General features: G+C 37.0%; 1 protein-coding gene, 1 long non-coding RNA gene and 1 pseudogene across 9 annotated transcripts; 1 reads left to right on the top strand and 2 right to left on the bottom strand.

Annotated features, from left to right (window-relative positions):
• Positions 1–9,000: 9,000 nt before the first annotated feature.
• PPA2 (inorganic pyrophosphatase 2) lies at positions 9,001–98,837 on the bottom strand. 7 transcript variants are annotated; one of them, XR_014263923.1, is made up of 14 exons: positions 85,294–85,384; positions 84,463–84,564; positions 82,894–82,958; positions 78,930–78,974; positions 74,549–74,602; positions 72,978–73,097; positions 65,568–65,654; positions 58,289–58,415; positions 38,570–38,697; positions 36,863–36,948; positions 28,808–28,877; positions 11,871–12,112; positions 10,283–10,319; positions 9,001–9,213 (listed from the first exon to the last, which is right to left on the bottom strand). XR_014263923.1 is itself a non-coding variant. In XM_082462934.1 (13 exons), exons 1-13 carry the CDS (start codon positions 85,367–85,369, stop codon positions 9,185–9,187), a joined length of 1,026 nt encoding a protein of 341 aa, XP_082319060.1. In that variant the 5' UTR covers positions 85,370–85,384; the 3' UTR covers positions 9,001–9,184. The 7 variants fall into 7 exon arrangements, 6 of the variants coding, with proteins under 6 accessions (XP_082319060.1, XP_082319061.1, XP_082319062.1 ...); XM_082462934.1 differs by lacking the exon at positions 11,871–12,112; XM_082462935.1 differs by lacking the exons at positions 11,871–12,112; positions 84,463–84,564; positions 85,294–85,384 and adding an exon at positions 98,610–98,835.
• LOC309661284 (26S proteasome regulatory subunit 8 pseudogene) lies at positions 92,186–98,082 on the bottom strand (annotated as a pseudogene). The gene has a single exon. The product of its transcript is annotated as a 26S proteasome regulatory subunit 8 pseudogene (transcript).
• On the top strand, positions 98,212–107,979 carry LOC309661374. The gene is made up of 2 exons (XR_014263993.1): positions 98,212–98,325; positions 104,299–107,979. It is a non-coding gene; the product is annotated as an uncharacterized lncRNA (long non-coding RNA).
• The last annotated feature ends 36,200 nt before the right edge of the window (positions 107,980–144,179 follow it).

Consider the following 144,179-nt stretch of genomic DNA (forward strand, 5'->3'; position numbering starts at 1 on the left):
GAATCCCTGCCACAGAGGATTTGGCCAACATCAAGTCCAGCTCTCACACCACCTGTTTTCTCTGGAATTTGGTCTCTGTTTTAAATCTTTCATTCAGTGCACATTGGAAAAAAGCACTAAGGAGTGGCAAACCTAATTTGTTGCACTTTTTGTTTTCCACCACGGGAAAAACATCCACCCAAACAGATGCTAGCAAATACAAAGACAGTATTTTTAATAGCATAGTTGGTTTGTGTTCTTCCCACTTGCTCAACATACTAACACGTCATGAAAAACTTAAGATTGATCCACATTTTCATTGTCTAACATAAGCATTAAGGGGAAGACAGCCACAGATTTGCATTCATCTCCTGCCTGTTCCCAGCATGGGATGCTGAGAGCCACAGAATGGAAACACGCCAAAGATGAGCAAAAAGTATATTGTCAGACTCACACACAAAAATTAAACACAACTTTGCCCAAAAAAGTTGTTGTAAGTCAATCACAAGTAAAATGTTAAGCCATACATTGTATTCTAGGACTTACATTTGATCTTTAATTCATAGTTATATTTACAAGAAATATTACCAGGTTGGGCAGTGGTAAAAATCAAATTGTGGTTGGAGAGACTGCCAAGAAGTTCTATTACAAAAAGGAAACCTCCATATAAAGAATACTGTTTTCTATTATAACCATAAACATTTTAAAGAGCTAATAGTTGGGGAAAAATTTACGCCAAAGAATTGCAAAATGATGCATATTGCCAACTACAAATTGGCACCTGCCATCTACCTCTACGAGGATCAAATCGTGAGCCGCTGCAGCCGCTGACCTTCAACACCCCGTGAAAGGAGTTCAGGGTGGAGATCAGGAATGAGGCCCTCTGTGCTCTGGGAAGAACTGACAGAACAGGTCTTCAGATAGTTAGGTATTTTCAGGAGAAGATTTTATGAGCCCAATTCTTGCATCTCCTCGCATTTAGAAAAGCACCAAAATCATTAATGGTGACACCTGCTCCTCATGGCTAGCAGCAAGCCTCTGCCAACACGTGTGTTTGACTGTACCCTCCCCGTCACTAAAATCACAGATAATGCTGACCTTCACCCCTGCCTCTTTGGAGCAATTTCCCAGAGCTATCTGAAATGCTGTCTCCCGGGCTATAGTCCTCATTTTGCTCCAGATAAAACTTAACTCACAACTCTCACATTGTGCTTTTTTTTTTTTTTCAGTTGACAGTATCTTCATTTCCACAGTCACACAATTATTTTTCAATGCATACCACAGAAAGGGGGCAAAAATTACCTTTCTACTCTAAAGACCACAAAGTACGCAGGAAAGCATGACAAAAAGAAAAGCAAAAACAAAACAACAGGCTTGGATTCAGAAGATCTAGTTTCAGGTCAGTCTCCCTTACTCAGTAGCTGCGTGGCTTTAGCAATTAACCTCTCTGGGCCCTCCTTGCCTCAACTTACATGCAAGGTTCTTTCCAGTTCAAAATGTTCTATATTCTAAATCCCCCTTCAGATTCAGAAAAGCAACCTACAGTCTTTACATATTGTGCTTTTGGTTGATTTCTGAATTACAGAAAATCTATTTGTAAGTGGTTAGGTATATTCTACAGATAATATGAATACTACTGTAAATTATATTTATAGGACTTTTGAGGGGCAGATGTATCGAGGCTAGGGAGGATACTGGTAAAAATCAAATTATGGTTTGAAAACCTACCAAGAACTTCTAAAATCTTCAAAATGAAATAAAAGGAGAAATCAGAGGAGTGACATTTGATATTGTGGGAAGAGTAGGAAAAGCTAACTTTTCTGTGAGAAAATATTCCCTGAAATACAGTAGTTTAGAGTAAGTGGAGTTTTAGGGTTTTTGGGTTTTTTTTAATGAGTTTATCAACTGAACTATTTACATTAGATCAACATGGATTACATTTTTCTCATTTCTCACTGCGTATTAATCTTATTTGTCCTACCACTCTTGAGATTATTCAGGTTTTCTATCATGGTGCTTCTTGTGGTGTTCCTAATCTGAAAACCAAAATATGTTACTTCTACTTTCAAGTTCAGAAGGTCAAGTTTCAAACATGGAAGTTATTATCAATAATTAAACCAAAAATCCATGAAGAAGCCACTCTGGGACAAGAATCTTGGCCTTTGAGCGCTGAGCCTATTTTTATTTTGAAGTATTCCATGTTTATTTTTGCCTCATACTCCATAAAAGAGCAGCAGTAAACATGTGATGATCAGCCTTAGTATTTTCACAATTAAGGTATTGTTTTTTTATATAAGTTGAACTTTTATCCCCTGGGGCATTAGAGGAATCTCATGTAAGAACTCTCAAAATGCCTTAAATACAAATAATAGATAAAATCCTTCCCAGAGAATCTTACTTTCTGGATATCCTTTAGATTCACTTGGGAACATAAAGATGGGTAACACTAATCATTTTTTTGGAAAGCACAAAATATTCTAGGCTGCATTAAAAAGTATATGGAATTCATAACAAGTGAAGTATCCATTTTTTGTTGTTTTTTTTACACTAGAGAGATGTTTACTATACTCATTTGAGGGCTCCATAGCAAACAAACAAAAAACAACCCAGTAAAATAGAAGGGTTTTCAAGAAAAATATTAATGATAAGTAGAATTTTAGGAAGCAAGAATTATGCAGCTTGCAAAAAAAAAAAAAAAGACATTTAATACTTAATTTTATTCCTTAAGATTTATGAGGAGTTTTCTGAGTACAGTGATCAGGTCCATACACATTAAAAATAAAGTAAGTTAAATTAAAAGCACTGGTATGTAGGCTAGATATGTTAAATCTCCTCTTTTGGATATCCCTAAAAGGAATAGATTCTTATATTTCAAAGATCTTAAATGGCTTTGGAATAGAGCAGAGATACCCTCAAAATGCTTTCCATGCAGTGATAGGACACTGTCTTCAGATGCAGAAGTCCTGTGATTTGCAGGAACCTCTAAACTTCAGTTAATGTAATAAGTAAAATAGAAAGAATATCTGTCTTCCTCACAGGATGCAGTGTCAATTTAATACAACCAACATGAATTGTTAATGTGTAAAACAATAATGCTAAAATTGTCATGACAGTCTCCGCTCTCAGTGAGTTTATAATCCAGTAGTAGAGGCAATATGAACAATTCTAATATAAGTTATAGTGACCGAAATCCTGTAATGGAGGAATAAATCAATAGTGCTATACCCTCTCCCCGAGGAGAAAATGATTGATTTCAACGTGAAGAGTGGGAAAGTTTTCACAGACAAGGTAGCATTTGAGCTGAACTTGGAGGATAAGAAAGAGTGCAAGAAGCAATGAGATACAGGGGAAAGGGCATCAGTCTTGGAGTCGACAGCCCGAGTTCTGCTCCACACCTGCCTGCATCACTCACTGCAAGCCTGCAGGCATCTCCGGCACACGGAGGGCCCTGAGCACGGGGCTCTGCCTGCCTTGCTGTTGGTTTAGACAGGAGAGAACAGCAAAGTCTACTTGCAGATTTCACCGGGGGCTGAGCTGGTTTTGTCCACCTGTGCATAGCGGTGCTCTTGATGCATGAGGTTCTGGCCTGAATCCTAGTATTCATGTTCTACTCCCCGGATGGCGAGAACCCTTGCTTTAGGATGGTAATCCCTGATCTTGCCAACTGCTAAATTCTCCTAGTCAAGGACCACAGATGCACGTCTGCCATCCAGTTTTAGCTGCTTTAATTGGATAAACTCATTGTTTGGCATTCTTCCATGATTTCTTTTAAAACTGTACTGGTTGTACTATTTTATCCATTTTTCATTTAAGGTGTTAACTTTAAAAAAATTATCTTTCATTTTTTCCTTTTAACAGAGAACAGGAAGCAGTAATAAGGGAGCATAACAAGGACAGTCCTATAGATAGTCCTGCCTCAAACCAGGAAAATTAGTAGAACTACCCGATGCATCCCTGGTTAGCTCTGCATAAATATTTTTAGGGCCCAGGTTTAGATTTTTGAATGTGGGCTAATCTCTTTAAACTTGGATCCAGCCTTCAGGATCCAAATTTTGCACCTGAAAATAAGGATATTATACAAATTGATAAAAACATCAAGATCCAGTAGATAAATAGGCAAAGAAAATAAACAGAACATTCATAAAAGATACTGTAACTAGTAAAAATGTAGGGAAACAGTTAATAATACAATTAACTGTTATGTATATATATATATATAATTAACTATTATAGTAATAACAACAACAAAATATCCATCCTAGGAAGGATAGGAAAGAAGAAACTAAAAGTCTCACATATCACGGGTGGCAATATAACTGGAATAACCTTTATGAAAATGTATTTGGCCATAAAATGTTCTTATTCTGTGATGCCCTCTTATGGAATTTATACCGAGAAAATGATCTCAAAGAAGGAAAAACTCTGACAGTTTACCTGATTACTGTAGAAACCTCATAAGGAATCTTCCCGTTTCCATCCTTGCCCTACTCTGTCCCCCCCGCACACTCAGCCCCAGCACAATCTAGTTTCATCACCGCAGTCCTCTGCTCAGGACCCTCCCTTATACCCTCACTTGATCAAGGTATAAGGCCAAGCCTTATGTTGGCTGACAAGGCCGCCTATGCCCTCCCTTCTGCCTCTGGGACCTCATCTCTGTCACTCTTCTTTCGCTCTTTCCCCTCCAGCCACACAGGCTCCTTGCTGTTCCTCCAAACTGGTCATACTCCTACCTTAGGGCCTCTGTTCTGAGTACTTCCTTTGCCTCAGTTCTCTTCCCCCAGAGACCCACGAGGTCCCACTCTGCTTCTCTCAACCTTTTGCCCGGCTGTCGTCTTCCCAAGAGGCCTGTCCTGACCTACTCAGTTTAAAACTCCAATTCACATTCCTAACCCTGAATAAAAGTGGGATTGCTGATTTCCCCTCTCCCTGCTCTTTCTCTCCTACATACTATAGAAATTACTTACAATGTCTATGATCTGTCTTCCCCACACAAAATATGAGGTCCACAAGGGCAGGGATTTTTGTCAGTTTTGCACTGATGTATCCTAAAAACTTGGACTAGTACCTGGCACTTACACATAGGCAGTCAGTAAATAACTGTTGAATGAATGAAGTTTAAAATAGCAAAAAGGAGGAAGCATGTCTAAAAGCAGAGGGTTGGCTGATTAAAATCATGGTAATGGAATGCATTCTAGACTGATGTAATCAAACCTCTTAATCTTTCTGCGTGATTCAACCCTTTGCAACCAGGTACTTTAAAAAGGGGAAAGAGCCCTTTCTGTATTGGGGAACCTGAACAGAGAAGATGAAGCACCGGCAGCTTCCCTCTTGGGGTACCAGGATACCTCGAGAGTCTTGGTCTTAGGAAAGGACTGACAGCTGCATTGTTCGGCCTGACATCAGAGAGCGCAATAAATATTTTTTGACTGAAGGAAAGAAGAGCTTATGCCTCTGTCCTGGCTGCACTGGGTTCCTGGCTCCTTTTAAGGTGGGGAATGATCTGAGAAGTGGAGTTTGTTCCCAACAGGTGATCTAAGTAGGGTAAATGTCAGGTCAGCCACAGAGACCCTGGCCCGTGCGTGACAAGCGCTCACACGTTCCTCAGAGCTCTTCCATCGCCTGCTGCCACTGCTGTCTTCCCCACCCCGTCGGAGTAGAGCCACCTCTTCATTGTTTCGACACCTAGAGGCTGTCGCATGAGAAGCAACCACTTCTCTCTCAAGGTGCCTTAGGAAGACAGAAGCCAGGGGTGGGTCTGCGGGGGTGACCAATTATTATGGGCTCACTTTATCTAGTAAGTTTGATAACTTAGAAATCACAAGTGATTCTCATCAGGTGTAAATTTTTCTCTGATTTGAAATGCAGAAGAACACTTTTAATATTTAACACTAAACTTCATATAACTTTTATTGCCTTTCATTTTTTTTCTAACAGGAAGTAGTGATAATATTATATACAAGTCCACTACGAAGGCAGACATCTGGCTTTCTTTCTTCTCTTTTTAGGGGGAAGATAACCTCAAACAGAATATTAACATGAAGAAATTCTCAATATGATCTACCCCTCAACTATCTAAACCAATGGGTTTAAAACTTTATGGGGGTGGGAGGAAAACAAGTATATGGCTCCAACCCCAGAAATTCTGATTTAGTAGATTTTAGGGAAAGCCAGAAATCTGTATTTTAAGAAGCATTCTAAGTGATTCTGGAGCAGGTGTTTCATGGACCCCACCAGCAAACACTGATATCACCTTGGACAGAACATAGAAAGAAGGATGAAAAGAACATACCTGACCCAGAACTTAAAGATGTGATCCACTGTATAATAAAGCAGTAAGTAATAAAGATTAATCAGCAGTCACAAGAAACATCTTTACTCATGACAAGGCAGTGAACCCCCTCCTGGGAATAAATCATCAAATGTTGCTATTAGTGAGTACACAAACCGCTAAAAATGCATGTAGTCCTTGACGGAGAACTGCATTTTATGAAATTCAGTGTGTTTCTTCTGCAGAACAACGGAGTGATACTAAATGTATCATGTAAGAAATGATTTGGTCTGTATGTGAAAAATAAAGAAAAGCTCACAAAAATTTCAGACAGCACATTTGAGAAAAATAAATCTTGGACAGTCTACCCCTTTGATTTTTCATATCCATGGGACCCAGCTGTGGGTGTTACCCAAAATCCCATCCATGGATCACTTTTGGTTTCCTAACTTGTTTTAGGCGATTTTTAACAAAGATTCATTTTTATTCTTTCGCAGGATTTTTCCTTTCTAACTATGTGTTCAAGTTAATTGTTCCATGGGAATGGGCTAGCAAAGATCAGATTAGCTAGTCTGGAAGACATTCTGAAACAATTATGAAATAGATGCTCACTGAAATATAACTGTCACCATAATAATACTGATGACTACGTAGCAATGTAGAAAGATGCTTATAATAATGAGTTAAAATTCAAAATGATGTATTTAAGATTATAACTATGTAAAGTCATATCCTATGAAGACAATTGTGATTAACTGTACTGTAGTGAGCAAGGCTTACTAACTAGGTAGCATCTAAATATCACTGACCGCTAGGAGAAGGGGAGCCAAATACGAGGTGTGAGTTACCCCACACGAGGCCCACCAGACATGGCTTCTTCTCCAACTCACAGGAGATTAATATGCCACATGCCATAAGCCGTTAATCCATCCTCCGATAATTTGCTTATTGTTTAGTGCAGACCCTCCCCAAAGTCGAAAATTTGTGTATGACTTACAGTTCGTCCTCTGTATATGCGGTTCCTCCGTACCTGTGGTTCACATCCATGCATTAAACCAAGTAGCAGAGCAGATCGTGCAGTGCTGCAGTATTTATCATTGACAAAAGCCTGCATATAAATGGACCCACACAGTTCAAACCCATGTTGTTCAAGGGCCAACTGAATTGAAATAAAAGTTGTTCTCTATTTTATATCTTTCCATAAGTTTTATTATATTCACAGCTTAAGCTATCAATATATAAAATTAAAAATAGATTCTCTCCTTACATTCTTTGATGTCCCTCAAAGAGGTTCACACATTCCCAAAGACATCTCAAGTGAACATTGCTATTTCACTTGGGCTAATGACAAACTCTGTGCCTATTTCCTCATCTGTAAAACAGGCATGCTCTGAGCTTTGCCCACATCACAAGGTGGCTGTAGGAGGGAAGCAGCATGCATAGCAGGGTGAAAAAACCATAGCATTTAGTCATGAGTCCTAATTCTGGCTCTGAAACTTACTATCTCTGTGACCTCTGGCAAGTTATTAAACTTCTCGGAGCCTCAACGTGAAGTGGGCAATTTCCACCTTATAGGGTATATGCATACACGACGTCTAAGAACACTGCCCGACATGCAATAGACGCTCAAGAAATGCTATTATAGCAGGGCTTTTCAAACCACAAAACACATTATGTAAATGCAATGTGTTCATAATGATAATAGAAAAAAAGGGGAGGAAAAAAATATGAACAGAACTGGCCACAGAAGCACAGAACTGGGAATGTGAAAAGCACGAGATGTGCCTGGAGAAGGGGTAACATGACATGGCTGAAAGATGGCATTCCTGATTTCTGTTCTCAAGAATATGAAAAGCCATTGAAGGCATTTTGAGAAAAATCTAACAAGGCACTATCCATGCTTTAGGAACATAACTATTTGGAAATGTGGAAGACGATGTGCAGGAAGGAAAGCCAGAGGTAGGATAACAACTTGGTTAGGAGGCAAGAGGGCATGTAATTGAGCTGGAGCAATGGGAATGAGGCAGAGGGCTGGATCTGGAGGCATGGAGAAGACCTAGGAGGCTGTTACAAGAGTCTGGGAGAAATAAGGGGGAAAACCTGCATAGTAAGGGTGCAAAGGAATGGAGGGGGCAAAGAAACATTTAGATGACCTTCATGAGTAAAGAGAGGAGAAGGGAGATTCAATATGGTTTCAAGGGTCTGACAGGGGAACTAGGAGAATGTTAATTCCGCTGTTCAAGAAAAAGGGAAGACAATGAGTTCAGTTTTGGACAACAGGGATCCAAGGCATTTAAAGAGATGTCCGCTAGATAGACCCCAGGAGAGACACCTGGGCTTCTTATGTAGACTTGGGAGTGATCACCATAGAGATGAGAAGTAAAACTAAGAGGACTTGATGAGAATCAAATGGAGTTTAGGACCTACAAAATAAATGGTAGGAAAGAGCCTTAATAAATGTAAACACATTTACACAGGACTATTAAGAGGACAAAGGTTGGCTAAATGAAGTCTCCACCAGCAATGGACTCAAAAAACATAATATGGTACGAAAATGAGAGCAATAATATCTACAAAAATCGTATTAACTTACTAAATTTATCATTTTTATATTAACTCACAGAAATAAAAGTTAATAAAATCATTGGGTTCCGTCAGGCATGCAAATTGGAACTGGTGAAACTCAATGCTTCTAAATTTTTGCTATGAAATTCAACATCTTTTCACATCAATAAATATCCAAAGGAAACTAATTCAAAAATTTCAATGTTTATTTACACTTTGCATATCTCAAAAAGTTTGAAAAAAAAAAAAAAGAAGTTTCAACAGGAAGTTAGCAGATTCTCATAGATCTGCTTGTTTCTAGCACTTGGTGGAGATGGAGTCTTGGAGTTTTTAGAGACTGGAATCCTGATGGCAGAACTTCAAATGTTCTCATCACTTGCCAAGGAAGTGCCATACTTGATCTGTGTTTAAAAATGGGGGAAGCAGGGTGTTAGGGAAGGGGTGGAGAGGGAGGGGGGGAGGAAAGGAGGATAAGACAAATTTAATTTAGACCTTTCGGAAAGATTTAGGCAGATAAAAACAATCAGAACTTAGTATGACACACTTCTATATTTAAAGCCACTCACCTTTAAACTCTCGTCCTAAGTTCTCTCATTTGGCTAAGGCCTTACATTCTAGAGCCTTCCCACTTTATTTCCTACATCTTACTGGGTCACTTTAGTCTTTATTGAATAGTACTGAAGCTAGTGTCCTAGCTATGGCATGAAAGGTCTAGGAAAACCCTGTACTGTAAAATCTGACCGTCTGTCAAATACCCAAAATGGGATAGTATTGCAAAGAAACAATCTGTTAGTTTCCCATATAAGGAATATAGTTTGCTTTCCCACGAAATCATGTCTATGCATTTGCTCCTTTCTAAACATCTTACAACTCGATTCATAGTAAATAGTTATCATTTTTCCTCCAAACTTGCGAGTTGAATATTATTCTAAGGTTTCATATTAAAACAAAAAGGCAAAAAAGCCTTGCAATATTTTAAAAGGCAAATGATACATGCACATGCTTGTATTTTGAAATTTTTACTACAGAACATTTTTACTTGTTTCTCAAAACAGCTTCAAATAATGGTAATTTAAAAAAATGCTATTTTTAATCCTACTATAAATTTTGATTTTAAGATCTTTAGTTAAAATGAGTGATTCATTAAAATGATGATAGATAATAAATAAAGTCTCCCAAATGCAGACATTTGGAGGCTTAAAATTTATCAGAACTAGCTGGAACCTCAGTACGTCACCAACAAAGTCACTGCACAATCAAACTACTTTCTAGCCTAAAAGTAATAAACGTGTTCCTTATTTTCTGAAATTAGGAAATAATTGATTTCATCTGAAAATTTTAATGACTAAAAAAGTATTTTACTTTGTTTATATAATTTTTAAATTAATCTATTGTAGTTTTTGGGGTCTCCACTACTGTAAATGAATAAATTTACATATCTAGTTCCTCAAGAACCAGCATATACCATACCTTCTTCATTACTTCCTTTATTCAGTGAAAATGACACCTGAAAGATAAGAACAGAGTCTCTGTTATAACGAACATTTAGATGTAGAAACTATATCCAGAATGTTTTTTTTTTTAACATGAAATTATAGAACAAAGTGAATACTCCTCTTTGCCTTTTATTGTTATTGCCTGTTCTTTCAGATAAACAAACCACAGACTTAAGAGTCAAATAAGAAAAAAAAGCATTCTTGAAAAAATTTTCTGTCATTAACCCATGGGAACTACTGAGAATGTGAAGAGAGGAGAGGGATTTTCTTTCAGTTGCTTCTTTGGCTGAGGCCTTGAGAACAAAAATCCAAGACACACGTTAATAGATACATGCACACATGTGTACGTAGGTACACACACACAGAGACACATTATATAATGTATTTAGCTGTCTTCTAAAGTGTTTAAATTAATTTTTCTATTTTGATGACTGGGCCAAGATTCCTAGAACAGACATAACCTGTGGTAGACAAGATTGAAAAGTCTTTCTGAGATATAAGATTTTTTCCTAATTAAGAATAATACATTTTTAAAGGTTTAAAAAAAAATTTAAAGAGAGATCCATTCTCCACAGAGAAGAATGCACAAAGCCCAAGAGTAACCAGAATAAGCATCTATGTAACCAACACCCAAGTCGAGAAATGGAACATGCCAGGCACTTCCCCAGTCATGACCTCTTCTCCCTGAGGTATAACCACCACCCTGATTTTATAACACACTTTTCAGATTTCAAATTTAATAATCAACTTCTAATTCTCTGAATTTGCTCAGCCTTAGTAGGAAAGATCTGCCTCTGATATTTGAGGTCTGGGGCAAATGTACAAATGGAGACCCATATATCATACACCTGAGTATTTAAAGGTTATAAATCAAGGTAACAAAGTGACTATAAAAACTGTTGCATCCTACTGTCTTGATAAATATACCTTTGCACTGACTTGGAAGCTCTCGTTTAGCATTCTGGACACCTTAGAGACTGCCTGAACATGGCAGAGTAATGAGAAGAGGCACATGGCCCTCATCCCGCCCCGCTTCTGCTACCCCAGGCTCCATGCTGTGTTGAGGGCCTCACCTGCACAAGGGTAGCTCACATATCTAGGCGTCCCCTGCCTCCTAACAGCCACCCACAGGCCCCTGTAGAAGTAATGGTGAGCAGAGCCCGCACAGTCATGAGCGTGCACTTGGGGAGATGCCCATGTAGGCCCTGGAAACAGGCTTGCAGCTAGCTGGGTAAGGAATTCCAGGGACTTGAGTAACTAAAAGGTGGTCTAGAATGGGGGCTTGGGCTCCTGGTGAATGCACAACTTTGGTCCCTCGGTCTTGCCCTGTGAGGAGGGACGTGATTGGATGAGGGCCAAAGCAGGACCCTCTAAAAAGAAGGACCCAAAGCAGGGCCCCTCCTTAGGTCTAAGGACAGTCTTGAAGAACATCTCAGCAGAAAAATATAAATTTCAGCAATATTAAAAGATTCTCTATGATAGTTAATGTGCCAACTTGGAGGTTGGTTTTGGTTGAGATTAACTTTTAAATTGCTGAACTCGGGGTAAGGTAGATTGCCCACCATAATGTGAGTGGGCCCCATTCAATCAGTTGAAGGCCTGAACAGACAAAAAGACCAGCCTCCCCAAGCATGAGGGAGTTCTCCAGCAGACTGCCTTTGGACTTCATCTGAATCCCTGGCTTTCCTGGGTCTCCAGCCGGCCATCCCCTTCTGCAGATTTTGGAATCACCAAGCCTTAACAATCTCTTCATATGTATCTCCTATTGATTGTTTCCCTGAAAAACGCTGGCTAATACATTCCCCTGAATCATAAATGGGTTAAAGTTATTTTTCCTTCTACTCTTTGAGAAAAAGTTTAATCAAATATGCTTTGTTTTATTTTCTATCATACAACATGATGATGTAACAATGTAAATAAAGAAGACCTCTGTGCAAATTTTATGTAAAACATCCGTGAGATTTTTCCAAGTACTTCAAAAAAAAAAAAGAAAGAAAATTCTATTCGGCTTCCCAGCACAGGGAAAATGCTTAACCATGGTTGGTTTTGAGGATGGCAGAACTTAAATAATTCTGGGTGTGAAAGTAACACTACAACATAAAAATTGAAATTAGGCCTTTGTGATTTGATGGCTCTGTTTTTCTAAATAGACTATAAAACAGAATAACTTGCTTATTCTTTGAAATTCTTATGCTCTTTAAATTGTGCAGGACGCCTATTACAGAGTTTGTTGGAAAGGTAGCTGTTTAGATTTCCTGCTTAAAATTAGCAGCTGCTTCTTGCTGGAGCTGTCAAACATTTCAGGGGAAGAAAATGTATGATATATGAAATAGAATAATCGAGCAGCTTCTCATTAACCTAAAAAGCATTACAGAAAAGAAATGGACAAACTACTCTAGCTAAAACATTTATCATTACATTTTATTTTAAAAATAATTCCCAGAATGTTTTATTTCTTTATTCCTGAAATGTATTTCTTGGTTGGTAGAATATATTCAGACTGTATAAAGCCTCATATAAAAGAAAACAAACATCACAGGTAAATCTAACAGAGATAAAATAACTATGAAAGTCTGAAAGTTTTGTTTTTTTTTGTTTTTTTTTTGTTTTACATTTTTCCATATTAACATATGTCAAAAGAGACCAGCATTTAAATTTGAAAACAACAATGGGTTCATGATACACATCAGCTATTTAACTCTTCATCTACTGTCAATGACTTCCTGATTCTTAAACATTACACTTGCTTACAGAAAATGGAAGAACAAAGAAACGCACAGAGCAGCATTTTAAAGTGACCTAATTCCAACCCTCACTCTCAGAAGTCACCATCATTACATTTTCCTTGTAAGAAACAGAAGGATTTTCAGTTACTTACTTCTCCTAATTTCTCAGTAGGGGATGAATGTGGGTACCCTCTACTCATCTAAGATAAATTCTCCAGGAAATTGTATTACTTTATACTCTCATTCTAAAAATGCTATCTCCTCTCCTCTCCCACTCCAAAAATACTTCTCATGAATAGTCATATCTTTAATTTCTTTCAAACAAATTTAATGTTCTCATTACCAAAGTATTCCTCTTTTATCAACCAAAGAAGGCTTACTCTTTTCTGTCCCTACTCATGTGTAAACTGTATTTTAAATGAATATGAACTATTAAACAACTGTTTTGTACTCCTTCAGATAACCCCACCAGGTCCCTATAGGCATTTTCACCTGCAGGTTACATTTGTTCAAATTAATTAACAAACATGACACACTCAACCAACATAAAAGCTTGCTTTACTACATGATATGAGGATTGATGTTCTTTTACTTTATTATAAGGATTCAAAATTAAAGAGAAAAAAGTTCCTGATTTTTCATTCAGGTGCAGTAGGGTTTTAGTTGAATTAAATTACCTTGGGTATTCTCTCCCTGCATTATGTTTCCACGGTTCATAATGCAGTTACTCTATATTCATTTTTTTTTCTTCTTCCAGTTTTACTGAGATATAATTGACATACAGCACTGTATAAGTTTAAGGTGTACAGCATAATGATTTAACTTACATCATGAAATGATGACCACAATATGTTTAGTGAACAGCCATAATCTCATATAGATACAAAATTAAAGAAACAGAAAACACATTTTTCCTTGTGATGAGCACTCAGGCTTTACTCTCTTAACAACTCTCACGTGTAACATACAGTGGCATGAATGCTATTTATCCTACTCTACCGTGTATCTCTAGTAGTTACTTATCTTATGACTGGGAGTTTGCACCTTTTGACTGCCTTCATTCAATTCTTCCTCCCCCCACCCCCCACTCTGGTAACAGCAAATCTGATCTTTTTTTCTGAGTGTGTTTGTTTGTTGCAGTATAAATGACCTACCACACTATGTTAGTTCCTGGCGCACAATATAGTGATTCGGTATTTCTATGCATTACAAAATAATCACCACGATTAATCTAGTTACCATCTGTCACCATACAAAGATTTTACAGTATTATGACTATATTCCTCTTGATGTACACTTCATTTCCATGATTCACTTATTTTGTAACTGGAAGTTTGTACCTCTTAATCTCCCTCATCTATATTCATTTTATTTTCACATTTCTTTTCTGATTTCTGCTTTATAAATCAACAAAACTTGACCAATTCTTAGTTATCCATAAACAAAATGTAAGAGTATTTTTTTTTAATATTTGGCTGCGCCCGGTCTTCGTTGTGGCACGTGGGATCTAGTTCCCCAACTAGGGATCGAACCCGGGCCCCCTGCTCTGGGAGTGCAGAGTCTTAACCACTGGACTACCAGGGAAGTCCCTGTAAGAGCATTTTAGGTTTATGTTAGTTTAATCTACTTCCTCTTCCTTTCAAGAATGTATACAATTGGCTAGTAGCTGAAAAAAATTATTTTACTTTCATCTCCTTTGTCCATCTTTCAGTGGTAATGCAGCGAAGCTTTTAAGAGGAAAGAAAGGGAAAGGAAGAGGGAGATATACTAGAATCAGATCCTGATTTATCAAGAAAATACATTATTTAAATTTTTTAATAGTAAACTGCCACAAAGATGTTCATTTTCAGAGTCACAAATAAAACAAATCTGTATGGCATAAATACTGTAGCATGACCTCATTAGAAAAATCACATCCACAGAAAGGTTCCACTCTAAAGGGAAACACAGTCCTCTGTGATGCAGATGTAAAGTGAGTGCCCACAGAAGGAAGGGTCTTTTGCCTAGGCAGTCCAAGAGGTCCAAGCAACCCTGGTGATAAGAGGGCATCCCAGCCAGAGTGACTTCAGAACTTAGTTTTGAGTTGGCTTGATTTCAAAAACCAGAAGCCAAGGATTGTCATCTTGTTCTGAGATGTGCAAGGAAACTGTTGCTGTTGTCATCAATAGCTTTAAGCAGAGATGAAGTACATGCCCAAAGGAAACGATCTGAGAAGCATGCTGTTAAAAGTCCTATCCAACAACTATAATGAACTGTAACATTATTCTTCTGGTCATTACTTTTCATATTTGAAACTATTTAAAAATATTCATTAGTTGGCAGTTTCCCATTAGAGCACAGAACCCCAAAGTGTGCACTTCTAAACTAGCTGCTTTATTGATTATCTTTGTTGTGGGCCTCTAAAAAAATGTTAATATGGCTTTGGTGTGAATTTTTTTAAGTGCTATTGCTTTTAGCGATAACAATGCCTCAGACTCACATCAGACGCTTTTGATGATGGATTCACCTAAAGTCCTTCGCCTGGTTACGTAAACGCCAACATGCGTTTATGAGATTTCTGGTAAAGTTTAGGGATGAAAGAGGTGGCCACAGTATAAACTGATGTTAACTGCTCCCGTACGGGATAACCAACTGTTCAGGCACTATTTGTTGAAAACTTATTACTTTGAAAATCAGTTGTCCACATATATGTAGGTCTATTTCTGGATTTGTTTTAACTGATCTTTCTCTAGTTTTACACCATTACTATACTCTTTTGATTACTGTAGTTGTATAAAATGTCTGGAAATCAGGAAGAGTTGGTATTCCAACTTTGTTCTTTACACAGTTGTTGAGTCTATTCTAGGTCCTTAGTATTCACATACATGAGTTTGTTAATTTCTACAAAAAAAGTGTATTACAATCTGATTGATACTGCATTAAATCTATAGATCAATTTGAGAATTGACATCATAACAATATTGAGTCTTCCTACCCACGAACATGATACATCTTCCCATTTATTTAGTTCTCTGATATCTATGGGCAATGTTTTACAGTTTTCAGGGTACAGGTTCTTCACATTTTTTTTCCAGATTTATTCCTGTGTTTCATATTTTTGAAGCAATTATAAATAATGTATTTATTTTTCGTTAAGTTTTGTTCCTAATATATAAAAATACAATTGATTATTGTATATTGAGCTTATATCTTGCAACCTTGCTAAAATCACTTATTCTAGTGGCTTTAGATTTTATGGAATATTTAATATAGACACTCATGCCATCTTCCTTTATAACCTGGATGCCTTTTCCTTCTTTTTAATGCCTTCCTGCACTGGCTAGAAGCTTCAGTACAATGCTTAATAAAAGCAGTGGGATCCAAGGTCTAGAGTTGTAGAGTTGTATTTACAGAAAGGTTTTTAAGTGCAAATTTAAGTTGTTTATGCCTATTTCTTCTTCAGTGAGTTTTGGTAGTTTATGTATTTCAAGGAATCTGCCCATTTCATCCAACTTGTGAAATTAACCGGTATAAAGTTTTTTCACAATATTTCTCTATTGTTCTCCTAATAGCTCCTAAATCAGTAGTGATGCCACTTGTCTCATTCCTGACATTAAAGATTTGTCTTCTCTCTTTTCTTTCCTGAACATTCTGGCTAAAGGGTTTATCAGTTTTGCTGGTCTCAAAGAGTCAATTTTTGGTTTCATTAATTTTCTGTGTTGTTTTTCTGGGCATACAAATTCCCTTAATTATGAAATATCAATACTTCAAACACACAGAAAATGAAGAGACCATTATAACAAATATCTACTCTCTAGATTTTTTTAGAGTTAACATGGTTATTTCAGAAAAGTTACAACTGAAGTCTCTTTTTCTCCCGACTCATCAAAAATAAAGACCTTATTTATTTTTATTCCCTCTCAGAAGTAACTTCTCCTAACCACTATGCTGAAACTGGTGTTTATTGTTCTTATTTATGTTTCTAAAATGTGAGCAACGTATCTGTTTGTATTCATTAAAAATATATGGTGCTGAGGAGATTAACCAAGATGGCGGAGTAGAAGGACGTGCTCTCACTCCCTCTTGCGAGAGCACCAGAATCAAAACTGGCTGCTGGACAATCATTGACAGGAAGACCCTGGACTTCACCAAGGAGGATACCCCACGTCCAAGGACAGAGGAGAAGCCACAGTGAGACGGTAGGAGGGGCGCAATCAGAGTAAAATCAAATCCCATAACTGCTGGGTGGGTGACTCACAGACTGGCGAACACTTATACCACAGAAGTCCACCCACTGGAGTGAAGGTTCTGAGCCCCACGTCAGGCTTCCCAACCTGGGGGTCCGGCTACAGGAAGAGGAATTCCTAGAGAATCAGACTTTGAAGCCTAGTGGGAATTGATTGCAGGACTTTGACAGGACTGGGGGAAACAGAGACCCCACTCTTGGAGGGCACACACAAAGTAATGTGTGCATCGGGACCCAGGGGAAGGAGCAGTGACCCTGGGGGAGACTGAACCAGACCTACCTGCTGGTGTTGGGGGGTCTCCTGCAGAGGCGAGTGGTGGCTCTGTTTCACCGTGGGGATAAGGACACTGGCAGCCGAGGTTCTGGGAAGTTCTCCTTGGCGTGAGCCCTCCCAGAGTCTGCCATTAACCCCACCAAAGAGCACGGGTAGGCTCCAGTGTTGGGTTGCCTCAGGCAAAACAACCAACAGGGAGGGAACCCAGCCCCACCCATCAACAGTCAAGTGGATTAAGGTTTTACTGAGCTCTGACGCCACAGCAACAGGGAGGGAACCCAGCCCCACCCATCAACAGTCAAGTGGATTAAGGCTTTACTGAGCTCTGACCGCCACAGCAACAGTCAGCTCTACCCACCACCAGAGCCTCCCATCAAGCCTCTTAGATAGCCTCAACCACCAGAGGGCAGACAACAGAAGCAAGAAAAACTACAATCCTGCAGCCTGTGGACCAAAAACCACAGTTACAGAAAGATAGACAAGATGAAAAGGCAGAGGGCTATGTACCAGATGAAGGAACAAGAAAAAACCCCAGAAAAACAACTAAATGAAGTAGAGATAGGCAACCTTCCAGAAAAAGAATTCAGAATAATGATAGTGAAGATGATCCAGGACCTCGGAATAAGAATGGAGGCAAAGATTGAGAAGATGCAAGAAATGATTAACAAAGACCTAGAAGAATTAAAGAACAAACAAACAGAGATGACCAATACAATAACTGAAATGAAAACTACACTAGAAGGAATCAATAGCAGAATAACTGAGGCAGAAGAACGGATAAGTGACCTGGAAGACAGAATGGTGGAATTCACTGCTGCGGAACAGACTAAAGAAAAAAGAATGAAAAGAAATGAAGACAGCCTAAGAGACCTCTGGGACAACATTAAACGCAACAACATTCGCATTATAGGGGTCCCAGAAGGAGAAGAGAGAGAGAAAGGACCAGGGAAAATATTTGAAGAGATTATAGTCGAAAACTTCCCTAACATGGGAAAGGAAATAGCCACCCAAGTCCAGGAAGCGCAGAGAGTCCCATACAGAATAAACCCAAGGAGAAACACGCCGAGACACATAGTAATCAAAGTGGCAAAAATTAAAGACAAAGAAAAATTATTGAAAGCAGCACGGGAAAAACGACAAATAACATACAAGGGAACTCCCATAAGGTTAACAGCTGATTTCTCAGCAGAAACTCTGCAAGCCAGAAGGGAGTGGCATGATATACTTAATGTGATGAAAGGGAAGAACCTACAACCAAGATTACTCTACCCGGCAAGGATCACATTTAGATTTGATGGAGAAATCAAAAGCTTTACAGACAAGCAAAAGCTAAGAGAATTCAGCACCACCAAACCAGCTCTACAACAAATGCTAAAGGAACTTCTCTAAGTGGGAAACACAAGAGAAGAAAAGGACCTACAAAAACAAACCCAAAACAATTAAGAAAATGGTAATAGGAACATACATATCAATAATTACCTTAAACGTGAATGGATTAAACGCCCCAACCAAAAGACATAGACTGGCTGAATGGATACAAAAACAAGACCCATATATATGCTGTCTACAAGAGACCCACTTTAGACCTAGGGACACATACAGACTGAAAGTGAGGGGATGGAAAAAGATATTCCATGCAAATGGAAATCAAAAGAAAGCTGGAGTAGCTATACTCATATCAGATAAAATAGACTTTAAAATAAAGAATGTTACAAGAGACAAGGAAGGACACTACATAATGATCCAGGGCTCAATCCAAGAAGAAGATATAACAATTATAAATATATATGCACCCAACATAGGAGCACCTCAATACATAAGGCAACTGCTAACAGCTATAAAAGAGGAAATCGACAGTAACACAATAATAGTGGGGGACTTTAACACTTCACTTACACCAATGGACAGATCATCCAAAATGAAAATAAATAAGGAAACAGAAGCTTTAAATGACACAATAGACCAGATAGATTTAATTGATATATATAGGACATTCCATCCAAAAACAGCAGATTACACGTTCTTCTCAAGTGCGCACGGAACATTCTCCAGGATAGATCACATCTTGGGTCACAAATCAAGCCTCAGTAAATTTAAGAAAATTGAAATCATACCAAGCATCTTTTCTGACCACAACGCTATGAGATTAGAAATCAATTACAGGGAAAAAAACGTAAAAAAGACAAACACATGGAGGCTAAACAATACGTTACTAAATAACCAAGAGATCACTGAAGAAATCAAAGAGGAAATAAAAAAATACCTAGAGACAAATGACAATGAAAACACGACGACCCAAAACCTATGGGATGCAGCAAAAGCGGTTCTAAGAGGGAAGTTTATAGCTATACAAGCCTACCTAAAGAAACAAGAAAAATCTCAAGTAAACAATCTAACCTTACACCTAAAGAAACTAGAGAAAGAAGAACAAACAAAACCCAAAGTTAGCAGAAGGAAAGAAATCATAAAGATCAGAGCAGAAATAAATGAAATAGAAACAAAGAAAACAATAGCAAAGATCAATAAAACTAAAAGTTGGTTCTTTGAGAAGATAAACAAAATTGATAAGCCATTAGCCAGACTCATCAAGAAAAAGAGGGAGAGGACTCAAATCAATAAAATCAGAAATGAAAAAGGAGAAGTTACAACAGACACCGCAGAAATACAAAACATCCTAAGAGACTACTATAAGCAACTTTATGCCAATAAAATGGACAACCTGGAAGAAATGGACAAATTCTTAGAAAGGTATAACCTTCCAAGACTGAATCAGGAAGAAACAGAAAATATGAACAGACCAATCACAAGTAATGAAATTGAAACTGTGATGAAAAATCTTCCAACAAACAAAAGTCCAGGACCAGATGGCTTCACAGGTGAATTCTATCAAACATTTAGAGAAGAGCTAACACCCATCCTTCTCAAACTCTTCCAAAAAATTGCAGAGGAAGGAACACTCCCAAACTCATTCTATGAGGCCACCATCACCCTGATACCAAAACCAGACAAAGACACTACAAAAAAAGAAAATTACAGACCAATATCACTGATGAATATAGATGCAAAAATCCTCAACAAAATACTAGCAAACAGAATCCAACAACACATTAAAAGGATCATACACCACGATCAAGTGGGATTTATCCCAGGGATGTAAGGATTCTTCAATATACGCAAATCAATCAATGTGATACACCATATTAACAAATTGAAGAATAAAAACCATATGATCATCTCAATAGATGCAGAAAAAGCTTTTGACAAAATTCAACACCCATTTCTGATAAAAACTCTCCAGAAAGTGGGCATAGAGGGAACCTACCTCAACATAATAAAGGCCATATATGACAAACCCACAGCAAACATCATTCTCAATGGTGAAAAACTGAAAGCATTTCCTCTAAGATCAGGAACGAGACAAGGATGTCCACTCTCACCACTATTATTCAACATAGTTCTGGAAGTTCTAGCCACGGCAATCAGAGAAGAAAAAGAAATAAAAGGAATACAAATTGGAAAAGAGGAAGTAAAACTGTCACTGTTTGCGGATGACATGATACTATACATAGAGAATCCTAAAACTGCCACCAGAAAACTGCTAGAGCTAATTAATGAATATGGTAAAGTTGCAGGATACAAAATTAATGCACAGAAATCTCTTGCATTCCTATACACTAATGATGAAAAATCTGAAAGAGAAATTATGGAAACACTCCCATTTACCATTGCAACAAAAAGAATAAAATACCTAGGAATAAACCTACCTAGGGAGACAAAAGACCTGTATGCAGAAAACTATAAGACACTGATGAAAGAAATTAAAGATGATACCAACAGATGGAGAGATATACCATGTTCTTGGATTGGAAGAATCAACATTGTGAAAATGAGTATACTACCCAAAGCAATCTACAGATTCAATGCAATCCCTATCAAATTACCAATGGCATTTTTTACGGAGCTAGAACAAATCATCTTAAAATTTGTATGGAGACACAAAAGACCCCGAATAGCCAAAGCAGTCTTGAGGCAAAAAAATGGAGCTGGAGGAATCAGACTCCCTGACTTCAGACTATGCTACAAAGCTACAGTAATCAAGACAACATGGTACTGGCACAAAAACAGAAACATAGATCAATGGAACAAGATAGAAAGCCCAGAGATTAACCCACGCACCTATGGTCAACTAATCTATGACAAAGGAGGCAAAGATATACAATGGAGAAAAGACAGTCTCTTCAATAAGTGGTGCTGGGAAAACTGGACAGCTACATGTAAAAGAATGAAATTAGAATACTCCCTAACACCATACACAAAAATAAACTCAAAATGGATTAGAGACCTAAATATAAGACTGGACACTATAAAACTCTTAGAGGAAAACATAGGAAGAACACTCTTTGACATAAATCACAGCAAGATCTTTTTTGATCCACCTCCTAGAGTAATGGAAATAAAAACAAAAATAAACAAGTGGGACCTAATGAAACTTCAAAGCTTTTGCACAGCAAAGGAAACCATAAACAAGACGAAAAGACAACCCTCAGAATGGGAGAAAATATTTGCAAATGAATCAACGGACAAAGGATTAATCTCCAAAATATATAAACAGCTCATTCAGCTCAATATCAAAGAAACAAACACCCCAATCCAAAAATGGGCAGAAGACCTAAATAGACATTTCTCCAAAGAAGACATACAGACGGCCATGAGGCACATGAAAAGATGCTCAACATCACTAATTATTAGAGAAATGCAAATCAAAACTACAATGAGGTATCACCTCACTCCTGTTAGAATGGGCATCATCAGAAAATCTACAAACAACAAATGCTGGAGAGGGTGTGGAGAAAAGGGAACCCTCTTGCACTGTTGGTGGGAATGTAAATTGATACAGCCACTATGGAGAACAATATGGAGGTTCCTTAAAAAACTAAAAATAGAATTACCATATGACCCAGCAATCCCACTACTGGGCATATACCCAGAGAAAACCGTAATTCAAAAAGACACATGCACCCGAATGTTCATTGCAGCACTATTTACAATAGCCAGGTCATGGAAGCAACCTAAATGCCCATCAACAGGCGAATGGATAAAGAAGAGGTGGTACATATATACAATGGAATATTACTCAGCCATAAAAAGGAACGAAATTGAGTCATTTGTTGAGACGTGGATGGATCTAGAGACTGTCATACAGAGTGAAGTAAGTCAGAAAGAGAAAAACAAATATCGTATATTAATGCAAGTATGTGGAACCTAGAAAAATGGTACAGATGAGCCAGTTTGCAGGGCAGAAGTTGAGACACAGATGTAGAGAATGGACATATGGACACCAAGGGGGGAAAACTGCGGTGAGGTGGGGATGGTGGTGTGCTGAATTGGGCGATTGGGATTGACATGTATACACTGATGTGTATAAAATTGATGCCTAATAAGAACCTGCAGTATAAAAAAACAAACAAAACAACTAATACTAAACTTTCATTGGGTTATTTGTATGGAAATATGTTAATATAAATGTTTCAGATATTACATGAAATTTCTAAAAATCTTATATTTGTATTTGTATGGAAATATGTATGGAAATATGTTAATATAAATGTTTCAGACATTACATGAAATTTCTAAAAAAAAAAAAAAAATATATGGTGCTGCTTTGGGTGTTTTAAACTTTACTTCAACAATGCATACTATATCCTGCTGCAAATGTTTTTTTCACCCAACACTGCACTTTCAGGTTTTATCCATGTAGAGTCATATAGTTCTAATTCACATATTTTACCTGTGGTATAGTATTCCACTGTACAAATATACTACAGTTTATTTACCCAGTTTTCTATTGATAGACATTTGTCCAGTTTCCAACTCTCCCATGTCTGATCATAAAAATGTATGTATTAGTGTCTCTATAGAATGTACATCTAGAAAGGTAACTTCAGAATAGTGGGTTATAAGCATCTTCAACTATACTAGAAATCACTTACTTGCTCTTCAAGGTAGCTGTACTAATTTATACTCCCATAAAGCATATCAACAAGTACGAGTGGTCTCCCTTCTCCACTTGCTTAAAAACACTTGTAAACGTTTGCCTATCTGGTAACTATGAAATTGCACTATGTCTTAATTTGATTTCATTGATCACTGGGGAAATAAAGCAGATTTTCACATGTTTACTGGCAATTTAAATATTCCCTCTTGTGAGTTGCCCATTCATACTTTTGCCCATTTTTTTTCCTACTGGTTATTTTTTTCTTGTTGATTTGAATAAGTTGTTAATCCTTTTGTCACTTATATGCAAGTAGCTTCTCCCAATCAATGGCTTATCTTTTGACTTATTTTGTGGTATCTTTAATTGTTTACAGCTTGAAAAAAAACTTTATTTAAATTTGTCAGTCTTTTCTAGGTTATTCCTGGCCCTTTAATATTCCATATAAATTTTAGGATTATCTTACCAAGTTCAGTGAAAACCCTATTGAAATTCTGATTAAAAATAGATTGACTTCATTAATTAATATGGGAGAAATTGTCATTTTCATAATTAAGTATTCCTTTAAACTGTTGATAAGTCTATTTGGGTTTTCTGTTTATTCTTGCTTTGACATTGTAATTTATATTTTTTTAAAAATTGTCATTTCATCTATGTTTAGAAAGGTATTGCCAAAAGCAATTTAGAATATTCCTTTCTTTTTTTTTTTTTTTTTTGGCCACACTGCGTGGCATGTGGGATCTTAGTTCCTGAAAAGGGATCGAACCCATGCCACCTGTCCCCCCTGTAGTGGAAGCATGGAGTCTTAACCACTGGACTACCAGGGAAGTCCCGAGTATTCCTTTCTGATTACTTATGTATCTCCTGTGTCTGTAATAATGTCTTAATTTTAATTTTTGATATTTTTATTTATGGCTTCTCTATTTCACTGCCTTTCCTGTAATAAGTTTGTCTATATTATTAGCCTTAAAAGAAGAAAATCCAGCTTTTATTTTAATTGATCCTTTTCATTATCTCCTTGTTTTCCATTTCATTAAATATTTGCTCTACTCTTTATAATTTTCTCTCTTATAATGTAAAAAGATAGAAAAAAACAGTGCTTATTGAGTTGAATTTTCAGCCTCTCAATTTTCTTTCTTCATTTCTGCTGTATACAGTTAATTTCTCTCAAAAACTATTTTTGCTGCATCATGCAAGTTTTGACATAGAGTGATTTAGCTGTCATTCAATTTTAAATATTTTATAATTTTTCATAATTCATTTTTTTGAGGCATGACTTGAGAGGTATTTTTAGTTTCCAAACAACACAGATTTGGGGTTTTTTTCTTTTAATATTTTTATAACTGATTAGTAACTTTGTTATACTGTTGACAGAGAATGTGGTCTGCATTACCTCAACTCTTTGGTATTTTTTTCCAACTCTTTGTGGCCTAACATATACTCAATTTTTGGAAGTGTCCACATGTACTAGAAAAAACAATGTATTCTCTAATTATATACATTAGATAAAGCTTGTAAATTTTGTTCCCATCTTCTCAATATATTTTCCAAATAACACTTTATATACAGTAAAGGATCCTAAAACTAGCATCTTAAATCCCAGAATCAATTGTCATTAAATATCAATTGATATTAGATCTGAAAGGAAAACTACATGTGTATGCACACATGCACACTCATGTGTGCACACACATACACAAACATACATTCCTTGTTCCCTATAAAGGCTCTGAACCTTGTTCCCTGAAATAAAGCTCCAACTTCTGGTCATACAGTCTTCAAAAATTGGGAAAGAGTCCTACCTTTTTGGCTATAAAAAAGACACACTATCCAGAAAAATGTAATTGGGTGGTCCTGTGGTTGAACTACCACTGAGAGTTACTCCTGTTGCCGGTGGCCACACACTGTAGCCCGGATGCCCAGAGTAACCAACTGTCTCTGTGGATCCCTAGTGTGTTCAGATCTAAGTAGCAAACCTTGTTTTTGACACAGCCATGCCTTTCATGATTGTATATAATTCAAACATCTGTATTTATAAACAAAATCCAATAACCTTTCTGACCATTTCAGTTCTCCTTATCCTCCTCAGATCCAGATCAGCTATCCTTCTTAAGATCTCTAACCTAAGTCTGACAAATTACTTCTGTAGATATTTTCTCTTTTGTTTCTAAAATGCATCCAAATAATAGTCATCAGGGTGTTGGCTTTTATTTTATTTTTCTTGGTTATGGTGACACTATTTTTCCTAATTTAATTGATCTGTACATATTGTTGGGTGACTACTTAATGATTTTGGGGGGAAGCCTCAATGCTACTACACTTAATTGTATTTTGATCAATATATGTTCACCAGTATATGCTTCCTGCAACAGTTCTCCTAATCCCTCAAGAGTTTAGTCCATTTCTTTTCTTTGTATACTTTAAAAGTATATGTTCACCAAAGCCAATTACTTGATCCTAAAATCTCACCTAGTTAACGATCATTCTGAATATTCTGTGAATATACATCTAGAAAGTGAAAACTTGTATTACTATCTGGCCTTGTTTTAAGCATAACTTCGGGCTCATTTATTTATCTATTTTTTAAAGATTTTTTTGATGTGGACCATTTTTAAAGTCTTTATTGAATTTGTTACAATATTGCTTCTGTTTTATTTATTTTTTTGGTTTTTTTGGCCATGAGGCATGTGGGATCTTAGCTCCCCCATCAGGGATCGAACCCATACCCACTGCACTGGAAGGCAAAGTCTTAACCACTGGACTACCAGGTAAGTCCCCAGACTCATTTAACATCTACACATCTGTCTTAAGATAATATTACCTAAGTTGATTAACTTGTTAGAATGAGTTCACTTATTCTAAGTCCACTAATAAACCTTGGGGTTATAATTTGTTTCCATACAGGCCCAGGATTGATGTGGTCTGAACATGATCAAGTTTGATGGATGACTTTAATGCCTTAAGTTATTCTGAGCAAGCAAAGGACAAACAAAAGCTGACAGTACTTTGAAGTCAGTGCAACATTCAATATATAGCAAAATAGAGAGATCTGGGAATATATACCTAAGTAATGCTGATTCAAACATCTCAATGTGGTTCTGAAGAGATAAAATGCCAAGTCAAAATGCTCTGACTACAAAGAATTTCATTATTACAAGTTGATAAAATTTTCAGGAGAAATTGTTACCTAATCTGAGCTCCTGAATCACTAATGAGTCTGCTAATAGAGCAATTCTTTGACTTACAAATTTTTAACGGTGAAATCCCATATACAGTAAGTTCCACTAGAGCTGATGACGAGGGACTGCTTTCTCTGCATTTTGATTTTCTACCATAGCTTTCTCAGTGAAAAATCAGTATAGCACCTTCTTCATTATTATGAAACACAACAAAGCTACCAAACCATGTAATTAAAGCTGGATGTTAATGTTTCTGAATTCTAATCTTGTTCCCCAAATCAAACTATCCAGATCATATCCATGTTCTCCAATTATTATTTTTTTCCAAGAGGACTTTTCCTACTAATATGCTAGGAAACAACTTTTTAAAAAAGATGTAAGATTGAAACTTTATTCTTACAGCTAATTTTAAGACAAGTATCTATTATATCTATCATTTATAAAACCCAAACTAAATAAATGAAATAGTCTTAATCTGAGATTAGTGGGAGACTACGTGAATAAAGTTTTTAATTTGTTTTCCTTAATTTTTTTCTTAAAGAATTAATAATAAATATTGATGAGAACTAAGTTCAGAATCTAATGACACAGATATAAAATTGAAAACTTGAAGAAAATACACCGATATTGTAGCCTGCCTTACTGTCATGGCTCCCCTGCTTCTTCCCTTGCTTCCCTAGCCCGTTCTCACCAACGCACCCAGGGTGATCTCGTTAAAATCTAAGTCAGATCATATCACTCCTTTGCTTAAATCCCTCAATGGTTCCTTCTTATTCAGAATAAGAAACGAAATTCTTAAAATAGTCTCTAAGGGTATTTTACAGTGTCTTTCATAATAATTTGCCTCCACTTTCACCCCCAGATCCACGCATTTCTGATCTCATCTCCTCCTTTCTCCCTTAGACTCTTTCTACTCCACCAGCCACTGTGGCTCCTCGGGTATTTCTTGAACATGTCAGGTACCCACTTGCCTCATGGCCTTTGGGCTGCAGCATGGAATTCTCCTCCTTTAGATAGTCACTTGGCTCAGTCCCTTACCTTCTACAAATCTTGACTCAGGTCCGTTCTCCCCTCAGTGGGGCTGTCCCCTACTACTTTTCAATCACTACAACTCCCATCCCACTCCTGGCACTTTATCCCCTCTTCCCTCATTCATTTTTCATCATAGCATTTATCGCATTCACAAACACTATATATTTCACTTGTGTATTTATTTATTATCCATCACCCCAACTAGAATGTCAGCTATACGAGGAAAGAGGTTTTTGTGTCTTTTAATACTGCATCCCCAGCACCAAGATTCTAACCACACGTAGCAGGCAATAATTAAATAACTGATTAATTAATGGGAAAAAAATTCAAAGCAGCCATTGTGAGCAAACATTTTTGTTGTTCCTTAAGTAAAGATCTAAATTCACTAGTTTCTATCTGATAATTAAGAGAAAAAAAACCCCAAAACCCTTAATTAATAAATGGGATTTCTAGCCTAAGATCACTCCTGAACACACTTTACACAGCAACATTACTTGATTATCTGAATTTGAATTTTCTTATTTAGTGGCCTCCAAATCAAGCATTACTTTGCTAATAAATTCAGTTGCCTCCAGGCAGCATTATCACTAAGACATGTAAAAATCCGAGGATATCTTCTTAGTTAAGAGAAGGAAAGCTTGTGAGGCAACCAAACTAAATGGAAAAAAAAAAAAAAAGGAAAAGAGATGTATTTATTTCATTTTTTTAGAGCCAAAATGCACCTGTGCCAGCAGCCAGTCACAATTTAGACACTGGATTGTGGATAACTCATTGGAACAGGTCAGTATAGAGGAGAGCAAATGCATTAAAACAACAATAAATTGGTGAAAAATAGTATCATATGAAATCAGTTAAGTGGTTAATGTACTTTAGAAAATAGAAATACAACTAAAAGGTTTTAAGGTTTTTAATCTAAATTCCCTGCATAAAAAAATAATTTTAATGTTATTTTTAAACTTTATGCTCCCCAAAAGGCTTGATACATTTCATTGCTAGATTTTTCAGAATTTCTGCTAGACTTCCCCATGACATTTATAAGAATAAAGGATGCCTTGGACATTTGTCCCTTACCGATTCAACTAATGATCTTGCTTCCTCTTGAGAGCAATGGAAAGGGCTATCACATACCTGCACATTTGTGCTGGAGAGGAAAAGAGAATATTATTATTAAACAGGATAAAAAAGGAGCAGTTACCAAAAAGAAAACCAGCTCTCAAATACTTTACATTTGAGTGTATGATCCCAGCCAACAATTACTGAGTCTTTGGATCTCAGTGGATAATAGCACATACACATACTCTCTCTCTCTGTCTCTCACTCACTCACTCAAAAGGAGACAAGAGACCTTCTAATGCAGAATGCTAGAGCACTGCAGAAATGTGATTAAGATACCCTGAAAAAGAACCTGGATGAAAATAAATTAGGACAACTGGGGTCTTGTACATTCTTTCAGGCAAAGTTATAAATATAAAGTGCTCCATAGCATTGCACTCTCCAGAATTAAAAAAAAAAAAAATCAAATGATAGTATACAAATTTAAATAATCTCCTGGTATATATAAAAGGCTATTCCACTACCCTTCACCTTTACTGAAGAAAAGAAAAAACAAATTTGACCCACAGAACGACGACCATGAGGAAGAACTTTCCTCTAAGTGAGGTGATAAACACTGTAATTGGCTGCTGAAAGATGTTGTAGAATCTCTTTCTCAGACAGGTATGGAAGACTAAGCTAACAGTGGTGAGAGGAAACCACAGGAACATGAAAACTCAGTTTTTGTACAAGTAAGGAAGCTTAGCAAGGCACAGACAGCAGCTCCTCCCATGACCAGTAAAGGCTCTATAAAGTCCAAAGTCTTCCCACACAGTGGGGACTAGCATGCTATCTCCACAAACATGCTACCCACCACGTATTTCTTACCTCCCAGATGAAAGCAAATGCATCATTCCCCTCAAACATATTAAGTCTGATTTTTTAAAATTTCATCAAAGAAATCAGATTAAAATGGATACAGAAAAAGGTAGTACAGAAGGGCATTAAAGTCAAATTAATTTTTCAGAATTGAAGGAATAAGTGATTAGCAGATCCCTAAAGGAGATAATTAATAGATGAAACACACACGTGCACACACACACCTGCACACACGCATGTGTGCTCTCCAAGTGGATCTAAGGGATGTACATTATCAAATTTATTTTGGCAATGGTTTTGTGAAATATGCTGGGATATATATGATAAAAGATCTGTCTAGTTATTTATTTATCTTCTCAGCTACATCTGCCCGTAATCAGACACTGGGTACATAGCAATTACGGAAGTGGTCATTTTGATTTCTATCCAGACTCAAAATGTGGAATTTGTTTTCATTCTTGGCATAAGTGATGATGTTTGATGAAAGGTGGCATTATCATCTTTAAGACTAAACTATGTTATACTCTCTTCTTCACAGCCCATGTTTAAGTAAGCTAAAAATTGAAAAAGGTAAGGCTTTATAAGTTAAATGTTTCTCTAAAGAAAGTCAAAACTAAATTTAAAAGGAACAAGGCAAAAAAACAGACACTGAAAAGTCTTAAGTGCTACTCCTCTGAAGAAAACATGGTGTATACTAAATATGCTATACCCCAGAGGTCCCCAACCTTTTTTGGCACCAGAGACTGGTTTCATGGAAGACAATCTTTCCACGGACTGGGGTGGGGGGGAGGGGGTGGATGGTTTGGGGATGATTCAAGCCCATTACATTTATTGTGCACTTTATTTTATTATTATTACTTTGTAATATATAATGAAATAATTATACAACTCACCATAATGCTGACAGGAGGCGGAGCTCAGGCGGTAATGCGAGCTATGGGGAGCGGCTGTAAATACAGATGAAGCTTCGCTCACCCGCCCACCGCTCACCTCCTGCTGTGTGGTCCAGTTCCTAACTGGCCATGGACAGATACTGGTCCGTGGCCTGGGGGTTGGGGATCCCTGCTACACACAATGTTTTTAACATTAAAACTACACCAAAGTGAAACATTCCTCGGGAATTCTGGGAAAATGGTGATGAGAGAACAGGGAGTCCTGTAAATAGGGTTGCCAGATAAAACACAGAACACCCAGTTAAATTTGAACTTCAGATAAACAGCAAATTATTTTTTAGTATAAGTATGTCCCAAGCAAACTATTTTTTAGTATAAGTACGTCCCAAGAGACATTTACATTAAAATCTGAAATTTAGATTTAAGGGGGTGTCCTCTATTTTTACCTGTTAAATCTGATAACCTATTTCTAAAGTAATCCTCTATTCCCACAACAAAGCAAAACCATCAACAGAAATATTAGAAAAGAAAGAAAATAGTAAAGCCAGCACTGTAAATTTTAAAAACTGAGTAACTTTTAATATATTCTGTAAATTTAAAAAACTGAGTAACTTTTAAAATATCCCCAATAAAATATCTTGACAAGTAACCAGCTAGAATCTAGGAAGACAACAAGCTCTGCCATTTTTCACCTTGGACAAATTATTAGTATGGCTGTTTCAAGAATTAAATGGAAGGTATATACAAATGGACTCAGGAGATTCTTGAATGATATATAAAATATAAAAGAGGAGAGATTACAAAGCCCCTTGTTACTATTTCTCCAATAGCCCCTTCCTTTTTTTATAGGATTTTATTTCTACAAACAGTGCCATCCTCCTCACTAATATCCTTTTAGTTAATAAAGAATGCAATCTGGGTTGCAATATACTTTCCTCAGGATTTAAGGAGGTGATTTTTACTTTGAATGTTTGAAGGTGTAATAAAAGGCATGTTATCAAGAAACATTTTAATTTTATCTGAATTGTCCCTTATACAAAAATAGTTAACACTGACTCATGTTATTTATTGATTCAAAAAATTATTCTTATGCCATGTGTTAGGGACATTTCTAGATGCTGGGGATACAATGTTGAACCATGGAGCCCCCATGAACATTGTAATATTTAGGGTTCTTTCTAGCTTTCAAACTATGACTATGGCATACAAGAGGAGAAGCAGTATAACCACTTAAAGGAAAGATGATGGTGCCTACTATAAATGAGATTAAAAATACTGACTGGGAAGAATGTGCTGCTTTCCTTTTTATAATAAGATATTAAATATTTTGTTCTAAATTTATAAACATTGTGTACCCTACACACAATCTTGCTGATCAAAATAAGCAGATATGACATTAGAACAAAAGATCAACAATACCAAAATTTCTATGCACAACAAACCAAATTTCATTTACAAATAATAAAGATATATTAATAGCTATATAAAGAGCAAAATAAGTGATTAAATAAAAAGAAACAGAAATAGAAAATTACCTGCAAATAATAAACAGTTACCTAAAAGATGAAATTTACAGGGCCAGCAATATGAAATTTTAGTCAAGAGAAGATTATTTTCTTCAAGACAATTTCAAATCAGACAAAGGTCCACACTCATGAGAATCCTCAAAGACAGTGCCCAGGATTCAGATTGCTCAAGGCTTTTCATTCTAAAGCAAAGTACTCAAGAAAAAAGGAGAGAGAAAATTTAAAGACATAAGAATGATGATTTGGGTCCATAACCTCCAGAGTTTGTCGAAGAAAACTGACATTGAAGTAAATCTATACAAAGCTAAAAGAACTGGAGCTATCCATATATGGATCAGATACACCTTCCTCTGGAAAGGTAAAAGAAACAACTTCAAGACATAAACAATTTGGAAGAATATATATATGAAAATATATATATATATATATATATTTGAAATATAGACATATTTTGAAAAACTTCATATATATTTATATAATTTTTTCATTTAGTAAGCATGTTTAAACTACCTACTATATGCCAAGTCCTGTCACTAGGGCTAAAGTACAAACTCAATTTAGAGCATAAAAAAAGTAATAAAACACTCCAAGTTCTACCTAGAGGTGTGAAATAGCAGTGATATGAGAGCACAGGTGAGGGTATAGTTAATTTTGCCCAAAAGAAATGAAAATACTTTGCAGAGGTGACATCTAAACTGCTTCCTGAAGAATGAGCAGGCATTCATGGAGGAAAGACAATGAAATAGGAGGAGATGAACAGGAGGCTGGAAAAGTCAGTTTAGACACACTGTTTAATATATAGAAGAGCTGGATTAGATCCTATTAATTGAAGGGAGTCACAAGAAGATTTTAAGCATAAAAATGACAATCACATCTGTATTTTTCAAAGATAATTCTGACAGTACTGTAAAGAATATGTTAAACAGGAGAGTAGTTGCAAGGCAAAACAATTTATGAGTAAAGAAATTAAAGCAGTTTTATAATTAGAAGGAAAGTTGAGAATCAGTCAAAACTTGAAAAATTTGTAAGACGAATGGATCAGAATAATGATTAGTGAAATAAAATTAATGGGTGAAATGAACAGTGCAGTTCTGATTTCTTAAAAATAAGGTAGATACATAAACCATGATGAAGAAAGGGTGAGAAGAGTTGAAGAGTAAACCCAAATGGCAAAAAACTGTATTTCTCCGACAAAGAATTTAAAGTTGTTTTTGGTAAAAACAGAAATAACAAAATTATTCCTGCTAAAAAAAATACGTAGCTTCCAGAGTAAACATTAAGCAGTGGGGAAAAGGAATAAAAATAACAATGACAAAACTTACTGTGATAAAGAGGATTATCAATTAAATAATTTAATAAATGCAGGGCTCCTGGAAACAGTAGAGTCACTACTGGATTTAAAAAACAACATCTAGGGACTTCCCTGGTGGCACAGTAGGGGTTAAGAATCCGCCTGCCAATGAAGGGGACACGGGTTCGAACCCTGGTCCAGGAAGATCCCACGTACCGCGGAGCAACTAAGCCTGTGCACCAAAACTACCGAGCCCGTGTGCCACAACTACTGAAACCCATGCGCCTAGAGCCCGTGCTCCGCAACAAGAGAAGCCACTGCAATGAGAAGCCCGCGCACTGCAACAAAGACCCAAAGCAGTCAAAAAATAAATAAATAAGTAAATAAATTTATTTTTAAAAAACATCTATTTGTTGGCTTTAAAATATTATTCAGCAATTACTCCAACAAGTATTTATTGAGTGGCTACTACTTGTCAGAGATAAGGAATATAAAGATGAATACAACATCTTTATTCATCTACTTTTGAGGAACTTATACTCTAGAGGAGAAGGCAAAGTCATAAAACAAGCAGTTAATTAATAAATGCAGTGATAGGACTACACAGGGGGGCAAGGAATAGAGTGTAATGGCACCTTAGCAAGCACAAGGCTAAGATGAGGGAAAGTTTCCTTGAGAAAGCAATGTCAAAACCAAGTCTTAAAAGATAAGTAAGTCAGCCATTTCAAGAAGTGAGAAGAAAATCATGGCAAAGGGAAACAAAATGAGTATGGCCCAGAGGTCAATAAGAACATGGTGTTTGTGAGGAGTGACAAGTGGTTCTAAGTTGCTGGAACATGAAAAAAGAGGCAAGAAGTGACGGAAAATGAGGCTAGACGGGTAGCAAGTGCCAAATCCTGGAAGGCCTTGTTTGTTCTTCTAAGAGAAGTTTGGATTTAATGGTTCTAAGCAGAGAAGCTCATCAGAAGCCAGGGAGCTTTTAAAACATACAGATGCTTAGACCCTATTCCTCAGAGATCCTAATTCACCAGGTTTAAAGAAAAGGATAACGCATTTGAATTTTCTAATGGTTTCCCTGGGTAATTGTGCTGTACTATACGTTGTTTGAGAGAACTGCTGTGATAATGTCTTCAGTTCAGACCTAAACTGATTTGCGTGGGGAGAACAGGTTAAAAAGGAAGGGGGGATGGTTTGGTAATCAATAACAGAGTACACTGTAAGGAACTGAGAGAGAGAAGCAATTCATTAGGTAAAGACAAAGGAAAGAAAAATTTTATTAACAGAAATATATTTTACAAATCAAGTAGTGACAAAAAATAAAGAAAATATGGACAAAAATGAGTTAAAATTCTGAACATTTTGACTTGAAATTATCTAGATGTGTAAAATTTATAACCAGAAACTTATATCCTAAAATTTTTCAAGCTAAAAAAATTAATTTTGTTGTATTCTTTGAAAACATAGAGGAAGAATAAAGCTGTTGAGAGAGTAGGTTTGAAGTCTGGCTTAAATCTGTCACACAGTGAGACCTTCGATAGGTCACAATCTCTACGTGGCCTCAATTTCCTCATATGTAAAATGGATAAAATAATGATACACATCTTATAGGGTTCTGGTGAATATTAATTAGATAATACATATAAAACTCTTAGAACCTGAAAACTACTAGAGTTCAATAAATGTCAATTATTATTGTTAATGTAATCCTTATCTTTACCTAGGAAGCTACAGCAAAATGACTCCACAGAGCATAGAAATAAAGTTACCTTCACAGTAAAGATAATTAGAATCAGCATAGAAGGAATGCTATCAAGCTATAGAAAATCTAACCAGAGATGTTCTCTAGCTGTGCAGCTCAGGAAACCTGGGAACCATACAAGTCCCGTTAAAGACTGCAAAAGCTTTTCTGAAAGTACCATTAGGAAGGAGAGGAAAGCAAACGGCAAGCAAATACCTCTTTGGATAATCAGAGGCCCCTCTTTTTAGAGGAGCCCATCACATTAATATCTGACTTAGAATATTTGACCATAAAGAAGAATTCAGTCTATTAGTTACTAGGATAGTGAGGGCTAGATGACATTTCATTACACCCAGTTTTCTTGTTAGTAAGTTAGTAACTATTTATGTTAGAAACAATTACCTAAATTTTAAGACTATATGGAAAAAAAGGGTATTCTATCAACACAAAAGAGGTAAGAAAAATGGGAGGAGAAGATGGAGTCCACAGTGTTACTCTAGACTCAAGAGAAACAGAATCGGAAGCTATAACGCCCAAGCATTTGCAAGATGAGCCTCTGATGACTTGGATAAAATATTCCTTGAGACTGCCTAATTCTTTACTCCATATTACTTTATTCTAATGATTTCTTTAATGTCTCTCTTGATTCCCAGACTTTATGCCCCAGAAGGACGGGGACTCTCTTTATTGTATTCACAGCAGCAACCCTACTATCAGCACAGTACTTGGCAGGAGACCCTCAATCAGTATTTGCTGAAGAGTAAATGGCTTCCCACTGTCCCCTGATTCAAAGAGGACAATGACGATGGGGAGGACTCTGCTCTCCAGAAGGACTGTGTACTTTTGCCTCCTAGTTAGGCTTGCCAAGAGTCAGCTGTTTTTGTTTCCAAACCTTTTTTATGTCAGTGGTCTTTGGTATTACAATTTCATAATGAAAGCTGTAATTACGCCCATCAATGAAGGGAGTATGGAAAGAGAACTGTTTCTATGAACACCAAGTGGGCTCTAGAACCACTGAGGCTGTACACACTATGGAGGCTGTAAAAAGCCTCCATAAAGGTGAATCACTATAAAAACCTGGTATCAAATTAGGTGTGGTAAGACAACTGTAAAAGGTCAGAAAAAAAGAACCCTAAAAATTTATAAGGGTTTTTAAGTGTAAGGAGTTTAAAGACTACAGGATTTGATCTTTATTTTCTATTACATATTAAGTTAGGCTATATATAATCTATATATAATCTATACAGAAAAGGTCTTAGCCCTATATCCACAGATTGATAAATGAATGTACACTTAAATGTTTTAAAGTAAAATAAAACGCTTGAGTTATACATGTTACTATTGTTTGATTCCCCCTAATCAATTAGTTGGTGACCCAGATCCTGTTGGATAAGAAGGCTTTTAACTGTTCTTACCAAGAAATGATGTGGTACTTATTACATCAATTAATCATACGTCTGCATGTTGAAAAGTCGCTGAAAATCCACCTTTGCATATATTCACAGTGCCTTATAATTAAATGCCTCTTTATTTGACAGTATACCCCACTAAACTATAAATTCCTTGGGAAAAGGGGTCATGTCAATTCCTAATTTCATAGTGCCCAGCACTTGGTAATACCTTTCGAATAGGTGCTCTGTAAACATTTTTTAAGTGAAAAAATATTTCAATTCTCTTAAAAAAAAAATCAGATCTGAGCAGTATCATATGGCTCTTTAGTACCAGTTAGTAATAAAATAACTCTACATAGAAAAGACAAGTCCTTACCGATTTATAGCCCCTCCAGCACACTTCTCCATAAGCAATGCTTTCCAACATTCATGAGTAGATTTAATAACTTCAAGAGCAAAAGCCTAGTTAAAAACCAAAAACAGACACTGCAATCACATCATTATACTAACATGGAACTAGTCATAGTATGACAGTTAATTATTAAGAACATGAGCTCTGTAGTCAGGCAAACCTGAGTATAAATTCTCACATCCTTATTTACCAGCTGTGTGACTTTATGCAGATTACTTAATCTCATTGTATTAATTTCTTCATCTATAATATGCAATGTAATGAAGATCATCTAAATCAAGGGTTGGCAAACTTGGGCCTGTGGGCCAAATCCAGCTCACCATGTGTTTTTGTAAATAAAGTTTTTATTGAGCACAGTCATGCCCATTCATCTGTGCATGGCCTCTGACTGCGTTAGTGCTACAATGGAAGAGTTGAGTAGTTGTGACAGAGACCATATGGCCTACAAAGTCTGTAATATTTACTTTCTGGTCCTTTACACAAAAAAGTTTGCCAACCCCTGATTTAAATCATAGAGTTGTTGAAAGAATAAATAAGATGTTGAATGTAAAGTGGTTAGCCAACTATCAATATCTTGCTTGTAAATAAGCATATACCTATTAATTTCATCATCATCAAAGCTGTAAGTAGTCCAATTGCATAATCGTTTTAGATTATGCACTGTCTGAAGGTAGTAAACCTCAACATTTTCTAATTTTTTTTCTTAGTATGAATTCATATAGTGTCTAAAAATGCAAAATCAACAATAGATAGAGATCTAGTAAGACCGTCTAAGGAAAACTTGCTTTATTTTTCCAAAGCAGAAAACTCTTTATATTTTTCCCCCAAAATGTTCCTAATTTTCCTTAAGTGAGAGATTACAGTCTAAAATAATAGTTTTATATTTATATTTAAAAATCCTAGACAAAGCCCTCAAGATCTTAAGGGTTCTTTTAATGTACCTTTAAAAAATACTGGGTTCAGCAATAAACTCTTGTATAACAAAATACTTATTGTAATCTTAAAGTTTTCACGACCATTTCTTACTTTACCTGCAAAACATACTTTATTAGTACCACTTAAAGGTTGGTTTATAATGTGAAATTTATATAGTGGCAGTAAGTTTAAAAGACATAGTCCATGTTTTTGACTTTAACTCTTTGGTCTATTTCCTCCATATGTGTCATATTAGAGCCACTTTCTGGTAACTTTGTGGTTTTCTAATAGAAAAATCCTCTGACAGTAAGATAATTCAAGTGCTGTCTTAATTGTTAAGCAGCTTAATTCAGCCATGGTAGGATGAACACTTAGGAGGGAAGCCCCTTTGGATCTGCATTAATGGTAAGTAACTTTCTCTTCTCTGGAATAAGTAAATGGAAGGCTTTTCTTCATATACAATTTGCAGACTTAGACTGATCATGGAAATCCTTCATTTTCTGAGATGAAGGACTTATTGATAGATAAACAGATGCATATAGGTATTTATCAGCCTTACTGATTTACTTAGAGAGATCTCCTAAAACTTTTTAAAAAATAAAAATGATAAAATAATGTCCTTAAATATGAAAGTCGGTAAAGAGCACTTTTGTTATCATACTATATACAAATGTTCACATATGAAATCGCCCAAAGTGAAAGAAATATTGTACAGGTATCACAGGCACATTTTAGAATAAAGATTATCAACTTCACCTTGTTCTTGAATTCTCCATTAAAAGCAAACTGGTTTTCTGGTTTTCCCTCTGGTATCTTATAAAATCTAAACCAATTAAGCGTAGCTTCTAAGTAACCAGGTTTGTACTTCTTAACATCTTCAATATCTATAAGTGAAGAAACAAAAATACTTGTTAAAAATCAAAATCCACTCCGATTAGTGGTAGAGCACTGGCCTGAGGGAGTCAGTCCAACCCTGCTGCTCACCATCAGCATGTATCCTATCACCTCCGGACTTGCCTTTTTTTCCCCATGTAAAATGTTACTCCTTCATTCTACAGACATTTTTTGAGCACCTTCAGATACCATGTAAGGGGTAGGGGATAAGTCGATGAAGACAACAAAATTCTTTTCTTCAAGGAGCTCAAAGGTTTAATTAAAAAAACAAAAAAACAGGCAGATAGACAACAAATTGTATTAAAGTGAGAGGATTAAGTGAGATATACTTAAGGACTGATGTCATTCTGAGGACAATGGGGGGCTTCGAGTAGGGAGAGTTACAACATCAGTATCCGTGTTTTTTATGTACTAAGCCAAAGGATGCTGACAGTAGAGTGGAGAGGGCAGCACCCAGAGGAGAACATACTACAGGTGGATGAGAAGGGTTTCATGCACTCCTATACCAAATATTTAGTAAGTGTCTCATTATGTATCCGACACTGTTGTAAGCAGTGAAATAGAACAGGAATCAGAAACAAGTCCCTGCTCACATGCTTACATAGTAGGAAGAGACAGACAACAAATAAAGACACAGATACGCAATTTAAGTGGTGAAAAGTCTGATGAAAAATAAATCAGAGTAAGGAAGACAGAGAATGTGGTCAGGGCAATTTTAAACAGAGTGATACCTGGATGGTTCAGAGTTTTTCATTTCAAATTAGTAATGATTTATAGGATTTATTTTTAAGTTCTATTACCACGTAAAACCTTAACCATTACATTTTGAAGACATTCATTTAAATATAATTGGAAATACTACTGTATTAGTAATAGGCCCCTCCCCCAAAAGAGGTCCCCAAGGAATGTACCATTTCCAAAAATATCAATTCAAAAAGTATAAGAAATAACTAGATAAAACTAGAAGTCTTTACTCTCCACTAGACTGTGGCTTAAGGGAAATTTAGCATAGTCCTTTATTCACAGTATATTATGGCAAATGACAAACAGACTTAGCAGCACTTGGAGCATTAGAAAGCTATAACTAAAACCAGGAGATGACACCAGGCAGAGGGATAATTTAAAGATCACTTGGTTTCAGACACGCTCATCCAAGCCTTGTGGGAATCCCCACTCACTAGGCATGACAGGAAAAGGTAAGAACTTTGCAGGCATGGGTTGAACAGACAGGAATTATCCTTTTCCTTTTTATCCTTGCCTTGTGCCTGTTAGGTAAAGGTTTAGCAAGAGTGACATATGTCTCCAAAGGCCAGGTGTTTCACATAAGTGAAGTAAGTGTGGTAAGGCAGAGACCATAGAAATGGCAGAGACTATGGCAAATAAAAGACTGAGTATGCGGCCTAAAGGCACTCAAATCTAAAATTTTAAAATTCGTCAATGGGCCACACATCTATCTAAAGTAATTCTGGAGCAAATTGTAGAAATGTTACAACTAACTAAGGGAAAAAAGAATCACTTGAAACTGAACACAGGTTAAGTAAGTGATGGAGGATGTTTAAAACAGTGAACTCTAAAGATTAAGATCACATCTTTTTAATATTATACATTGTATCCTAGGTACAGAGTTCTTTGTTATGCCGCAATGAAACATTCAATAAAGATTTCAGCTAATTAAATTCTGATTATTTTTCCTCTTTTTCTTATAAAAAGAGCTTCTTTCTAAAGTGAGCTTTTTATTGACCATTTTCCTACATCCTATCTTTATTTTTGCAAAAAATAAATCTCTGTAAATTAACTGAGTTCCTCCAACTCACTGTTTTCTTACTCAGAGGAAGAAAATATCTCTTAGTCCACTGAAGGTGAGCAACCAGAAATTCACTTTAATCAATGTCCAAAATAAATAATTTTCTATTACTTAAATCTGATTTATGACATCATTATACTTAACCAGTCTACCATTTCCTGTTCCACTGCATAAACCTTTTTTTTTTTTTTTTGATAATTGCTTTTTAACACACTGATTTCAGATAAGAAAGGAAAAACTAAGTTATCCAGTATCTACCTCAGCTTGCAAGGTTTTCCCTTCGGAAGTCATGAAGGGAACCTGGTAAGAAAAGACATCAATAATAAAAAACCTGAACATTTAATAATGCCAATAAGAAGTGTAACTCTCCAAATATAAGCTAAACTTTTCCATTCTCAATTAATTAAACCCTGGGGAATAAACAGCTGCATTTTCACACACACAAAAAAATTTTAAATACGCAATTTAAATATTTTTAAAACCTCAATAGCAAATGCCTCAAGCCAAAACCTTATATGCAATACCAACAGTCAGTTCAATGAATTACTCTTCCAAAAATATGAAAAATTCCACCTGAAGTCTATAAACTGACTTACACAGTTCATAAAAGATTTTTATATAAATATCCTCATTTGTTCCTCATAAAACTCCCGAGAGTTGTGAGGAGTAAGTAAATTCACATTAAACTTAAGAAAACTACAGCTAAGGAAAGGTAAAAGGGACTTCCCTGGTGGCGCAGTGGTTAAGAATCCGCCTGCCAATGCAGGGGACATGGGTTCGAGCCCTGGTCCGGGAAGATCCCAAAAGCCACGGAGCAACTAAGCCTGTGAGTCACAACTACTGACCTGCGCTCTAGAGCCTGTGAGCCACAACTACTGAGCCCGCGTGTCACAACTACTGAAGCCCATGCGCCTAGAGCTCATGCTCCGCAACAAGAGAAGCCACTGCAATGAGAAGCCTGCACACCACAACGAAGAGTAGCCCCTGCTCGCCACAACTTGAGAAAGCCCGTGTGCAGCAATGAAGACCCAATGCAGCCAAAAATTAATTAATTAAAAAAAAAAAGAAAATGTAAAAGATTTGTCAAAATGTTGCCAACTCATTTATGGTAGAACTAGTATTATATAAATACAAGTCCTCTAATTCCATGAATTCTGACTTTTCTTCTATATTGCACATTAATAATTTGTCACAGGTTTATTTATATTATTTTTTTATGTGTAGATGTATTTTTATTTTGGTTTTATTGTGGAAAAATATAAATAACATAAAATTTACCATTTTTAAGTGTTTGATTCAGGGGCATTAAGTACCTCCACAATGTTGCGCAACCATCATTATTATCCAACTCCAGAATATTTTCATTAGATATATTTTTTATAATATATGTTATTTTAAGAAAACCAGCGATTCTCTAGTAGTCATTTATTTCCACTCGGAATTAATTTTATACGAAAGTTTCTACTAGAGATAATTATATAATTTATTTTCAAGATGAACTAATCCAACAATAAAAGTTAGAATAATCTAGAAGCGCTCTTTTATATAATCAAGCTAAGCTTATTTCAGTTTCAGTTTTTAACTACAATTAAACTCTCTTAATCGAGATCTACTTGATCAATTCCCCAGACAATTAACAAAGACTCTCCACTTCCGTAAATATTCTGCCTGATGTCCACAGTGGTCTGTCTGCTGAGTCTGGTAGACAGCTCTAGAATGAAGCCCACACTTGGCTCCCACCAGTTAAGTTTTAGCTTTAGCAAGCAGGTACGTTTATTCCCAAAACATTCATGCCAACTGTATCTGTTGTTATAATTATGAGATTTAATAAAAACTATATAAGGTAGTGACTTTATCAGTACAAAAAAATGAGATTTTGTTTCTATGAAAGTAACTTGAATGTTTTTAAAAGAATTCAATAAAAGAGATTGCTAAAAATACCTGCTGTCAAAGTAGGCCTGGGTAAGTTAAAGATGAGACAAAGATGTAAAAATTTACAATTAAACATGTAGATCGATCTGCAAATGAGGTGGGGAAGAGGATTTTAGATTATGAGAGATCAGGGGCGGCCTCTGACAAAAAGTATTTTAGTAAATTCTTAGATGAAGTGTGGGAGCAGCTCATTCACATAGGCAGAAGAGGAGTCCTGGGAGGAAGACTGTGCCAATCAATACTCTGAGGTACGAGTGTGCGTCAAACGTTTGAGGAAGACAGTTAAGAAAGCCCTGCGTTTAGAGCAGGGTGAAGTAAGAGTATTAGGAGATGAGATTAGAGAAGCAGTCACATAGGAGTCTAAGGGCCAGACTAGGGACTTGGCTTTGCGATGAGAAGCCACTACAGGATTCTGGGCAGAGTACGTGTTTCATGAAGAATTCTAGCTGCCGTGTAGGGAAAAGACCGTGGAGAGTAAGAAGTGGAAGCAGGAAATCCAATATGAGGCGAAATGTGATGAGGGCTTTGATAATTGTAGTTGTATGGAGGTGGTGACAAATGGTCAGTTTTGGATACTATTAGAAAGCAGAACTGAGATGAATTACCAGTGAAAGAAAAAAATTAAAAACAACAAAACCCAGTAAAGATCAGACTTACATAAAATTTAAAGTATCAAAGAGTTAATTAAAAAGGACTAGTCTGTAACATTAAGTAGCAATTTAAATTATAATACAACTAAAATGCAGTCACCTAAATATATATCACCCTATTTTTTTAGTTTCATAAAAGGTGTCATAACTTCTGACAAATAGTGTACAGCCATGATTTACTTTATAAAAGAGCTGTTTCCAAATTTGAAAGTTTAATTAACAAAGATTATATACAGTCTCCTTAAGGGAATTTTTATATTAAAACTAAAAATACATGATTTATAAATAACCATAGTTCTATATAAAACCATTGGAAATTTTGTAAATTTCTTTATTAAATGCCAGGTAAAAAGCAAAACAAAATAATGATGCAATGTAACAAAATTTAAAGTTTAATTTGGCTTTTCAAAATCCAGAGCTCTCCATTTTAATTTAGTTTGTCTTAACTAATTTTGATTTAGAAATTTATAAAAGCAAAGAAATTAAGCTAAAATATCTTAGTCAAAACCTACCACTTTATCTCTGTAGACGTGAGAGGATCATAACACTTTTCACTTTTTAAAAGCAATCTTTATGACTTATCTTTTTCTTTCATTAGATACTGTATACCTTTCAACATGTAATCAAGTTTCTTTTCAGTATAAAGCAATTCACTTGTTTCTAAAACGTAACTGAATATCACAAACTGTAATCTATTAAGAAAAAAAAAGGTTTGATAATTGACTTTCTTTCTAATATTTATTATAAAAAAATACATTCTCTTATACTAGGAGCAGTTTCTAATCACAGGTATTTGTCAAGACTTCCATTTTTACCCAGATTTCAGACTTAAACACACTTTAATACTCTATTTTTGCCAAATAAGCAAACAGTAATGATGTAGATGAGGTAAAAAATTCAGTTGATAAGGCTCATTTTATACATACAGCCCATGAACAATATGAGAGAGAAAGAGAGAGAGAGAGAGAGAGAGAGAGAGAAATATCTAACCTATGACATATTTTTACTCTGGAGACTTATCAAAGACACAATGAACTTTAAAAGTAATTATTTACCAAAAACAAAAAAAATTAAGAAATTTTAATCATGAGAAAATCATAACACATTCTATAATAAATATCTTTAAGATATTTATTGATATTATTATATTATATAATATTAATATTATTAATATTATATATTATAATATTAATATTCTAATTAATATTAAATATTTTAAAATAATTTAAATTACTCTCTTGCCTACCCAAAAAGAACCATGCCCAGTCCCCCCAACTTTTGATGTAATTAAATATTGGATATTAAAAACAAACAATAAAGGAAAAACACACTCTTACTTATTAATAAATAACTTCTTGGTACAAAAGAAAATCAAAAGAAATCAATCCTGAGAGGACCCCTACAAACAAGGATTTTAAAGTCATCATTATGAATATGTTCAAGGACGTTCAGGAAAATACGGTCACAATGCATGAACATGTGGAAATCTCAGTTAAGGAATAAAAACTATGAAACTATCAAAAAAAAAACCAACAAATGAGGGAGTATCTGAAATGAAAAATCATGAATTTAATAGCAGAACTTGGATATGGCAGAAATAAATCAGGTAAGTAGAAGTCAGATCAATAGAAATCATGGAGTCTAAAGAACAGTAAGGAAGAAAGACTGAAAAGACATGAGAGTTTCAGTGACCTGTGAGACAATTAAGAGTGGTCTAAATACAGCATACACAAAAATTAACTCAAAATGGATTAAATACTTGAATATAACATCTGAAATCTTAAACTTCCTAGAGGAAAACATAGGCTGTAACCTCACTGACATCAGCATTAATGATGTTTTTGTGGATTTAACTCCAAAGGCAAGGGAAACAAAAGCAAAAATAAATAAATGGGACTACATCAAACTAAAAAGCTTTTTTGTGCAGCAAAGGAAACCATCATCAAAATGAAAAGGCAACCTAATGAATGGGAGAAGATATTTGCTAGTCATATATCTGATAATGGGCTAATATCCAAAATATATCAAGAACTCATAAAACTCAACAACAACAACAACAAACCCAATTCAAAACTGGACAGAGGATCTGAATAGACATTTTCCCAGAGAAGACATACAGATGGTCAACAGGCACATGAAAACATGTTCAACATCACTAATTATCAGGGAAATGCAAATCAAAGCCACAATGACATATCACCTCACACCTGTTAGAATGGCTATTCTCAAAAAGACAAGAAATAACAAATGTTGGAGAGAATGTAGAGAAAAGGGAGCCCTTGTGCACTGGTGGTAGGACTGTAATTTGGTGTAGGCACTATGGAAAACAGTATGGAGATTTCTGAAAAAATTAAGAATAGAAAAGCCATATGATCTAGCTAATCCACTTATGGGTATTTACCCAAAAAATATGAAAACACTAATTTGAAGAGACATATACACCCCTACGTTCACTGCAGCATTATTTACAATAGCCAAGATATGGAAACAACTCAAGTGTCCATCAACAGATGAATAGATAAAGAAGATGTGGTATATAAACATAATGGAATACTACTTGGCCATAAAAATGAATGAAATCCTGCCATTTGCAACATGGATGGACCTCAAAGGTATTATGCTAAGTAAATAAGTCAGAGGGAGAAAGACAAATACTGTATAATTTCACTGACATGTGGAATCTAAGCAAAAAAAAAACAAATAAAACAAAAACAAACTCATAGATACAGAGATTAGGTTAATGGTTACCAGAGGGGAAGGGGTTGAGGGGTGAGTGAGGTGGGTGAAGAGGGTCAATGGTTTGGTGGTGGATGGCAACTGGACTTGTCATGGTGATCACTTTGTAGTGAATACAGATGTCAAATTATAATGATGTACACCTGAAATTTATATAATAATAATTTTTAAAGTGGTCTAAAATATGTTATGAGTCTCAGAATGAAGGTAAAAAATATAGGGTGAAAAAAATGTGAAAATGTAACGGTAAGTAATTTCCCAAATGTGGCAAAAACATGAACTTACAGATCTGCAAAGTTCAGGATATCCTAAGGAGGATAAATAAATATAAAGGAAAGACCACCTTAGCATATCACAGAAAAATTGCTGAAATCCAAAAATGAGGAGAAAACCTTTAAAACAGTCTAAGAAAAACAATATATTATATACTAAGTTAACAACACACTGTTTACTTATCAAAAACAATGCAGGCCAAAAGAAAATGGAAAATCTTTACAAAAAACCCTGTAACTTAAAATTCTATATCCAGTGAAAGTATACTTCCAAAACAAAGGCAAGAAGAGACAAGAAAAGACAGATCAATGAAAATGGAGAGAATTCATCGCCAGAAGAACTGCACTACAAAAAATGCTAAAGTTGAAGGGAAATAACACCAGATGGAAACTACAGATCTTCAGGAAGTAATAAAATATATGGGTAAAAAAATGGCAAAACATGGGTAAATATAATAGAATACATATGTGTGTGTGTGTTTTTCCTCTTAATTTTTTTAAAAGGCATTTTATTGTTTAAGACAATATGAAACCAAAGCACAAAGGATGGATGGAGGTTCTGGGACCAACTGGATCTCTCATACAACTTGCTGGTGGAAATGCAAAATGGTATATAAAGTCATAGTAAAGTTTGACAGTTTCTTACAATGTTAAGCATATAATTACCCACTGACCTATAACCCTATTCTTAGGTATTTCCTCAAGAGAAATGAAAACATAAGTTCACACAAAGACCTATATATTTGAATGTTCATAGCAGCTTTACTTGTATTAGCCCCAAACTCAAAACCCAAATTTCTGTCAACAGGTGGATGGATAAACTGCGGTGTATCTACACAATGGAACACTATTCAGTGACAAAATAGAACAAACTACACTGATCACACACAATATGCATGAATCCCTACAGCATTATGCAAGAGAAAGAAAAATACCAAAAAATACTTGTCCTTAGCAATGTACAGGTAACTCCAAAGAAACATAACTACAATTGTTAAAAATGCCAAAATTTTAAGTACAAATGTTTTCTCACTTTAAAATAAGTGAAAATGCACTATTTTGAAGGTATTTTCAAACTTTGCTCAAAACATTCATTTTTTGTTTATCAATATATATATGCATACATTAATTTATTCATCAATTTAAAAAAAATTACCAAGCACCTGTAACATGCCAGACACTGAACAAAGCTTTTGCAGTGGAAGAATTAAATACCTAGAAACAAACCTAACATAAAATGTAAGACCTTCATTAGTAAATCTACATCAATTTTCTAAAAGATAAACAAGAAAACCTGAATAATTGGAGAAATATATAAACATATGATACTCATTATTGCAAAATTTAATATTTTAAAGATAGCAGAAATCCCTGACAATTAATTCCAAAAATTTGCCCAGAAGAATATATGCATTAGAAAAAACCCAAACAACTTGGAAAATGTAGAACAAAAGCAGGAGGATTTGCCTTCTATATGTTTTATTATGAGGCTGTTGTAATTAAAATAATGTGGCACTAGCACAGAAATAGATCACTGACACCAAAGAGAATCCAGAAGCAGACTATCTGTATAAATAAGAATGCAATATACAATAAAGGAGACATTTCAAAAAAGGGGGAAGAGAAAAGATTTTTCTGGTAAGAGGTGATGAAAATATTATTTACATGGAAAAAATAAATTCCACATGGATTAAAGATCCAAGTGTAAAAAAATTAAAACATAAAAGAATAAAAAAGAAATAAGGAAAAACAACTTTGCGACTATGGGGTAAGAAATCCTTACATAAGAATTAAAATGCTAAAGTCACATATAAAAATGATTGATAAAATGCAATACGTCAGAATTTAAAATGTCTGTAAGACAAAAGGCAACACAGCTTCTCTGAAGATAGGGAGAAAATATTTGCAACCTAAATAGTAAAGAATTAATATCCAAAATATCTAAGCAACTCCCAAATATCAAAAGAATATGTCAACTCCATAGAAAAATGGAGAGTACCATGCACAGGCAATTCACAGAGGGGAAGATACAACTAGCCAATAAATAGATGAAAAAGATGCTCCATCCAAGCATTAAGCAGAAAAATGTAAAATTAAAACAAAATACCATTTTCATTAGATTGGCAAAAAAAAAAAAAAAACTTTTAAAGGCTCAGTTAATAGTATGTCACTGAAGCTTCAAAACCTGTAAATCAGGCATTATTTATTTCCTTTATGTAAATTAGGAAACTGGGACTCCATGAGGTTAAGTAATTGGCTCAAGATCTTAAAGGGAATAGAGTAACCTCAATATAGAGTTGACCCTTGGGCAACATGGGTTTGAACTGTGCAGGTCCACTTATTATACATGGATTCGTTTCAATGTGTGTACTGCAGTACTAGTGGTCCATGGATGGCTGAATCTCAGGATGCCTGCACTGCAGATATGGAGGGCCAAGTGTAAAGTTACATGTGGATTTCTGACTGTGCCAGGTTGGCGCCCCTAACCACCGCGTTGTTCAAGGGTCACCTGCGCTACCTTTAAATATGGGGTGGCAGGGGTATGTGTGGGGAGAAGAACATCATCAAATTTGGTTAGGTGATTACATCTCCTAACTGAACATATATCAAAATTGTTATCAATTATTCTAGTTCCAAGACTGGATTATCAAACCAGCAAAGAAGAATAGATTAACAGAATGGTTCTCAACTTGGAGGAACCCATCAGGGTCACCCAGGGATATTTATCAAACTATATATACAGTCACATCATTAACTTCCTATCCACATCCCCATATAGAGAACCATCTGTACTTCCATGAAAATGATCCAGAGGAAAAAAAAATGAAAATGCTGTTTTCACTGGCATTATCTCTACTAGACCACAACAGGAAGTAAGGAAAGCATATAATCAGCTGAGGATTTTTGTTTTTATTTTCAGATAAAAAACAGTAACACAAATGTAGTGCCATATCTCCTTGCCCATATTATTTAAAAGAAAAATAAAGATACTAGAAAATGTGCTCATGTTTGAAATTCTGTCCAAAGAGAGTAAAAAAAAAAAGTAAAAATGGAGTTTCCAATTCTAAGGGATGCCACCAAAGGAAGTGACATAAATGCACAAAGCTCTCGTTCCAATGCTGTAGATGCTGTTCTCACAGAGCTAAATGTGTGCAAGACCGGCCTCCAAACAAAGTCTGTGGGAAGTGAGAACATACGTTTTTAATGACATTTTACAAACATTCACAAGAAATAACAGTTCTGTTCCATAATATTCACTGTATCATCACAAATAGAGGTTCCAGCTCAGAGAAATGTTTTAATAGCTACACTTACATGGGATCCCTAAAAGGTTCTCATGTTTTCCACACTGTTCTGCGTATCTATGCTTAATAGCACACAGACTAATGAATAGTATCCTTCATTTTAGTTGCGTTTTCTTTCTCTATTCTCCTTTTCCACAAATTCTACGACCAATAAAATGAAAACCATCCAGGTGCCTTGTAACACAGAAATCCAAATGGTTTTCTAATCTAATTTTAACTAGAACCACATAACCAAGTAGCTAAAAGCTTAGGCTTTGGGTCACCCAGACTTTCACTGAAGTTTCAGCTCCACCACTTAACAGCTTCCCTAAAGTACCTAAAAATGTGCCAATGTCCCCAAGAAATCTATCTCATGATCTTTAATTTAAACTGCGTTTTGTTCAGCACTAACTCTGAAGATAATTTAGGTCTTTCTATTTTAGAAGAAGACAGGCTTTAGCCTGTCTAAATAATGGATTGAAATATTCCTAAAACAACCAAAAGTTAGAGAAGAAAAGCTCTAGGGGTCATTTACTGATTAGAGGATCAACCCCACAACTTTAGAGATGAAGAAAGCTTCAAGAGGTTATGTGAGGGACTTCCCTGGTGGCGCAGTGGTTAACAATCCGCCTGCCAGTGCAGGGGACACAGGTTCTATTCCTGGTCCGGGAAGATCCCACATGCCGCGGAGCAATTAAGCCCGTGAGCCACAACTACTGAGCCTGCACTCTAGAGCCTGCGAGCCACAACTACTGAGCCCGCGAGCCACAACTATTGAAGCCCGCACGCCCTAGAGCCTGTGCTCTGCAACAAGAGAAGCCACCACAATGAGAAGCCCGTGTGCAGCAACTAGAGAAAGCCCGCATGCAGTAACAAAGACCCAACTCAGTCAAAAATAAATAAATAAATAATAAATAAATAAATAATAAATACATTTGTTAAAAAAAAAAAAGAAAAAGCTTATCTGTGTATTGGGAGCATGTGTTGGAGGGAAAAAGGAAATTAAAAAAAAAAAAAAAAAAAGAGGTTATGTGACTTTCCCAAGGTCAGATAACTAATACATACAAGAAAGGATTTTAGAATTTAGGCCTCCCCTACTCTTCACATCGTAGGAATATGACTGAAGCCTGAAAAAACACTGGAAGAGGTCAAGGTTCAAAAAAGAGGCAAATGATTCCCAGTAATTTAATTCTATTCTTAATTATAGTACATTTTACTTGATTTGTCCCCGTTCCTCAACTGCCTCCTCCCACATCCCATCCCTACCCACCCACGCCTATTAAGCCATACCTATTAATGAAATCAAAGGAATGAAGATCAAAAGAGCCATCTTTTACGGGACTTCTAATCATAATTATCCCACTGATGCCTCAACTATTGAAGAGCAAGTGGTCAGCGCTCCCAGAAAGCAAGACAGTCCAAGGCCACAACTACTTTTCCGAGCGTCGATGCGATGCAGTGGCTCCCGCAGCCTTCAGGGAAGTCACCGACCAACGCCCGCCCCCAACCACCAGTGCCTCAGGTTCCCAACCTGAAACAAAAAAGGGAACACTAGCACATCTTGCTTGAACTTAGGTAAACATTCAACAGATATTCCAAAAGACGCACTCAGCATAGTTCCTCGACATACAGTAATTGTTCCAGAAATGTTAGAGCTTTTAGGACGACAATGGTGACATGCCGGCCCCTTTCTGTGCCAAAGAACACACGCAAAGGAAAGCAAACGGAACGCCATTCTTTCCGGTTACAAAGGTTAATGTGAATATTTTCCCTTAAGATTACTATGCTGTGCCCTATTTTTTCCCTAAATGATAAGGTTAACTTGTGTTTTAGGAAGTAAGGAAATTAAATACCTTATTAATTTGGCTTATTTTTAAAATAATAATTGCAGGGGCACTAGAATTGTTTATTTAGCACATGAAAATTTAAGTCAGATAGATTTGGTTTCCATGTGTTTGTTCCTGCCTTGAAAGAAAATAAAAGAAACTACATAGTTTTATTTGACTTTCAAATTTCTTTAAATGTAAGTTGAAATTCTATAAATATAAAATACATATAAATTCTGATAATTTCAGGACAAGTGCAATGCTGGCCTTCGAAAAAGTCCCAACTGCCTCATTTAAAATAATTCCCTTATTACTCATGTAATTTATTCATCCCAGAATGTATCTACATCAATATAATTGTTCTGATTTTCAATTTTTGAAAACTTTAACATCACTGCCCAGGCAATATTTATTACAGGACATCAGACAATAGTTTTCATTTATTTAATACCAATCAAAAGAAATCTTTATTGCTCTGCAAGTTGACATAGCTTCTAGGCTTAAATTACCTCCTTATGACATTACTTCTCCTGACATAAGGGCCTTAGGCATCGTTGGCGGTCCTGAAGAGGCTCAAACATCTGTTTGGTGAATATCTGAAGCTCTATATTATAGAAGGTGGTTAATTTAACCAAGAGAGAAATTACATATGCCCTAGCATTTCCATCTTCTTAAAAAGCTCTGAACTTGGTTATTTCAGAACCAAGCGCTATTATCCCTAACAGCCAAGGCATTCTCTAGTAACAATTTAGGTGCCCTGGGAGTCTTATTAACTCTTGCAGGTCATTAAGGTACCATTAAGAGCATTAGGGGCTGGAACCTAATTACAGTGCATTAAAAGGTCTTAGTGCTCACCAAGTGTTAATGAGCCAGCCAAAGTGACCAATTTTCTATCAGGGCATATGAGGAATTCATTTTCAAATGCTGTTTAGACTTTTTTAGATTTTCAAAGTTGCTACTCCACTTTCAGAAGGCAAAACTTGAAGATTTAAATAATAATGTTAAAATTACAGAAATATAGCCAGCAACCACAGTTTCTTTCCAACTGAAATGTATTCTCTGATGCAATGGCTAGTTTTAGTTCAGTCAAGTCAAAGTTTAAAAAACTATAAACATTAAAACAGGATGTTACAGTCTACCAAAGTCTGTACATGTTCATTAGGATCAAAGAAGTTATTTCCTAACAAATAAAACAACCACAGGGTTTCCCTGGTGGCGCAGTGGTTAAGAATCCAACCACCAATGTAGGGGACACAGGTTCGAGCCCTGGTGCAGGAAGATTCCACATGCCGCGGAGCAACTAAGCCCGTGCGCCACAACTACTGAGCCTGCGCTCTAGAGCCCGCGAGCCACAACTGCTGAGCCCTCGTGCCTAGAGCCCATGCTGTGCGACAAGAGAAGCTACTGCAATGAGAAGCTCGCTCACAGCAAGGAAGAGCAGCCCCCGCTCACCGCAACTAGAGAAAGCCTGCACACAGCAACGAAGACCCAACACAGCCAAAAATAAATAAATTAATTAATTTTAAAAAATTGGTACCACGCTTCAAGCATGATACATCTAGAACTACATGTATAAAAATTAAAGAGTAATAAAAATTGCTTAAAAAACCTCCCAACCCCAGAACTTCCTTACAGAAATACAAATGTGTCTGTATTAATACACCAAAAACTATATATATATATATATATATAGATAAAACATACTGTCTATAAACTAAAACACACTTTTTTGTTTTCAAAAAAGAAAAAATAGGTACTGACCATGTCAAAAACAGCTTCTTTTTCTTAAGGTAGTAGAAATTAATAGGAGGGACTTATTTTTTAAATGTCTAAATAACAATTATATATAGGAAATAATAAAAAAATTTCCCTGTAAATTTCTATGTTACACACATCCTCAGAAAACTACAGAATTTTAAAGAATTTCCAGATAGTTACCCTTCCCTACATGTTTTTAATTCTTCTTCCTATTGAATAAAAATGCCAAGTATAGATGACAAATGTTTAAACTGTTAAAAAATCACTCCTTTGTGATAGAAATTTCAACTCAAATACAGTAATTTACATTTAAGGTGACTGCATTAGATATTTTAAAGTTATTTAAGGAGAAGTTGACCACCAAAACAAACCATTTCTGACATGTATAGACTCCGACATGTATGAAATCAATCTCCCACGCATTTTCTGTAAAAATTTTTGGAAAATGTACCCCATGATAATAGCTATGCAGCAGGCTCAAGGGTACAGCCTGTCTAAAACCAGTCATTCGATAAACAGTATGATAAACGAAGTGAATGATAGTCACATAAATACTGTAAATGCTATTTATTAGTTTTCAACTTTCAGATTCAAGAGACAAAACATGAAAAACAGTTATGGTTTTAAAGAACAGAACCTACGCATTACAAATGTATTACACTGTAGAACTCATAGTGTAGATGAGGGAAGCTGGGTTGTACGGGGCAGAGAAGGAAAGAAGTACAGAAACCTGAATGCCCTGGTTTTACGCTGGGCAGCCACGAGTTACTGTTCAAAATTAATGAAGCAATAAATACAGCTCAAAGTGTAATACCTAGAGTTATTAAGATAACAGAAGAAGAAATATGGTAACAAAATTGAGAGATGTATAAGATGTTAAATTCCTAATCTTTGAAAGCAGCAACTTAAGCTAACAGGGAAAAGAAACAGAGGTGTGAGCACACTGATTACAGAACAGAAGCAACCACTTGAGAACTAAAAACATATGGGGAAGAAGATATGAGAAGTAAGACTAGGGGGGTGGGGATGAAAAAGTAGGAAGGAGAACATCACTTTTCATTTTATATACACTTTTTATACTTCTGAGTTTTTATTTCCAAACATATGACTATTTTTTATAATTAAAAAAATGCCATCCAAAGTCTTCTGTTTGTGATTTTAGAAGGTACACGTGGGAGGGACACAATAAAATGTTTAAAAGTTGCTTGGTTTCAGATTAAATACTGCTGATTAATTTTTAAAGATTTATAGTAGATAGAGAATAGCACCAAACTTTTAATATCTATTAGCTAGTATTTATTTAATCATATGAATCCAAATATACATTTTTATCTTACTACAGTAAAACCATAAATTGTTATCAGAGGCATTTCCTCTAATCTCAAAATCATGAAGCTGATTCCTTTATTTATCTCTGAGGCCCCCTCACCCTTGCCAAGGTTCTATTTTTAACCTGTAACATCCTATAAAATAAGCCATATGCTTACAGTAGTACTTAAGTGCCTCCTGAATTATAAGTTAGGTACCTTCAGAAGATGAATTATTATGATACAAGATAAAGCTATTAAATATTGTAATCAAGTCATAGAAACTAATTTTGTAAAAATTCCTTCACAGATTCAGGAAGCTTTCAACCCCTGTGATTAGTGAGCCTCTTTCAGTTCTCAATTCCCCCCCTTTACAGGTGCTAATGAAAACACAGACAACACACCAGGCTAAGCAGTGAAGAAAGAAAGTAAGGTTAGGAATGATTTCTGTCCATTAATATTTGCTTGAGCAGCAGGACAACAGAAACTCTGTCTTTTGTCTGAAATCGTTTCAGAGGAGAGCTGGATGATGTTAGAGAGATATGATAAATATAAACCAAACTTCAGTTTCAATGAAAAATAAAAGCTGCTACATAGAGTTACCTAGTATTCCATGATTTAGGATTAAAAAAAAAAATTTATACTGCAGACTCTTCAGCCTTTCAATTTGTGCCTACATCTATTTTTTTTCTTGGGTCTCTATCGAATAAAAGAGGAGAGAAGAAACGTGGAATATGTGGAGTATGTACAGTAACGTGCAGGTAAAAGAAATGAGAAGTCGGGCTTCCCTGGTGGCGCAGTGGTTGAGAGTCTGCCTGCCAATGCAGGGAACACGGGTTCGCGCCCTGGTCTGGGAGGATCCCACATGCCGCGGAGCGGGCCCGTGAGCCACAATTACTGAGCCTGCGCGTCTGGAGCCTGTGCTCCGCAACAAGAGAGGCCGCGATAGTGAGAGGCCCGCGCACCGCGATGAAGAATGGCCCCCGCTTGCCGCAACTGGAGAAAGCCCTCGCACAGAAACGAAGACCCAACACAGCCATAAATAAATAAATAAATAAATAAATAAAATATTAAAAAAAAAAAAAAAAAGAAATGAGAAGTCACAAAAGAAAACACTTAAAACTGTTAAAACTACAGAACTTATCTTACAAAATCTAGATATATAAGAGTACTTAAGTATTGGAACTACTCAGTGTAAATAATATGCAAATATCCTTAAAGTAAATAATCCATTTTCCCCTGTATACCTTATTCATTCTGGAAATAAACACAAAGCACAATGTCAGCTACCATTTCAGAGCAAAATATGTCAATAATTACTCATCTAGTCTTTTAAGATTTAAAAAAGTTATTATAAAGAAGCACTGTTGTATTTCTTAAGATGAAGATAATGTAGGTGTTCCCTTTTAGTGTAATGGAAAAAAAGTCCTTTTTTCCTTTCAAAACAATAATTTCTTATTTTAATTATTCTAGTCTGATAATTTCATCTCAACCAAAATAAGCTTCAATATTTCTGCATGTCATGGTTTCAGTATTTCTGCATGTCTCTCTGTACGAGCATACACAACAAGAATTTAGAAGAGGATGCCCAAAGTGCAAGCCATCTCCATTTGGGGTATAAACAGAAAAAAAGTGAAAATAGTTATATTTTTTCATTCTAACCCTTAGGAAACTGTAGGAGTAAGGTACTTATACTATGTAATCTGGTTTCAATACTGCTAGTTACAAATACTGTAAATTACACAAATATGAATTGTGCAGTATAGCACGGTAGATGGACAATGGACTTTCTCATCAGACTGAAATGAGTTCAAATCATGGTTCCACTATTTACTAAATGTGCAGACTTAGGCAAGTTATTTATTTATTTGTTTTAAAATTTTATTTATTCATTTTTGGCTGCGTTGGGTCTTCGTTGCTGCACAGGCTTTCTCTAGTTGCGGCGAGCGGGGGCTACTCTTCTTCTCGGTGCGTGGGCTTCTCATAGTGGTGGCGTCTCTTCTTGTGGAGCGCAGGCTCTAGGCGCGCGGGCTTCAGTAGTTGTGGCTCGCGGGCTCTAGAGCGCAGGCTCAGTTGTTGTGGCTCACGGGCTCTAGAGTGCAGGCTCAGTAGTTGTGGCGCACGGGCTTAGCTGCCCCGCGGCACGTGGGATCTTCCCGGACCAGGGATCGACCCCGTGTCCCCTGCATTGGCAGGTGAATTCTTAACCACTGCGCCACCAGGGAAGTCCCTAGGCAATTTATTTAAATCCTTTGAGATTCTTCTAAATTAAGAATAATAATATGTACTAGGACAGGCACCAGTGTTTGGCATATGTTAGGGAATTTGAGGTGTTAAATCACATCTCCAACAGTACTGAGCTAAAGACTAGTTTCCTTAGACTAGTTTAAAGGGACATCCCTCAGTAGTTTCGTGACTTTAGTGTGCCACATCACAAATGAATTAATTGAACAGTTTGTTTTTGCTGGCTGTTGCATCATTATATTATCAGTTCTCATCTGAGGAGCAGCTTATGTATTAAAAAACTTTTAAATTGGGTATTGATTTACTCTTATTACATATGTATACATCTATACATGCATACAAATATATGTGAGAAATACGATAATAAAGAAATCCAGTGTAAAATAATGAAATAGATAAGAAAAATATATGGTTTATGGGCTTGAGTCTCATATTTTAATTGTAGTTTTCATGTTTTAGTTTTGACCCTGAGGTTATATGTACTTCACCCGATCAGACCCCTCCCTTTCTCAATTACAAGCAAGAATGGCATAAAATCACTCTTGTTGTTCCATGTGCAAGAAAAGTTTTTTGTTTTTTTGTTTTTTTTAAGAAAACACTTCCTTTATTAAATGCAGCTATGCTTACATTTTGGTGCATTTCAAAAAGCAATGTTGATCAGTGGTAATGCCTACGTTAAATTGAGCATGCACAATTACAATGGAAAAAAAATCCCTAAGAACAGCTTTTACACATCCCTCTTGCTAGTGCAGCTCTGTGTAAAACTGGAAAGTCTGCAAAGTATGTTTTCTGTATCAGGAGTTTCCCGCTCTGTACTTCTCCTTTCTGCTCCATGGTGAAGAAAAGGTTTTAAATGCACATAAATTAAGAGAGTTTAAAATGTAAGTGTTAATGAGTTTCAGTCAATACAGAAATGGTATATTTTCAAATTGAGATAAGAATTGAGGTCTAGAAAAGACCAGGATCCCAAATAAGGATGAAACTGAAAGGAAAAAGGTTAGAAAACTAGGGGAAAAAATTGGTCAGAGAATAATAATAGTGGCCATATACTCAACACTTCATATGACAGCCAGATGCTTTAAGTAAATCATCTCTTATACTGCCAACAAGCTCACAAGTAGGTATAATTACCTACATTATTAGATGAGCAAACTGAAATTCAGAAAGGTTAAATGATCTATCCAAAGTCACTCAAGTAGAAAGTAGCACAGCCAGAAGGCAAACTGAAGTCTGTCCGACACCAAAGAAATTTAACTCTTTATCATACCAAACTTCTGGAACTTAAATTTCTGGGACATCAAAATTTTGTTAGAGGGCCGTTATCTTTCCCTTCACCTGTACAAGACAGAACAAAAACTAGGTATAAAACCAGCTTATGTCTTTGATGAACACTCCCCTTTTTGTTTTTTATTTTTCCTGTTACTCAAATGAATAAAAGAGAGATTTAAGAAAGAAAAGAAGGAAGGGCGGGAGGGAAGGAGGTGAGGGGGAAGGGAGCCCATAGATTGTACTTTCTTAATCTGAAGTATCGTCTGTCTGTCTGCACTCCTTTTCTTTCTCTTACTCCTCTCAGCAGTACGACATAACTCAGACACAATCATATTGAATCACAATCATATTGAATTGTCCATGGAGAGAGAATTAAAAAACAAAACGTATAAGTTTAACTCCCAAAATATACACTGTGTTTTACATGAGCCTCTTTTAAATTCTAAGAATTCCAATGACACACTGATTTACTTCTGTTTCTGGAAAGTTACAGACTTACCATGAAACTTCGAGGCTTCAGGATCATTCACATTGATAGCAATTAATTTCCAATCTGTTTCACCCTGATCAATAAGAGCCAAAATTCCGAGGATCTTCACATGAACAACATCTCCACGAGAAAGAACCTTTAAAGAGAAAAGAAATTCAGCATTTGCAAGGCTTTGGAGAAATTTACTCACATATCATAAAAATCTATATGAAAGATTAAAAGCACTATAGACTGAAACTTAATTAAAATTATTGTAAACACAGTCATAAAGCCTTTTATGATATCCTTCTTAGAATAGATGTCTTGATCCCTTTTTGGAAACTGAAATTATTTATAGATCTTAAAATTTAATGTACTAGGCCTAGAAACTCATACTAAGCAGAAAATAAAGCCATGTATATCATGTTATAATATAAATCTGGCTTCTGCTGTTTGGGGGTAAAAAGACATGAGAATCCTTTGAAACTTGGGGGTAAAAAGACATGAGAATCCTTTGAAACTGCTTTATAGTACCTTTTTTGCAAACTATATTTATCAGTTACTAGTGAAAAGTAAATTTTTATCATATCTGAATACAGCCTTAAGATAATGAATGACAGTGAAATAATTATTAAAATGTTAAAGATAGAGACAAACCAGGTTTCATAAAATGCTTTAAAAAGATTTTAAGTGAAACCAAGAAACAGCATCATGTTGAAGCAGATGTTCCTTGTACTAAAGAAAGTTATTTCAGTGGCTCCCTCAAGTTGCCAATGCCAAGTTTATATGCATACATTCTTTCTATAGCCTTTTATTTTTAAAGGTTTAGTCGGCTATAGAATTTCACTGTAAGCTGAAATCTGAACACATGCTTCAGAATAATTCCTTCATGATTCAAAATGCAGCTTTACATCTGGAAATCAAGGTATGCAAAAGAAAGTCACAGTTGTATCTTGAAATTATTTGAGAGAAAAAAACAGATCTTAAACCATAAAGTCAAATAAATCCTTTCAGAACATTTGCAAAATGAATTTGAAATCTTAATATAAATCTGCATGAAGGTGAAATTAGTTTATCCAACAGATTAATGTGACTGTATAAACTAAACTGAAATACCACTTTTAGGAGAATATGCACAATTATATTAGCCAGACTCTCACACGTTTAGGCTCTATTTAGTACCCAGCACTATATTAGACACTATGTATACAAAAAGAAAGCATCCCCTTTCTTAAAGGTTTACAATCTTGTTGGGGAGACTTACACACCTCCCGCCAGGAGGTCCTTTATAAAACAAAAATGTTCAAAGTTATCACATAATCATCAATGAAAGGTGGCTCCATTGGTTAACTCAGTGATGAACTGCATCACTGCTTCTCAGCCAGAGGCAATTTTGCCCTCTAGAGGACATGTGGCAATGCCTGGGGACATTTTGGGTGGTCACAACTTGGGGGGTATTATTAGCATATTGGCGGGGAAGAGGCCAGGGAAGCTGCACTGGACAGTCTCCTATTACAGTATCATCCACCCAAAATGTCAATAGTGCCGAAGCTGAGGAGCCTGCACTAGACTTTGGTGACAGGGCTGTCTATCAGAATTACTGGGAATCATATATAGTTTTTATAGGCACCTTCTAAATTGTTTTATTTTTATTCACAAGAATTAATTTACTTTGCAATTTCATACAACATAAGAGCAGATTTGAGACTTGTATGGTTACAAGGGCAAGCAGGAAGCATGTCTGGGAATTATCAAGTTTCATCAGAATGATAAACGCCCTCTGATCTCATAAGCAACAGAAAGGGATTAGACAAACCACTGCCTTGCAATTACACTTTAAAAACTGGAAAGGAAACTCTCTCAATCAAACCAAAAACTCAGGATAAGATGCTTAAAAACAAATGGTAAAATTCTTCTGAATACCCCACAATTCAATTCAGTCTAAAGCAATTCAACAAATTTTGCAGAACACATAATGTTAGATACCAAATGAATAACACTTCTCAAAGAACTTAACTTTAAAAATTTCTGTATCTGTGATTCTAAGTCTATTAACAACTTCCAGGACTCTGCTCCTTTTCCTTTGCCCATTTACATATGTGGTGTTAAAAGAGGCTTTCTTCTATGATGTTCCTTATAGATGATTTAAGGACTAGCCAGGCATAGCCCGGCACAAGATAAAGGAGCGTAGTCCCAACAAAGGCCTATTGTTTAGATGGCGATTAAGTACTTACTTCACATTTACTAAATATTTTTTCGGGCCTCATTAACTAAATGAATAAATTGCTTTGGATATAAGATAAAACCTATTGCCTCAGTTCCATTATAAAACTCTCAGTCTACCCTGCGAGGAAATTAATGTACACAGCAGATTCTGTTACTAATTCCTTGGGAATCATACAGTTGACCATGTTTCAAAAATGAGTTGACATTCTGAAACAAGAACGTAGGGATGCCTCAAAGATTTCAGGCAGAATCAGACTAGGGTTACTACAGACTTTTCTAGCTATTATAAAAATATTTCAAAAGATAGGATTTTTAAGTCACAAATATATGGGGTCAAATTCTTCCTCCACCATTCCTAGAGGTGACTGAGGCCAACTACTTCACACAATAGTTTAGGACTTGGTTTCTCCACAGTAAAATGGAGATCACATGACTTACTCCTTGATGTAAAGATAAAGAGCAAAGGAAACAACAGATGAATGAACTAGAACACAAGAGGTCTTCCACAGATATTAGTATTTTTTCTCTCTGGGCTCTACCTGTACTTATCTGCTCACACTTGTCAACTGCTAACTCCTGGGAACCTGGAATGAGCAGAATGTAATAGTGGTCTACAACAAAACTTCTATGCTGATTTAGAATTTGAAGAATGAGGTAAACCTTCAAGTGGACCCAATCAATATAAAAAACTATGGAAAGTAAAACTGCTTAAAGCCTGTTATCCTGTGTATTAGGTTTTTACTATAGTGTAACAAGTTATTATAAATCTAAAGGCTTAAAATAGTGTACATTGTCTCACAGTTTCCATGGGTCAGGAGTTTAGGCACAACACAGCTAGATTCTCTGCTTATGGCCTGACAAGGCCAAAATCAAGGTGTTGGCCAGGCTAGGCTCTGATCTGAAGGTTCTAAGGAAGAACCCATTTAAATGCAATTCTTTGCAATTGTAGGACTGAGGTCCCCCTAAACTTGCTGGCTGTCAACCAGGGACTGCTCTCTGCATACAAAAGTATGCTTTCAAGATTAATGATGTATACCTGGTTACAAATCACTTACATTTAAAACGTTTAATTTTATTCCACATATTTAGTGACTTTGATATGTTTATTTAAAAGCCTGTATATCAAGTTTTCTTAGATTCCCTTGTTTTGTCAATAATGACTTAGTGTTACTAAGTCAAATCAATTTATCAGGTACTGAGATTTTCATGATTTCCAGTTACCAATCTCATTAATTACGTGCTCACTGACAAATTTTTACATCAGTGAAAATAAGATACTTTCATTTAATCTTTTCACTTACACTTAATATCTGCATAAGGATTTAAATTAATTTAATAATCTGCACTTAATATAAACTGAGTGGCCCCAAGGATTACACCTTCAGAATAAGAGTTTTCTAAGGAACCTTCCTACATTGTTGGTGGGAATGTTCGTTGATGCAGCCACTATGGAAAACAGTAGGCAGATTCCTCAAAAAGCTAAAAATAGAGTTGCCATATGATCCAGCAATCCCACTCCTGGGCATATACCCAGATGAAACTGTAATTTCCAAAAGATATATGCACCCCTATGTTCATGGCAGCACTATTTACAATAGCCAAGACATGGAAGCAGCCTAAATGTCCACTGACAGATGAATGGATAAAGAAGATGTGGCACATATATACAATGGAATATTACTCAGCCATAAAAAAGAATGAAATAATGCCATTTGCAACAACATGGATGGACTTAGAGATTATCATACTAACTGAAGTAAGTCAGAAAGAGAAAGACAAATACCATATGATCTGTTATATGTGGGATCTAAAATATGACACAAATGAACTTACCTACGAAACAGAAACAGACTCACAGACACAGAGAACAGACTTGTGGTTGCCAAGGGGTAGGGGTGGTAGGGAGGGATGGATAGGGATTTGGGGATTATCAGATGCAGGCTATTATATATAGAATGGATAAACAACAAGGTCCTACTGCATAGCATTGGGAACTATATTCAATATATGTGATAAACCATAATGGAAAAGAATATGAGAAAGAATGTATATATATGTATAGCTGAATCACTTTGCTGTACAGCAGAAATTAACACAAAATATTGTAAATCAACTATACTTCAATAAAATAAAAAGAATTAGGGTTTTCTACTATATAACCTTTCCATCGATGTAATGTTATTTAATTTAGTGACTGTTCTTATCATAAAATAAGACACAGGAAAGTGACCCAAAGTATATAGCACAGCATCTGGCACAAAGGAGGTACTCATTGAAATATTTATATTCTTCCTTCAATCTATTCATTTTATACACACTTCACTACCCCCTCTGGAGAACAAAGGCCAAAAAATAAATTTGTAAACTATAGCTTAAATTTAAAATAAAGCAAACAATTTGGCCATATTTCTGCTGGAGAGATAAAGGAATTATAGAGTCACACAAGCATGAACTCTAGCCCCTATTTGTCCTTATCTGGGTGTAAACTAGAAATGTAAGTTGGATGGGAATCTCCCCTGCAGGAAAGGAGTAAGAGACAGGGGGAAGGAAAAGAAGCTGGGGCGGGGGGGCGGGTGGAGGAGAATAAAAGTACAAGGAAGAAAAAAAGAAGGAAGTGGAAGAATAGAAGGAGAAAAAGCAAAAAAAGAAGGAACAGAAAGTTCAAGAAGAGGATGAAGAAGAGGAGGAAAGGAGGAGGAATAAGAAAGGAGAATGAGGAAGAAGATGAGAAAGAAAAAAGAAGAGTAACAGAAGAACATAGTAAATAAACAAAGTGACAAAGAATCAGAGGACACTATTCACTGAATAACATTCTGGAAACCTAAAAGTGCTAATATGAGTTTCCAGAGAAAACCGATTTAATCTCAGCTAGAAGAATATGACTCAAGTAATGATTGCATTTGGAACGTCTTACATTAAGCACACGCCCTGTGCCAGGCACTGAGTTACACACTGTAACGGTGAGTCCCATCCTCACAGAGCTCACTGCCATCTCGGAGGAGACAATTAGACAAAAAACACAGCACTATTGGTACTGAGGAAGCACAGACCAAAGAGCAGGTATGTTAGTGTACGGAGGGTAAAGGGAGACTTCTGAGAGGAAGTGATATTATAGCTGAGATCCGAAGGATGAGCAGGGGGAGGTAAAGTGAAAAGAAGGGGAAAGTAAAATAAAGTGAAGGAAGAGAATGTTCCATTCCACATAAAGGGAATAGCTTGTGTGAAGGCCTGTACATGAGGGACGGCAGATACATTATAGGAATTGGAAGTTCGGTACAGCTGCAGACGAACAGTGGCAGGAGAGGAAGTCAGAAAAGGAGGGGACAGGGACTAAAAAAGAGTAGAGCCGGAAAGGAATCTGGAAGCAGGAGGGAAAATAAGACTCGGCAAGGAAACTGGTCAGTAGTAGGAATAATTCAAATGCAATATAATTGAGGACTAGACAAAGCTGGCTGCAGTGACAATGGAAAGAAAGAGATGTAAAGGCCATTTAGAACACAGAATCAGTACTTCATGACTAATAGGATAAAGAGAAGCAAAGGATGATCAAGGATGACCCCTCAGTTTCTGGCTCAAGAACCTGGAGGTGAGGAGGAAAGGAGGAGAGATGTCCTTCGTGTGGACAGGAGGAAACAATGAATTCAGTTCCGGACACGATGAGTTTGAGGTGCCTGGGAGACACCCAAGTGTAGGTGTAGGTAGTTGAGAACGTAGGTCTGAGCTGGACATTAATTTGAGAGCAAAACCATGAATGCTTGGGACTGGATCACCAAGGGAGTCTCCACACAAAGTGAAGAAGAGGTGAACCAGGGCACAACCCTCAAGCGAAGCAATGCTCAAGGAGCAGGCAGAAGAAAGGAGCTTGCAAAAGAAACCCAGGAGGAACGAGAATTAGAGGATATCCAAGATATTATGATATAATCAAAGCCAAGCAAAGAGACTGTTTGAAGAAGGAAGATGAGGTTAAAGGTATAAAATACTAAAGTAAATTCAAGTTAGACAAAACCTGTGAAACAGGCCAGTTGGATTTGGCTAAAAGAAAGTTACCAGTAACCTTAGTAAGAGCAGTTTCACTGAAATAATGGGGGGGATGGAAAAAATTTTGAAATAGGTTGAAGATTAAGTGGGAAGGAGGAGACAGAGGTCAGTGTTTACTCTATTTACAAGTCTTCCTATGAAAAGAAAAAAGAGAGGAGGCATATGGGAGGAAGCCAATAAAGAAAGAGAAGTTGTAAATACAGGACAGAGAAGAGCTAAGAAAATAGTGTCACTCAAGAGGCAAGAAGGGACATGATCTAGAGCACAGGGGGACGCCCTGGTCTCATAGTAACAGAAGGAAGGGAAGGAGTGTTTGCAGGCACAGGTGTCTGGTACTCTAACGGGGAAAGTTAGGGGGTTCCTACATGCTGGTTTCTACGAGCTCTACAAAATTAAAGGCAACATGTTCTGCTGGGAGTGAGAACAAAGTACAAGGAGTTTAATGTCTGCAGAGAACAATAAATATTGGCAATAAGTGCAGTAGAAAATAGGAGAAAGGAAGAATGCGAGCAAAGACACACAGTATTCTATGGGTAGCAGTAACCTATGAAAGCTCAGGTTTTGTTTGTCCCCAGTGGGACCCGGCAGCCTGGAAGCAGGCACAAAAAAAGAGTTCCAGCTGGCTTTCACCAGTGTTGAACTTCCTGTCTGGATAATGGGCAAGGACGATGAAGACAGGACTCAGCAAACTTATTCTGTAAAAGGTCAGAGAGTAAATATTTAGACATCGCGGACTGTACGGTCTCTGCTACACTCAACTGCTGCTGTGGTGCAAAAGCAGCCGAAGACCATACGTAAATGAACGGCTGGAGCTGTGTCATTTATAAAAACAGGTGGCGAGCTGGATTTGACTGGCCACCAGCTATAGTTTACCAACCCCTAGTTTAAGAGAAGGAAGTAAAGATACAAAAAAGAACTGATATCAGAGGGATAAATAGGCTAGAACTTTGAAGAGTTGAAGAATCGGTGCCTTCCAAAGAGAACTGAAATTTTATGGCATGAATAAAGTTGAACATATGTTAGAATAACAGCCTATGAAACAAACCTTTGAGCCTATTTCACAAACATCAATAGGATCATTATCTCCACAGCAGTCTGTGCTCTTATCTTTTCGATGGGGATCTTCCCAAGTCTAAAAAACAGAAGGGCGTGGGTGGAATATAGGTTAATACACTCTATAATATATCTTAATCTTTCCACATGTCCACAAAGTTTTACAGATAGCCATAAGCCGAGGGGAAAATTCTCAGAAATTAAATAGGCTCAATGCCAACATGCCAGTACATCCCTAAGCATCATAATAATTAAAACAGATTCATACTATTTCCTCCCTTCTGTCTCTCATTTGTCTGTATAATCACGTCTGAAAGTGGGTGGCATTTACAAACACACTCTTCTTCCAAGTTCAGTCAGTGTCTAAATTCATGCTCACTTATATTTAGAGCTTCAGTTCGGGTGTCCCCGTTGTCTGTGCCCTTGTTTCCACTAACTGTCTGGACTGCTGCTTCCACTACTCACTGCTTCCTTTGACATGGAACAGCATTGGGTCTGGCTTTCCAGGTTTGAAAATAAACTTCCTATACTCTAAGTAACTTCTACTAGAACAAACCCAGTTTTCCCTTCATAAACCAAAGAACAAGTATCTACGAAAGAAAAACCCATTTTTGTCCCATTTCATTCCATTTTAAAAATCCTCTACCTTTGTCATCAAATCTCGAAAACTTGACAAAACCATGAAAAGATGTCAACTCTTCAGTTTACTGAAAAGATTATACCCTGTTGGCTATAAACTATATACATTGAGTATTTTTATAAATGAACAGCATAACGGAAATTTGTTATCAAGTTTAAATATCCCTTAGGCACTATTGTTCCCCAAAAGCTCCATAATTAACTGATTCTAAATGGAACTGTAGAAGTTCCTTGAAATTATTTCTCTCAGATTTATAAGATGTGCAGAGACTGTGTCATCTCAAGAATGTTACCTAGAATTTCAGATTATCCAAGCTTGGCTCCTCTAATTTTATACAGATAATTTAAAATGAACCCTATTTACAGCTAAACCCTAGATAAACTCTAGTATTTCCCTTCTGATCATAATTATAGCATATTCAGGAATAAACTGACCCATCCTTACCAGAAAGCAAAATCAGTAAACCACGACTAACAACATTTCATTACCCCCAAATACTAATATTACTAATAAAATATAAGGATAATAGAAATAACTGTTAACCTTACATATTGGTTATAGGTGAGAGATACCTTCCCAGTGATATACACACACATATATATACATACATGTATCCCATGAAGAATGTACCATTATTCACCCCATTGTACAGATAAGTAAACTGCAGCACAGAGTTTACACTTGCCAAGCTCAGATTCTAAATGGTGGCAATGGGATTAGAACACATGCTATTAAAAATTATGTTACGATGCCCAGATTTTGATAACAAATATTTGGTAATTGAATGGCAATTACTTTCAGATATAACCTTATTCATGAGTCTCTTCTTTTAAATTCTCTTACTCTCAGAATCTCCTAAGTATATTTTCCTACTGTTGCCCTTACTGCTTCTTGTTTTCTATTACCAGGCATCCATTCATTGAGTTAATATTTATTGATTACCTACTCTCAACCAGGAGTTAGGAACAGAAACCAACAGGACACAGTCAATACCCTGAAGAACACCATGTTGATAAATGGTGTAGTATGTGTCACAATGCTACAAAATTAATCTTAATGTGCTGGAGAAACCAAGATGGAAGTGAAGTATAAGTGGAATTAGAAAACCCAGAGGCAGAATCAGAAAATATCTGAGAGGTTCTTCCTTCCTAATGCAGGAATCCTTTCTTGAACCTTCCTTAACCTCACTCCCACTCTCAGAAGGGAACAAATGTGATAAGCTAGAAGTCACTCTGGCCTGCAGGAAGATAGTTTTTAGCCACAAACTACCTTGGCCAAAACATTCAGACCTCAGTTTCCTCACCTATAAAAAGGATGGCTTAAATAAGACAATTGCTGGATACATTCTAGCCCTGAATTCTATGGTTGTTAGTGGTCATTCATAATCCACATAAATACTACCAGTGAACAGGAAGCTCACAAATTCATGAGATAAATTAGCCCATTTTGGTCAGATTTAATATTTACAAAAGTCCTTTCTTGTACTGACACAAAAACTGTCTTCATATAAGTTGTATTCCATTGGGTTTTTGTGAGTGTTTCTGTTTTTTGAGGTTCATTGGTCTACATTCCCTTCAGAAACTCCACTTTCAAAATTACCTATCGATTTAGTTCCTTCTCTTGAGGAAATAAGTACATACAGGCAAAATTCTTAAGCTATAACAATGCTGTCAATTTTAGGGCCAGTGGTTCATGATTTCCCTCACCAGAAAAAAATACCATACTATTTCTTTCTATTTCTAGTCCTGCCTTTAACACTCTATACCTTAGGGCTCAGTTTTTTACTACAAAAAGAGAGTCATACTAAATGACTTCTAACTTAACTTAAAAATATAGTATAATTTCAAACAATCACTAGGAGAGGAAATCTTGACAAAGTTAAAACTTTATGCCCTCGAGTGAAGCTTTAAGTGTCTAACTAGGCAGAGAAACAACTAGAAAAGCACAGTCAGGCTAGAAAAGAAATATCCAGAAGAGGAAATTCCAAATCTTAATATTTGTTTCACAAAAGTGACAAAAGATTAGATCCAGAATTTAGAAGTAACTTCTACAGTTAAATAAGAAAAAGAGCAATGCAATACAAAATGGGTCAAAGACAGGAACAGGTAATTCAAAGAGGAAATATGAATGACTTACAAATATATGAAAAGATACCCAGTCTGATCAGAGAAATACAAATTAAAACCAAAATGAGATGCTATTTCAAAAACTTAAAAATCTGATAATGCTAAATACTGGTAATGATGTAAGAAACCTGGAACCCTACTACTACTGGTAGGAGTATTATTATTACAACTCCTTTTGTAAACAATTTGGGAATACCTTGTAAAGTAAATAGGTATGTAACTCAGAACTTAGCAATCTGACTCACAGGCATATACTTAGTAGTATATATGTATATATGTTAAGTATATAGAAAAATTTTAGCAGGGACCCACGAAAAGCTTTAAAAAGGGTTTAAAAACCAATCAAGAGGAATACAAATAATGCTAAACTCATACAAAGGATGGCTATAAAGCTATGAAAAAAAATCAGAATACACAGATTATTGATCTAGCCTAAAACAAACCTTACTCATCCTCATGAAAGTTTTGAGATCATTACCTTACAATCTTATAAATATTAACCAATACATCTGTAATCACCATGAGCTGGTGCTTCAGTCTCTCCAAAAAAATCACTGAATGGTACAGAGCTGGGTATACAGATGCTTCTTGAGAACTCCTTCCTGATCAATCAGAATTCCTATCATCAAGTCAAAGGAAGTAAGATCTACTCAACCACTACCTGAACTTCACCAGCTTCAATTTGGAGCAAAAGCTACTTACTATTAGCAGCTAATATCAATCAGTGGCAACAGTGTCATCACCAAGACAATACTATTGAACACTCACTACGGGGCTAAACTTGCTTTGATCATCTCATTCAATATCCACAATAACCTTGTGGGGTAGGTAGCAGGATGATACAGATGAACAAATAGGCCTAGAGACATTTAGTCACTGGTCCCAGGTTAAAGCTAAGAAGCGGTACTAAATGAAACTTGGGGTCCTTGAACCAAATTTATAACGAAGTTCAAAGTAATAAATACAATGATATTACATTGAGACTGAAGAAATCTTGAAGTTAGTGATTCTAGTCCTTTTAACATTATTCAGACAGGTCCTCTAAATATTTACGCAGAAAGTTATTACACTTGAATAATATGTGGGAAATATGAACAATCGGGGGGAGACAAACAAAGATGATTCTTGCCCAGTCCAAACTCAAACTTTGAGGAAGGCATTATTGCTGGTGCAAGGGAAGTTATCAGGGTTAAACTGTCTAGGCAGATGAAGGTCTGAAATGAGGGCGCACAGACGGATCACAAGCTAAATGGAGAGGCTGCTACTTAAACAGTATTCTGCTGCTTAAATGTTCTTCCAAGCGTGGTTGGCTTGGTAACTGCTCTGCAGAAACTTCCTGCTGTTACAAGACAAATCGTAAGAGAACAGCAAAATCCAATTACCCACACGTGCCTACGAAGCAAATGCAACATATACCGTGCATTCATGGATTCATTCATCCCAAAATATTTATTGATCACCTACTTGGTGCCAGACACTAAGCTGGGCAGCTGGAAGACATCAGTGAACAAAACAGACAGAATCCCTGCCCTCACGGAGACTGCATTCTAGCTAAAAGATATTAACAATAAACATAATAAATAACTAAGTTATATAGCATGTCCGAAGTTGGTTCGCTTAATGGAAAAGGGAAAAAAAATAAAGTATGGAAGGAGGAATGGGAGTACGTGGGTTAAAACTGTAAAGGATGTTCTGGGCAGACATCATGAAGGAGGTAACTGATCAGCAGACATTTAAGGAGGCAGGACATGAGACCACTGGGAAAGAGTGTCCCGGGCTGGAGGACACAGTAAGTGTGACAGCCTGAGGCAGGAGTGTGCCTGGAGTATCGAGCAGTCGTGAGAAGGCCAGTGTGGAGGTGAGGGAGCAAGAGAAGCTAGACACGAGATCAAAAACATAAATGGAACCGGGGGCTGGCTTTCATTTTAACAGGCTCACCCTGTCTTAACGTCGACAAGGAAGCAAAGAGATATTGGGTACAGTACCTTGCCCATCAACAACTGGCCGAATTTCAACTTTTTATAAACATGAGTCTATGTAGCTATTTTTGTTTGGTGTTTCACTTCTACGCAGTCTATAGTACATTCTTCTGCTGAAGACTCACACACACATACACACACACGCTACAACGTCAGTTTGGGTGTAAAAAGATAGTAAAGATCTCTGGTTGAAAACAGCAGAGAGAATACAGGTCTATTTCCTCTTCCTCACTTCCATTCTAGCCACACTGGCCTCCTTTCTGTTACTCAGGCACTCGAGGCCTCCTTCTACCTCGGGACCTTTATACTTGTTTCTTGATGAATTCCCCTAGACGGCCCTGGATGGCCCTCACTTCCTCAGGTCTTTACTAAGATAATCACCTTCCCACTTTCTTCAGGTCTGCCCCCCAGATAATACCACCTCACTGAGGCCTTCTCCCTGTGTAAACTGCAACAATCCCAACACACCCCAGCCCCATTCCCTGCTTTATTTTTCTCTAACACGCTTACCACTATCTGATGTACTGTACATTTTTACTTTTTTTTTTGTCTGTCTCTCTACCCAGAATAAAAGTCCCAGAAGAATTTTTGTCCCTTTTATCACTGCTTTACCTCCAGTACTTAGAACATGGCCTGGCAAACGTTAGATACTCCAAAAATGTGTATAGAATGAATAAACAGCTCTGTGAAGGAAGGGCTGGTGTGGAAACGCCAAGGGGCACTCGAAACACTGAAGAAGCTGCTGTGGTGGGATGGAAGTGAGGAAGGACAAAGGTTGCAAAACGAGGCTGGAGAAGCAGGGCCACATCATGAAGGGCTGAGGAGCCATGTTAGGAACTTTTTATTTTATCCTTTTAGCAATAGGAAACCATTAAAAGGTTCTCTTATGGGCAAAATGGTATTTTGGATACTAGGTGGAGTATAAAATTTCGGTAGGCAGTGGTGAAGGCAGGGGGCAAAGAGCCAGCTTCAGTCGAACTCTGCTCTAATAGAAGAACCACTGCACCTAACAGACCAATATAATAGCAGTAAGCACTGCTCCACTGTAACCGCTGGTTTAGTTGATGATCACCCACCCCCAAGAGACTATATAAAGACCATATAATAATAAAAGTACCAACAGTAATAATAATGTGATCACTATCTATTAGGTGCTATTCTAACATAAACGGGCAATAACTCATTTAACCTCAGCAGGACCATGTGCAGTAGGTACTTTATCATCTCTATTTTACAGATAAAGAGGGTGAGGTACCGAAAGACAAAGGAACTTGCCCAAGGTCACATCACTAGGAAGTGGCAAGCTGGATCCAAAATCAACATTCTTAGTCACTTATTATGCTGCCTTGACCTTATACATATCTCTCATTTTTCTTTGTTTACCCAACACCTAATACACAGCTTAGCACATAAATCCTTAATAAATGTTTAATGAAATAAACAAATACATACTTTTTATGGCTCTGTTTTTGTCTTTCTCTAATTCAATGGCTTCTTTGGCCTTCCCCTCATCTATGTCTTCTCGTACAGACCTATCCCCCAAGCTTAACAAAAATATTCTTGCTCTTTCACTGCTAGGTCAAACAGGATGTCTACTTAGGCACCTGGGGAGTCAGAAAACCTGCCTTCTTGGTTTCAACAGACATCCTCATTCTTAGCACACCATGTCAGAAATGCCTGTTTTAACCAAGAATGTATCTACTTGGGTGGTCTAACTGCATCAAAGACAGCCTGACTCTTTAGAAAACATTTTTCTTTTTTCTTTTCCTGTGAATGTTTATTCTACATGGGCAGCTGTTTCTCTGAGTTGGATAAAGCAAGACCTCCTTTTCTCAGATATTTTCCAAAAAGCATCTTGGAATTTCATGCAAAATATTAAAATTAATAAATAAAATTTAAATAATCAAAATTAAATATTCAGATAGACAGATGCTCTAATGGCTTTTATAAACATAAAGGCAGATGCTTCTCTATGTCCCCAAACCTAGACTTCTGAATCTGCATATTCTGAGTTTTACTCACTAAATTATCTGGAAGGAGTTACCACTTCCCAGGAGTGAGGAAACATGAGAAGAAAACAAAAAGGGAGAAGAAAGGAAGAAAAGCAAATAGTGTTACTCTCTAATAGGAATGCTGCTTTACCATTACTTAGTCATTGTTTCCATTGCTTCCCACTTAAAAATTATAAATTCATAATAGTATATAATTAAGTTGCTTTAGTCAATTCACAATGAGTTCTGAAAGAGGTAACAATTTAAAAGGTTCATCTGTTAAAATTTAAAAAACAAAATTCATGCTGTCATATATGAATGTATATAAAACCATAACTTGTCATATCCAAAGAAATGACTGCAGATAAAGGAGATAAAACATTTTTACCAACTCTTAATAGCCAAGCCCAGAAAAAGAAATGCATTCAAAATGCCAAATGTGATTGTTCTATATACCTAACTCTAAGAACTTGAGTACAGACATATATATACTTTGAAAAAAAAATTTACTGATACAATAAAATTCCACATTAAAAAAATTTATATTCACAAATCTCTCACACTGACATGTCCTCAGAACCAATTTAAATTCAAGTAGTTCACAGGATTTACAAGGCAATTTTTTCAGAAGATAGAGAAGTTTTACCATTATAACAAAAATGTTACCTGAGGGAGGGCACCATAATTCCATATATAACCCTTGTGAGGAAAGATATTTGCCACGTAGCGAAGCTTGCCATCCTTTACATCTTGTTTAATGGGATTCAATGGCTCCTTTGTGGCAATCTAAACAGGTCATGGAACAAAGAGGGGTGGGGGATAAGAAACGATTAATCCTATATTCAAATAGTATTTTTAAAATCTGCCATTATCAGACTAAGTATTCATAATCCAACTTACTGATCAAAGACACTTTAAAATAAATTAAGCCAGTTCTTGTTTCTAATTTACCGTTCTGTATTAAAAAAACTGTCTGAAAAGGAAGCATCAGACTATACTTTAAGGCACTCTATTACTTATGAACTCATTATTTCTAACACAAATAAGAAAGCTTATTGAAATGGCAAGAGGATAAGGATTAATCAGTTTGTTCTTTGTTACTAATCTCGGACTTTCTACCATCAATCTTATAATAAAGTTAACTTAAAGATTTTCACCAAGTGATTTCATTTCAAGGTTACCTTTCAATCAAACATATCCAAATTGCCATGCAAAAAGAAAAAAAAAAAAACTATCCTATAAAGTATATAAAAAATAACTGAAGCCATGTTTGAATGAATAAACACTGCTTAAATTAGGCAGAATCTCACAGAATCTTGATCCTATACCCAAGTGAGGTAGAGAGTAGCCAGATTGATAAAACATTGTATTTAAAGCAAGAACAAAAGAAGAATCTAGTATCTTTACTTTTTCCTATTAAAATATTAACAACAACAAAAAAATACTACCAGGACTTGGTGAAGGTACTGACAATCCTCCAAATATAAAATCTGAGAAATATACACTGACATAACAATCCTTAAACACTTGAAATAATACTTGCCGTCACATCCAAAGTTGTAGGAGAAGGCTTAAATAACTAAACAAAGTACCATAAATTAAATTTCACTCGGAACTATAAGGGATCTTACCGAACTGAAGATGAAATCCTAAAATTCTGAAAAGCAAAAGGGAAGTTCTTGACAGGTTCATGTCTCACGGAAAAACTTAAAAAAAAAAAAAAAAAAAAAACGCTAACCAGGGGAACAGCAGATGCTCTTAGAAAGTGCTCAGAAACCAAGAGTTGGCCAGCAAAATGCTTTCATTCCTAGTAGACTAAAATAAAATCTAAAGGAAAATTAAGTCCTGAGAAACCAAAATTATCATCAGCCCCAAATAATATGTTTCAGTTGTGTCTATGAACAAACTACATCTCAGAATCTATTTAAGAAAATCTTGAAAATATTTGTCATTTTCAAAGACAGAGGAGTCAAGAAAAATTAAATAAATACGTGTATAACAAACTAGGGAGGCAAAAATGGAAAACACTTTCTTTAAAGTGTAAATTCAGCTTTGAATAATATTTTCCTTTTTGAAATTAGATTCAAAATAAGTTCACAAGAATGTTTTCCATTGTTTTAATTATAAAGAAGTTTGTCAACCATCCCAATTTCAAAATATTATGGCAAACAACTTGAAACCAAGTTTTTATATCATTATTATCATTTCCATTTGATATTAATAGGCTATATCCATACCTCCATTTTAGCATTTGTCCACCGAGGTACTTCTACAACCATATTAAACAAATTCTGCAATTTAAAAAAACAACAAAGAGAAAAAATTTTAAATTTTGCCTTCCTTTATCTTTTCACATATCTCCTGCATGAGAATGCTTTAGTTTTTTTCCCACAAAAAATGTTGAGCGTCTGCATCATATGTCTCCCTATGCCTTAAATTCCTTCTAAAAAATTAGAGAAGTTGTTTAAAACACAACAGAATTTAAACCTGATCGTGTCACTTGCCCACTACCGTACAGTGTTAGGAGTTGCTACATTTCTGGAAATACCTTTGCAGGGTAGTGAAAGAACCAGAATGGAGCCAGGAAACTTGTTTCAATTTTTATTTTCCAGCTAAAATAGGAATGAGAGCTGAACGTGTCACTTTTCCAGTCTACAAAGTAAGTGTGATAATCTCCTTCCTCACCCCACACAAGGTTGTTGTGAAGATGAATTACATATTTTAAATGAAAATACAATTACGAAGTAATTTTTTAAATTATAAAACAATATTTAAATCCAAGTTATTATGATCATAATATAAAATTAAGGCTATTGGTATAGGTAGTTATAAAGCTTACAAAGAGTTTTAAAGCTTAGCTTGCATATCTAGTGATCTCTGGTTCCCTAAAGTTATAAAAGGACCACTGCTTCTTTTTAGCATTTCTGAACTTTGCAGAATACATAAAACAAAGGAGACTCTACATCAGTGATGAGTAAAAATAATTTCCTACAGTAACGGCCTCACAAAGAGAAAGTCTTACAGGTAAAGTTGACTTGCATGCCATTCTGATATCAGTAACCAACAACTTATCAAAGCAATACTTTAAAACAGTCCTACTCCAAGTGTGGTCATGGACCAGGGCTAATCTGTAATCTGACTGTTACTGGTTCATTTAGAAACATTTATAACAATCTGACAGAGTACTTTTTATGACTGTTGACCTAATAATAAAAATTTGGCACTTGAATTACACTTTTCTAATAATTCATTTTGATTGTATTTTTTTAAAGTATCAGTTCACAACAGATTAGAAATAAACAAACAAAAAAACTGTCCTTCACCACAGATCATTTGGGAAGCAGTGATTAAATATACTTATTCTCAGCCGTGCCACACAGCAAAATCACCTGGAGAGCTGTAACCGATTAAAAAAAAGAAAAAGATTTTTAGAGTCCCATCTCCTACATATTTGAATTCAATGGTTCTCAGGTGGAGCCAGGGCACTGCTTATTTTTAAAAGCTTTCCAAGCAATTTTCATATGGAGCCAGAGTTGAGAACCTCTGGTTTAAAGCACTATTAAACAGTATCTGGGGCTTTCTCAGTGAAACATGAATGCTATTAATTCAAAGAATGCCATTTATACAATTAAATATAAATCAAGCCACAAAAATAATGATGGTAAGTTCTTCTAGATAAGACTGAAGTTTACCAGTGACAAAACTGCATACTCATAACGAGATAAGGAACAAAGCTGAGAATGAATTCTCAACAATTGCTCCTTAGAAGTATGTCTCATACCTATCTTAGCAACCTTATACACAGGCCTGCTGTTATGTTTCATTTTCTATGCTCTTTCATGAGGTACCCCAGCACCTGTTTAAATATGTCTGAAGTAGCTGTTAAAAAGAAAAACCTAAGGAAATGGCAGATGTTCACATAATTTATTCATCCCTGAAAGTCTGGCTATAAGAGAACAAATGCATGCAGATGAATACTCAGAGGTGACAGAGAAGACAAAGCTAGTGACAATCCTTTTACACAACGACACCTACCAAAAGCACTCACAGAGACTTGAATTAGGCCAAAAGAACAATGGATCAGGTTTGAATTTTAAGCCTGCAAACTACACTCTCCCTCATCATTTGTTCTTGATCACTAGGAGTGTATTTCCAGCCTGTTTTTCTTCTCTCTGGCTAAAATGCATACGACCTGTAATTTTTTAAAGCCAATGTTAATCTGGTTATCCTAAGATTAGTGTTAATTACAAACCAAAAATGGCCTGCTGAAACTTATTAGAAAATCACAAAGATACAAGGGGACACATTTCAAATTCAGAAAGTTGAGTATGGGTCAGGGGCATTTACTTCCTCCTTCAGTTCTTTTCTTTCTATTTTTCCCTTCTATTTTTATTGCAGGGGAAAAAAAAAAGATGAAAAAGCAGTCAGTAGATTTTACATACTTGGGGAAAAAAATGAGAGGAAATCACTCTTCTATCCTCTTTCTCTTAAAATATCAAATAAACTTTGGATTTGACACTAAAAGCAAAGGCAACAAAAGCAAAAACAAATAAATGGGAATACATTAAACTACAAAGCTCTGCACAGCAAAGAAAACTATCAACAAAATGAAAAGGCAACCTATGGAATGGAAGAAAATATTTGCAAGTCATATATCTGTTAAGGGGTTAATATACAAAATATATAAAGAAATCATATAACTCAACAGCAAAAAACCAATCTGATTAAACAATGGGCACAGGTCTTGAATAGACACTTTTCCAAAGAAGACATGCAGATGGCCAGCATCACTAACCATCAGGGAAATGCAAATCAAAACCACTATGAGATAGATGCTCATGCCTGTTAGAATGACTATCATCAAAAAGACAAGAAATAACAAGTATTGGCAAGGATGTGGAGAAAAGGGAACCCTTGTGCACTGTTGATGGGAATGTAAATTGGTGCAGCCTCAATGGAAAACAGTATGGAGGTTCCTCAAAAAATTGAAAATAGAACTACCATACAACCCAGCAATCCCACTTTGGGATATATATCCAAAAAAAATGAAAACAGGATACTGAGGAGCTATTTACACTCCTATGCCCATTACAGCATTATTCACAATAGTCAAGACATGGAAACAACCTAAGCGCCTGTCAACAAATGAATGAATAAAGATGTTGTATACATACAAGGGAATATTATTCAACCATAAGAAGGAAATCTAGCCCTTCGTGACAGGATGGATGAACCTGGAAGGTATTATGCTCACTGAAATAAGCCAGAAAGAGACAGACAAGTACTGCATGGCATCACTTATATGTGGGATCTTAAAAATTTTTTAAAGCCGAATTCATATAAAGAGAGTAGAAAAGTGGTTGCCAGGGCCTAGGGGGTGGGGGAAATAGGAGAGAATTTTAAAAAACAAAATAAAACAAAACCAAAAAACCCTCAAATCAGGTAGTCTCTGACACACAAACTATGTAACTAAGAATTAAATGTTAAGTTGGCTGTGTGTACTCGGAATACATTTCTCCCACTGAAACAACTGTTCCCAGTTTAACACTCAAAGTCTCTAGGAACCTATAAAGACTTGAGCCCCTGAATGTCTATTCACCCAACATCTAGAGCAATGGTTCTCAAACTTCAGGTGTATAGGATGCCTTGGAACACTTGTTAAGCATGTAGACTAGCCAGTCCCCAGCGAGCAGAGATTCTCATTTAGTAGATATGGAATGGACCAGGAATCAGAAGTTTTAACAAGGGCCCTGAGCAGTTCCAATGCAGATGGCTTAGGACCATTTTGACAAACACTAGTTTAGGAAAATACAAGATGGAGGGCAGGCAAAGGTGACAGGAATTAAACAGCTCCACAGCCATATTTGGAAGTGGATTCAAAGGCTGGGGTCACAAGTTTCAGCCAGACGAGAGACTAGATAGCAGTAAGGTTGGAAAGGGAAAAGAAGGCTAAGGAAGTGGCAGGAAAAACTGCCTGGAAGCAGCAAGATAAAAAGGTATCAATAGCAAGAAACGGGATGATCCTAAGTCAAGAAATATGTCAAATGTTCTGATCCTAAGCCAAGAAATATTAAAAGTTTGACAGTCACATACTTGAAAGATTGATTTAGAATGTATTTATTTTAGCATATAGTTGGTATAACTTTTTTTTTTTTTTTCTTCTCTACCCCCAAAAGAGTTGTTCCTGGATCCTAGAATAGTCAGATTCATAAACAGAAAGTAGAATAGTGGTTAGGGGCTGCATGGAAGTGGGAATGGAGAGCTTTTGCTTAATGGGTCCAGAGTCTCAGTTTGGGAAGATGAAAAAGTTCTGGAGATGGATGGTGGTGATGGTTGCACAACATGCTAAAGTACTTAATGTCACTTAAAGTATACTTAAAAAGTGTACAATAGATAAAATGTTATGTTATGTATATTTTACCACAAGGGAAAAAAAGTAAAATGGTAATATTGTCCCTAGCTGCCTTAAAGAGTTACTAGAAGAAGAAAAACATCAGAATGCACACAAAAGTTTTGCAAGGGAGAATAATTCAGAATCATTTTACAAATGCAAACTATCATCAAGGTCTTTAAGAGACAATGTAAGTGAGACACACAAATAAAAACCTTTAGATATACCTCATATTCATCATTTCGTGCTCTCTTTGTAGGAATGCCATTTTCCTATAAAAGAAAAGATGGTTATCAGAGAAATTCAATTCAAAAATACAATGAGGTACCACCTCACACTGGTCAGAATGGCCATAATCATAAAGCCTACAAATAATAAATGCTAGAGAGAGTGTGGAGAAATGGGAACCCTCCTACACTGTTGGTGGGAATGTAAATTGATACAGCCAATATGGAGGACAGTATGGAGATGCCTTAAAAAACTAAAAATAGAACTACCATATGATCCAGCAATCCTATTCTTGGGCATATCTATGGAAAAGACAAAAACTCTAATTCGAAAAGATACATGCACCCCAGTGTTCATAGCAGCACTATTTACAATAGCCAAGACATGGAAGCAACCTAAATGTTCATCAACAGATGAATGGATAAAGAAGATGTGGTATATACCTATAATGGAATGTTACTCAGCCATAAAAAAGAATGAAATAATACCATTTGCAGCAACATGGATGGAACTAGAGATCATCATACTAAGTGAAGTAAGACAGACAGAGAAAGACAAATATCATATGGTATCACTTACATGTGGCATCTAAAAAAATGATACAAAACAACTTATTTACAAAACAGAAGTAGACTCACAGACATAGAAAACAAACTTATGGTTACCAAAAGGGAAAGAGGGGGAGGGATAAATTGGGAATTTGGGATTAACAGATACACACTACTATACATAAAATAGATAAACAACAAGGACTTACTCTATAGCACAGGGAACTATAGTCAATATCTTATAATAACCTATAATGGAAAAGAATCTGAAAAAGAATATATATATTGTGTGTGTGTGTGTGTGTATATATATATAGAAAAAACTGAATCACTTTGCTGTACACCTGAATCATTGTAAATCAACTATACTTCAATTTAAAAAAGAACGTATTTATGATTGTGATATTTCATGAAAGAATACAGCTGCATTGACTGCAAAGCAATGAAAATACGCCTATTGAATAAACATTCCACTACAGAGGCTTCCAGAAACCTGACTCGACAGAGAATCCACCAAATGCCCACTTCATTTTTCTCTCACCATTCGCATCCCCAGTGCATGAGCATCAAAGCATTTCATAAAACAAATTATCAGAAAAGCTAAATCTCTTTCAAGTATATTTTCCTAGTTTTTATAAAACAAGCAAAGGCTCTGTTCAGTCTTTAAGGAAAGACTGGCAGTTTCCAGTGACTGTGCTTAAAACAGTCATTTCATTATTGAAGTGAAACTCCAGGGAGTGTGACTAACAAGCCATGAAGGCGCTCGGCTGCACCTCCTGCCTGTGATTTCCACCAAGGTGTGATGTCTGTGCCTCCATCAAGCACTTTTAAATTAAGAGTATGTGGTGGGTTGAGAAGCAAAATTATGCCATTCACAAATGCTCGCACATTATATGCAACTTTTACACACCAGAACAACTAGTGGAGGAAACAAAAACTAACAGAAAAACAATTATTCCAAGTCGGCCCGGAAACATTCTTTCTGTTCCTAAAATACCACCACCCAAAGTATAAGGTGCAACCATTCTAACCATTAGGACTGGGAATGAGGGAAACCTATTTACATAACCGCTGTGTGTACCAGTCTCCAAAAGGCCCAGAATTCACCGGTATAGCCTGTTCTACTTTGTCCTGCCCTATCCTCAATTTTTCACAACCCCAAATCTCATGTTCCCCAAAACCCATCCTCCTTAGGCAGAATATTATGCCCACTGGGATGTTTAAAGCCCACTCTTTGTTCCACCTCCACCCCTACCTGCTACATGATTCCTCCGAATATTATTATCATCACTGTTACTGTATAGGTATTATTAGGTATAAAGATTTTGTCACAGCACACCTGAAGCAGCGCCCACCACTCACTCCTACCTTCCTTACCCTATTCTCGTTTCCGAGCACATAACATTATCTGATTGACTTGTTTATTTTCAGGTTGTTAGTCTCCTCCAGCTGAGTGGGAACTATATTCACTTTATTTACCACTGCAACTCTAGTGCTTGGAATACTGTCAGGCTCATAATAAGCATGCAATAACTGTTTACTGAATGAATAAGTCTATGAATAAATAAATAGATGAACGCACGCACTTTTAGCCAAAATCAAAGAGAATTTTTGGGAGATGTGAGATATCTAGGTTGGATAGCCCACTGGCCAAAACAAAACACGTGGACACACACACATACACATACACACATTCACACACACACAGTACTGTGGAGTTCTTTCTGCCCTCTCATTGGTTTCTTTCTCTCTCCAGATTACATGACTCCTTGTCCTGTAGCTGAATACTCCTCAGAAGTAATGAGCTAGAAGGATTACACAAGAGCAGTTAAGATACAGGCTTTGTAGAAAAGGGTACCCCTGCCTGCTGGGCATCCTTTTCCTCGCTCTTTCTGGGAAAATTATTTATAGAAAATTCTACAGACATTATAGGAAATGACTATAGTTTTAAATGTGTTTGTAAATAATAGTTTAGAATAAAATACCTTTCCTTTTGCTTTTTTTTTTTTTTTTACTGTATCAAGTCACCATCACCTATTGTCTTCTTGACCTCAAACCTGCTATCATTTAAAATAAAGCCTGAAGAAATGTTTAAAAAAAAAAAAAAAAGATACAGTCTGTGGAGTTAGAGCACCTAAGTTCAAATCTCACCTCCACAACAAACTAGATCTGTGACCATGGGCAAGGTACTTAACCTCATTAACAAAATAAGGATGATAATAGTAGCCCGGGACATTTTGAAACAATGCAAGTCAAGCTCTGGGCACAGTGCTTGGCTAAGCACTAGGAGCAATCAATAAATCTTTGCTATTATTCTCCCCGCTGCCACCGTTACGGACAGTCCAGCCCTGTGAAGGGCTGCAAGGCAGCATAAATCCTACTCCAGTGTTCCAGAACCTTAGGATGATGCCTGACATTCAGCCCCTGAGGTAACACCAAAAAGGTCAAACCAGCCTTGCATCTGAAGCAGCTTCCCACTTCTTCACTGGCCTCTGCCCTCACACTGATCTCCCCACAGTTCTAGAAAGCCCCAGCCCACTAACTAGCCCCATAGAATCCCAACCAGGAACACAGTCCTGCTTACTTACTTAACAGATGAAGTAAGCCAATTACTGTAACTACTCAGATTTTAAGGAAAGAACTTCCAACGTCATGGTGACTACTAACATCCACTACCAATTACGTCATCTCGCCAACTGGTCAGGCGAGTCCTCGGAAGGCTCCAATATTCCGAGCCCCTCTTAGCTCCACCTTCAGCAGCAGACCTCCCTCTGACCTGACTTACATCCCTTCCACCCTCACACCTGTCAAGTAATTTTACGTTCTAAAAGAATAACTATTCAAAGACTACGATCTTCCCAACTTTATCTTTCTAGCATCTGTCTCGTAGAGTAGTTAAAGAGCGTGAACTCTGTGGTCAGAAATGCTAGTTCAAAACCTGGTTCTGGCACTTACCAGCTGTGTGACCTTAGACAAGTCAATAACATGCCTTCAGCTCCGGTGTCCTTAGAGATGATAATAGCAACTCATAAGGATTAAATGAAATGGCATATGTTCACATGGTGGCTAGCAAACAAAATAATTCACAAATGTTATTACTTCTACTACTACTGTTACTACTACTTACAGTAAGCCTCTTGTTAACCTCTTAAATTCTATACCTTAAATCTTTATTTCTGACCAAATTCTAAGCTTTATCGACTACTAACATCTCTTTCTCCCCAAGTCCTCCTGGAAGAATCCTATTCTTATCCAAATTCTAATTCACGAAGGAGGTTTATAATCCTGTTATGATAACTCCGTTGCCCTTCTCAGCTTCCGACCACATTCTTTCCTTTCAAGATGCTTCCAAAAAGCATTTTATGGTGATACGAGAAGTACATATCTTCATGCCCCAAACAAGTTAAAACAATACCTCTTCAGAGTCCACCTTCAGAGGAATATCATGAAAGGGGGAAATGTAGTGACCAGCTACATTCTCTGCAAAGGAAAACAAACAAAAACAAAAACACAGAATTAAAGCAATGGACTATCTTGTTCTTTAGAGCAAATTATACTCTTACCCACTTTTAAATTTTAAACAAGTTTTTAATGTTTTTTTTCAAAATTAACTTTAACTCCCAATTTAAAATTTAATTCAACTTTTAAAACTTGCTCCAATCTGATGACCAAAGAGAAAAACAGTAGTCTCCCCTTATCTTTGGGGGATACATTCCAAGACCTCAGTGGATGCCTGAAGCTGTGGATAGTAACCCTACACATGTTTTTTTTTTTTTCCTATATACACATACCTATGATAAAGTTTAATTTATAAATTAGGCACAGTAAGAGAATATCCAAATTGCCAGCATAACTATTCTTGCGCTTTGGAGCCATTATTAAGGAAAATAAGGGTTACCTGAACACAAGCTCTGTGATGCCTGGGCAGTGGGTCTGACAACCAAGATATCTACTAAGGCTGGACAAAGGTATGACTCATGCCCAGGACAGGGACAAGGCAGGACAAAACAGGACAGCACCAGATTTCATCACACTACTCAGAACAGTGCGGCACACAATTTAAAACTTATGAAATATTTATTTCTGGAATTTTCCATTTAATATTTTCAGACCACATATGACCAAGGGTAACTGAAACTGTGAAAAGCAAAACCATAGACAAGGGGGACTGCTGATATACCAAATCAACCATATTTGGGTTGCTGAAACCATTTACTTATTCCTGTGGCTTCAACATCCAAAGCAAAAAATGTCTAAATTAGACTAAAACCCCAAATATGAAAAATCTTACTTTCGAAAAGAGACTGATTAATAAGTGAAATGGACTAAAACTGATGTCAATTTTCCCAAGAGAAACCTAGCAATAGAATTCCCAATTTCCACCTACAATTCACATGAACAAAGGATTAAAGGTCCTACCAAGTTAAAAGAAACGAATCATTTGTTCCACTCAAAGTGATAAGGATGCTAATATTAAGCTTAAAACAAAAATTTCAATAACAGAAACTATTTTATCCTCATTGCATACTGAAATGTATATATAAAATACCTTTAAAAGTATATATTATTTAAATAAAATACAATAACCCAATGCATCCTTTTGTTGGAATGCATGTTTCCAAAAGCTGGGCTTAATATAGCCATAGAAAATTTTCACTTCGTAATTTCCTAAGTCAGGGTATGTTCTACTTCTGGACTGCTACTTCTTTGGTATAATTTTCAAATTTAGACTTTAAAAATATCTTAATAAATAAAATGAGGACTGGCTGACACTCCAGTAGCAATGAGTATACCTAGCACCCAAATCTTGGCTTCTAAATACCATTCTCCAATGAAAAGAACTAGGGCTTCTTGAAGAATGGGCTGATTCTAAGGCTGGGGCAAAGAATATACAAGATGAGCCTGGAATATCCTGTAATACCAGAAACCAACCAAGTGCCCAAAACAAAAGGTTGGAGGTATGTCAAAGGGAAATGGAGCCAACCTGAAAGAGTTCCCAAAGGCCAAAGCTGGAACAAGTTGAGCGACAAAATAAATAATGGGTATGGGCAAACCTTGGAGATACTGTGGGCTTGGTTCCAGACCACTGTAATAAAGTGAATATCACAATGAGGCAAGTCACAAAAATTTTTGGTTTCACAGTGCATATAAAAGTTATGTTTACATTACACTGTAGTCTTTTAAGTGTGCAATAACATTATATCTTAAAAAACAATATATATACCTTAATTAAAAAATACTTTATTGCTAAAAAAACACTAACCATCATCTGAGCCTTCAGTGAGTCGTAGTGGTAAAACCAAATATCATTGATCACATATCACCATAACAAATATTGCAAGAACTATGAAAATGTGACACAGAGACACCGAATGAGCAAATGCTGTTGGGAATTGGCACCAACAGACTTGTAGAACACAGTGTTGCCACAAAACTATTTGTAAATAACACAATATCTTCGAAGTACAACAAAGTGCAATAAAATAAGGTATGCCTGTATTGAATCATAACCCAAAGTATACAATAAATATACATGAGTCCACAGTAATACAAATAAATGACTGTATAAATAAATAAATGAGGGGTAAGAGACAAATCTTCCTTTCAGAAAAATTCTAAACAATATATGTAGATGTCCTCCCCTCCAAGAAGTAAAGCTTACCCTGTCCCCCCGATTGTGGACTGGACTTAGTGGCTCACTTCCAAAGAATAGAGTATGGAAGGGGAAAAACATTTCAGTGGAGAAACCTTGACAAGCAGTACCCTTAACCAAGTGATCAAGGTTAATATCACCAGTCATGTTCATAGCATGTACCTCCTGATATGCCATGATGAGAAGGGTACTCCACTTCTATCGTATTCTTCCCCCAAACCCAGAACTCCAGTCTCATCGTGAGAAAGACATCAGACACACCCAAACTGAGGGACATTCTACAAAATACCTAAACAATACTGTTCATAAATCTCAAGGTCATTAGAAAACAAAAAACAAGGAACAACTGAGAAGTTGTCAGATTAGAGGAGATTAAGGAAATATAATGACTAAATGCAATGTTGTACCCTGAATTGGATCATGGGACAGAAAAATGACATTAGTGGAAAAAACAGTGACGCCCAAATAAAACGTGGAGTTGAGTTAATAGTATGTACCAATGTTGATTTCTTAGCTTTGACAAATGTACAGTGGTAATGAAAGATGTTAACGTTAGGGAAAACGTGGTAAGAGATATACTGGAATTCTGTACTACTGTTGCAACCTTGCCAGATCTAAAACTATTCCAAAATAAAGTTTATTTAAACAAACAAATGAAAAACAAGCCATGGCTTCGGCCCAATAAAATCAGAAGTATATAACTTAATAATGGCCGCCACTCCACCAAAATTTTATTTCCTCTTCTCATGCTGTGTGAGTTTTCCTTAGCACTTATCAATAGACTAAAGTTCTTGAAGAAAGGAGATTTTTTTGTTGTTTGTTGTTGTTTGCTCTGTTATGCTCTCTACTGGATCCCCAGCATCCAGAAAAGTTTCCAGCACTTAGTAGGCATTCAGTAAATATTTGCTGAGCAAATACCTCTATTACTATTTCATTTTCCTGTACAAGCTGTTAATGTAATTTTTCTTTTCCCACCCTAGCAACAAGGTAACTCATGAAGGACCCCGGTGCACAAAGTAGGATAAAGATGAGAAAAAGCACACAAGTGGCAAAGGGTATAAAACTCACTATGATCTATAAAGCTCTTTTCCATCAGTTAAAAAGGATGCATCTTGAAAAAAAAAATCTTCTCTTTTGCATACCACATCAAATTTCAAATTCTGTGCCTGATTTTAAAGTCTTCTATGAGCAACACAAGAACAGAAAGAACAAAATTATCAGTTTGTTGCTTAATTATCTACTTTTCTATAAATAACAAGGGTACATAAGTGGGTCACATTTACATATTTTTTATTAAAATAAAATATAGTGGTAGGAATTGAAAATGGTACAGCAACTTTGGAAAACAGTTTGGCAGTTTCTTATAAAGTTAAACATATGACCCAGAAATCCTACTATTAAGTACTTAACCAGGAAAAATGAAAACTTATGTTTGCACAAAACTTCTAAGTGTATGTTTATAGTGGCTTTACTCAATAACCACAAAAACTGGAAGTAACTCAAATGTCCAACTGGTAAATGGATAAACAAACTCTGTTACACCCACACAATGGCACTTTACAGAATAGTATATTAGTCCATAATAAAAAGGAGTGATCTATCGATACACACAAGAAAATGAAAAATCTAAAGTGTGATGTGCTAAGTGAAAGAAGCTAGACTCAAACAATTCCATTTAGATGACATCTGGAAAAGGCAAAACTATAGGGATAAAGACCAGACCAGTGGTTGCCAGAGTTTGAGGGTAGAGGGTGGAGTTGACTTGAAAGAGGGGCCACAAGGAAATTTTGGGGAGTGATAGACTGTTCTGTACCATGATTGTGATGATGTTTAAATGAATCTATATTTCTACTAAAACTCAGAACTGTTTACCAAAAAAAGAGTGAATTTTATTCTATGTAATTTTTAAAATAAGTATATATGGAGCAAAAAAAAAAAAAAAGAAGGCAGTTAAGAAAAATATAGTATATTAACATATAAATAGAAGCACCTATTCCAAATAACAATTACCCATCTGTGATTCTTTTCTCCGCTTTAAGTCACAAAGATGAGGCAGAATTTTGAAGAGAAGAAAGATGTAATCCTTTAGCATACTACTTCAGTTGTTATATTTGGAACCTACCATTGTGATGGAAATTAACAATAATCTCAGCTCTAAGAATTCAGGAAGTTGTACAAACCAGGAAAGTTTGTTATTAAAATTAATGAAGTACAGGAAACTTGACAGAATAGCTAGGCTGCCTTTGTAATTAAGAGTAAATGATACCTTTGGCACACTGATTTTGTGTTAAGTTTCCCTAAAGCTCTCGTTAACTGGGGACAAGCCCCAACAAACTTAAGATGTAAGAGGAACGCATGTTACTCAAGTATGAGGAAAAACAGGACTAGACTAGGCTGTGATCACTAAAAGCTAAAGATCTGTGAGGAGCGTGCTTAGATACCTACTTCTTTAAATTGGGATCTAAATATATTCAAACACTAAGGTAATGCCAATATATACGTTAAAATTGTTTTCTAATTGCCATTTTGGAAGGTAAAAAGAATATAAATGTTAAGTGAATGGTCTGACTCAGATAACCAAACCTACTAGAAGCCATTTGGATCATGAAATAGTTTAAATAAAAACATAATAATAAAGAAAAAAAGAATAATTTCTGGGAAAATAAAATAGGGCCTTAGATATCTGATAATCATAATGCTTTGATGGGCAACATACCAATAAATCTGCGCAGGAGCAATGAATACAGAGGCCAAGAATCTGCCATGTATTTGCTGAGCTTGATTAAGTCACTCGATTTCTCTGAAACTTAATTTTCTCAATTTTCTTCAATTAAGCAAGATACAATTTAGTACTATGTAAAAGGCAACATACTAGATGCCAGAATACAAAAGTGCTAAAATGTGAGCAATGCCCACAGATAAGATAGGGCGAGTACTACATGTTATCAGGATCAGCATCATCCTGTACATTTAAAAACAAAGGAGTCCTCTTGGCACAATTAGAGAGCTAATCATTGACCTAACACACAAAGGGAGGATGAGAATCCATTAAAAGTTTTCTACAGTCAGCGCTGTAAGTACGCTATTGGGCTCCACTTAAAGGGTATTAAGATTCTCTAAAGGTGGATTTAAAGATAGGTACAGGTATCCCCTGCTTTCTGAAAGTTCGCTCTACGCCACTTCACTTGTACAAAAGACCTACATCAGTACCTGTTTTTGCTAACAGAAAGAAATCCGAAGAGGATTTTCACTTCTACAAAAAAAGGCAAAAATCGAAAACAGCATTCGGTGTGTTTTTCAGCAGCTGTTATAGAGGCAGCGAGTACCCCTGAGCAGTGAGTGGCCCGGCCAAGCTCCTTCCCTGGGAACTACTCATCGTCTCAGCAGCAAGCTGCCGTAGCTTTGACCTGTGTCTGTGAGCACCTGTGCTTTCTCTTCATTTATTTTGTGCATTCATTATTAGCAAGATGTATCTATCCTAAGGTATTGCTTCTTTGTTTTATGCCATTTCGGCTTACGAATGGTTTCATAGGACTGCTCCCTTTCTGGATAGTGGAGAAACCTGTACTACCTATCCTGATCAACTATAAAATGAACAGGGTAATCTATAGTATACCTATGAGGCATAGACAGAGAGACACGGTATATGCAGCAAGCACTGTGGTAATCACCTCGTAAAGATACAACTGAAGCACAGATTAGAAATAGCCCTTTCTTAGAGCCTCAGAGTAAACTAGTGATAAATCTTAAGTTTGAACTTCATTATCTGTAGCTCAGACTGGTTGTTTCTTTACAATTGAAACCAAGTCGTTGCCAATTTTTTATAAATATCTATTTTGTTGTTGTTTAAACAAAGCAATGCATGTGCATGGTTAAAAAAAGTCCCCACCTCTCTCCAATCCAGCTCCACTCTAGGGCAACCCACCTACGCCTCCTTAACTTACTTTAGATCTAGATGTTATCTTCATCTCCCTAAATAATATATTTATATGGTTAGTTTTTAATTTACAATTTTAGAATATTGTCTACTGATTCCAGCTCTGAGAGGTAAGTTTAGTTTATTTGACCGCAACCTATTCCCTTTAAATTCTCTATTGGCCAATCTTAATACTTCACAGCTTTATTCCTTGCTCCACCAAACATATACAGTATTTCTTGACTCAGCTAACTGGCTTTTTACCTCTCTTTCTTCATCCTTCTCTCTTCTAATTTTATCTTCTGCACTTTTATTTTTTCAAGGCTCATAAAATGTTCTATAATCACACTGAATTTTCTATGCTTTTCCTGTTAGTATATTTCCTAAGATTAAGAAAAACCTGAATTACTTGTTAAACAGATCGCTGGACCCCCATATCTAATCAGAATCTTAAGGAGAGAAATCTGGATATCTGTATTATTAGCAAGCACCCCCAAATAATTCATAGAGTCAGGCAAGTTTAAGAAGCACTGTCTGTGTGTTGATTTTTGGCCAGGTAGAATGTCATAAATAAATTTCCTTTCTTGTTCAGCTTCTATGACTTGTGCTTCTAATTTTCTTCCTTCCATTGTCAGTCATAATCATATCTATCAATTATTCAAATGTCTCACAGCTTCCATAAAAACTATGGAATCCTCTCTCTACCCAAATAGCTCCCTTTGGAAATCTCATTCTTCCTGTTGCAATCTGGATTGGACGTTTTCTTGGCACCCTTAGACTCTGCTTTGTTGGTTTCCAGCTTAGACCTGTTTTCTGGATCCCATGCATTCACCTTTTTTGGTTTACTTACATGTTTTGCAGAAGCATATCCCTAACTTGTGTTGTGTAAGAAAGGATGCATGGGAGGTAAATTTCCCAAGTCCTTAAATGTCTGAAACGTCTTGATTCAGTCTTCACCCTAGATTAATGGTTGCCTGGGTAAATTCTAGGAGGAAAATCATTTTCTCAGAATTTCAAAGGCATTACTCCAGTCTCCGAGCTTTCAGCACTGCTGGTTAAGTCAGATACCGGTTTGATTCTCAGTCCTTTACAGGCTACCTGTTCTCCCTCCCCACCCCTGACCCCAACCCCAGGGTTTTAGGGTCTTCTTTATAGAAGCTTCAGTTTTCAGAGATTTCACAAGAAAGTGTCTGGGACCCAGAACACTTGGGTACTTAAATTCTTAGATCGCTTCCACTATTCCTTTGAAAATTCTTCTTCATTTCGTCTGTTCTTTTTTTCTGGAACTCATATTAGCCAAAACGTTAGACTTCCTGGATTAAGTCTCAATGTCTCTTCTTTCTTCCTCATTTTTTTGCTGTCTCAGACATTTTGATCTACTTTCTGGTAGATTTCCTTACCTTACGTTCTAACTTCTCTGTATCAGCTTTCTAGGACTGCTATACCAAATTAGCACACACTTGGTGGCTTAAAACAACAGAACACCATTCAACCCACTACACCGTCCACTGACTTCTTTGTCTTAACAATCACATTTTTAATTTCCAAGAGTTCTTGTTCTTTGATTGCCTTTTCTTCATAGCCTCCTCTTCCTTCTTAATGGGTGCCATCGCTTCTGAAATCTCAGAGGACACCCATGCGACTTTGAAAAATTCAAGTTCTCTTTCTACTTTCTTTTTTTCCCATTTAGCTTATAAGGTTTTCTTAAAATTATTCATTCAGTAAATATTTACTGAACACATACAGTATACCAAGCACTGTTTTAGGTACTAGGTATACAAATTCCTTGCTTTTATGGAACTTATATTCTGGTGGGGGAGGCGATATATAGGAGCGATGGAGATGTTTTTAACTCTAGCAGGTACAGGGCAAGAAGAGAGGGAAAAAGAGAAATATGGAAATGCCAGGGAAGATCTCTCTGATAGGTAACACTTCAGCACAGAACTGAATGAAGTGAGGACGTGAGTCAAGCAGACATCTAGACAGGAACACTGCATGCAGAGCAAACTCAGAGGCAAGAATATGCATGGCATGTCTGAGAAACAGCCAGAAGGCCAGGATGGCTGGAGCACAGTGATCAAAAGGAAGAGTGGTAAGCAATGAATTCAGAGGGGAAGCCCAGTATCAGGTCACACAGGAACTTGTATACGAGGAGCAGAACCTGGCACGATCAGACTTACGTCTTAAAGAATCAAGATGACTTCTGGCGGAAAGCAGACTTCAGGGGACAATGGTGGAGGCAAGGTGAAGGATCAGGAGGCTACTGCAATTGGTCAAGTGAAAGACAATGGTGACATGGATATAGTGGCAAGGGTGGGAGTGGAGAGAATTGTCTTCTGCATACATTTCAAAAGCTGGACTGAAGGGAGAAACTAATGAACTGGATATGGGCTAAGAGTAGTGGTGGCCACAACAGTGATTCCTAAGTTACTGCTTATAGGTGAGAAGACAGAAAGAAATAGTTGGGTGGGGGTAGGGGACCAGGAGCTCTGTTTTGTATACGTTAACCTTGAGATGCTTCTTAGACATTTCAGTGGAAATACAGAGTACATTTACTGCATCTGTAAATCTTGAGCTCAAGAAGAGACTAGGGCTATGTTACACATCTGGGAGGCATAGATGGTATCTCAAGCTACAGGACTGGATGGGATCATCTACAGCAAAAGCAACAACAGAAACTCCAGACCATGGGCCAAAGCCAGCACATGGCCTGTTGTTATTTTTATAAATAAACTTTTGTTGGGACACAGCCATACCCATACTTTTACTCTCTGGTTGCTTTTGCCCTGCAATGCAGAGTTAAGTAGTTGTAAGAAACCACAGGTTTTGCAAAGCCTAAACTATTTACTATCTGGCCCTTTTCAGAAAGGGCTTGCCAACCCCTGCCCTAGAGAGAAAATAGATAAGTGGGCTAAGAACTGAGTCCTGGGCCGTTTCAAAGGTTAGGGTTCAGATCAGAGGATCCAGCAAGGGAGACTGATGAAGGAGAAGCCATCAAAAGAAGATAAAAGCACCGTCCCAGAAGGAAAAAGAAAACATTTCAAGGAAGAAAGAGGGCTTCATTGTGAAAATACTGTTGAGAATTCACATGAGATGAGAATTTTAAATTTATCATTAAATTTGCCACATGGAGGTCACTTTTTTTTTTCCTGTCCTACAGAGCTTTATTTGAGGGATCCACACAAAGGATATTTGCCTCACTTCCATAGCTTCTTGATGGACATGTTTTTCTCACTCTCCTTTTGCATGACCTTGGCTACTGCCATCTCAAAGCCCTCCTGGGTGACGTGGACTCCCCGCTCCCATAGTGCGTACAAGCTGGCTTCAGTGCACACAACCTTCACTTCAGCCCCTGACGCTCCTGGCATGAGCACAGCAATTTTTCTCAGGTTAATCCCCCAGGTCAGGTTCATTTTCCAAAAATGGATCTTCAAAATATCCAGCTGCGCCTCCTCATCGGGGGTGGGAATTCAATTTTTCTGTCGAGGCACCCTGGGCGTTGCAGTGCCGAGCCCAGGATATCAATCCTATTAGTCGCCATGATGACCTTGATATTCTTGGTGGCCTCGAAGCCATCCAGCTGGTTGAGCAGCTCCAGCTTCGTGCGCTGGACTTCACTGTCCCCTCTGGAGCCTCCCTCCAGCTGTGAGGAGCCAATGGAGTCAATTTCGTCCATGAAGGTGATAGATGGAGCATGTTCTCGGGCCATAACAAACAGTTCCCTCACCATTCTTGCTCCTTCCGCAATGAATTTCCGTACCAATTCAGTGCCAGAGACATGAATGAAGGTACAGTCTGTATGATGAGTCACAGCCCGGGCCAACATTGCCTTCCCAGTGCCTGCGGGTACCTACGGCAGCACTCCCTTGGGCTGTGCAATGCCCAGCGTTTCAAAGAGTTCAGGATGCTTTACAGGCAGCTCGATCACTTCTTTGATCTCCTTGATCTGCTTGTCCAGTCCACCAATCATCTCTTAAGTTGAATCTGGCACCTTCCCCACCATCATCAGTGACACCAGTGGGTCTACCTTGTTGGGTAGGATCTTGTGCAGAGTGTAGCTGTCATTTCTGAGAGCCACCCGGCAATTGGGTGTCACATCATTGATGTCGATGTTCTTGTCCACGTCTACGACAAACTTGCCCTCAGGATGTACCTTAACCAACACTTTCTTCTTATCCATGGTCCGGACTACTTCCCCCACAGAGGAGCCCTTTCCCTGCAGCAGCTGTAGCTCTTCCTGCAACAGGCGAACTTTTGCATTAATCTCATTCCTCTGTGCCTGCAGCCTCCGGAGATTTTGGCTCTTATCATTCACAATCAGCTGGAGTTCCTCAATCTTGGACAGATAATATTGGCAGAGTCCACTGCCTGCCTTCCCCTCTTCCAGCTCCAGCTGCTCTGGTCCGTCAAGCGCCATCTTCCCTCTTCCGCGGAGACCGCGGGCATCAGAGTCGCCTTGGCACCAGGCCGAGGACACCTTTTGGCAAAGCAGTTTGGCAGACAGAGGATAAAAACCTGGCTGAAAGTGATCCCTGACAATTTGGTTTATATTTAATAAGAGGCTAGAAAAGACTGATGTGCACGCAGAGAGGCTTGTTGAACGGCCAGCTTCCCTCAGAGATGTGTGGGTAAGAAGCTGGCTGTGACACTGGGGCGTTCCCTAAATGCCACAGAGCCCAGAGCTCTGCCAAGCAGCAACACCGTCAGGCTGGGCTACTGACCTCCAAACACCTTCTTCAATTTCTGCGGAAGGAACCAGCACATCGCCTAAGCCCCAGGCCTGCATGGTAAACATCTGTGTGCTATTCCATAATAAAACTTAAACTGCTCCCCCTGTGTCAGGCTCCATGTCTCTCTCTCTCTCCCTCCAATGTGACATCAACATGTCCACAAACTCTCTAAGGTTCTGCAAAGCAGTTCAGCTTCTTCCGAAACGACAGCCCCCTCAGCACATAGACTTCAGCTGGGACTGCCTCCGTGCTGCTTCATCAATAACCACATCTCCATCTGCTTTTCTTCCTTTATAAATATCTTGAAATCACTGGCTCTGATGGCTCCTTCTTATTTGTTGTTTCAGGGTTATCCTTTTTTATCCACCTACTATCACTTTAGTAGGATATTTATGAGGAGGGAGATAAGACAAACAATTGTAGTCACCCTACCATCTTGTCTTGGTATTTCACTTTGTCAAAAATCAGACTACATACCTACTAGGCATAAGCTAATGAATTCTATCAGGCCCATCAATATACATTAGACATTGCCAAATAGTGTCAAAACTTTCCCTTCGACTGGACTGAAATGAGATTTTATTCTATCATTTTGTAAGTAATCTATATGTTTTTCTCTTATAACAGCAAGTTGTATCAGGATGAAAGTTTATTACTTGTATTAGCAAGTGAGGAAACTGAATGGATTGCAAAACTTATACCTGATTATATATGTGATACACATCAAACAGCTATATGTATGCTAAGTACCAACATACTATTACGTATCATTACTAAAAGCATTTATAGAGATTCTTATTGGAAGCTGTGGCAATGACAAAAACCAAATAAATATAACTAACATTTCTATATCCACACAATAACCATTAAGATCTACTGTGTCAATTCAAGTTTTATGATATGGGCCAAATTAAAAAAAAAAAACTTACAGAAACTCATATTTAAGACTCAAACACATGTTTCATGTAATTCAGTAAATTTTATTAAGTCCAAATGTGTGGTACATTCAATGGCAGATTCCTCCTACTATTCAAATGACATACTTAAAAAACAAAACATATAGTAATTTCAACATAAGCATAGTCTTACTACAAATGATAAAACAAATTCATTGTTAAAGAACTGCATGATTCGTTCTCACACTAAATAAAAGCAACCTGAATTATCTACAGCACTATTTCTCTAAGTGAACCAGTCACCTATGCCATAGTAAAAAAAAAAATTCGAATTATGAAAAGTGTAGCTTCTCCTCATCCTTTCGGAAAAGTTAAAAAATCTAAAATAATGAATTTTCAAGTTATTAACAAAACAAAAACATGTAGACTACCAAAGAATATTGGCATGCAGTGCTATGTCTTTGGTCCCATATGAACAAGTCTTACTTCGTTATGATTTCACAACTAATTCAAAAGACTGCAAGTCAGTACCCATTAAAACTATAAGACTTGGAATTAATAAATCAGGACTTACTCAAAGTATGCAATTCTATCCACATCCCATTGTTCTCATCCTTCACAAAATGTAACAAGAATTTTGCTCTTAAAGTCAAAAGGGAAAAAGAAATAATTCATATTAAACATTAACCATGTGCCATGTGTGAGACACTGGTAGTCTTTACAAACATGGTCTCATTTAACTGCCACAGCAATTCTATAAAATCATCAGTGCTATCTCCATTTTACAGATGGAGAAACGGAGCTAAGGGATGTCAAGTGATGCCTAAAAGAGTCAAGCCAGGGCTACAACCTAAGTGTTTTGACTATTAGTCTAGAACCCAATGCTTCTCAAATAGAATTCCATCAAACTCTAGAGTTACTAAGATGTCAACAAATGTTCTGAGAAACAGGGGCTCTTGGATTCAAAAGTTTGGGACAAGTTACTTTACATAAGAATTTCCAACAACTTTAATATGCACATTGTGACTCCCCAAGGTGATAAAATGAGAAGTGTTTTGCTAATTTATTAAACCATGAAGCTCTTCCTTTAAAGAAAGCCTAGTAACATACCATGGGATGCTTGTGCTCGACTAAGCAGTTTGGAAATGATCAAGTCCAATCTCCTCTTTCCATGGTTTAATAAAATGAGGTACAGAGAGGTTCAATTACTCATGCAACGCCACACAAAAAGTTAATTACAGGGCCAGGAGGCCTCATGATTCCCACCAGGATGTTTTTTCCCCTCTGTCACCCTGTCTCACTTCAATACTGTTCCCACAAAGTTCAACATCAATTAAAAGGAAAAAAAAAGTATTGCATCTATCATTTATTCTAATTCTTCTGAATGATGGTAAAGAGAACCATTTACAGAAATGAAATGCCAAAAAGTCTACCTCCCAACTGCACTCGTATTTCAGAGGCTTGGGATATATTTGGAAATGTGCGAAATGATTCCACTGTAATAATGCTAAATAATATTTTTCAGCCAAGTAGTGCTATATTCATGTTCTTCTTTGAAGGGAGAGAACTGCACCATACTACTGCACATAGATACTGCCAGAGTATAAAATACACAATTTGTGACCATCTTTATAAAGAGCAAATTGTTCATTGTTCCCCCTTACCCCTTAATCCTAAAGGGGCTTCCTTTCACTTTGTCCTACCCCTTCCAGCAAGCAGTAAACAGTCCTGGGCCAAGGATGCCATCTGGCGTTTAGTTCAGGAAGTGTTCAACCCAACAATACCTTCCAATGACTATCTCACCACCTGGCCCCTCCCCCAAACCACATTCTCCTTTCTTCCAATTTTTGCCCATTTACCTCAGTAAAACCTTTTTTCTTCTTTTCTGTCATTTGTTCCAACTGAGTGAAAAAAATATATATGTATTTTATTTGTGGCATTCCAGTTAAAGAAAATCTTGAGTCTGAAATACACTTGCAGCTAAAGAAACAAACCACAGCGAGAGGCCAATATAGCCTCAAAAATGCCTAATAGAGGCCCGGCCCCAATAGATAATGTTAAGAGTATCTATTATTCATCCAATGTCTCCAAGGACTATCAGCACTAAGAAGGACCTTTAAGATCACTGGTAGGTCAACTGCTTCATTTTACAGCTAAAGAAACTGAACATGTAAGAAATGAAGCCATCACCTGGCCAATCAGCACACAGTGAGTTACAGTAGAGTGAGAACCAAGGCCTAGGACTCCCCATGCCAAAGTCAGTGCTCAGTGGGTTACACCATATGCGCCAGGATCCTCAAGACTATTTTTTCTCAGCCAACATTCAAATAATTTTATTTGAATTTTTTAGTGTTTTTATACTTTCCTTAATTAATTATATTGATATTACCAATCTCTTGAGGTCAGGGCCCATGACTAAAATTTCCTCAGTGCCACATCTAACAGTGTCCAGCACATTTTATAAATATTTATTGACTTTTTGGTCTATCATTTATTACTGTATTACTTTCACCATTTTATGAGTTAGACAGCTTTTATCTACTTAAAAACCTAACTGCCATTTTGTAACACTGTTTCTATGGAAAGCTGTTCCTCAAACCATCACTTTGTAACCTTTTGGAACAATCCGTTCAGAAATTTGGGTCTTCTTGTTAATGGTTCCTTTCTACCTGATCAGTCTTGACCAAATTAGGATGGAAAAGAATATGGAGTCAATTCTGAAGAAAATGGGAATTTTAGTATCAACTGCATTATAACCACAAAACTATGCAAATTCAGTTTCCTCTCCCATAAAATACTCCTCGACCCTAAGCTCAGATAGGATACGTATAAACATTTTATAAATTACAGGTATCAATAATGATCACAAGTATTATTAACAATAGAATTTATATTCTAGACCTGGTGACTAATCACTTTGCATACACTATGCCATGTAATTCTTACAGCCCTATTTTACAGACGAGAAGAACTAAGGCTCAGCAAGTTAGGAAACTCGTTCAGGGTCCCAGAGCTAAGAGCTAAAGAATCCAGGATTCGAGCTGAGATCTGAAATTCTCTAGAGCTGGTGTTCCTAATAGGTGGGCGATAAGGCAAGGTCGACTTTACAGAAAAAAAGGTACTATTCCCCTCGGGGCTCTGAAATCAGTGAGGCATGAAAGCAACTCAACCAACCTCGCTATTTCACATCATAGCTAACCTACACAGTGAAATATCGGGGTGCAAAGAAAAATGAGAATAATGGAGACCTGGGTGCTTTCCCATCTTAGTCGGCCAGGTCAGTGCCCCAAGTCGCTTCGCCCTCTGGGTTTGCTCAATTTGCGGAGGAGAAGGAGCTACTTTGGAACCAGCGGGGCTCTTGATCGTCGATCGCATTCAAGGTACAAACTCGCGAGTATAAAGTCACGTTGCTGGGAGATCCTTCATCAGAGTCCCCGCCCTGTAAAAGAACCGCTGGACCCGGCATCTCCGAAGTCCCTCCTGCCTCTCCAATCGCAGGCGTCCCTCGGCAGGAGGAGTTTTGTTACGTCCACTGGGAGGGGGAGGGGGAGGAGGAAGGCGGCTAACCGGTGGACTCTGCTCCTCGCGTTCGGAGTCAACGCGAACCCAGAACAGTGACGCGGGCTGGGCTAACGGCTGCCGGCCGGGGCAGGTGACCGGGCGCGCTCCCACGCGCTCCGCCCGCGGCTCGGGGAGGGCGGTTGGCCGCGCCCAGGGCCCAGGCCGCGCCTGCGTCTCCGCGCTCCGCGTTTGGGGACTTACTCCGCCGCCCCCATCTCTGGCAGCTCCCATGGCTCGGCGCTGGCCCCCGCGTGCGGGAAAGTGACCTGAACCGCGCGGCGATCGCTGCGGGCCCGAAAGAGGGAGGGATGGAGGCCGCGCTCCCATCCCGAGCCTCCGGAGCGGCGCGCGATAGGACCCCCGCGAACTACTTACTGAAGAAGAGGCGGTAACCGGGAGAGTGGGGCTGGCCGCGCTCCTCTGTGCGGTAAAAAGCCATGGCGCGGCGCGGCCCGGGCCCTGCGCTCGCTCCCCGCGGCAGGCGGGCGGCGGCGGCAGCCGGGGCGCCCAAGCGCCAGGCCCAGCTGGTGCGCAGCAGTGGCAGCAGCACGCGCATGGCGTAGACCCGGGTTCGGTTTCGCGCGGGTGGTGCCGGGGGACCGGCCCGGCCGCACGCCGGCGCCCCCTACCGCCCGGAGTCGTCGCTCCCGGCCCGGGGCTTGGAGCCCGCCCCAGCCAGGCTGGCCCTGGAGACTGCTCTTTGAAATTAGAGCGCCCGGTGAATTGACAGTAATACACACGGTACACGCAGCGAGACGGGGGTTCAGAGATAATCAAAACAAGGTCCACCGCCCCTGAGGAGCTCACTGCCACTTATTAATGCATACATGCATTCACTCCTTTACTCATCCAGACAGTATTTACTATCATAATATTGTTTTTATTATAGTGATTTAATATTGAATAACTACTCTGTCCCAAGCACTGCTCTAGATCCTGTCCAATGTAGGAGAAAAGCATGCACGCACGTAAAAACATCACTCTGAGACATAATGATCAGGCCTCCTTGTGAGGACTTGACCTTGACGTGACTTACAGAGCCAAAAAACGGTAACTTCCTCAAATGCCTTCTCCTCCATGAAGCCTTTTTCTATTTAACCGAAGTAGAGGTGATTTATCCTTCCTTTTTCTTACATTTTCATTCCTACAATGGCACTGGGTACTGTACCTATATGTTTGTGAGCTTATCTCATTCCCCGTTTCACCCTGACCGGCCCACTGGATTGTCTACGTGCCAAGCACTTAAGACTTGAGATTTAGCATTTTTGAAGAATGGAACATCCATCATGTCTTGCATAGATAATGGCTCCTTTGTTGTTGAGTTACATTGCTCCTGGAACTCCTTCTCTACCAGATCTTTCTCATGAGCATATGAAATTCTGGTTATCGGCTTTTCGGAAAAACTTCTGAAAACATCTTCTGTAGACTGGTATCCTATTCAACCCTCCCCCATCCCTAAACCAAGGCAACCACTCATCTTCTTACTCTCTCCATAGTTTTATCTTTTCCAGAATTCATATAGTTGGAATATACAGTATGTAGCCCTTCAGATTGACCTCTTTCACTTAGTAACATGCAATTAAGGTTCCTCCATGTCTTTTCATGCCTTGATACCTCTTTTCCATTTGAGCACTGAATAATAGTCCGTTTATTTATTCATTCACCTACTAAAGGATATCTTGGTTGCTTCTCAGTTTTGGAAATTTTGAGTAAAGTTGCTATAAACATCCATGTGCAGGTTTTTGTGTGGACATAAGTTTTTCATTCATTTGGTAAGTACCAAGAAGCATGATTGCTGAATCATATGGTAAGAGTAGTTTAGTCTTATAAGAAACCACCAAACTGTCTTCCAAAGTGGTTTTAGCATTTTTCCACTCCCATCAGCAATTCATGAGAGTTCCTGTTGCTTCCCATTCTTGAAGAATTTGGTGTTGTCAGTGCTTTGAATTTTAGCCATTCTAATTAATAGGTTTGCAGTGGTATCTCACTGTTGTTTTAATTTGCAATACCCTAATGACATGTGAAGTTGAACGTCTTTTCATATGCTTATTTGCCATCTGTATATCTTTGGTCAGGCATCTGTTCAGATCTTTTCCACATTTTTTAATGGGGTTGCTTGTTTTCTTATTGTTGAGTTTTTAGAGTTCTTTGCATATTTTAGATACCAGTCCTTTATTAGACATGTGTTTTGCAAAGATTTTCTGCCAGTCTGCTTAAGATTTCAACTTAACTTCTCTTTTAATATTATCTTAGTCGGTTTTTAGAGTTGAACATATTACATGCTTTTTCTTTCAAGTACAAATAACTTCTTACTTTAAATACATCATAATGACAGATCATGTAATATTTTTACAGCATTTTTGAATGAAATTATATAGGTAGTAAAGAGGGGGCCTTAAGTCAAAAACTTACCCTACAATATTTTCCTATGCAAGAAGAAAAAAATTAAGATTAGAATTAAGTTCAGCTGGGAGAACCAGAAAACAAAAACCAAAACAAGAATATTAGTGGCTTAAATAAAATAGATGCTTATTTCTCTCTCATGTAAAAGTCCAAAGGTATGTATACTAGATAAGTATGGCAGCTCTGCTCCACAAAGTTTTTGTATTGTCATGGTGATAACTTTGTTTCTCAATAGAATAATAGTATTTAAGTGAGAAATGATACAGAACTTTGACATGTATTTAGAAGGAAAAAGTGTTGCTGACAAATAGCGGATGAACATGAACTCTAGATAATATTTAGAAATATTATTGAACATTTATTTGATAGTATGACAAAATTTAAACGTTTGGTAACATAAAAATATTTTTAAAGATACCCTTTTAGATAAAGTATTCAAAAAGCCAGTGAAATATCACAGTCTATGTGTCCCTAAACAGATAAGTTAGAAAATGTTCAGAATCGTTTTAAAATTCTCATTTCTTTTATTGACTACTGCTGTATTTCATGGCCCAGCTCCCAAAGCCAGCTATTGGCTAGCAAGCATGAGCAACGGTAATTAGCAATTTTTTAATTTGCTTATTTATTATGTTGTAGGTAAGGATAATCATTCATTTTAGAGACATATGTGCTTTTATAAAAGTCAGCACACGAATGACTACTCCACAATTCTAAAATTCTTTTATTTCCTGCTAGGATAATCCAGCATTTCAGAAAATGACAACTACAACCATGGTAGATTTTGTGTTACGTTTACCAATGTTAGAAGCGGAAACAGAACTGGATTCACTAATTAACTAACTTTGCTTTAGCTCCAACTCTCATCTCCACCACAGTTTCATAACTGTGGGAGTTACTGGGATGTGCCCCCTTTAATGAAGGGCTATTTGCTTCAGCTGTCAGCCTCTCCAGGAACGGCCTTAGCTGCTTTGTCCAAGTCATGCCCCTCTCCAGGGAAGCCCATCCAATCACTGGGGTTATAAAGGCTGATGATTTTGACCCTACACTGGGCGACTCTAACTGGCCTTTTAAGCTCTGGGGTGTCCTGCAGGGTCAGCTGAACTTGTTGCTGGGCCTGCATCACAGCTCAACTTCTCCCTCTACCCAGTATCGCTTTCTTGCCTTCACTTTCACGTACCAGTGCCAAGGGTACAACCTAGTAAACACTGTACATACCACACTTGATCTCAAAGTCTGCTCTTCAGAGAATCCAACCAGTGAAAAGAGTTCCATCTTCAATAAGAGCTGTCTGCATTGTTTCAAACTCAACATGTCCCAAGGCAAATTTATCATTTTATCTCCAAGTTAATCTCCCACTTTTATTTCCTTTTATCTGAGAATAACATCACATGTTTTTTCTTTTGTTGCTGTTGTTGTTCTTCTTCTTCTGTAGAGAAAATTAAGTGATTTTTTTGGACTCTTCTCTCATTATTCCATTACTTCCAATCAGGCATCAAATTGTGTAAATTTTTTCAAATCCAACATTCCTTTCTATATCCACTGCCAGGACTAACGTCTGGGTCCTTATCACCTGATATTTGAGTCATTGTCAATATCTAGACATACCTTGTCTTTTATGTCCTATTCTGGTTCCTCCTGCATGCTATTCTAAACGTTTTCCTAAACCATCAGTTTATAGAATCAATTCTCTATTCAAGAACCTCTGGTGTGTTCTATCAGCATAAACTCTGGAAATGTTATTTAATGGTTTCGTGTGTATTTGTCTTTACTCTCCAACTTGTAAACTCCTAGAAGTGAGACTTGCTGCCTGACAATAGCAGGGGATGTCAATGATGCAAGCCCATCATTGGGCTAAATTTGAAATAATTAAATATTATGTAATAAATATTACCTTCAGAAATGCATATTTAAAATTCTTAAAGAACTTTAACCTGGTTTACCTATTATTTCTTCTTATTGCTATTACACACTCTTAATTCTGATTCTTAAATATTTCAGTAAATTTTAGGGAATGAAAGATGAGGATTTAAATGATTAACAATAAGTGAAACTTTATTTAATAAAATTCCTTACTTACTTTTCTGAATGCAAGATAAACTAGGTAACACTCTAAAATGTAATTTACAAAATAACAAGTGTCAATATTTCATTTTAAGTAAACATTTCATATTCTAAAAATATTTTTGTCGGTTTCCTCAAATCAGGATGCACATAACTTGTTGGCAGTAAGGAATAAATATGTTGCCAGAGTTAAGGAAAGCCATTGGCAAGAGGGCCCTTAGAACTATATGCTGGATTCTCCCAATGGGTAACTACAAGTATTAGGAAACTTTATGGTGCTAATTTGAGGAAGAATTCTCTGGGGAAAATTCTTCTCTTCATCATTTTCTAAAGAAAGCCATCCTTTAACACTACTCAGCCATAAAAAAGAATGAAATTTTGCCATTTGCCACAACATGGATGGACTTGGAGGGCATTACGCTAAGTGAAATAAGTCAGACAGAGAAAGACAAATACTGTATGATATCACCTATATGTGGAGTCTAAAAAATACAACAAACTAGTGAATATAGCAAAAAAGAAACTCACAGATCTAGAAAACAAATTTGTGGTTACCAGCGGGAAGGGGGAAGGCGGGAAGGGCATGATAGGGGTAGGGGATTGGGCGATGCAAACTACTATGTATAAAATAAATAAGCTACAAGGATGTATTGTACAACACAGGGAATATAGCCAATAGTTCATAATAACTACAAATGGACTATATACTTTAAAGCTTGTGAATCACTATGTTGTACAACTGAAAATTATATAATATTGTACATCAACTATACCTCAATTTTTTTTTTTTTTAAAGAAAGTCATTGTGTTTAATGCTATGGAGCAATAATATGTCTAAGAATCAGACACCTGGAATGTTTGATCTCATTCTAAGAATATATAGATCATTAGAAATTAGCCCACAACTTTATCTCGATAGGATTCTGTCTTGTTGAAACATCTGAATTTCAAAGGTTAATAGAACAACTAAGCTTTTTTTCTACGTCAGGAAACAATAAAATGATACAACCATCATGGTATGTGCACAAAAGAAATTTCCCTCTTTTTTATGGAAGAGTCTGCCTTATAGTTTTTAACCTAATCAAGTTGACACATGACAAAACCACTACTGTTGACAAAAACATTTTAGGATCTATGATCTAAGTAGGGAGTCTAATTAGTGATGATATCTCCTATTGATCTTTTTGGGAACTTGGGTAGACCAGTCTCCTAATTTTAACTGTCATGAAATAATTGGAGATGCTGAAAGAACTCAGGTGCCCAAGAATGTGAACCTTGTTCACAACTGGAGTAGAAATATGTAAACCTTTCACCGACATTTCCAAGGAAGTTGGATATAGGAAAAGAAAATGACACTTATGGCAGACTGCTGGTTATTCTACAATATTCAGTTTCCATTTTTTCTGTAGTAGTATGGCTACTAATTTTCATCTGGGCTTATGACCACCCTGAAAAAAAACTGCTAGTTTATAGTTAGTTATGGACAGTCAACTAAGTGCTGCTCAATGGGATGCAAGTATATGTGGTGTATGCAAGTTCTGGGATGTGTTGTTAAGAGAAGGATACATCCTTCTTTTATTTCTTCTTTCTTGCTAGGTAGATTGAAGATGCTATGCTTGGAGCTGTAGCAGTCATTTTGAACTATGAAGGTTACCTCAGCAATGGAGATCGAATACATCAGAGCAACAGGATAGAAATAATGTGGCTCCCTCATATAGGAAAGCCCTGTATCACTCACCTCCAGACACTGGTGTTGATCAAAGTCCTGACCACTGCCTAGGTACATGTAAGTACTCTCCTCTCTATATAAAGTTACATGATCACTATAGAGGCATCCTGGTAAGATTTCTGCTTTCAGATTTTTGTGCATAAAAGCTTGTTTCCATCAATTTTTAAAAATCTTGTCTATCTTGTTAACATTAATAACCAGAGAATGTTGTTTGTAGCCATGGAACAGAGAGAGGTTAACTAGTTTGAATTGGATCAGATCTTGTAATTGTGACTTAATTACTATAAATTAATTGACATCATTTACATAAAGATGTTTGTCTTCTCTTGCAAGAGGCAGAATTTTATGTTAGAATTATATTTTTCATGAATTGGTGTATTCATTGTGCTTATTAACATTTCATTTATTAGCTAATTTTTATAACAGTAGTTTGATTATTATTTTAAAAATGGCTTCTCTTTTAATTAAAACTATTTCACTTAGTTTTTGCAAAGATCATAAGTGAACTTTTTTGCCACTTTTTGTAAAATTGCTACTCTTCTCTTTTTATTTTTCCATCTATTTTTAATTTAAAAATTTATTGAGGTATTGTTTCAGGTGTACAACATAAAATTACTACTCTTCTTGCTTGCACTTTTACAGATGAAACAACTGAAATATTTGATTTTCTTTAAAAGTTTTAATTCCTAATTAAAAAGTATCCTATTTAATGCTCTCTTCTGGATTCTCTCATTCTGATTTATTACGAGAATTGACCTTCGTATTTGACAAGGAGGTCATTGATAACCCTGTGAAGGTGGAGGAAGCCGTTTGGACTGAGGTGAGGGAAGAATATGAAGAAGTGGAGATAGTGCCTGTAGACGTCTAAATATTAGGACATAGCTCTGGGTATCTTGAATAAAGGAAGTATCCTATATATTTGGTTTAAGTGAAAAAGAGATTTCCATTGTGTGTGACACATCTAACCACCTGACCAAGAGCAAAGCGTGGGTCTCTGAACCTCAGTTTTGGTGGTTCAGACCTCAGGATGCCTAACTGCAAATTTTAAGTTTTATTTTCTGAAGGGACACTGTTTCAAAGTTCTTTTCCTAACTCTACGCTCTCAGAAGAGTCCCTGAGAACAAATCAATTTGTTGTAAGGCAATTGTTAAGCTGCTACTTGGAGGAAGGAACTGGGGCTGTCAACACCACAACTGTTTGCACAATCAGAATCAGGGCCACTTTAGGAGGAAGCCGGGGCCAGGGCTGCAGAGAGCAGATCCGAGGGCCCATGTGTTCCTGTAGGTCCCTTCCTAAAGCCCAGAAGCCTTTAAAACAAAATCTCAAATGCCAGAACTCCTTGTTCTACTGTAAAGCGACAAAAGGACAAATATGATCATAACTTCCTTGCAGAGTCTGTGTCCATTTGGAGGGAGGGACCAGGAAACTTGGTCACTGGCTTTTATTGTCTAATATTTGTTCTGTTTGGTGGAGCATGTTAAGGTAAAATATCTAGAGAGAATTGTGAAAAGATCTGAAGCCAGCCTGGCTGGAAAACCTGAAGGATAGACATCTGGGGAGACAGAGGGACTTTGTGAAAAGAGGAGAGAGTCTCAAAACTGATTTTAAAGAAGTTCTGCCATATGTGGTGAAGTGTAACTCTTTCCTGAGACGTCCTTTGACGGTTACAGGGACATCTATAATACTCACTAACACTTTCAGAGTTAAGTTAGTGTTTTAAGGAAGATGAAATATACTGAGACTGGCTTCCATGCAGTTCACATACATGAGAGTTACATATATATTTAAACAGGCACACTTACACTGTATCATAGAATGCAGCTATGCGTTCAATTTTAAGGGTAAAACATGAATCTTCAGAGAAACTTCAAGATTCAGAGAGTAAACTTCGGGTCACATGTTCTCAAAGGGGTAGTACTGCCCCCAAGGAGGCATTTTTGAAATTGTCAGGGTGTTTTCTGATGTCACAATGATAGAGGAGCATTACTGCCATTTAGTGTATAGGGCCCAGGGGTGCTGACCATCCTACAACACTTAGATAGGCCTACGCAAGAAAGTATTGTCCTATGTCCTTCATTGCTCTCAAATCTCCCGTCAGACATTCAAGTAGGTGCAAAATCTGGAAATCTGTTTATTTTTTTTCCAAAATTATCCCCGTCTAAACACTAAGGTCATTTTGTATATAACACAAAGTGTTTTTTGCATTGTTTTAATATGTTTGTGATATTTGAATCTCTAATACTGTATCAGTCTGCACTTATAACTCCTAATTCACAGTGAGTCTATATGTGGATGCAAACATAGGACTACTTCGTAAGTCTCAAGTACTGGTACCTGAGTATTTGCATATTGAAATATGCATAATTTTATTACAAACTACTTTTATGTCTCTTTTATATGATAGGCATTACATTGATTTTTTGAAAATTATCAGTGTAATAAGTTTTATTATCTATCCATTTCATTTCAAGAAAGTAAAGATGCTGTTACAAAAGATTTCTTATTAAAAGGGAAGTTTAGTTTATCCATTCACCCATTGATAGACATTTAGATTATTTCCATCTTTTGGCTATTACAGATAACACTGCTGCAAACATTCCTATGTAAGTTTCTGTGTAGGCATGTTTTCATTTCTCCTGGGTCATATGGCAATTTTGTATTTAACTTTTTGAGGAACCACCAAGCTGTTTTCCATAACAATTGCACCATTTTACATTCCCACTGGCAATGTACAGGGATTCCTATTTTTCTACATCCTTGTCATAATTGTTTCCTGTTTTTTTAAAAAACTATTAGAGCCATCCTAGTGTGTGTGTAGTGGTATCTCATTGTGGATTTTATTTGTATTTCTTTAATGACCATGAAGTTGAACATCTTTTCCTGTGGGGTTTTTTATGTTTGTTTTTTTTTTTTTTTTTTTGGCCATTTGTAGATCTCTGGAAAAATGTCTATTCAAGTCCATTACCCATTGTTTAACTAGGTTATTTGTCTTTTTGTTGTTGAGTTGGATAAACAAGTTGTGGTATATACATACAAATGGATATTATTTAACCATAAAAAGGAATGAAGTTCTGAAATATTCTACGAGTTGGACATCAAAAGCATTGATGCTAAGTGAAAGACATCAGACACAAAAGGTCTTGTGTTGTATGATTCCTTTTATATGATATATCCAGACTAGGCAAATCCTTAGAGATAGAAAAAAGATTAGTGGTTGTCAGGAGATGGGGGAAGGGAAGAATGGGGAGTGATTACTCAAAGGGTAAGTGGTGTTCTTCTGTAGTGATGAAAATATTTCGAAACTAAAGAGGTGATGGTTGCACAATATTTTGTCTGCACGAGATGCCACTGAACTGTACACTTTAAAATGGTTAAATGTATATTATGTCAATTTTACCTCAATTTTTTAAAAAGGGATAAGTTAGGTCTAATAAGTTTGAAAATAAATGCTTTAGAGGTGCCTGACCATTTTTGTTCAATGGACCCCACTAGCCACCTATGAGGCCTATGAAACTCTTCTCAAAATGATGTTTGTAAACGCATAAAATAAAATACATAGCTAAAAAGGAAAAGGAAACCAATTACACTGAAATGTATTTACAAAAATATTTTAGAAAAAACATCGTGATTAATAAGATACATGCTTCTTCACAGAAGCATTAAGTGAAATAGATCTAATAACTACCATAATTTTGAAGTAGTGATGGATATAAATGATATTTAGAGACATCTGCAATAACCGAAAAATAATATAACACTTATATACCATTTCTGTTGGAAGCAAAAATCATATATAGTACAACCACTACTATAGGGTTTGTTGCCTACATTCATAAATGCTAAATTTTAATTAAAGTAAGTGAAAATAAAGACATAATCTTTTTTTAAAAATCCAAGTTCACTGACCCCCTAAATTCTACCTCAGAATTGCTGGTGGTAAACATCTAGTAAAGGGGAGGGGCATATATTCTTTCCCCTTTGCCCTTAGGAGTAATTTGGTAGAAGTGGTTAAGAAGCGCTGGATAGAAGAATAGAGGACAAAGAAAAAAATGTATGTTGGCGTATTGGATTCCTCTTTAAAACTCTCATGACTGAAGAGCAGATGAGACATCTGTCTGTCCTCTTTTTTTTTTTTTTTTAACGTTTTTCTTTCCTATTTTACAAAAGATATTGATCCAAGTTTTGATGAAACAAATGGCCCAAGAAGCAGACTCACCCAGCAAGTAGAGACATAATTGGTTGATAGATGAGAAATTAGTTTTATTCCCCTTTGTCTGAAAAAAAAAAAAAAAGTTGTTGTTGTTAACATGTAGAAATTCTTTTCTGAATGATCATATATATGTGAAAATAAGTCCATGTCCTGAGGCCCAGACACCTCTTAAAAATAGAGTAGAAGACAATCAAGTTGTTTTCAACCAAGTCCCAGTGATGTGCAGAATATATCGGTATTAAACTTTCAGTCTTTCTGGCTATTTACTAAATTGAATGTAATAAAATTTATCCATCATACAAGAATCACATGTGATTTAACTACGCATTGTTAAATGGCATGAAGTAATAGAAAGTTTTGCTTGATTAAGTATTATTACTGCTTCTAGGCTAAAATAATCATGAGAAATTTCAGTTCCAAATGACACATTATAAATCCCTTGTAATATTATAAATCTAGTAATCATAGTAATACTCTAATCCAATTCAAGGGTGAGCTACTAAATTGGTAATAATAGGTCCTGAACAAAATCTAATGAGACAACCCATTTTCTCTGTCCTCTTTCTAGGTTTTCCCTTTAGGCCTTGAGCAGTGGGAATTAATTTTGTTTTTAAATGGCTTAACCATAGAACTTCTTTATTTTTTTCCTCTTTTATACTATTCTAATTATATGGAATAATGGTCTTCCGATTGGATTCAAAAGAATGCTGGGTTCCAAAGGCAATTCCTTGAAATAAATTTTAAGTCACCCACTGCAAGAAAATAGGGACAGGATTAATTTACATCAAACCTCACGCTCACACCACAAAAGAATCTCAGGGCCTAATAAAAGAATGCAGAATAGTTTCATGATTTCAGTTGATGATTCTTGTATTAGAAACTCAGTAGCTGAGGAGTTTTCCTTGTTTGAAAATAGTGTTTTTAGAAAGAGAACTCGTCCTTTCTCTCCCTCCTTCATTCATTAACTAATATTTACTAAAGATGTACCATGTGTCAGGAACTATGATAGTAACTGGATGAAGAATGATGAAAAACTAGGAAAATCATTGCCCTTAACGGTGTTTAGAGTCTGGTGAAGAATTCGGGCATAAACAAATAATCACATAAACCTATTAATAGGATTAAAAGCTGAGATAAGTGCTATGAAGGAAAATATAGGAAGCTATGACAGAAAATAATAGGGAGACTTGATTTAGGTTGAAGATCAGGGAAGGCCTTGGTAAGGATGTGACATTTTAGTTGGTACCTAAAGGGTAAGTAGGAGATAGGCAAGGGTAAAGTGACATAGGGAAGAGAATGTGCAAAGGTCTTGAGGCAATATTTGTCTGAAAAATATTTTCTGAGAAAACATTTGCCACAATATATGAAATATATATTTTTGGCAGGATAGATTCTCCAGGAAGTAGAACCTGAGACATAATATTTATTAGGCAGTGCCCTTAGGATCAATCCCTGTGAAGGCAGGGGAAGGATTCAGGATTGGGCCAAGGGAAAAGTCCAGTTGCAACACAGACCCAAACAGCTCTGGTTGACCACACAGGGAGATCTAGAGGTAAACTGGCCTGTCAGGATTGTCTCCTAGTGGGCCAGAATGGCTGGACCTTTATAACCTTCCGTCCATCACGTCAGTCTTTAGATGTAAGCCACTATGGTGAGAGTGTGATTTTGGGCTAGGTGGCTTTGCAGCTGACGCCATCCCTGAAGGGCCTGACAGCTGAAGGCTCTCTACCAATAGTACTTTCTGCAGCTGAGGCAACAAACCCCTCCTTGAAGGGGGGGGTCTGGGGGGGGAGGACATCTCCACATCCATCACAATATTCAATATTACAACAAGCTTTTACAAATCAATAAAAGACAACCCAATAACCAATAGAGTAGAAGACAAAAGTAGGCAATTCACAGAAGAATCACAAGTTATCAACAAATGTATAAAAACATGCTCAGCCATTGTTAGCAACAAGGAAAATGCAAACTAGAATGAGAAGCCTTTTTGTTTTGTTGTGCATTGCATTGGCAAGAGTTTAATGATGATAATACCCATAGTAGGTGAAGGTGTGGTTAGTTACACTGATGCTCACCCCGGGATCCCTGAACGATGGTCCCTCTCAACGTGATACACCTTCCTCAGTGAAGGAGCGTCCCTGTTAGATAGTGTATCAGAGTTTGCAGTAACCAAGGTGAATTTCCACACTAGGTTGGGGCAGGGGGAAGAGGAAAATTAAACGGTTAAATGGACTGATTCATTTAACTGTCTCTACAGTCCACAGGAAAAGCAAGCAGAAAATTTTATAGGGGTTCATCATAAAAATATCTCAATTTCTAGCCTTCTATTCTGAGGTTCAGCTATTTTGGGGTGAGAGGTTATAATTTTTGTTTGTTTGTCCAAGAAAGAACTTACCTGTGTTTATGTATATGTTAATAAATGCAGAGGAAAATCTGGAAGGACATCTCTGAAGCTTATTTCTGAGTAGTAGTAGTAGTAGTCGTTGTTGTTACAATAACATGTATTATTTTAGTATTTTTAAAAGGCTTTCAATGATCTTGCAGCAAAAGTAATGCCTCCCACTATAGTAAGCATTTTCTGAGCCCTCCAATAGCTAACAATTTTCAGAGCTTCATCCAACCCCTATGTGGACAGTATCTCTCTCTCGCTCTCTTTTTTTTTTAATAAGCCTAAGACATTAAGAATCACCATCACTCTGACTCCCTCCCCTTCCAAAAAAAAAAAAAAAAATTGGGCTTCCCTGGTGGCACAGTGGTTGAGAATCTGCCTGCCAATGCAGGGGACACGGGTTCGAGCCCTGGTCTGGGAAGATCCCACATGCCGCGGAGCAACTGGGACCGTGAGCCACAATTACTGAGCCTGCGCGTCTGGAGCCTGTGCTCCGCAACAAGAGAGGCCGCGATAGTGAGAGGCCCGCGCACCGTGATGAAGAGTGGCCCCCACTTGCTGCAACTAGAGAAAGCCCTCGCACAGAAGCGAAGACCCAACACAGCCATAAATAAATAAATAAATAAATAAAAATTAAAAAAAAAATAAATTCTAAATATTAAAAAAAAAAAAATTAGGCAGAAAGAAAGCAAGGGAGGAAGATAGGACAAAAAACAGTCCACACTGGATGGATCACAGTGGGTAACAGAGGAGAGTAGTAAACAGATCATGTAGAGCCTTATGGGTCATTTTAAGGATTTTGGAATTTATCTTAAATACAGTGGGAACCCAATGAGGTGTCTTAAGCAGGGTATGCCGTGATTCAATTTGTTTTATAGCTATCACCTTGGTTGGAGTGTGGCCAATCAACTAGATGGGTGCAAGTATAGCATCTAGGGGTCTGATTAGGAGGCCAGTGGAAGAATCCAAGCAAGAAACAATGGGAACAGGGGGAGTGGCAGCAAAAATGGTGGAAAACACAAGGCTCTCCTGTGGTCCTTTTCTCTAGGAAAGGTAGAGAAGCTGAAATAGGAAAAGATTTCCAGAGTGGAGGAGAAAGAACAAATCCAACACACAGAAGGATAGGAGAGTCTGAGAGAAGGAAGAAGGACAAAGATGACTGGACATGGAGGGGAAGAAAGGAACTAAGAACTGTGCAGCTGAGGAAGAATGAGGCAAAATGTAACATGGGAAAAAAAGTTAGGAAAATGAGTGGGGCTATAATTTGGAGGCCATAAAACAGTAGTGATCTATACCTTTGAGCACCAATTAAGAAAAAATTAAAATGATTGTGCACTTTTTTAAAAAACTAAATGTTATATCTCTTTAACTTTTTAATTAGGAAAACCAATATCTGCTACTATGTTTAAGCAGGTTTCAGTTATTTTCCTGTTATTGAAAAAGTATCTCTTTTGTTACAAAATATCAAAGTTATGTAACATCTGCTCAGTGGTGCTTGGTGTGATGCAGCACATTTGAACAGACTTTGTAGTTGAGGAAGATACTTCTGAAGCTAGTTTATTGTATCTTTCTTGACTTACCTTCTAAGCTACTTGAAAAAAAATTTTTTCTCATAGAGACAATATTGTATTCTTTAAGATAAGGGACTTTTCCATTGCAAACAAGATAAATACTAGTACCTCTAACACGAAGAAGAATGACTTAGTTAAATTAAAAGACAATCAGAGTTATAAATTTTGTGGAATAAATGACTCTCCTCAGCCCCATCTGGGTCTCACATTAGAAGCCCCTCAAGGAGAGATCTACTTGAGTTTAGCATCTGTACTCTCTAAGGACCTGCAACAAGGCAGCAGCAATTATACATCCTATTCATGCTATGGAAACCAGCATCGTTTATCAGAGCCATTCGTGGGTCCTGTGTTCCCCAGCCCTTCTCAAATAAGACCAATTAGGGCTTATAACTTTCTTTCAGGCTAATGTCAAAAATATCCTCTTTGTCTCCTGGACCAGTCAGTGGCTCAGTCAAAAATGGCCTGTGGGCTGTCTGAACTGTTTAGGACTGAGTTGGGCCTCATCTGAAAGAGGACAAAGGGGAGTGGGTAACTGAAGTTAAGCGGAGGCCTTTCCCATAAAGTCAAGTAGACTATAAGCCACCAAAAAATCTCTGATAGCTGTTCACTACCTTTCAGGTTTGAGAAGAAATGAGCATGCAATGTTCTTCGGTGATCTTTTTAGGACCGTATGCAATCAGCTAGACTGTTAATCCAGTGCATGATCCTAGTATATATACTTTTAAAAGCTTTCACCTAATTTTATTATGTATGCTTATAAAATATATCTATCCTATTATAAAATATATATAACATATAGAATAATATATTATATATAATTTTATTTTAAAATCTTTTTCTTTTACATTTTCTCTCTCTTAGAACATTTTTTTTAACTTTACTCTAAGTGAAAATAATATCAAAATTACCTAAGTAGTCTGCTCAGACTTTTCTTGGCTGACTTTGATGGCACAGTGCTATCCACTTTAATCACGGATACATAAGGTTTCCCTAGAGAAAACCAACTACTACCATATGTCTTTAAGAAAGAAAATGCTGGTAACTGATTAGCCCTATTTACTGAAATCATTTTCCTTCTTATTAATTATTTTTGCTTTAGTGACTGAGAAACAATTTGCTTTTTGTAAGTAAAAAAAAAAAACCTTCAGAGGTAATACTTAAAAATAACTTCCCATTCACTATCACCAAGATTATAAAAAGAAAAAAACACATATAAGTAAGAATAGCAAGGTAATTTAACCTTAAGAAGATGAATATAGAGGTGACTGAACTAAGGTGCTTTTTAAGTAACTTTTGGAAATCTACAGGTGGTCCTTACTTGCAAATACAATTATTTCACTTAATTCCTATTGGCTTTTTTTTTTTTTAAACTGATCACCAGTAAAATTCAAATTTCCCCATCTTAGAAAGGAAGCTTGAGTCTTTCCTCAGACACTGGACAAGAGTGATGATGATAAACTTTTAATCCTATTTTTAAACAAACATTCAAATGAACATTTTCCCTTATTTGCAGCCATCATATGGTTATTTCAATTCCCCTGCCTTTGCTTAAAACACTTTCAGTAATCTTTCCTTAGAAAAGTCATTCAGACCAGGTTACCAGCTACTTGGAAAATATCAGTCTTATCATACCATGATGATATCTCATTTTAGACCCCAAAATGCTATTACTCAGTGAAATCATAAGTCCTTTCCCTGCTTCAAATGACTCTTTTCAAAAGCCAAATTATTCAGAGGACAAAAATTTGTTATTATTGAGAATATTCCAAAGAGAATGTCATAGGCACTGAAGAAAAAAAGACAAGAATACCCATAGACAGTTGTCCTTTCAAATTTTCAAAACATCTTCAAGTCTCTCATCTCATTTATTCTTTATGACTTTCTTTAGGTATTATTAATCTCATATAGGGGAAGAAACTGAATGCTGAAGAAGTCACTCATTCATTCATTTGATAAATATTATGTGATGTTACTATTGGCCAACACTGGAAGATCAGAGAATATGTCTAAAGTTACATGGCTAATAAGTGCCAAACCAGAACTATAGCACAAGTCCAATTTTCTGCTATATCATAATGCCTGTGGTAGATGATATATTCCAAAATATAAAAATCACCAACAATATCTGTTACCTCACATGCTCTAGAAGCTTGCTACTGCCCTGTCAAGAAGTGAAGTTGAAATAGAGAATTATCCTTCCTTTGAATCCAGACCAGCTGTGATGCACTTGTAACTAATAGAATATAGTGGCAGAAGTAAAGTTACATTGCCTTCCAAGGCTATGAGCTAGAATATCTGCTCTTAAAGTCTTGCTTTTAAAGTAAGCAGTCCATGTGCCCCGAGGCCACCATGCAGTAAGGAACCCAAACTAAGTCTCATAGTAAGATTACATGGTCAGGCCATGAGAGCAAGATACCCAGCCAGCCACCATCGGCTTCAACACTCCCTCTGTTCCAACCCTAGCCATCATCTGACTGCAACTGCACGAGAAACATTTTCTCAGTTCCTAATCCAGAGTAATAATTAACCAGAACACTATCACTTGGAAAATCCAAAACAGTTGTGATAACTGTCTGCATGGTAGATTGCATGAACTGCTCTAAATTCTTTATCCCTCCCTGTATCCATGCCTTCTCTCACATGTTTTTGTGGTTCTCCAGACAGAGTATATCTGCCTACCAGCAGAAGCGTGGAAAATTGATTATTGTTGTTTTAAACCATTGAGTTTTGGGGTGATTTGTTTTGCAGGAGTGGTTAACCGATACACCAACCATTTTTTGGAAAATATATATCCTCTCAAGACAAGCAAAAAAGAAAAATACGTACTATTATGTGTAAGGTCTAATTTGTTTTTTGAAAAATCAGCCTTCTTATCTTACAGCCATAATTCACTAATCCTGTGTTTTAGAAAGTGTGTCTGGAGTTACCCGGGGTGTGACGCCTGTCTATGCTGTTCACAAGCTGCTTAACCTGGGCAAGATTTGAACCTCTCTAAACTCAGTTTCCTCATCTATAAAAAGGGAATAATAGGACCTACCACAAAGGATTATGGAGAGAATTAAATGAGATAATCCACAGTGTTAGTTCCATGCTTTTGTTACAAGTAATAGGACTGCAACTCAAACTAATCTAAGCAAAAATGGAAATTAGTTGACAAGATATCTCATATAGTAGAAGGAAATATTGAACAACTGAGCCACAAGGATGCAGCTGGTCCTTGAAAACAATTGAAGCTCATGTCTTTGAATAAGTCCAGGACTCTTGTTCTCTACCCAAATTTTCCCGCCGTTTTTCTTACAAGAAGAAAACATCAGTTTTCTTCTTCCTTACCAGCTTCTCTGGAAAACAGAACCATGGCTGCTAATTGCTCCTGAGTTTGAGATTTTGTGCTCCCCACTGCCATATTCTCTCTGCTCCTAAATTCAAAATTCTCAGTGATGGGCTCTAAATGGATGTTCTTGAGTCAGGTGACCTACCGTGAACCAACCAACTGTGGCCAAGGGGCATGGTCTGTAAGACGGCACCTCTTGTACATACTACGTGGCAGAGAGAGGAGAATAGTAGATTCCATTAGAAAGAGGCACTAGACCCAGAAAAGGTGGGAGTAGTGGTAAAAGAATTCCTTTGATGGCTACTTTACATGCAAATCATTTGGCACAGTGGCTAATTTATGGTAAAAGCAGAACATATATTAGCATCTTTTGAATGATTCAACATTGTCAGTAATCATCACTGAGTACATTGTCTAATATCCATATGCCTAATTTATAACCCATGACTACAAAGCAGTCTAATATTAGTTTCTACTGATATTCACCTTCCGCTCAAGTGTTATATAGCACATTAATAGACCTTTCTTGATAATGTATGATTTGGACAAGTCAGTGAAATCTTGGGATTTTTCTTTTTTTCTGAGGCACCGTTGGCTAAAATTCCCTTTACAGGCCTTGTGATAGTAACTTTTATGTATCAACTTGACTAGGGCTAAGGGATGACCAGATAGCTGGTAAAACATTATTTCTCCATGTGTCTGTGAAGGCACTTCGGGAAGAGATTAACATTTGAATCAGTAGACTGGGTAAAGAGGATGGTCTCACCAGTGCAGGTGGGCATCAACAAATCTGCTGAAGACCTGAATAGAACAAAAAGGCAGAGGAAGGGTGAATATGCTTTCTCTGTTTGAGCTGGGACTTTATCTTCTCCTGCCTTTGGATGGGCCTTCCAATTCTGACTGGGACTTAAGCCATCAGCCTCAGAATTCTCAGGTCTTTGGGTTTAGACTGGAACTACACCACCAGCTTGCAGATAGCAGATTGTGAGACCTCTTCGCCTCCATAATCCTATGAGCCAGTTCCTCATAAAAAATCTCTCTCTATATATATCTGTATCCTATTGGCTCTGTTTCTCTGGAGAACCCTGACTAACACAGACCTGACATACCTTTTATCACAGAAACAAATGAAATTAGCAAATAGTGTCTTGTGTCTATTCTACTTAAATAAATCACACTAAGCTCTCTGTACACATGACTTAGAAGGTAAATTATACATATTGCAATAAAACAGATCATATACTAGAAGATGTATCTTTCTACATAACATACTTAGGAAAAAATTAAAGAAAGAAACTTGCCCTTTTTCCAACTTAAAAAATTGTGGGGAAAATTCCCAAGTGATAAACTTCTATACTCCAAACAGTAGCAAGTAAACAAAAGGTCCTCAAATTATCAGACTTCACTCCTATCCCCTTTCCCCTCCTAGAAAAACAGATGTTATTAATAACAAGCAGTTTTTAAACATCACCTTCCCCTGAGGAAATCTTGGTCACCTTGGCTAGTTCTTTCCAAGAGGTGGGTGAAGAGAAGATAATGTAATATTCAGACCTTTGGTGACACAGGACCCAACTTTTCTGCCCTTCTCCTTTCACTATGAGTTGGATAGGACTTTTCTCTGAGAGCCCATTTTGGGATAGTCTGAAACTCAGGTTTTGTAGGGATTATATCTTCAGCTGTTCATTTAGAACCTTGTAAGATTTTTCTGCCCTTCCTTCCTGAGTATTAGAATTACATCAGCATGGAAAGGTAAGTTTCCTCCAGTCAGAGAAACTTATAGAGGATCTTCAGGAAATAGATGGAGTAGACATTAATTGGGGCGATTATCTGGTTCACAATTCTGTCCCCACTCCCACTCTAGCATATGGTCCAATGCAAGTTATATGATCTTGTCTCCAGGGTTACAAGAAGCCAAACATGCGCTCATGACTCAAGCAGGCCAATCAGAGTCCTTCCTTGACATTGTTAAAACTGGAGCAGTAGTAAGTAATAAATATGCGAGTCCAGGGTCATACCCCACCACTCCACAGTATGAAGAAACATGTCTGCAACAGTGAACAGCAGAAACAGCAAGAGGCACAGAGGCAGTCTTAATGGTACTTGAGCCCTTTGTTCCAGTTATTGAAATTCCTAGAGCTCCTCTAATCCCTGACTTTCCAAGAGGTGGTTGTTCATCTTACATTGGCTTTGGGAGCTTCACCAGTACCCTGCCAACACATCCTCTTTATGACTCTAGCTTTAGTTACATTTCTGTCGCTTGCAATCGAGTCCTGACTTCCTAGAAAGCAAGTGGCTGTCATTGAGTCAAACAAGCAGTGTCAGGGTTCAGAGTGTTCAGAACCCCCAATTTTTTCCCCTGTCACACCTATTAGCCTTAGTGAAGTCAGGGATCACACCCCCATATCTGACCACCTGCACTGTCTAATCTAACATGAATCCTAAGGTCCTCTGTCTATAATCAGCAACTTGTTTCAGAAGAGGAGAATGATTTGCCTTCTGAGTTTTTCCCCTTAATAATGTTGAAGTCATTCTTCATTTCAGCCCTTTCACCACTTCATTGTTTAGGGACTTTAATTTCTTGGAAGAGTTCTCAAGATGATGTGCACTCTTCCAAAAGTTTTTGCTCACTGTGATCTGAATTTTTGTGTCTCCCCTAAATTCATATGTTGAAACCCTAATGCCTGATGTGATGATATTAGGAAGTGGGGCCTTTGGGAGGTGATTAGGTCATGAGTGTGGAGCCCTCATGAATGGGATTAATGCCCTAATAAAAAAAGACTCCAGAGAGCTCCCTATCCCCTCCCACCATGTGAGGACACAGTGAGAAGGCACTGGCTATGAACCAGGAAGAGGGCTGTCACCAGAACCCAACCCTGCTGCGCCTTGATCTTGGACTTCCCAGCCTCCAGAACTGTGAGAGATAAATATCTGTTGTTTATAAGCCACCCAGTCTGTGGTATTTTGCTACAGTAGCCCAAACGCACCAAGACACCAATCATCACCCAACACAAAACTAATAGATATGCATTTTTCTCCTCAGAGATCTGAGCAATCTTTTGATTTTTGTTTCTCAGCCAGGAGTGTCTGTGGGAAGAAAATAAATGTTTATATTCTCTTTCCAGAGCCCAAAGCCTGTCTGAGGAGCCTACTGACCAAGGATAAAGGAAATTATTTGTCCCCAGTCTCTGCAACTCTGCTTGTGGGGATGTGGACTTATTTTGTAGAAGCGGGTGGAGGGTGAGGGAGGTGGAGAGAGGTAGGGATAGAATTACATCTGTATCAAATGCAGTTCCGCAAATATGAACTGGTCAGTGCCTTCCAACAGCTCTGCTTTGATTTTGCAGTCTGAAAGCCAGGAATGTTATCTCCCTCATTGATTTCTGCTAATCAGGAGACTTCTAGAGGCAAGGAGGGGGAGCCACCAATATTTATAAAAATTAAGTCTCTTCATTCTGACTACTTAGGGCTGAGTAAGTAGCCATAATTCACAAGTGATTAATACTGTTGCTCCAAATGAGACTGATTTTTCCAAACAATGTTCCATAAAACCTTGTCTTATGTTTCCCCGCAGGAGTCTCTCAACTTTTTGCACATTTATAATGCTATTTTCTCCTTTCTGTTGATGTGAGATCAAAAACTTGACATGCAACTTTCAGCATCTCCCCGTGTTACTGAAACCAGCCCCTTTGCTGTAAGGCTTGCTATCCCCAGAGGAGACATTTAGGCACCAGATTCTTGGTGCTTCAAACAGTCTGACACATAGCAGACTCAACAAAAATTTAGCAATGAATGAATTTAATATTTTAAGACCATGTATGATTCTTAATGCCAGAAAGAAGCCCAAAGGAGAGAAATCAGGGGTGTTTATGCCTTGTTTTAGTGTCAGTGGGGGTCAGTCTTTTTTGAGTCACAGACCCATTTCAGAATCTGATGAAAGCTATAGACCCTTTCCCCCACCAAGTGCACAACATATATAAATTTGCTTAAAATTTTAGGTTGTTCACTGACCTAAGTGTCTGTGGTCTTTGCATTAAGAATTTCTGTTAAAGTAGAATATTAAATATTAGAAAAAATATTCATAATCATTGGGGAATGACTTTGGGGCTAATTTGTGCTCAGACATCATCAATTCTTTCTAGCTTATTGTTATGATTTAACTGAACTAAGTACTCTTTAAACAGTCATTTCAAAAAGGAAAAGAGTCTTCTGTATTGGGCAGTGAGCAAAAAAGAAAACATAGAAAGGTTATGATTCCTCCTCCCTATGGACTTCCACTGCTGGTCCCAGTTTAGAAGATTCTCAGTGTATCCATACCCTCAAGCCAGATATGACCGTCAAGATATGTGATGTTAATGACCTTCTGATGACAAAACTTTACCATCCGAATCTGAACATTTATATGGACTGTGCCCTTAATTATTTTAAGGGTAGGATGAGATGAAGAGAACAAAATATTTCACAGAGAAAAATCCCTGATATACCTGCTGATATCTGCTTTATGTTCCTTCATGTATATTAAAGTTCAATAACCCTAATCTATACTTAAATAAAAAGTCTTCTTTAGTATTATGCTTTGGTATATCTCTGTCTCCCAAGAACCAGGAAGAAAACAAGATGATCTAGAATTATGGCCACAAACCTTTAAACCTAAAGGGTATAGGTCATCTAACCTGACACTTTGTTTCACAAATGAAAAAACTGAGACACAGAGAGGTCAAAGTAACCTTTCCAAGATCTCTATAACTTTTCCAAGTTCTCCATAACAGATTCTTTACTCTCTTCCTGTTGGAAAATTATTCATCCACACAACATGACCAGGTGTCATTGTAATTCCTCTCAGTAGAGTAGGTGGTAGTATATTCTTCCATCACATTGATGTTGAGCTTGGCTATGTGACTTGCCAATAAAATATTAGCTTAAACTTTAAATGTGTTTGTCTGATTTGGTTTATCCTCTTGCACTTCTGCCATTGCATCATTAGAAATAGATAGGCAGCCACTGGACCCAGATGATGATAACATGTGGAGCACAGCTGGAGTCTAGAGTCCAGGCAAGCCCAGCCAAACATCATCATGTCCAAGATCAGATGAATAGCAGCCCACATGCCAATTCATAAGCAAGAAAAGTCTTTGCTGTTTTAAGCCACTGAGATATTGAGGGCTATCTGCTATACGGTACTATCACAGTGAAAAATCAGATTAATAGTCTCATAAAAGATCAGCAAAGGTAGAATATTCAAATATTTTTTTTCAAATTGCATTGGCTGCAATTTGATTCATATGCATATAATAGAAAAACTCAAATAACCATGGCTTAATCAAAAGTGAATTTTACTTTCTTCAGTAAATGCAGTCTAGAGTCAGGCAATTCACACTAATCGTTTAGTGATTCTCTGTGGTCATTAGACTCTTTCCTGTGCATGACTCTACCATCCTCAGGATATGACCCTTGTCTTAAGGGCCTAAAATTGCTAGGAGAGCTTCTGCATCAAAGACAGGAAGAAGACTGGGGAATAAAAGGAAGAATGGTACATGCTCTCTCTTTTAAGGAGACTTCCTAGAATTTCCACAGAATCTCTGCTGAGATTTTATAGGCCAGAACTAAGTCAAATTAACATACCTAGATGCAAAGGAGACTGAAATACAGTCTTTTAGCTAAGTAACAATGTGCAAGCAAAAATTACAGGGTTCTATTGCCAAAAAGAAGGGAAGAATAGATACTTGGAGGCAACTTCTGTCATAATGGACAAATATCTGTTGCCCTATAGGAAGTGCCCAGTAAATGTTACGTGGATGACTGACTGAAAATATTAGTTTTCATGATCTAAATTACCAAAAGGGAAAATTTGATTATGCAATTCATTTAAAATTTGTTTTCTTGTAAAATGATGCTTTACTATGCATTATAAAGTTTTACAATTTCATTCAGTAAATAGTACTGGGCACTGCAGTGTGTAAAGCACTGTGCTTAGAACTGCTGGAATCCAGACAAGAAGACACAGTCCCAAGCTGCATGGAAGTTCGACTTTAGAGGAAGCTATTGAGACAGAACCATTGAGTTAACAAGCTATATGGGATGCTTTTCCTATAAACTAACAGCTTTCTATCTCAGGATTCTGGTCTCTTGGCTTTTCTTTCTGAGGACTTTCTCCAATGTTACCGAAGCTTAGTCAGCCTATCAGTAGGATAACCCAGAACTTCCTGGAATTTAATTCCTTGTGTTTACAAAGGGGTTTTTCTATGCATTGTAGGATTATTCTGTTTATCATTAGGTTTAACTGAAGAGATTGAGTTACTCAAAAGCCTTCAATTTATAATAGATAAATTGAATAGATATTCAAAAGTTAAAAATTAATTGAAGTGCAGGCTCATGAAAAGATGCTCAACATCACTAATTATTAGAGAAATGCAAATCAAAACCACAATGAGATATCATCTCCCACGAGTCAGAATGCCATCATAAAAAGTCTACAAATAACAAATGTTGATGAGGATATAGAAAAAAGGAACCCTTGTATATAGTTGGTGGTAATGTACACTGGTGCAGCCACTATGGAAAACACTATGGAGATTCCTCAAAAAACTAAAACTAGAACTACCATATTATCCAGAAATTCTATTCCTGGCTATATATCTGGAAAAAATTGAAAACACTAATGCAAAAAGATACATGAACCCCAATGTTCATAGCAGCATAGTTTACAACAGCCAAGACATAGAAGCAGCACAAGTGTCCATCAACAGATATGTGGATAAAGAAGATGTGCTACACACACACACACACACACACACACACACACACACACACGTGCGCGCGGAACATTACTCAGCCATTAAAAAGAATGAAATTCTGCCATTTGCAACAACGTGGATGGACCTAGAGAGTATTTTGCTTAGTGAAATAAGTCAGACAGAGAAAGACAAATACTGTATGTTATCACTTATATGTGGAATCTAAAAATAAAACAAATGAATGCATATAACAAAACAGAAACAGACTCACAAATATAGAAAACAAACTAGTGGATACAAGTGGGGAGAGAGAAGGAAGGGAGGGGCAAGATAGGGGTAGGGGACTAAGTAATACAAACTACTATGTATAAAATAGATAAGCAACAAGAATATACTTATACTGTATAGCACAGGGAAATATAGCCATTATTTTATAACTTTAAATGGCATATAATCTATAAAAATATTGAATCACTATGCTGTATACCCCAAACTAATATAATATTGTAAATCAACTATACTTCTATAAAAAATTTTAAAAACAAAAAATTAAAAAATTAATTGAAGTATATAATAAAAGTCACAACAAAAATTACGAATATACAGAGCTGTTTTTAATTTTATTGACTTAAATAAACAGAGAGTATTAATATATGGATGTTTATCTATCTCCTCTGAATGTGGGACCATAATATAATAACCCAGACCAGATCTGCCAGCCCACAATAAATAACTAGAAAACTGGATAAAATATAAGAAAAAGTATTTTCAGACATGGGATAACAGGAACAGTAGAACTATTATCTCTGATATAGAAGAGGAACAAATGAGATGAGCCCTACAATTACCTGGCTTTTTGCCTGAAGACATTCCACTTGGTTGTACTGATAGGGGGATCGCAAGCAAAGCACAGACATCTCACTGAGCTGAGGAAACTTTCTCAACCTGATAAAGGGCATCAATGAAGATTCAACGCTTTCCCTTGAAGATCAGGAACATGACAAGAATGTCCCCGCTTTCTCTACTCCTTTTCTTTCTTTCCTTTTTTAAAAAATATTTATTTATTTATTTATTTGGCTGCACCAGGTCTTAGTTGCGGCTCGTGGGATCTTTAGTTGCGGCATGCGGGATCTAGTTCCCTGACCAGGGATTGACCCCCAGGGCTCCCTGCATTGGGAGCACGGAGTCTTAACCACTGGACCACCAGGGAAGTCCCTCTCTACTCCTTTTCAACATTTACTGGAGACTCTAGCCAGTGTATTAAGCAAGAAAAGAAACAAAAACCACAGAAATTGCAAAGAAAGAAATAAAAACTCTATTTATAAGAAAACTGATCATATACATACAAAATCTTAAAGAATCTTAAAAAAAAACATTTACTTGCTAATGAATGACTTTAGCAAGGTCCGCAAATCATAGCTAACATGCAAAAATCAATTACATTTCTATATATTGACAACAAACAATTGGAAATATAAATCATAAAACATTTGCATTACAATAGTATCAAAAACCATGAAATTTTTAGGGAATAAATATAACAAAATATGTGCTTGCATATATGTTTACTGAAAACCACAGAACATTGCAGAGACAAATTTTAAAAGACCTGAATAAATGGAGGAATACATGATGTTCATGGATTGGAAGATCCAACACTGTTAAAATGGCAATTCTTCCAGTATCTAGATTAATTTATACATTAAACTAATCCAAATCAAATCCCAACATGTTGTTTTGGCAGCAACTGACACACTGATTATAAAATCTGTATGGAAATGCAAAGGACCTAGAATAATCAAGTAATTTTGTAAAGGAAGAACAAAGTTAGAGTACATATACCATTGGACTCTAAGATTTGTTATAAAAAAAATTAACCAAAGGTGAGCTATTGGTGAAAGAATAGACACACAGATCAATGGAACAGAATGGAAAGTTCAGAAATAGACCCACATATATATGACCATTTGGTTTTCAACAAAGTATTAAGGTAATTGAATGGGGAAAGGACAGTCTTTTAAAAAATGGTGCCCAAACAGTTGGATATACATATGAAAAAAAATGAGCCTGGACCCTTACTTCATACCAAATGTCAAAATTAGACTTAAACATACACTTAAACTTAAGAAATAAAACTTAAAATTTTTAGTAGAAAACATAGGAACAAATGTTTTTTACTCTGGGATGGCATGAATCACAAAAAATTGATTAATTGGTGTTCACACACAAAAAAATGTTGGCTCTTTGATAAACATTGTCAAGAGAATGAAAAGGTAAGCCACAGAGTGAAGAATATATTCACGTTACATGTATTTGACAAAGATGTGAATTTGAAATAAAGAACTTTTGCAACTTATTAATAGTAAATTGAACAACAACCAAATAAACATGGACAAATACTTTACAAAAGAATATATACAAATAACTAATGAACACATGAAAAGATGCTTAATGTCATTAGTCATCAGGAAAATGCAAATGAAAACCACAATTAAGTACCACTACAGTACCCAGTAAATGACTAAAATTAAAAAGTCTGACAACTTTAAGTATTGGAGAGGATGTGAGTTAAATTCTCATACACTGCTGCAGGAAACGTAAAATGGTACAATCACTTCAGCAAAGAGTTTGACAATTTTTACATAGTCCATAAAAGGTATTGTATCGGGGCTTCCCTGGTGGCACAGTGGTTGAGAATCTGCCTGCCAATGCAGGGGACACGGGTTCGAGCCCTGGTCTGGGAAGATCCCACATGCCGCGGAGCAACTGGGCCCGTGAGCCACAACTACTGAGCCTGCGCGTCTGGAGCCTGTTCTCCGCAACAAGAGAGACCGTGACAGTGAGAGGCCCGCACACCGCGATGAAGAGTGGCCCCCGCTCGCCGCAACTAGAGAAAGCCATCGCACAGAAACGAAGACCCAACACAGCCAAAAATAAATAAATAAAAATGAAAAAAAAAAAACCCATGGTATTGTATCAATAACAGGGAGAACTAATCAGCCCTCATAGCCACATGTAATATCAGGTAGAAAATGGTTCTAATAGTAATGAGCACATTATAACAAAGTAGGAGTGTTCAAAAGTATTTGAATTAGCAAAATGTCTTAAAGAGAAATGTATGTTCCTGTTCTTGCATCTCTTAAGAGATGAAACTGTTATGTGGTTCTACAAATGATAATAAGATACTAGTTAAGGAATAAAAAATGTTGTAATAATACTAACAGACCAGGTCAATATATTATGATGACAAGACATAGATGAAATTACTAACTTTCAAAATACATCATTTATAAGAAAGACAAATGGTTGCAAAACTTAACCATAAAAGGAAATAGCCTGATAGTAATTATCTTGATTTTTAATCTGCTTGAGAGAAACAGCTGAATTCTATGTCCAAATTCTCCATCCAATAATCAACTGATTGATAACCTAGATCCTGTGACCATGGCTAGTTAGGAAAAGTCTTTTTTCTTTTTTTTAATCAGGAAAGATTTACCACCCCTGGAAATACTATTTAAACATAATATTACTAAAACCTTAGGCAGATATCAAATTAAGTAGAGTAAAAATATTATACAGCAACACTAGGAATATTGAAGATGTTAACCAACCTTATCATGTTACTATTTTAGAATACATGTAAAGGTATATGTAATAATAAGTTGTATAATTCTTGTATTTATACATATTCTATTTGCTGTTTAAGGTGTTCAGCCATGCTTAATGTGGAATTGCTGTTTATCTTTTTAAAGTAAATTTAGTTAACCAAATTTACCATCAATATGAATATACGAGTCTAGTAAGTAAAATTATGAATTTAGTAAGCTGAAAATCAAATGAAATAAAAATACTTTTGGTTGTTCCTCTCCATAGACAAAACTCCTTAGGCTTCCCTGGTGGCGCAGTGGTTGAGAATCTGCCTGCCAGTGCAGGGGACACGGGTTCGAGCCCCGGTCTGGGAGGATCCCACATGCCGCGGGGCAACTGGGTCCGTGACCCACAATTACTGAGCCTGCGCGTCTGGAGCCTGTGCTCTGCAACAAGAGAGGCCGCGATAGTGAAAGGCCCGCGCACCGCGATGAAGAGTGGTCCCCGCTTGCCACAACTGGAGAAAGCCCTCGCACAGAAACGAAGACCCAACACAGCCACAAATAAATTAATTAATTAATTAAAAAAAAAAACTCCTGGGCATCAAAAGACATATAATCAACCACAAATTTATAGAGAGCTAATCAATACATAAAGCTCAAGGTTAAACACCTAGCTCCTAGCACAGAGCCTGACATAGCTAGTTAGGAAAAGTCTTAAAAATTTTTGAATCTGGTAAATATTGGTTAAATAAATAACACAAGGTAAACTGTGGAGAGGGAATTGAATTACAAACAGAGTTCTAGGTTTACAAGCCATGACGTGTTTCATAAATGTGTATTTTCTAATGGCTCCACAGAGCATGATGGATAGAAAAGGGAAGACAAGCTAGAATGTTAATTTTTTTAACTTTTTATTTTATATTGGGGTATAGCCGATTAACAATGTTGTGATAGTTTTAGGTGCACAGCAAAACGACTCAGCCATACATATATATGTATCCATTCTCCCCCAAACTCCCCTCCCATCCAGGCTGCCACATAACATTGAGCAGAGTTCCCTGTGCTATACGGTAGATCCTCGTTGGTTATCCATCTTAAATATAGCAGTGGGTACATGTCAATCCCTAACTCCCTAACTATCCCTTCCCCCACCTTAGAATGTTAAGTATTTTTTTACAAATGAAGCACAATGTGACTAGCTTATATTTAGCAAATTACAAGTTAATGGTGATAAAAATTAAGAGACAGTGGGTTTCCTTGGGAAGAACAGATGTAAGATTCCCAATACGAAATCTAGCACTTGCTGGACTAAGTTAGAATATATGTTTATCACTTCATTCAAAAAGATGGTCACCATGATGGTGTTAACATATATATTTCAATGAGAAATTCAGTTTATATTTTTCACATAGTTCTAAATTTGTTTCTTAGTTTGGAAATCAAGAACAACTGCATAAATTACAAATGTATTTAAAGGTGGGAATTTTTTTCTGTATAATGACATTCAGAACAATGTTCTGTTAGTGACTAACTCAGCCATGAGGGCTTTGGAAAGAAAAATGTGTTGCAAATATGTGTAAGTATATTGTACATAAAATGCACACAGCTTTCAGAGGTACAGTTTCATATCTCAAGGAATATAAACTCTCAGAGAGAGAAGAAATATAGTTCTTCTGTACTTTCTACAGACTAATAAAAAAACATAAGATCTTGGAACGTGTTATGTGTTAAAGTTTGAGAGACAAAATTAAGTTATTACTTTTCCTAAGATTCAGCTCATCAAGGAAGCTTATGTCCCACAGGTTTAGACCTTTGACACATCAACAGTTGTTCATGTTTATCAGTAACACTGAACTTTGCTCCTTTTGAAAAGTGGCATGCTCTGCAAAAAGTATGTGTGTGATGATCATAATTCAACAGTTTTAATTTTGTGACCACTTTATTTTCAGGAGGTTATTTAGGTCAATGGAAATTCTGCCATTGTGTCCTTTGATATGGCTCCAGAATTATTTAACATTACCACAGTTGCAGAAATGGAAACTGCCAATATTCTTTTGTTTTCTAGTCACTTCTCTTCAGACTTAAGTCCATTTCTTTTTTCTTGGTTATACTCTATAAAAGGCGTCAACAAGAAGCTTTTAGAGAGTTGTGTATTCAGATAAATAATATTTTATTAGATCAAAGGGCTTAAGTAAAATATTGTCAAATAAAGAGGATATTAAGCAGGGCCATTCCAACATTAACATCTTGTACATCTTTCACAGTATCCATCACTACTTCCCCTTTCCCTCAACACATTCTCCGGCCCTTGTTACCTATTCTATTTTTCTGGATTATTTAACCAGAATTGAGCCTTGTAATTACATATACAATACCATTTTCTACTTCTTTCTTAATGACAAAACTCCAAATTTATTCAGAGCTGCAACGTGCCCAGCTAGAAAAATCATTTCCCAGTCTCACTTGTAGGTAGGCAGAACCACGTGATGAAGTTTGGTCAAAGAGATGGAAACAAAAGCGTTGAAGGAGACTTCCTGGGAGACTTCTTGAAGTTGTTGGGAAGTGGACCCCTTTTGTTCTCCTTCCTGCTGCCTGTAGAGTGGTAGTGATGGGCATTGTTCCCACAGCCATATGGTAGCCAGTGCTAGTGTGGTGAAGAATTATACAATCCAAGATACCGCATGACCACAAAAGTACCACACTAGCCATGGATGTCATTTAAAAAAAAAAGTAAAATACCAAGTTTTAAATACCATGATTGGAGTTTTTTCTGTGGCACACAGTTACAGTTTTAGTGGCAAATAAATGGCAGGCTTGAATAGGGTTACTAAGGACAGTTTGGTGAAGGGACTTTTTACAAGGGTGTGAGCAGGGTTAAGGAACATTAGCACATTTACCAACTGCAAAGAAACCTGTTTGGTCTCTAGGCCTAAGGAGTCAAGGAAGAGAGCCACAGATAGATGAATGGATAAAGAAGAAGTGGTATATATACACAACAGACTATTACTCAGCCATAAAGAAGAATGAAATAATGCCATTTGCAGCAGCATGGATGGACCTAGAGATTATCATACTGAGTGAAGTAAGTCAGACAGAGAAAGACAAATATCATATATCACATGTGGAATCTTAAAAAATGACACATATGAACTTATTTACAAAACAGAAATAGACTCACAGACTTAGAAAACAACCTTATGGTTACCAAAGGGGAAAGGTGAGGGGGGGAGGGATAAATTAGGAGTTTGGGATTAAAATATACACATCACCATATATAAAATAGATGACCAACAAGGTCCTACTGTATAGCACAGGGAACGATATTCAATATCTTGTAATAACCTATAATGCAAAAGAATCTGAAAAAGAATATATATTTGTACATATGTGTGTATAACTGAATCACTTTTCTGTACACCTGAAACTAACACAATATTGTAAATCAACTATATTTCAATAGAATAAATTTTAAAAAGGAAGAGAGCAGTTTTTGGACCCCAGGTTGCTGTAGAATAGGGCCTCCTGATAGGAGCTGTGTCTTCAAGCAGACATGCACGGCAGGGAGTGAGTGACTCAGGATAACAGTCACTCTGGCCTCACTCTACACCTGCTCTCTTTTCCCCTGCTGTGTTTCCTATTGGACAAATTAATCATAAATTAGAGGGTAAAGGTAGCCTATATAAATAGTCTGTAACAGTCAGACTCCAGGGGCACAATGCAGGTTGAAGAAGGATAGAGAGTGAACCTGGAAGGGCAAATAGAAACTGTCCATCACAAAGGTTTCATTACTTTCCTGCTTTCAACTCCATTCCCTCACCTGCCCCCCCAATCCATCCCATATTCCACTGACATCTTAAAGTGGAGATTAATATTATCATTTCCCTCCTTTGCTTAAAATTCTGCAACATATCCTAGTTGCCTTGCAAGTCAAGTCCAAACTCCTAAACTAAGCATGCAAGGCTGTCACCATCTTGCTCCATCCCGCTTTCCCAAAACTATTTCTCTGCAATTTCCTATGTGTATCATATGTTGCAACCAAACCACAATGATCACGATTCCAAATAATGGCCCATGCTTTCCCATTTCCTTTGCCTTGGCTCTTCCGGCTTAAGAAACAGGATACTCTTTTTTCTTTCTCCCCCGTGAAAACCTCATCCATATATTAAAGCATAGCTTAAAAGCGTGTACCCTATGGATCCTTCCTGAACCTTTGGGCAGTGTCTCTACCTCCTTATTGTGAATGTTAGCTCTTTGTTTCTACCCCCAGTATGGACTGCCAACTACCGACTCCTACTTCACCTGCCACGTGTTCTCAGTTCTTTCTCAGTAAATGGCCCACCAGTTGCCTAAGACAATACTTTGGAATCATCTTTGACTCCTTTTTTTCCCTCCCATTCCCCATATTCAATCCTCCAGCAAATCCTAGTGCTTGTATCAACATATATGCATATTTCAACCCCTTGTCACTACCTACCCTGATCCAGCCACCCCCCAGTTCTTGCTGTATTGTTATAATAGTCTCCTTTTCATCAGTCCTTACCTACCACTACTCCTCTATCAGGAGAACAGCAAGAGTCATCCTTCCTCTCTGAACGAGAGTAATCCCTCCTCTGTTCAACATCCTCCACTGCCCTACAAAGCCCTACATGATACAATCCCCGCCACCCCCCCCCCCCACACACACACACTACCTCTTACTTCATTAGCTCTTTTTCTTCATAATTCCTGTCTCACTTACTTCATTCCAGTGATGTCTGTCCGTTGCTATTGCTAGAATCCTCAAGCCTATGTCCTCATATCCTTCGCACTTGCTCTGACTTAAATATTATCATCCTCCCCACCCTGCCCCCATCCACATGGCTTAGTCTCTGAATTCTTGAAGTTTTCTGTTCAATTATCACCTTTCCAGTGAGGCCACCCCTGATTACTCTATGGAATATAGAAACCCTTCCCCTCACTGCCAGCATTTCCTACTCTTTACCACAGCTCTTATTCACGGCCCACTGAGTGATTGGAAAGACAAGAATGGGGGGATGAATTCAGGAAGAAGTGCAGAGAGGCCTGTCTTTGGGGTGGTGATGTCAGGTCAGTGAGATGAGAAGCACTGTAGCGCTCCCTGATCTAAAGTTCCCGATGGAATGCCAGTGAAGTTTTTTTTTTTCTTTTTTTTTTTCTTCTCTCTCTTCTGGAGTCAGTAGAGGTTAATGGGTGGGTATAGCAGTGGGCTGATGAGCAATCACAGGGCTTTGTTCAAAATTGCAAGTTAATTTGTGGTCTCCTCAAAGCAAATTCACAATGCATTGTTTAATTGCATTAGAACAACACAATGGGAGAAAGCAGACTGGTCAAATTTATCTTGAATATTAAGCTTTTAATATTTTATAGAAAACTTCTGTACTCATAATTTAACCAAGAAGAGTGTCATGGCCCACGGCAGAGGAGATGCAGGGTAGTTTTCTCAGCAACTCTTTCAGAAGCCTTGGCAAAAAAAAAAGTGTTGGCATAAAGAAATAATATTCCAATAAAAATACTATTTGAAATAATCAAATTTGAGGGTAAAAGAAAATTTCATTACTTCCTCTCTTACTCACTATTCTACCCACAGATTCTTTAAATATGGTATTGCGGGAGGGAAAAGAAATAAAGACAGAAACAGTGTTATTTCGCTTGTATGGTTTTTGCCATTTGGTCCATCAAAAAGTTGATGATTTCTCTCACTGGGTGCTTTTGTGGGTTTTTAAGAGACCTTCTGTTGGGGTCAACTCACTTTCCCAGGAAGTCATCCTGGGAGGGTCCCTTTCAAGATAGCCCAAGTGATCCACACTTGGTCTATGTGATGGGTTTGAGGAGCATATTTGGCTTTTTTTTTTCTGGCTGGTTCTGAGTTGGAAGTAAGGTCAAAAACTAGGAAGCTGGCAGTCACGGATCAAGTCCTAACTGTTCTGGCTGATTGCTACAGAGGTTGTGGTTTGGCTTTCCTGGCTGGTTGCTGCAGAGGATGTGGGTGAGAGTTCTTTTGACATATATGATCTAGTCACTGTTCATTTGTATATTCAGTCTCTCATGATTCTCTCACTAAGGAAGTTCTACTCACCCATTTCTATTAATTTTCAAGCCTCTCCTTAAAGTATCTTCAATGTAGGCTAAGGATGAATTTACCTGATTAATTTTTAGGCTGTCTCTTCTTAGTCACCTCTTTTTATAATTTGTGGATAATAAAACATTTTGTTCTCAAGTTTAGAGCCTCACCTAAAGCTGAGAAAATAGCAACTATCCTACTTTGACATCCTATTATTTAGGTCTCAGTATAGAGGACTCATTTGAGAAGTTTGTCAGCAAAAAGAGGAAGAGAAATTGGATAGCACTTAGAATGCATTATCAGACAAACAAGAGTCCCTTTTCTCTTCTTCCCTTTCTCTTCTTTTTCTTCTCCTCCTTTTCTTTTCCAAAACATAAACTCTCACAATAAAGTCCAAGCTTCTCAGCATGGTTAGATCCTTCAGCCTCAAGACTTGGTCCAGGCTTGCCCCTCTGGTCTCATTTCCTACCACTCCCAAACACTATCTTGTGTTTCCACTATGAGAAATGAAAACGAGCAGGACCCTGAGGGGTCTTCCAAGGGACAGACACCTCTCACTGGTGTCCCCTCCCTCTTGTTTGTAAAAAATCTTCAGCATCCTAGGCCTTCCCTGAGTTCCAAAGAGCAAATTTAATCAGAGAAGTGAGAAAATGGAGAAACAAAGGAAAATAGTCAAGCAAGGCAAAATAATAATAGTTTAGCCATAAAACAAAGTCAAGGGCCTTTCATTCCCCCTCAAGGGCTATAGAGAATATCCTGAACCCTAATCTTGAGTTGTTTTGCAGATACTAAAATCCCTGCCAGGTGGAAGAAATTAACTGCATGCTAAACACCAGCACACAGACCCCAGACCGGTTGGAACCAGAAGGTTGATGATGTTGACTCCTGAGCTACCACTGGGTTACCTCACCGTCAACCAATATGAATAATGTGCATGGGTTGATCAGTTACCCTGCGACCCTCTCCCTCACCTTGCCTTTAAAAACCCTTCTCTAAAAGCCATCCAGGAGTTTGGATCCTTTGAGCATGAGCTGCCCATTCTCCTTCCTTGGCCTCACATTGGTTGCCTTGCAATTAATGCTATACTTTCCTTCACTGCAATCTGGTATCAGTAGATTGGCTTTGCTGTGCATTGGGCAAGTGGACCCAAGTTTGGTTAGTTAACAAAAGCTGCTGTGAAAACCAGCATGATAGAGAAGACAGGAAGAGAGTATGATGTATCCAGATTAGGAAAGTGTCTCAGAAATCTAGAGGGTCTGTTAAAAATAAGAGCTGGCTTAATTTATAACAGCAGCAATTGCTGCAACAATTTCTATTTTTTAAATTTCTATTCAATAAAATAATAAAATTGGTGACTCTTTGCTCAGCCTAGCCTCTTATGAGAACAAAGACTGGAAATTACTAACTTTAGTAAATTATTGTATGTACAGTATGTAAACATAGTATTTCTCTTGGAATTCCAAAGAATAATTTCAGGAATTATCAGTCTTGGTGTTTTGAGCTCTGACTTTGAAATGAAATGAAAGATTCTGACCTTTCAATTACTGAAAATTGCTGTATAGTTGTGATTTATTCTTGACTGTGGGTCTTTACTGTAAGATATAAGTATTATATGGTTACAATCTAAGTACCAACTTGAGTAATACATCACAATGTATCCCCACATTTTTTCCTACTTTTGAACAATCACAGGCAATCTAAGTGTAATACCCACAGATTTTAGTTTAACAAAGATTTTCTTATTATTTACCATTACAGGGATACCTCATTTTATTATGTTTCACCTTACTGCTCTTTGTAGATACTGTGTTCTCTACAAATCGAAGGTTTGTGGCAACACTGCATCAACCAAGTCTATCAGCACCATTTTTCCAACAGCATGTGCTTACTTCATGTCTCTTTGTCATATTTTGGTAATTCTTGCAATATTTCCAACTTTTTCATTATTATTGTTTTTTTTGGCGATTTGTGATCAGTGATCTTTGATGTTACTATTATAATTGTTTTGGGGCTCATTGTTACTGCTCATTGACAATGTACTTGGTCACCCAAAAACTCTGATGGAGATGTACAAGGAGATTAAGGTTGTTTTCATGCCTGCTAACACAACATCCATTCTGCAGCCCATGGATCAAGGAGTAATTTCAACTTTTAAGTCTTATTATTTAGGAAATACATTTCATAAGGCTGTAGCTGACATAGATAGCAACTCCTCTGATGGATCTGGACAACGTAAATTAAAAACCTTTTGGAAAGGATTCACCATTCTAGATGCCATTAAGAACATTCATGATTCATGGGAAGAGGTCAAAATACCAACACTAACAGAAGTTTGGAAGAAGTTGATGCTAACCTTCATGGATGACTTTGAGGGGTTCAAGACTTCCAGGGAGGAAGGAACTACAGATGTGGTGGAAACATCAAGAGAAATAGAACTAGAAGTGGAGCCTGAAAATGTGACTGAATTGCTGCAATCTCATGATAAACCTTGAACAGATGAGGAGTTGCTTCTTATGCATGAGCAAAAAAAGTGGTTTCTTCAGATGGAATCTCTCCTGGTGAAGATGCTGTGAAGACTGTTGAAATGATAAGAAAGGATTTAGAACACTACGTGAACTTAGTTGATAAATCAGCACCAGGGGTTTCAGAGGATTGACTACAATATTGAAAGAAATTCTACTGTGTGTAAAATGCTATCAAACAGCATTGCATGCTACAGAGAAATCACTCGTGAAAGGAAGTCAATCAATGTTGCAACCTTCATCATTGTCTTATTTTAAGAAATTTCCACAGCCACCCTCCCTTTAGCAACCACCACTCTGATCTGTCAGCAGCCATCAACATCAATAAAAGACTTTCCCCCAAGCAAAAAGATGATGACTTGCTGAAGGTTCAGATGATGGTTATCATGTTTTAGCAATAAAGTATTTTTAAATTAAGGTATGTACATTGTTTATTTAGACATAATGCTATTTCACATTTAATATACTACAACATAGTGTAAACATAACTTTTATATACATTAGGAGACCGAAAAATTCATGTGACTCGCTTTATTACGATATTTGGTTTATAGAGATGGTCTGGAACCGAACTCACAATATGTTCATATGCCTGTATTTAGAAAGAGAATATTCTATTGTTTCACTAGTTTGTTCATCATTTCTGATAGGCTACCTTGGGATGAAAATAACCCATTAATTCAGTCAATCAAACAATATTTATTAAACACCAAATATACACAGGTACCATTATGGGCATGAAATATTAAAGTGTGTAAAACAGAGGCTATGTCTTCAATGAAACTTTAATCTCTTGGGATTTCAAGAAGTGATAGCACTAAGAAGAAGATAAAATGTGGAAACGCCATTCAGAGTGAGTGAAGGTGTTGCTTTAACTAAGGTAGTCACTTCTTTGTCGTTACATTTTGATTGTTACTTGAATGATGAGTAGGAGGAAGATATGTGGAAAAGGAAAAGCTGATGTCAAAATCCTGAGATGGAAAGGAGCTGACTGTCTAAGAGTCAGAAAAGCCAACGTGGCTCAGAGTAGGGAACGAAGGGGAGAGTGGAGAGCAGGGGAATGAGCGCATGGGCCTTGCAAGGACAGTGGATTTTTTTCTGGTTATAAAGAGAAGGCCTTGGGTGATTTTAAACTGAGGTATGGCAGGGTGTGAATCACACTTGAGAAAGTCCACTTTGGTTTCTGTGTGCAGGATGGACTGTTAAGGAGGCAAGAGTTCTCAGCAGCACCTGACGTCCCTACTTAAAGATTTGTTCTGCTAGAAGACCAATTTAGAGGCTGTTGCCATAGTTGGGGTAAAAAATGATAGTTGAACAGTATTAATGGCAGGACATGTTTTGGACATAGAACTTGTAGATCCTTCCAATGAATTAGATGAATTAGAAGAAATCAAGGACGGCTCTTAAGTTTGAAGCCTGAGCAACTGGACAGAGAGGGTGATACCATAATTGAGACTGGGAAAATCTGTGGGGAAGTGAATTAGGAGGGCAGGCAGAGAAAGTCAAAGCTCTATTTTGTACAGTCCAATTTAAGATGCCTGTAAGACTTCAAAAAGATATATCAAGAAGGCAGTTGGATATCTGCGGTGAGAAATGTCAGTTGAGTTGTTCAGTGCTTTGTATTTCAATCTCATTCCTGCCACTCAGAAGCTAGGTATCTTTGGTTGACTTAGTTAACTTTCTGAGCTTCTATCCCTTCATTTAAAATTGGCATAATGGAGGGAGACCTTCAAGATGGTGGAGGAGTAAAACGTGGAGATCACCTTTCTCCCCACAAATACATCAGAAATAAATCTACATGTGGAACAACTCCTACAGAACACCTACTGAACGCTGGCAGAAGACCTCAGACTCCCCAAAAGGGTCTTGGTGCTCCGGCCGGGTGTCAGGCCTGTGCCTCTGAAGTGGGAGAGCTGAGTTCAGGACACTGGTCCACCAGAGACTTCCCAGCTCCACGTAATATCAAATGGCGAAAGCTCTCCCAGAGATCTCCATCTCAATGCTAAGACCCAGCTCCACTCAACAACCAGCAAGATACGGTGCAGGACACCCTAAGCCAGACAACTAGCAAGACAGGAACACAACCCCACCCATTAGCAGAGAGGCTGACTAAAATCATAATAAGCTCACAGACATCCCAAAACACACCACCAGACGTGGTCCTGCCCACCAGAAAGACAAGCTCCAGCCTCATCCACCAGAACACAGGCACTAGTCCTCTCCACCAGGAAACCCACACACTCCACTGACCAATCTTAGCCACTAGGGGCAGACACCAAAAACAACGGGAACTATGAAGAAGCAGCCTGCACAAAGGAGACCCCAAACACAGTAAGTTAAGCAAAATGTGAAGACAGAGAAACACAGAGCAGATGAAGGAGCAAGGTAAAAACCCACCAGACCAAACAAATGAAGAGGAAATAGGCAGTCTACCTGAAAAAGAATTCAGAGTAACGGTAGTGAAGATGATCCAAAATCTTGGAAATAAAATGGAGAAAATATAGGAAACGTTTAACAAGGACCTAAAAGAACTAACGAGCTAACAAACAATGATGAACAACACAATAAATGAAATTAAAAATTCTCTAGAAGGAATCAATAGCAGAATAACTGAGGCAGAAGAATGGAGAAGTGACCTGGAAGATAAAATAGTGGAAATAACTACTGCAGAGCAGAATAAAGATAAAAGAATGAAAAGAACTGAGGACAGTCTCAGAGACCTCTGGGACAACATTAAACACACCAACATTCAAATTATAGGGGTCCCAAAAGAAGAAGAAAAAAAGAAAGGGACTGAGAAAATATCTGAAGAGATTATAGTTGAAAACTTCCCTAATATGGAAAAGGAAATAGTCAATCAAATCTAGTAAGCGCAGAGAGTCTCATACAGGAAAAATCCAAGGAGAAACATGCCAAGACACATATTAATCAAACTATCAAAAATTAAATACAAAGAAAAAATATTAAAAGCAGCAAGGGAAAAGCAATAAATAACATACAAGGGAATCCCCATAAGGTTAACAGCTGACCTTTCAGCAGAAACTCTGCAAGCCACAGGGGAGTGGCCAGATATATTTAAAGTGATAAAAGGGAAAAACCTACAACCAAGATTACTCTACCCAGCAAGGATCTCATTCAGATTCCACGGAGAAACTAAAACGTTTACAGACAAGCAAAAGCTAAGAGATTTCAGCACCACCAAACCAGTTTTGCAACAAATGCTAAAGGAACTTCTCTAGGCAGGAAAAACAAGAGAAGGAAAAGACACAATAACAAACCCAAAACAATTAAGAAAATGGTCATAGGAACATACATATCGATAATTACCTTAAATGTAGATGGAGTAAATGCTTCCACCAAAAGACATAGACTGGCTGAATGGATACAAAAACAAGACCCATATATATGCTGTCTATAAGAGAGCCACTTTGACCTAGGGACACACACAGACTGAAAGTGAGGGGATGGAAAAAGATATTCCATGCAAATGGAAATCAAAAGAAACCTGGAGTAGCAATTCTCATATTAGACAAAATAGACTTTTAAATAAAGACTATTACAAGAGACAAAGTAGGACACTACATAATGATCAAGGGATCAATCCAAGAAGATTAACAATTGTAAATATTTATGCACGCAACATAGGAGCACCTCAATACATAAGGCAAATGCTAACAGCCATAAAAGGGGAAATAGACAGTAACACAATCATAGTAGGGGACTTCAACACCCCACTTTCACCAATGGAAAGATCATCCAAAATGAAAATAAATAAGGAAACACAAGCTTTAAGTTATACATTAAACAAGAAGGACTTAATTGATATTTATAGGATATTCCATCCAAAACCAACAGAAAACTCTTTCTTCTCGAGTGTTCATGGAACATTCTCCAGGATAGATCATATCTTGGGTCACAAATCAAGTCTTGGTAAATTTAAGAAAACTGAAATTGTATCAAGTATCTTTTCCAACCACAATGCTATGAGACTAGATATCAATTACAGGAAAATATCTGTAAAAAATACAAACACGTGGAGGCTAAACAATACACTACTTAATAACCCAGACTTCACTGAAGAAATCAAAGAGGAAATCAGAAAATACCTAGAAACAAATGACAATGAACACACGATGACACAAAACCTATGGGATGCTGCAAAAGCAGTTCTAAGAGGGAAGTTTATAGCACTACAATCCTACCTCAAGAAACAAGAAACATCTCAAATAAACAACCTAACCTTACACCTAAAGCAATTAGAGAAAGAAGAACCAAGAAACCCCAAAGTTAGCAGAAGAAAAGAAATCATAAAGATCAGAGCAGAAATAAATGAAAACAAAATTAAGGAAATGATAGCAAAGATCAATAAAACTAAAACCTGGTTCCTTGAGAAGATAAACAAAATTGATAAACCATTAGCCAGACTCATCAAGAAAAAAAGGGAGAAGACTCAAATCAATAGAATTAGAAATGAAAAAGGAGAAGTAACAACTGATACTGCAGAAATACAAAGGATCATGAGAGATTACTACAAGCAACTATATGCCAATAAAATGGACAACCTGGAAGAGACGGACAAATTCTTAGAACAGCACAACCTTCTGAGACTAAACCAGGAAGAAATAGAAAATATAAACAGACCAATCACAAGCACTGAAATTGAGACTGTGATTAAAAATCTTCCAACAAACAAAAGCCCAGGACCAGATGGCTTCACAGGTGAATTCTATCAAACATTTAGAGAAGAGCTAACACCTATCCTTCTCAAACTCTTCCAAAATAAAGCAAAGGTAGGAACACTCCCAAACTCATTTTACGAGGCCACCATCACACTGACACCAAAACCAGACAAAGATGTTACAAACAAAGAAGATAAAATAGTGGAACGAGATTATAGTTGAAAACTTCCCTAATATGGAAAGGGAAATCAATCAAATCTAGGAAGCTCAGAGAGTCTCATACAGGAAAAATCCAAGGAGAAACATGCCAAGACACATATTAATCAAACTATCAAAAATTAAATACAAAGAAAAAATATTAAAAGCAGCAAGGGAAAAGCAACATATAACATACAAGGGAATCCCCATAAAGTTAACAGCTGATCTTTCAGCAGAAACTCTGCAAGCCACAGGGGAGTGGCAAGATCACTGTAGAACATACATGCAAAAATCCTCAACAAAATACTAACAAACAAAATCCAACAGCACATTAAAAGGATCATACACCATGATCAAGTGGGATTTATCCCAGGAATGCAAGGATTCTTCAATATACACAAAGCAATCAATGTGATAAACCATATCAAAAAATTGAAGGAGAAAAACCATATGATCATCTCAATAGATGCAGAAACAGCTTTTGACAAAATTCAACACTGATTTATGATAAAAACCCTCCAGAAAGTAGGCATAGAGGGATGTAACCTCAACATAATAAAGCCCATATATGACAAACCCACAGCCAACATCATTCTCAATGGTGAAAAACTGAAACCGTTTCCTCTAAGATCAGGAACAAGACAGGGTTGTCCACTTTCATCACTATTATTCAACATAGTTTTGGAAGTTTTAGCCACAGCAATCAGAGAATAAAAAGAAATAAAAGGAATCCAAATCAGAAAAGAAGAAATAAAGCTGTCACTGTTTGCAGATGACATGATATTATACATAGAGAATCCTAAAGATGCTACCAGAAAACTACTAGAGCTAATCAATGAATTTGGTAAAGTAGCAGGATACAAAATTAATGCACAGAAATCTCTTACATTCCTATACACTAATGATGAAAAATCTGAAAGAGAATTTAAGGAAACACTCCCATTTACCATTGCAACAAAAGAATAAAATACCTAGGAATAAACCTACCTAAAGAGACGAAAGACCTGTATGCAGAAAACTATAAGACACTGATGAAAGAAATTAAAGATGATCCAAACAGACGGAGAGATATACCATGTTCTTGGATTGGAAGAATCAACATTGTGAAAATGACTCTACTACCCAAAGCAATCTACAGATTCAGTGCAATTCCTAGCAAACTACCAATGGCATTTTTCACAGAACTAGAACAAAAAATTGCACAATTTATATGGAAACACAAAAGACCCTGAATAGCCAAAGCAATCTTGAGAAAGAAAAACGGAGCCGGAGGAATCAGTCTCCCGGACTTGAGACTATACTACAAAGTTACAGTAGTCAAGACAGTATGGTACTGGCACAAAAACAGAAATATAGATCAACGGAACAGGATAGAAAGCCCAGAGATAAACCCATGCACATATGGTTACCTTATTTTTGATAAACGAGTCAAGAATATACAATGGAGAAAAGACAGCCTCTTCAATAAGTTGTGCTGGGAAAACTGGACAACTACATGTAAAAGAATGAAATTAGAACACTCCATAACACCATACACAAAAATAAACTCAAAATGGATTAAAGACCTAAATGTAAGGCCAGACACTATAAAACTCTTAGAGGAAAACATAGGCAGAATACTCTATGACATAAATCACAGCAAGATCCTTTTTGACCCACCTCCTAGAGAAATGGAGATGAAAACAAAAATAAACAAATGGGACCTAATGAAACTTAAAAGCTTTTGCACAACAAAGGAAACCATAAACAAGATGAAAAGACAACCCTCAGAATGGGAGAAAATATTTGCAAATGAAGCAACTGACAAAGGATTAGTCTCCAAAATTTACAAGCAGCTCATGCAGCTCAATATGAAAAAAACAAACAACCCAATCCAAAAATGGGCAGAAGACCTAAATAGACATTTCTCCAAAGAAGATATACAGATTGCCAACAGACACATGAAAGAATGCTCAACATCACTAATCATTAGAGAAATGCAAATCAAAACTACAATGAGGTATCACCTCACACCAGTCGGAATGGCCATCATCAAAAAATCTACAAACAGTAAATGCCGGAGAGGGTGTGGAGAAAAGGGAACCCTCTTGCACTGTTCATGGGAATGTAAATTAATACAGTCACTATGGAGAACAGAATGGAGGTTCCTTAAAAAACTAAAAATAGAACTACCATATGACCCAGCAATCCCACTACTGAGCATATGCTCTGAGAAAACCATCACTCAAAAAGAGTCATGTTGTGAAGCAATTATACTTCAATAAAGATGTTTAAAAAAAAAAAAAAAAAGAGTCATGTACCACAATGTTCATTGCAGCACTATTTACAATAGCCAGGACATGGAAGCAACCTAAGTGTCCATCGACAGATGAATGGATAAAGAAGATGTGGCACATATATACAATGGAATATTACTCAGCCATGAAAAGAAACAAATTGAGTTATTTGTAGTGAGGTGGATGGACCTAGAGTCTGTCATACAGAGTGAAGTAAGTCAGGAAGAGAAAAACAAATACTGTATGCTAACACATACATATGGAATCTAAAAAAAAAAAAAAGATTCTGAAGAACCTAGGGGCAGGACAGGAATAAAGATGTAAACGTAGAGAATGGACTTGAGCACACTGGGAGGTGGAAGGGTAAGCTGCGACGAAGTGAGAGAGTGGCATGGACTTATATATAGTACCAAATGTAAAATAGATAGCTAGTGGGAAGCAGTCACATAGCACAGGGAGATTAGCTCGGTGCTCTGTGACCACCTAGAGGGGTGGGATAGGGAGGGTGGGAGGGAGACACAAGAGGGGGGAGATATGGGGATATATGTATATGTATAGCTGATTCACTTTGTTATACACCAGAAACTAACACACATTGTAAAGCAATTATACTCCAATAAAGATGTTAAGTTAAATAAATAAATAAATAAATTGGCATAATGATAATAAATAAAGTAATATTTAATCCGAAATCTTCTGAATCCTAGTCCAAAACTCTTTTCACTCCACGATTCCCTTATTCTCCAGCTACTCATTTTCTGCCATTGTTTGGACATTCTTAGATCGTGTAACAGTTGCCAAATGTCGTCACTTTGTTTAATTTTTTTCCAATCAATCTCAAAGCCTCCATATGTTATTAACTTCTCTAATTCCTAGTTGTCCAGGGATTCCACAGATTCATGTAGTCCACACCTCAAGCCACTCATGCTGTTTCTTCTTATCAGCTCAGGATGTAACCATTTGAGGACATGTCCTGTCAATTTGTCATATACTGCAAGAATGCCCTTCTTGGGTCAGTTCAATGGCCAGGTCCCATAGGGTCAACTCTGGACACCAATTTCATCACTTTTTAGTTTATATCCAGACTCAGGTATTTTTCCTCAAGGTCCAGTGCTGTGTCAGAATAGCTGAATCCATAGAAGTTCACAGTCAACCACACACTGTACCTGGGCTGCCTGCAGTCTCTCCAATCATGGTAACTCCCCATGTGACTCCTATACTTGGTCCTCCTAATTGTTGTACTGTGTACAGTATTACCTTCTGAGCTCTCCATAAAAAATTGCAAACTCCAGTTTTCCTGAGTGTATTCATCCTAATTTGATAACCAAGGGATAACCATAATAGGTGTTTTATCACAGAATAAAGATTTATCTAAAAGTGACATCTAATCTCCACTCTTAAATACAGGGTAGGCCAGCTTTATTTTTAAGCACTCCCAACACACAGAATCCTATTTACACTGCCTTACCCGACGCCTTATTTCAATGTATTAGAACAGTTTTTCCATTTCTTTTTCATTTGTTTGTTTGACTTCTCATCTGGAGTTCAAGTTCCTGAGAAGGCATGTACACATGTCATTTATCCCTGGATTCTCAACCCCAGACACAGTATCAAAGATTGCTAAAGGAGGAAAAAAAGAAGAACAGTGATTTTTGAAGGGAATTGCTCAGCTAGTTTTGGTTTCTCTTATATCCATCACTAAATGGAACATCTTTTCTTATTTGATACAAGAAATATGGGTTACTTGATCATAGAGAACCACAGAAATTGATTGGTGCTGAATTTTTATAAATTTTGGAGAATCATCAGTAAGCAAATTGGGGTGTGCTAAGCACTGATGTTATAAATTACCTTGAATGTCACATTTTCCACTTTCTTTAACCATTCAGCTTTCCCAAATAATCACCTTTCTTCAATATTCTATTTTTTATTGCCTTCATTCCCTTCATTTAGAAATTTCTACTCTTGTCCACTATTTCCCATATTGTCTACTAATATATCACCTTACAAATAACTTGAAATGAACATTTAAACAATTTTGAGTTACTCAGTTAGCTGTCAATGAAGTGTCAGGTAAATATATTAATATGAGTTATTAAACAGCATTAACAGTACTAATTTCTTTCTTAAAAATTATGTGTTATATTTTAAATATATAAAGTAAAATTGTATA

The sequence above is a fragment of the Balaenoptera physalus genome, assembly GCF_965194825.1.
Source record: "Balaenoptera physalus genome assembly, chromosome: 5".
In the NCBI taxonomy this organism is placed as follows: domain Eukaryota; kingdom Metazoa; phylum Chordata; class Mammalia; order Artiodactyla; family Balaenopteridae; genus Balaenoptera; species Balaenoptera physalus.

Excerpts from the sequence above, each read along its gene's own strand:
- PPA2 (XM_082462935.1), bottom strand. The coding sequence starts at position 98,790 with ATGCGCGTGCTGCTGCCACTGCTGCGCACCAGCTGGGCCTGGCGCTTG. Across the intron at positions 82,959-98,609 it reads CGGTTACCGCCTCTTCTTCA|AGAATGTAGCTGGTCACTAC; the intron begins GTAAGTAGTTCG and ends TTTCCTTTGCAG. Across the intron at positions 28,878-36,862 it reads GCTGGAGGGGCTATAAATCG|CACAAATGTGCAGGTATGTG; the intron begins GTAAGGACTTGT and ends TTTCCTCTCCAG.